Raw genomic sequence first — 119,218 nt, 5'->3', positions numbered from 1 at the left:
CACACACTAGAAACAAAAAGGAAAGTGGTACGGTTAGTAAAAATGAGAGTGTGAAAATCAATCCCCTTGTGAAACTGCTGAAACAATTCTTCAAATGGTGTTTTAGAAGCTAGGAACATTTGTAGTAACTCTTTTTGACAGTCAGTCAACGAAGCAATTCCTTGAACATTTCAAATCAGTGTATGCGGACCCATTTCAAAATTGTGATAGTAGTATTTACGGAATAATTTTGGCCACCGGACAACCAGCCAAGTGGTGGCGCTGAAGCAGGTCCGCCTCTCCAAACTCACTCGCCGCCTCAAAACAAACTGATTTAAGTAGAAATCAAGTTTGCAAACATTAACAGTGTTCGTTACTCGAATCGATTATTGTAAACTTGCATTGCGAACTATGTATTGTAAACAAAAATCAGACTGATCAGTTTAAAACCACTAGCTGGTACATACATGAATTGAAATTTGCACGTGTCTTGGATTTGTCCTGTGTATGACACAGGTTACCGTGTGTGCTTGAATTTGTGTCGAATCGACGAATCATATGTGCAAACACGGATTGAGATTTGCACAGCACCGGTTTAGCATGGAAAACTTATGACTTTAGTAAGTTTCAAATTTAATTGTTCAATTTTGAATTCCATTGTGCAGATCGATCAACATAAATAATTTAATGATATTCATGAAAACTAGATTTTATGGTACTTTTTTAATGGAGTTCTGGTCGTGTCATATTTGTGGTGAAGACAATTTAAAGGTTAATACATCTCCATAATATTACAAATTTACAATTATTCCATGGTAATATTTTGTTGTATTGGCTTTTTTGATCTTTGTGTTTTTTATTTGCCTTGCTTGATCATGTTTCATTCGTGTATTCACATGAAATCAAAATAAAATAAACACAATCGAAAAATATTGGAGTAACTTTTATTTTTTGTATTGCGACTTCTGTGCATAGCACTTATTTGCTATTAGTTGTGTATGAAAATACCTGATGCATTACGAATTATGCACATTAGCATTTTTTTTTTAAAATCAGAACTAGGGGTGGCAAATTGAACCCAGACCCATTAACAAACCCAAACCCATCAACTAGAAAATAGACCCAACCCAACCCATTTATTAGTTGGGTAAGAATGGGTTCAAACCCAGCTAACCCATTATTAGTTGGGTCATAATTGGGCATTAATTGGGTCAACTTAAATGACCCAATGGGCAATGAAAGTAACCTACCAAATTCCATCTCTTAATTGGTCTCTTTTGCAATTGGGAAGTGGAGGAGTACGCCCCCCTCTCTCTCCCCCCCCACCCCACCCCACCCCACCCCACCACACCAATCTCCAGGAGCGCTCTCTCTCTCTCTCTCTCTCTCTCTCTCTCTCTCCCCGCCCCCACCCCAATCTCCAGGAGCATGGCCTTCTCTCTCTTTTGTTCAATTGTTTTGTGTTAAATCACACGCGTTCAAAAATATTTTGAATGGTCCGAATTAAAAATCAATTGTGACCGGTAATAATTATTTTGACCAGTCAAAATTGAAAACACATCTCATCCATTAATTATGCGAATGGACCCGTGAAATTGTGCTCCGCCGTGAATAAATTTCTCTCATGGTAGTCCCGCAAAGGGTTTAAATTAAAAAATTGACTTATTTTTTTGTCCTTATTCAAATTTTTTTTGCATTTTTTTTGTTTTGTGTCATATTTTTGTGACTTATTAATTTGTTTTGATGAGAGGAATCGAAAAAGTAAAAAAATTTGATCGAAACTTATAATTTTCTGAATAAAGACAAAAAAAAATCAATAAGACAAAAAAAAATTACTTATTCTCGTCTTTTTGAAAAAATTCCTGAGTTTCGATCATAATTTTTTTTTACTTTTCTAATTTTTCGATCATAATTTTTAGTATATATGTAATTGGGTTAATAGACGGGTCGGGTTTGCTTTAAAATAAATGGGTCGGGTTGGGTATGGGTAATTAGACTCATAGTTAATGGGTCTAAATGGGTCAATGACCCATTAAAGACCCAACCCACTAACAACTTACCCAATTTGACCCAAACCCGCCCGTTTGCCACCCCTAATCAGAACTATGCACATTAGTTGTCACAAGTATTGAAAATATAAATCTTTTTTTATTTAAAAAGAAAAACATGTAAGTTTTTTGCCCCCCTGCAATCGATTGAGTTAATTAGCTTGGATGAATAATAAGTTAATAACCATCGTATGCAAAATCTGCTAAAGAACTCAGCCTCACGTCTGGAACAGCTGGACTCACACGTGCCATTCGAGCTTCGCGAGCCAAGCTCTAGCTGAGTGGATGAATTACGAGCCGCGCTCGAGCCACATTATTATTATAGCTCGTCACGAACTCGAGCCAAATCTATTTGTGGCGAGCCGAGCTTGAACAGCTCAAGGCTCGGGTTGTTTGCACTTTGCAGCAGAGACGGATTTGTGTGTGGGTATATGGAGGCCATGGCCCCCACGTTGTTTCGGGTTTTTTTTTTAAAATTGTAATATTAATATAAGTTTTTTTTTGTTTGTTAAAAACAATTAAATATTGTATTTTGTATTGAGTGTTATTTAGACATTTAAATCCTTTAAAAATGTGTTCGTTTTAGGTCTCAAAACCCAATTTCTCTCTCTGCGCCATCGTCTAAGTTTTTTGTTCAATTATTTATCTCATTCCTCTTTCTATCTTTCTCCATTTACTACCCAAAAAATCTTCCTCAAAATCTAAACTAAACAAATTATTAGATTTTTAAACAATGAAATTTCAAAATCTTATTCATAGTTCGACCCCTGCACTTCTTTCAAAATCCGAGTTCCATCCCTGATTTGCATCCTTACTGGTGTGTGTTGGTCCAAAAGCAACCCAAGAGGGGGGTGAATTGGGTTTCTCACTGACTTATAGCAATTTAAAAAACTAAGAGCACGACAAAAATAAATCATCACAGTAGCAGGATTAAGTTGACTCAACACAATCAGTAACACTTAAACTAAACAAATTGAGCAAGCTCAAAGCACAGCAGAAACAGAGAACTAGTCAACTTATTTTTAGGGCTTTTATATGAGAACTAAATCAACTAAATATGCAACATAATTTAACCCAAGATTCATTTCAGAGATATAACAGTTTATTCAAGCAAAAGAGATATGCAAAACAGAAAGTAAAGGAGCAAAAGAGATATGCAAAACAAAAAGTAAAGGATCAAGGGAAAGAGAAATCAAACACGAGGATTTTATAGTGGTTCGGTCCGCAACTTCACAGTCTACTCCACTCTCCAAGTGTCCTACTCGGGAATTGCTGCACTATCTCCAATAGTCGTTACAAACCTCTAGCTTCGCGGGTGCTAGAGAACCTTACAACGAGCGATTACTCCGTATCCACTCTCAACTAGCTAAGACTCCGGCGCTAGTTACACCTAAACCCAAATGATTTTTTTACCCAAAAATCACTCACGAAAAAATGGTTCAATCTCAGAGACAAGAGTGCAAGAATCCCTTTTACAATATGGTTCATTGATAACACTCAAGTGTAGAATATTCAAGATGAAGCATAGAGTTTTTGACTGATAGATTTTCAAGAATATGCTCACAGTAGATAGCTTCAAGAGTTGTGGTTTCCGACCTTGCTCCTGCTTTTCTTTTTAACGTTGAAAAAACCCAATTGAACGTTGGAGACTTCCTCATAGCCGTTGCACACAATCAACCACAATCTTTCCTTCTTAGATCTTTCCATCTTTTCCAGCAGTCAATCTTCTTCTTTCCTTACGAGTTGATTTCCAGCCGTTAGAAATTAGGGAGAGATTTTCCTTAATCTCTCTCCTTCTTCAATTTACTAGCCTATTGGAGATAGGAATTGTGAAGAAGAGAATCACTTCAATCTGTATCTTCAATAGAGCCGAATCCGTTTGATTATTCAGTGACAATTTTCCTTCCTTCGATAGCTTCCGTCGTTCTTGCCTTCAACGTAAAAACATAGAACTCTAGGTTTAGGAAAAAATGCTATCCTGTATAAAGCACACCAATAGATACGAGGGATTTGCTTATAAGTTCCTATAATAATGAGTGATAGCATAATTAGCCCAATAGAAAAATATTATTCCAATAAAACCCAATTGACTAATGTAATTTCAATTAAGTTGTGTTTGTTATCATCAAAATCTAAAATCATGAAGCTAACAGTGTGTACTATAGGTTATCGTCCAAACGACTCGGACTCTGCACTCCAACCTATAGTGCAACGCCTCCACTACAGAATTAATTCCTATCAGGTGTCGGGCCAAAAAAACCGACTACAGAGAAAAAGGAAAAGGAATTTGGACAAGTGAGAAACTTTTTGGTATACCGGGATATCAATATTCTTGGTATTCCCTCAGGTTTATTTTTCATTTTTCGGCCATTTTCTGATCACAATTGTATGATCGGCTCCGTTCATTTTATAGAGTTTGGTGAGAAACTTAAACATATCAAAACTCGTGTTCATTGGATTTTTGTAGATACATGATCAACACACGAGAAAATTGAAGAAAACCCAAACTAGATCCAAAATCACACCGAATTGGAACCCAATTATATTTTTTTTACTTTTCACGTGTACCGATCATGTATCTATTAAAGTTCGATGAGCACGATTTTTGATGTGCTTAAATTTCTCGCCGAACTTTACAAAATAAACGAAGCCGATCATCCAAGTGTGATCGAAAAATGGCTGAAAAATAAAATATAAACCTAAGGAGATACTAAGAGTGTTGATATCCCCGGTAAAAAAAAAAAGTCTCTCAGGACAAGTGAGTATCTAGAAGCGGGAAGTACTAGAATTCGATAGACTTCGGAACGACGCCATTCTCTTCCGGAAACTCACCGTTTCCAAATCACAGAAGACCCCAGAACCCTCTCTCTCTCTCTCTCTCTCTCTCTCTCTCTCTCTCTCTCTCCACAAAAATACTACTCCTACATATCTTTCTGAATCTCTCACAACATTCTCCTGCAACCTCACAACTAGTATTTCCTCTCTCTCTCTCTCTCTCTCTCTCTCTCTCTCTCTCTCTACAGTTTTCTAGGAATCAATGGCAGACGCTCATATGGGGGAAGAAACAGAGACGTTCGCGTTCCAGGCGGAGATCAACCAACTCCTCAGCCTCATCATCAACACTTTCTACAGCAACAAAGAGATCTTCCTCCGTGAACTCATCAGCAACTCCTCTGACGTAAACCATATACTATATACTTATATAAACCATGCAGATTCGATTTTTATCTCTCTGTATATACAGGAGTTGTGAGTAGGCAATTTTTCTGTGTTTTTAAAGGAATTGGTTGCGGATTTTTGGTATGTTAACAGGCGCTGGATAAGATACGGTTCGAGAGCTTGACGGACAAGAGCAAGCTCGATCCTCAGCCGGAGCTTTTCATTAGGATCGTACCTGACAAGGTGAATAAGACCCTCTCCATCATCGACAGCGGCGTTGGAATGACTAAATCAGGTTTTGCGATTTCTGTCCCCCAAAATGTTTATGTTATGTATGCGGTTTTGGGTAGAGATGAGTTTTGTTTAGACTTTGTGAGGGTAAAGGGATATTTTTGAGAATTCATATAGAGGAAATTTCAAGCAAGTGTGATAATCAATTTTGTTGGGCTAGAAACTTAAAGCAAATAATTTGAGTGGACTAAGAGCATCCCGAACCGAATTCTTCAGAAGTAAGCCTTGAAATAATATGCTTTATTTAAAATGTTCATCTAGAGTGTATGATTGTTCAAGAGCACTCGAATCAATTGTTCGCTTCCATCCCTACATTTTAGAAACTCGTCCATTTCTTTCCAAAACTCGATTATTCTGCCAAAGTTTAAATTTTCAGTTTTTAAGAACTTCTTGGATATATTAGTATCAATCACTAGTATAAAAGGTATCGATGCCTATCCAATGGTACCAATTTTTTAAAATTGGATTGTAATATCGGTTGTTATATACTCCAAAGTTTATGATGCGAAAATGGCATGAATACTGTTCTTCAAACTGTGATTCTTCATTTTGATGAATGCAAATGAAGTATGACTGGAGAGGATCTATTCATGGTTTTTGAACGGGTGGTTGGCGATATGCTCAAACCATGCCTATACCTTGACTAATAATGAGTAATTTCGTAGAATCCTTAATTGACTTGTACGAGCAATGCATATAATTTGGGGGTAGAGACCCTTATGGTTTCGTGATTATGTCACAAAATTTAGTGTGTTATGAGGGTTTGTTAGTTATGGGATGCGGTCACCCCTATTGCCCACCTTGGGTCCACCATTGGTTTTGAATTGCTGAAGCTGATTGGTTGATCCATTTGGTGATTAGATTTGGTGAACAATCTGGGGACAATCGCTAGGTCCGGGACGAAGGAGTTCATGGAGGCGTTGCAGGCAGGGGCTGATGTGAGCATGATTGGTCAGTTTGGTGTTGGATTTTACTCGTCTTATTTAGTTGCTGAAAAGGTCATTGTGACAACCAAGCACAATGACGATGACCAGTACGTCTGGGAGTCTCAAGCTGGTGGATCATTCACTGTTACGAGGGATGTTAATGGAGAGCCTCTGGGAAGAGGAACCAAAGTTACTCTATTCCTCAAGGAAGATCAGGTAAGTTTTCAAACTCTATAGAAATATGATAATAGTCAAACAATCGCTATTGTAAATGGCATGACATTTATCCTCTTAGGCAATATGGTTATACAGATTTGAGAAATTCTTGCTGAATAAGGATTTGAAAGAGCAGTGATGACTTGGATTTTTGTGTGTTTTTCTCAGAGTTATTGGCATGCTGCCTTTCTAAGTTGTCTATTGGCCCTGGTTTCAATCTCAATTTCACTGCCAAGTTTTCTAACTAATCCATTTATTGGATTAGAAAATGATATTCAGAGCCAGGGCTAAGATGCAAAAGCTGTTGGAAATGTGAAAGAATATATGAGTATGGTAAAGCGCTATCAAATATATATATATATATATGGAAGTTCAAAACTGTAGGCGTCATTTGCACCTTAAGTTCTTAACTATTGTTTTCTAGTTCACGTTAGTGGATGATTGTTAGCATGGTTGTAGTTAAGTGATTGGTGGTTTTTGTTATGGGTGGAAGACGTTTACTTGTCAAGCACATAATATGTTGAAAATTTAGAGTATGTGAATTGGGCGTTGAAAATTTCATCTGGTTCGGTTTCTGATGGGGTTGATTATCAGTTAAGAAAGATGTACATCAACAAACAAGCGGTATAGGGTTGTAATGCTGCCTTTTGGTTGTGGTATTAATGAAACTTGATTTGATTTGTGCAGTTGGAGTTCTTAGAGGAAAGAAGGTTGAAAGACCTTGTGAAGAAGCATTCTGAGTTCATCAGTTACCCTATCTACCTCTGGACCGAGAAAGCCACCGAGAAAGAAATCAGTGATGATGAAGAGGAGGAAACCAAGAAGGAAGAGGAAGGTGCTGTCGAGGAAGTGGACGAGGAGAAAGAAAAAGACACCAAGAAAAAGAAGAAGATCAAGGAGGTGTCTCATGAGTGGGAACTTATCAACAAACAGAAACCAATTTGGATGCGAAAACCTGAAGAAGTCACAAAGGAAGAGTATGCCGCATTCTACAAAAGCTTAACCAATGATTGGGAAGATCACCTTGCTGTGAAACACTTTGCTGTTGAAGGGCAGCTCGAATTCAAGGCCATCCTCTTTGTTCCAAGGAGGGCACCATTTGAACTTTTCGACACAAGGAAAAAGATGAACAATATCAAGCTTTATGTCCGAAGGGTGTTCATAATGGATAATTGCGAAGAGCTTATTCCCGAGTACTTGAGTTTTATTAAGGGTGTTGTCGACTCTGATGATCTTCCGCTCAACATTTCGCGAGAAATGCTTCAACAAAACAAAATCTTGAAAGTGATTAGGAAGAACCTTGTGAAGAAGTGTATTGAGATGTTCAATGAAATCGCCGAGAACAAGGAGGATTACAACAAGTTCTACGATGCTTTTTCCAAAAACATCAAGTTGGGAATTCATGAAGATAGCCAAAACAGAGCTAAGCTAGCAGACCTCCTCCGCTATTACTCAACGAAGAGCGGTGATGAGATGACAAGTTTGAAGGACTACATAACTAGAATGAAGGAGGGTCAAAAGGACATTTACTACATCACTGGGGAGAGCAAAAAAGCTGTTGAGAATTCGCCGTTCTTGGAAAAACTCAAGAGGAAAGGTTATGAAGTGCTTTTCATGATTGATGCGATTGATGAGTACGCGGTTGGGCAACTGAAGGAATACGACGGGAAGAAACTGGTTTCAGCAACAAAAGAAGGGTTGAAAATCGAGGATGAATCAGAAGAAGAGAAGAGGAGAAAGGAGGAAAAGAAGCAGTCATTCGAGAGTCTTTGCAAAGTGATCAAGGACATTCTGGGAGACAAGGTGGAGAAGGTGGTGGTTTCCGACAGAATCGTGGACTCCCCATGTGTTTTGGTCACCGGTGAGTACGGTTGGACTGCTAACATGGAGAGGATAATGAAGGCTCAGGCTTTGAGGGACAACGCCATGAGTTCATACATGTCTAGTAAGAAGACGATGGAGATTAATCCGGACCATGGCATAATGGAGGAGCTGAGGAAGAGAGCGGAGGCAGATAAGAACGATAAGTCTGTCAAGGATTTGGTGCTGCTGATTTACGAGACAGCGCTGTTGCAATCCGGGTTTAGCCTTGAGGACCCGAACACGTTTGCTGGGAGAATTCATAGGATGCTGAAGTTAGGGTTGAGCATCGAGGAGGATGAGACTGGTGATGAGGATATTGAGATGCCTGCTTCGGAGGAGGGGAATGAGGAGAGCAAAATGGAGGAAGTTGACTGAAAATGGGAGGGGTCCACCAATATAAGTACATGAAGTCTGTGTGTGAAATCTGAATAGGTAGTTCTTTTGTTGTTCTATTGTTAGTTTGTTTTTGTTCTGCTGCTGTTGGTTTGGGAGTCCTTTCAAGTTGTGTCATGTGCAGTATAGCTGGAATGTAAATCTTTTGCGAGTTCGTATATCGAATGTAATCTCCTACTCTCTGGCAATTTTCTGGGTAGTAGTAACTGTTAACACTTCGCGCTTCAACTAACACAGCGTCCCCATCGCCCATGTCCATTTTTGGATCTCTCACGATCCTGTTTGTTTTTCCATCTCTCATGATCATCCCGTTGCCCAGAATGTAAAGGTTTGGTGTTCGACTCTCCTGCTTGCATGTCGTCATCGTTCTCTTTACTGGGGAAGTTACAGTGGCATTCCAAGAATGCAGGGGGGAAAAACATATACTGTCTCCGGGTTCGATGCGTGTTGTACCAGCACAGAAATCCTCCACTATTTGAGAGGTTGACGACGAATTTAATTATCTTCATATGGCTTAAACCTGCCCATATAAAAGCAGAGGTAGAGAAAAGAAGACCATTTTCATTTGGGTGACTGACAATTGGGTCCTTTTTTCTTGAACGTTTCTTTGCAGATTGTATCCCCTTTTCATATTTTATATCCCCGGTTCATTTCGCGCACGATTATGATCATGTTTTGAGACCATGGAATAACCGATAAAATTGGCATGCAACTCTGGTCACGATTTAGGAAAATAAGGATCAAGAGTTGTCATTGACCACTTATGGTATGTAGGTCTGTCAACGAACCGAATTTGTATGCTTATCTTTCTTTCAAACATGTCAAAGAAGATGCACGTAGATAGCTCTCACACAAGACTTGTCCCTTGATAATACAGGGTTGGAAAAAAATAAAATGTGACAAAGCAGAAGCTTTATATACTTATTAATTAAAAACCAACACCATTACAAACAGAATAAACAAACAAGGAGACCTCATCACCATTCTTGTGTCTCCTTAATTAGATCAACCAAGAAACAATCCACGCATGTTTTACTCTCTCATTTTCTCTCATTCCATCGTCTCACCGATCAAATTAGATTACGAACACAAGAAGAAAATAAAAATAAAATAAAAATTGTTTAGGGAAATAATTAGCCATCATTAACATCTCATAATGATGAAGGATAAGAAGATAGCATTGTTTCCATGTTTGATGAGGAAGGGGCAATATCCTCCCCACCTTGCGATCCTTCAGCTTGGTCCCAAAATAGAAAACTTGGGCACGACTGTTGGCATTCAACCCATTCGTTCAACCTCATGCTTTCGATAGTGTGCTCTAATAAAGGTGATAAGTAATTCGAATCCGTACCTGTGCTGGTCGTAAAACAAGCCGGAGGGTGAAATGCTTGGACTTGATCTTGTTGGTTCACATGCCAAGTTTGATCAGGATTCAACCCCACGGACTCGTGGAAAAACTCGGGTGTTTGGTTCCCATCCGTAGTACTATTATGCCCCTCGAGTGAATTGGTATCAAACATGAACAAAGGACTGGGAGAAGAAAATAAGGTTTCCTGGACAACGGGCAGATTCGATGCCAAATCTTGATTCAAGAAATCTCCTTGGTTTGAAGCGTAGTACCCGAATTGGGAATGCTGATCGGAGGTTGGTTTATTTGTTACTGGAGTTGGTGTTGGCTTTCGAATCTTCTTTTTGATCCAAGAATTCCAGTAGTTTTTGATTTCGTTGTCTGTTCTTCCTGGCAAGTGACTGGCTATGTGCGCCCATCTGCACGCCCATCAAATGTGTGAAGAGTTGAAAGCTTTGGAACAAGAGAAAAGAACACCATATTCAGCTACATTATTAACGATGCTGCTTTCGATAGATAATTATAGTTCTTACCCAATTTTCTTACTGCTGCTTTCGATAGATAACCATAATAGCACAGATTGTTTCTGATAACTTAGGTGTCCACAGAGCCGGTCCTAACTTTTTGAGGACCTAAAGCAAATACTTAAAGATGTTGCCTTTTTTGGACTATTGTCGGCCTCTAAAATTCGTAACTTTTCGGAGGCCCAAAGCTGCCGCACCTCTGGCTTTAGATTAGGGCCGGCTCTGAGTGTCCGGGTTAGTTTACGCGCACATCAACTAATTTTGGAGAACTAATTCTACCGCTCACTTACGGGGTTCCAATTAGAGTCAGACTAAAGTTCTGTATGGACTGACCCACAGGATTGAGTTGATAGCACCTGAGAGGTTTCGAACATGAAACTTTAAGGGAGGGACAGTAGCAGAGTCAATGCAGGCCCATCGGGGGCACAGAAACCCACTGCATTATTATTGTTGTTGTTATTATTATTATTTTTTATAGTTTTAGTTTTTCTTGAATTGAAACAGATATTGTTTTTTATATAGTTCAACTAGCTCGTTCAAATACGCATATATAAAGGATATTTTGTTCAACAACTTAAGAATAGGGTGAACATTATAACATTATTGTCTACTTTATTTAGGAATAATTCATACTAGGTGGCTGATCGAAACACTGTTCTAAAATCTGAAAAGCCACATTCGTTTTTGTGATGTAATTAACACACAAATCACCGTTGTATTGTCAAAAAGTATCAAGTTCCGGGTCGGTATGATGGGATGTTTGAGATTCGTTGTCACTATAATTTTTATTTCATAGTGCATATTTCATTGATGCATATTTCTAGCTACGCCACTGGAGAGGAAGCAAATTCCCAAGTCCTTGACCACCACCGGGCCAACTCCAAAGACTTGATAGCACTGATGAGTACGTCGACGTGGATTTCCAGCTGAAACTTTAGCCAACTTATGAATTTGCGCATTGTTTCCATCTGCCAAAATGTTGTTTGGCGCGCCACATGCTCTATGATTCTATGAACGACTTCTGACAGTGAAATTGTTTCCTTCCTACCAATCCATCTAGAAGCTTGTCATGAGTTATATACAGTAGTCTGTAGACTCTGTACATAACTTTATGCCCAATCTTTTTCTAGGGGTATAGAAGTCAACATGCTAGTAGTGGTTAAGAAGTTGCTTGCAAAAGCAAAAGCACCCTCGGCAGCAATGAGGATGAAAACCACACCATTTCAGAGTTGATCCTTCATTTCTGCATCTACTGAACTGAACACCCCAAGAATTGCATGCAAATTCTAAAACAACTCCAGAAGAAGAAGAAATAGTCTCACTTTTCTTCTTCAAAACAGAGAATTAGTAAATAAAACTCGTATGGATCGAGTTAGTAATTCAAACCTGTTGCCAACAGCACCATGAAGGCTGATAATCAACTTCTCCTCCTCTGGACTAAACCTCCCTCTTCTTATATCAGGTCTCAAGTAGTTTATCCATCTCAACCGGCAGCTCTTACCGCATCTTTGAAGCCCTGACCAAAATTCCCAGACATTAAGGTTTTGATGGATTAAGTTACCAGTAATCCCAAAAGCTAGTTTAAGCTGTTAGGAAATGAACCCAATAATGTATATCAAGCTATCTAATACCATTCCTCACATGCAATCCCATCTTGCAGGTGAGAATGCAAATTTTCATAGGAAAGGTAAAGGTAGAAAACAAAATAAGAGGCTTGAGCCCAAGACTTCTTGCAACTTAAACTCTGATTGCCATGTTAATTACAATAAGTTACTAGTAATTCCAAAATCTAAAGCTGTTAGGAATTGTCCAACAATGTTTATCAAGCTATATATATGAACATAACTAGTTGTTAGAGGAATGTCAATTGTTTCACCCTCCACTTTTGTACACACACAAAAAAAAGAGAGAAAAGAAAAAAAAACCACGCATTTTCTTGTCGCATGTGTTATCAAAAATTTAAAAAAAAATTCTTGCAATTTATGCAAAATATATAATTTATCAAAAATAGTTTAAAATATATAGCGATCATAACAAAGACAATACAATAAGTGTTTTATCCTGGTACGTATAAACTTGCCCAAATAAAATTGTCAAGAAAAAAAGAGTACCAACGTAAATTTATAGTTTCATGAATTATCAAATTAATGTATGTGATTTTGAAGAGAGAGAAAAAAAACAAAGAAGGAGGCGAGATTTCTACCAGCTTTGTCAGGGACTTCACTCCAGCAGCCATAGCCATGAGTGGTAATGTATCTGATGAGCTTTTCATCTTCTTCAGGTGACCAAAGCCCTCTTTTTACCTTCTGTTGATTGCAGCACGTGTGGTGTCCCATTTCAATCTCTTTCTTCTTCTTCTTCTTCTTCTTCTATAAATTGAGTTTGTCTGTGGAGTGGTCTCTCTCTCTCAATCTCTCCAGCCCCTTTATATGTCTTCTCTGAAGTAGTATACGGAGCAGACATTACTTTTCCACTGAAGGGGCCCCCCAGCCCTCTCCTTTGTAGGACCCCATGCTTTTTTTTTCATCTAACCCTAAAGTGACATTGCATCTGAATTAATTTATATGTCTACGTAGACTTGTATAATGTTTGTAGTTGTAACCACTTTCACGTACCTCAAGCTTCCCGGCTCTCTCTCTCTCTCTCTCTCTCTCTCTCTCTCTCTCTCTCTTGATTATCATTGAGAAAGATTTTAGTATTGTTTTCTCTTGGCAATAAACGTAGGTGTAATGTCGGCAGGCTGACATATGCCAGAATTTAGTGCATGTATGTAATCTCAAATTAAAAACACATGTGCCTGATGCAACTAATTAGCCCTTGGTTTGATGTTTCCTACCGCAGAAGTATTAAGTGCAGTTTAAGAGTTTGTTTTGTTCAGTTAAACTCTGTCATTAAGAGACTTAATTTTCTGTTTAGTTGAGCTCCAGCTCATCAATCCTTGTGTCTGGTTTTCCTCCAATAGGAGGTTGAGAAAGTTTGTGTTTCTTTCAAGTCTTGGTTGTTTAAATAGGAGAGCCTTTGTATCTTGTAAGGCGCGAAGAACAGAAAAACCTAACCCTTACTGGGCTGGTTTAACAGAAGTGTTATGTTGCATCTAGGGTGCGGCGCAACCTGACCCGACTTGCACCGACACGTACATGCCAAAAATGATGGATTAAAATTAATTATGAGCGGGTAGAGTTGGACGGATAAAACACAAATTTTAAGCGGGTCGATTTAGGTGCAGTAAATTTTTTTTTTTCTAACCTGTAACCCTACCCAACCAGCTATACCTCCATGTGTAAAACAACAGCCAATATGATAGTATGATACTACCATACTACTACACTTTATCAATCCCGCCTACTTATAAAGAAAAATATATAAACCTACCCGTGTAACCGTCCCCACCTCACTCCTTTCTTCCGACTTTTTATCAGGGCGCAAAAAAAAAAAAAAAGCGATAGTTTGATTTTTGATGAGCTAATATTAAACGAGTCTACTTGCCTTAATCGCTGAGTCAAATCTGCAAAAAAAAATGCTGATTTTAAAGGTCAGTGGGTTGGCAGGGCATGTTAAAAAATTATCAACCTGCCGAGTACACGTTGGTTGAAAAATACACTATTAACTCGCCCAACCCGACTCATGCACACGCCTAGCTTTTTGCATCAATACTCGCTCCGGTTTCATGGGGTAATATGTATGTATGGGAGCTTAATTTACCAACAGGAATTGTGAGTGAAGCTATACTCAAATGGGTCGAATCTCACCGATCAGAATATTATTATCGGCAGACGAGTCGACGTCGTTGAAGAGAATATAGTACTATATGGGAAGAAAGATTGAGATGTTACAGTTAAAATCTCAGTTTCATTATTATTCTTTATCTCTAAGTCATTACTAATATTGTAAAAAAATGGGCCAAGATAGGAGACACATAATGCGGGAAGAACAATTAAGTAAACAACACCAATAAAATAAAATAAAATAAAAACCCAGAGACTTTTACACGGTTACATAATTATGTAGTTGCGGCATAACGGCTAGCTCACACCATTTTCTTATGCATCGATTGAATGAACACTGAGTACAAGAGTTACATTGGGTATATCTTTGTGTTTATAACATCATTAATTACTATAATAACCTTGTTTATATAAATTTTTTTTTTATTTCTCTCATCAAGACGAATATTATTTCAAAAAATTGTGGCTAAAACAAAATTTACGAAAAGTAAACAATACCCAAAAAATACCTAAGCGCGCAAAAATTTAGAAAGAACCGGAATCATCTTGTATTTGCAGAAACTTTATATCCAACCTGAAATTAATTTAAAATGAGTGGAGCTAGAGGTTCTTCATAATTTAAGTAATCTCGCATTCCATATATCCAAACAATGTGACACTGTGAGACTATTATCTGAGTATTTATCTACAAGAATCAGGACTTGTTTTCCAGGAAATCGTCAATAGTAGCACGTTCTGACGTCATTAATAGCGTAAGCAATAACCCATACTTTTAAGACGACGTAGTACTCCTAGCTTATTATTATACAGTGATGTGATTTTTGAGAACCTATATTCCTTTAATTGTAACAATCAATTTGTTATTTGATATAGACCTATAAACCAGCCAGGTCGAGAACTTGCTAATTCCTTTTTTTCCCTTTTGGTAATGCAGGGTGTTCTGGGCCATCTTGCGCGCACCTCGGACTAATCCTTACAAGCATTTCCCATAGCCGTTTTACACTCTTACGCGTGGGGGGTGAGGTGACTCCAAGAGTTATTAGCAAGGAAAATCGAACGTGAAACCTTTGGATGAAACAAACACTCAAGTCTCAGGCCGAAAGATCACTTCGCCAAGCCCTGGGGTTGCGTGCTAGTAATAATTCTTTAGCTTAAAGAGGATTTTCCAAATATATTGAAGCGCGTCGATCGTGTTGTTCTTTTCAGTATATTTTTCTCGATTCTCAAATGAATTTTAGCCAAGTCAGGTCACACTAGCGTGGTTCTTCAGTCCCTTTTCTCAAGTCAATATGGAGTATTAGTTAATCTAGTTGAGCATAGAATATTAACAAGTGAGGGGTTGTATATATTTTTTGTCAGATTTTCTATTTTTTTCCCCTCATCAAATTAATTTAAATGGAAGAGGGATCAACCGACCGACTATAGCAAATCTTCTCTTAGACGTTATCACAAGGACTCCAGACTCGTGGCTTTGTGCAAGACTGTACCTTAACTTTTTACCACTCAAAGATGACTAGTGGATCATAGCCGAGCATCACAAGATTGTAAAATTCAAGGGGGCATCAACCGTACAACTTGAACTTTAGACTTCTTCAGGGGCGGTTTTACCACTAAAAAAAAAACCATTATTTTTCACATATAAATTGTTTTTATTATTAACGGAACTTGATCACTCGTGTGGATTTAAAATAAGTGAAAGTTTTAATTAAATTTTGGTAATTGAATGGTACAATCCATGGTTTTTAATATATGATATGAAGACTAGTCGTGGATATTGTCAGATACTAAGGGGATATTGGGGTATCTTTTTTTGAAACAAGGGGATTTACATGTACATTTTCCTTTCTTTCTTTTTTTTTTAATTATACCATACTTGCCAAGTTAAAGTTTATTTTTGCATAGAGTTTTTCGTCACTAACATATTATAAATTTTCTCACTATTGATTTAGAGCTTGTTCGTTTTGTGAATTTTGGATTTGAATTTGTAATGATTAGGGTAAGGAGATAGATGTAATAGTTGAGATAATGATTGGAGAGAGATAGAGATAAAAACGAAAGTAATTGTTGGAAATAAGGATAATGAGTGAATTTTGGAGTGGGGTAATAATTTAGAGTCCAAAATCTAAAAACCCAACCGAACAAGGCCTTAAAAATTCGAAATTTTGGCACCGCTAAATGAAATCCTAGAGTTGGCCCAGGACCTCTCGACAACCCGAACCCCACTTGGGACTAAATTATCGGTCGGTTAGTTTCTACATTTACATGATGCTCATATACGTACTAGTACTAGACCAATTAGATGGAAAACAGAAACAAGTAGTAGTGTTGGAAATGAAGCGTCCGTTGATTGATGCAAATCATCCCACCGCATTTGATGTGAAGAAGATTAGCAACCTTTTTCTTGCTTGAATGGATCGCAAGCTAACTTTGAAAGTAATGTTTACATGATCATTTCAGAAAAGACCCCTAAGCACTGGCAAGCCAAGAGAATTAGAAATGGGGGGAAAAACAATGGAGAATTAATGATGATTATACTTAGCTTTAAGGGGGAGCAATGGAGTAGCTAGCATTTGGCCCCCACACCTATGAGATTATGAAGCTAGTTAAATTTTAATCAGCAAGACAACAAATTGGGGACTTCGCCTTTAAAAGCATAGGTTGGTTAGGTTAATATATAGTAACCACACCTATGAGATTATGAAGCTAGTTAAATTTTAATCAGCAAGACAACAAATTGGGGACTTCGCCTTTAAAAGCATAGGTTGGTTAGGTTAATAGTAACTCATGGATGGAATGTCTCTCCCTTATAGCCCTTTTTTCACGAGTAATTATTCGGTTCTGTGGGAGTACCGTCACGTGGCCGGAACCCTGAAGCATTTCAGAATCACATAAATATACTTAGTTGTGAACCCCGCATGCGCAAGAATGTATGGTTGTAGAGCGGTTGGAAGCACCTCCTGCCGGTGCTCCTAAATTAAATTAAACTACTAAATAATTTCTCTCTTTTCACTTGAATTTGGTCCTCGTTCCCCGATCGGAGCAGGAATGGCGATACCCAAAAAATACCTGGTTGGAGTTGGGGCCGTGTAATAATTTTTGGGTCGAGGTCAGGGTACGCAAAAACCTGCCCCGCCTCTGTAGAAACTTTATATCCATCTCAAAACCAATTGGTAATGAGTAGAGAGGTCCCAAATGTTATTAAGTGATCACTCATTCTACTCCCAAGCAATATGAGACTTTATATCTTAACATCCCGCTCACGTGCAGCCGCGTTTAAGGTCTATAACATGTGGCCACTTTTTGGATCCTATCATCGTGCAGCTTTTTTGTTGGTCTGTTATCGCAGGATGTGGATTGTAATTTTTTTTATTAAAATGTGGGGTGGAACGGGCCCCGCTCTAATACCGTGTGGAAACTTTATATTCAATCTCAAAATCAATTGGCAATGAATGGAGAGGTCCCAGATGTTGCCATTCCTACTCGCACATATGTGCAGTGCTAGAATGATCCGGAGCCCCACACGGCTGTACTCCGGAACTAGTGAATAATTCTCTCTCTTTCTCTCTCACTCTCATGTCACGTAATTTGGATGACAAATTATTCTTGCCATTCCGATCCAATCCAATCTTTCACCCTCAAACGGACCCATTTTTCCTTCAATAGAAGTTTTGCTCTTCTTCTTCTAGTTTACTACTACATTCTAGGGAAGGATGGACAATCAGCGTTAAAAATAATCTTGGCTGAGAATGATTAAAGGCAAGCTACATGCTTGAATTAAGTCGAACAAATTATAGGCGTAGACTGGCCTATAACGCATACTAGCATCGCTTAACTTAACGTAGAGATCTAGGTCAAGATCGATCGATCTCTCACATCGCTTACAGTTAAGTCAAGTCTCTGGTACAGGAAATCTACTTACTTGGGCTTTGTTATATGGCCATCCCATTGGGCTTTGCTTTGACCCAAAAAAGTAAAGAAGACGACTGCGGGTTGATGAGTGGCCCATGCCCAAGAGAATTGGGTAGTCCATAATGACAAAACTCAAAAATGTGGCCACAGGCCATTGCTACTTCAATAAGTTTTTATTATTATTATTTAATTTCCTGTTATTTCATTTGTATAGACTAGAGAATCAACTTTCGAAACTTGACAACTTTCATGAGGCTAGTAAGAAAGAAATCTCTTGTAAATTTCTTAATCGAAATTTATGTAAGTTGATCCAAAAACTCTAATTGGCGGAAAAAAAAAAAACCAATCCTAGAACAAGTTTATGAAAATTTTGTTTTTTACTGTATTAAGGGGTATTTTGTCTAAATAAGTCACTTGACTTATTTTTTTTATCTTCATTTAAAAAAATCGCATTTGTTAATTTTACGTCAAATTTTTGTGGACTATAGGTTCGTCTCAATGAGAGAAATCAAATTGTTTTAGTCTTTATTTAATTTTTTTTATTAAAGTTGAAAATTTTTAACAACCAGATGGGGAACCTTTTAGGACAGATGCGAACAATTCATATAAACCCTCTATTTGATCTTTGTATGTTATTCTCTTCCCAACCCAACCATCTTCAATAGGGCTAGCTCATTATTGTTAGTTTTGTGTCAATTTTTTGTGGACTATCGCTCATTTCGACGAGATGAATCGAAAAAGTAAAAAACCTATTATCCAAACTTTTTTTTGAATAAAGACAAAAATTAATTATTTTTTTTATTTTACTCAAAAAAATTAAATAAAGACTAAAAAAAATTAATTTCTCTCATCAAGATGAATTAATAATTTACATGAATTTAATACAAAATTAACAAATGCGAAAAAATTAAATAAAAAAAGAGAGCCAAATGGCTTATTTTAGCCCAAACACCTCTACAGGAATTGCACGTGTCCTCTCTTTGATGGCCTTTGGCTACAGAAGTCAAGAAAACGACATGGGATGACGTTGCAAATAAATACACTTTCGACGTGCCAAGCGCGAAACGTCTTGCGAAGGAAAAAAATTTTGCGGGTACAAAGTGGTGTCCACTCGCGTATCTGAGCCGTTCATTATGTGTTTGGATGACTCAGATTTGGAGAGAGAAAATGAGAGAAAAAATGTTGGGATGAAAGGAGAGAGAGTGTTTTTAATCCGAGCTGTCCAAAAATATATCGAACGGCTCGGATGGCCGAGCGGGTGCCATGTCGGCAATATCCCTCGTAGGGGTGGCAAATTGAACCCAGACCTATTAAAAAACCCAAATCCATCTATTAAAAAATAGACCCAACCCAACCCATTTATTAGTTGGGTTAGAATGGGTCCAAACCCATCTAACCCATTTATTATTGGGTATGAATTGTGTTTTAATTGGGTCAACTTAAATGCCCAATGGATCATGAACATTACCCAACAAAAAAATAGAACTACCAATAAAGTAAAAGAATAAATAATCGGCCAATTGCATTTCAAAGCTTTCTGTCAAAGGCAATGAACCACGGCAAACGCAAAGTAGCTTTCGAGGAGGGATTTTTCAATGCGGAGCGGGTATATCCCACATGGTATTCGTTCGGCGCATCTCAGTCGTCTGATACATTTTTGGATGGATCAGATTGAAATTTTCTCTCTCCTCTCATCCCAATACTTTCTCTCTCTTTTTCCTCTCTCCAACTAAGCCGTTCAAACACACAATAGACGGCTCAGATGCGCGAGCGGAAACCACGTGTACCCGCTCGGCACTGAAATTTTTTTCGCTTTCGAGGGATCGAGGACTACTCCGGGTTCAGATAATTAATTACCACATGAGATGAGTCTCCACCCCAAGCATTAACGAATTCATTTCCAAATAAAAAATTTCAGGTTAAAATTGCAATCATCTCACATGAACGCTGGAATCTAAAAATTGTTTCAAATTCGAAAAACAGGAATACATGCATTTACAACATTTTGCTTTGTTTGGCTCAGATTTGGAGGAATGTTTTTTGGGTAACAAATGGAGAGAGATAGATAGAGTAACAAGATAACAATACGGGTGATTAGTTAATTTCACGTCGAGGTACTGCAAAATCAGGTCTAATTTATCGTAATCGATTAGTTAATATGTTAGTTGTCTTTATTCAAAAAAATTATGAGTTTCTTTATTTTTCTGATTCCTCTCGTCGAGACGAATCAATAAGTCAAAAGTTTTACGCAAACAAACAAATGCAAAAAAAAATTCAAATAAAGACAAAAAAATAAGTTAACTTTTCAATCCAAATCCACGCTAAAGAAAAAAAAAGTACATGGAAAAAAAAGAGATGGGAAACGACTTTCATTTTTTTTAACAGAGTCTCCATTCGGTTCAGTAATTTTAGTATACAGGATTAATTTGGTTATTTTAGTATATAGGGGTATTATGGTAATTTTAGTATGCAAGGGTAATTTGGTCATTTAAATGTACAAGGTGATATGGCCATTTTAGTGTATATAAGTATTTTAATCATTTTTAATTTAATTGGATTAATAGACGGGTCGGGTTTGATTTCAAATAAATAGGTTGGGTTGGGTAATTAGGCTCCTAACTAATTGAGTCTAAATGGGTCAATGACCCATTAAAAACCCAACCCACTTATAACTTATCCAATTTGGTCCAAACCCGCCCATTTGACATTCCTACCCGCTCGGCACTGAAATATTCCTCCTTGCGACGACAGACACAGACGGCACCCCAAATCCCAACCAACAGACCCAAAGAAGAAGAGTCCTGCTACCGGTACAGATTTTTGTGCACAGATTGTGCACAGATTTTGTTGTGGGGCCCACCACGGGTCCCACACAAATCATCCAAGCCGTTCATTAAATGTAAAACATTTTTTCAAGGGTCCCCGTAAAAAATAAGCTCAATCCAATACCTATAGGTGCTTCATTTAACCATCTAACTTTTCATTCAGATTTTCGGATAATGAAAAGTTATACGATTGGATCGAGCATCTATATGTATCGGATTGAGATTAGTTTTTACGGGGACCCTTGAAAAAATATTTTACATTTAATGAACGGCTTGGATGATTTGTGTGGGACCCGTGGTGGGCCCCACAACAAAATCTGTGCACAGATTGTATGTGTGTGTAGCATTTCTGAAAGAAGAACCGAATCCTGCTATACACAGCAGATCTGTGCAGAGATTGTACACAGATTTCGTTGTGGGGCCCACCACGGGTCCCACATAAATTATCCAAGCCGTTCATTAAATGTAAAACATTTTTTCAAGGGTCCCCGTAAAAAATAAGCTCAATCCGATACCAATAAGTGCTTCATCCAACCATTTAACTTTTCATTCAGATTTTCGGATAATAAAAAGTTATATGGTTGGATCGAGCACCTATAGGTATTGGATTGAGTTTATTTTTTAAGGGAACATTTGAAAAAATATTTTACATTTAATGAACGGCTCGGATGATTTGTGTGAGACCCGTGGTGGGCCTCATAACAAAATCTGTGCACAATCTGTGCACAGATCTGCTGTGTGTGTAGACTTTCTGAGAAGAACCCGACCAAATTACTCCACGTATCCCCTTGCTCTGAGTTCGAATAACGATCTCGTTCAGCACACCTCTCTAGATCTTTTTGCCGACAACCCAATGGCCTTTGGTGACCTGGAATTTTTTGGCCCGTTGAATTTGAAACATAAATAACACGGTCAAATGGGTAGAAAACTCTTTTGGCACATAAGTTTTTGAGACCAGAGGAGATTGGATCCTCTCCGGAAGCATAAATTTTGTGCCAAAAACTCCCGTGCTTATGTGCCCAAAAACGGATTTATAAAACATAAAAGAAAAAAGAAAATTCACACCCCCAATCGCCGCCCAAACCACTGAATCAACGATTTTGGCGTAGTCCATAAATGATTGGTCAGTTTTGGGTATAGTAGTACTTGTCGTTTGATCAACAGCTCTTGATTGATCTCAATGTCTTCAGGTACGACTCTCTCCCTAACCGCCACTGAACCCTATAAACTCTTGCTTTCTTATTTTTCTTTTCTTTTGCTGAAGCTGCAGTGCGTAGATTGATGGCGAGCGTATCGAGTTCCCTGTCCATAAAGCCCGGACGCTCTCTGTGGCGTCCCCGGAGTCAAATTTACCAGCCTTCTAGGAGCTTCGTCGTCGCTTCTTCGTCTTCTTTCGCCAACGACAACTGCGAGTGAGTCATTTCTTCGTGTGTTAATGTGTCTTATGTACTGTATATGTATCTGTTTGTTACCGACTATATGAGTATTGGATTGAGAAGTGCAGGTTTGTGATTGTCGGAGGTGGAAATGCAGCTGGATATGCAGCTAGGACTTTCGTCGAGCACGGGATGGCCAATGGAAAGCTGTGTATTGTATCGAAAGAGGTGACTGTTATTTCAAAATTACTTATTATTTTTGTTGGCAATTGCTATTGATGGAATTACTGAAGTTGGGTTAATGAGAATGATCGTTTTTTTTTTTTCCCTATGAACATGTATGGATGTTGTTGTGACAGGCATATGCACCTTACGAACGGCCAGCTTTGACAAAAGGTTACTTGTTCCCTCCCGATAAAAAGCCTGCTCGCTTACCTGTGAGTTTGTTTATCTTTGTTCTCAATTTTCCGGCATCTCAGTAGGTTTTGACGAAGGAATTCTGCCATTTGGAATCTATTAATGTAAAGTATTGAGTGGATTACCAATTTACCATCACTATGTCAATGATTCTTTCGTACAAATTTGGTGAAATTATTGTTCATGTCTAGATCGTAATCGTAAGCATAAATGTTCCAACCTACTCTCATGGTTCTGAAGTGGCATCAATTTAATTGTGATTTTACGAGTTCAGTATGTTTGTTTGCCATGTGCACAATATATCTAATTATAAATTTGGAAATTCGTAATCTTAGGGTTTTCATACTTGTGTTGGGTCTGGTGGAGAAAGGCAGACTCCTGAATGGTATAAACAGCAGGGCATTGAGGTATGGACCATTGTTTTCCTTTCTAAAGTGTCTATTTGTCCTTTTCCTTTCGTTCAATCATTAATTTTCCTTAGATGTACTCCTCAAAATAAATTCTTCAGAGGAGTTTGGACGTTTCAATGTACAGTGATCATTCTGATTCTCAAGAATGTTTTCTAGCTCAGATGCTGGAAATATAAATTGCCAAAAAAAAATAATTATGTATGAAAATTTGATCCTGCTTGTTGACAAGTTTCGAGATTCTGCTTAGGGCCATCTTAATAAACACGAAGACCTTTTTCAACTAGTGTGCCAAAAAATATGTTTTTGTATTGCCAAAGACTCCTAGCTTCTTACTGCACAAAATACAAGATTGGTACACATAATATGCCACCAAACAAGCTGACTTTGCAGTCCATTAGTGGAACGACAACATAGGACAAAGTGGATGAACTGGGTACATGTTACCTCCATGTAACATGTTTGAATTAGAAAGAGGTGGAGTTGTCCTAAACGTAATAGCAACTGGTCGGTATAGCTGAAATGGAATGGATGTCATATTTTGGAAGAAAAACTTGCTCTAAGACCGAGTTAGCAATTTGTTAATGGAACTACGATTTGGGATGTGCTGCTTGGAATAAAAAAGCATCATCCTTCATTTTTTGTGTATGCAATATCTTGGGATAAAACTCTAAGGTCGTCTCAAATGTATATTGCAAAGCACAAATTATTCTGGAAGAATAACCTCCTCTGAAGACTGGGGTCGCGCAGATGACTTTTGGGTTTTGTCTCTCATTTACTGTCTCGCATTTAGTTCTCTGCCTGTCCCCTCCCCAGACTGCCTATTTCTTATTGTATCTCAAAATGCTAGGAGTACATGCAATTCTTCTTATTCATTTCGTGTAGATGTTGCATGAGGATCCAGTAACAGGTATTGATATGGAAAAGCAGACACTGACAACAAATTCAGGCAAATTGCTGAAGTATGGGTCTCTTATTGTTGCCACAGGATGTACAGCTTCAAGGTACATTCTAAATGTTCTGACTTGGCTTTCAAAAATGTTGATCAAGTACCCTCGTCAATGATTGTGATTGTTCAGAAGTTCTTGTGATGAAAATATTGACAACCAAGGAACACACACCTGAAATATGGTGACATAATGAATAAATAGCTGTCCATGGAAGATCTTGTCCCCTAGGTTTGTCCAGGGAAGAAATGGGGCACTTTTTTTTTTTTTCAACAAATAGTCTTATGAAAATGGTTTACATTTGATTTTCCAGTTATAGTTAGTTTCTTCCACTCGTAAAGATGGACGCCACTAGATGGTATTCTATGAAATGGGGCTTGTTGCGTGAAACTTGAAGAGTAAGATTTGTATCACGAGGCTGGAAAGTATTGTACATCCTGCTCCTTCGCATGTAAATAAATGTGTCATTACTGTTCTCAGCAGTTTTGAAGAAGGGTAGGTTTCTGTCAAATGCTTGCTTAATGATTTCTTCTTCTTGTGGTGTTGTGTTAATTAGGAATGATAGGGAACTCACATATCTGACTTAATAGTACAATTTAATGTGAGTTTCTGTTATGTTCTTATATGCAGAGAATGGATGCATTCTCTTGATCAATCATAATGCTAATTAGATGTTGGAATAGATGAAGAGAAGTTTAATACTTTTCTCCTCGGCTTCAGATTTCCAGAGAAGATTGGTGGAAACTTACCGGGTGTTCACTATATTCGGGATGTTGCAGATGCTGATTCGCTGATATCATCGCTGGTACTTTGTTTTGAGTAGTCATTCTAATCATCTTCTGTTGAAACATTGATCAATATTCTCCAGTAGTAATATGGTAAATTGGTGATGAAGTTCCTGTTTCTGAATGTTGGACTTGAGTTTTGTATCTGTATATTTTCAAGTCGATTCTACGGTACTCTAATGTCAAGAGTTGCTCTTGGAAGTACCTGGATTTGTGCATGTTCCTTCCGTTAGTTAAGAGAGATTAGTTTGGAGCTGTAGAGGGGATTATGTTTCATGATAGATTCATTTTCTAGGAGAAAGCACAGAAGGTGGTGGTCGTTGGTGGTGGTTACATTGGCATGGAGGTTGCTGCTGCAGCTGTTGGTTGGAAACTCGATACAACGGTATGTCTATAGTTTACTTTGCTGTGATTTCTCCATTGAAGTTTATGTCTCTGGCCGTCTGGCTCGTGTATGCCTCCTCACAGTATATATGAAAAGCTTCTTGGAACTCCACAACCCAGTGAGCTTGAGAGTGGATGACCAATTTGAATCCATATTGTTTGATGTGTCCTTCCAGTTGTGCTTGTGGTCTGTCTCTCTTTTTAGTCTTTTTCATTTCCCTTGTGTTAAAGATGAAAATCATACGGAATCACTTGGGTCAATCTTAAATTTTGTGTTCAGCTTAGGGCTGCAAACGAACCAAGCTGTTCCCAAATTGTTCAAGACTCGACTCGGTAAAGGCTCGTTCAACTTTGGTTCGTCTATTAAACGAACCAAACATGAGCTTCAGTTTTAGGCTCGTCTAAAAAATGAGCCGAACCTGAGCCTGTCAGTGTTCAGGTCGATGAGGCTCGTGAACCTAGAATACATGTATGTAGTGAAAATTTCATGTATAAACTTATATATGTACATGATAAAAATTTTAATTACTTATATAGTATATAACTTTTGCATGTATTATAAACTTATATATATAGTATTTTTTAATACGTATGAACTTATTTATGTGCATAATTGTACTTTTATTTACAGCTCTAGGCCTGTATGTGCACACAAATGTGTGATTTCTTTGGCTGGTGAACAAGCTTGAGCTCGAAGCCAAGGCCAGTTCAGCTAGGTCTTGGCTCATCAAATTTTTATTAGGCTCGAGTGCTAAAGCTTGAATATTCTAAATCTCGGCTCAGTTCGGCTCATTTGCAGCCCTAGTTCAACTATATATTTGTACTGGATGGATGAATAGTGATTGTGTAAGCTTTGGTCTACAAACACCTCCCGGTCACTCCCCAACAAACAGGACTCAGAAAGTCTTCCAGGGGGAAAGGAGAAAAGAAGCAGCAGCAAAGCATAATAAGTCTTATAAGAAGAACCAAGAGTACACAGACACACATGCACCAAAGAAAGTGGAGCTGTACATGCTACCTGATGAATTAGTTACTTGGTTTGATTTAAAATTTGCATATATATGGTTTATGGTATCTCAAAGGCTACTATCTTACTTTCTGACTTGGCAAGTTCTTCTATCACACCTATCGTGGTGAAAATAGGTCATCTTTCCCGAGGAGCATCTTTTGCAAAGATTGTTTACTCCTTCTCTCGCCCAGAAATATGAAGAACTTTACAAGGAGAATGGAGTCAATTTCTTGAAGGTAAATCTCTCTCTCTCTCTCTCTCTCTCTCTCTCTCTCTCTCTCTCTCTCTCTCTCTCTCCATTTAGTTGGAACTGTGTAATAGATATGGTTTTTTCTGAGACCGAAAACGTTTTTGTGTTTATTTTTCTTATGGTTCCCAACCCCCCAACATTTTATTGCCACCTAAAACTGATTTTTTTGATGACTGTTTGTCAATAGGGTGTCTCCATAAAAAACTTAGAAGCTGGTTCTGATGGACGTGTGGCTGCCGTTAAACTTGAAGATGGGTCTACTATAGAAGCAGACACAGTAAGCTGTGGCTACATGGTCTTGAATTTCCTTTTTGAGATTATGTATTTGGTTATTTCTGTTTCTACATTGGAAGACAGGTGGTGTAGCTTATGAAGCAAAACACTCTTTCCTCCTTTCTTTTGTAGATTATTATTGGCATTGGAGCTAAACCTGCCGTCGGTCCTTTTCATAAGGCGGGCTTAAGTACCACTGTTGGTGGAATACAGGTCAGCACTACAAAAAAATTTGTATTCATTGGTTTTTTCATCTTCGTCAGAACTCATGCGTGTATATTTGAGGTGTAAGATTTTGGTACTATGTTTTGTGTGTGTGTGATTCATTCATTCATGTAATTGTGCTGCAGCTGCTGCTTGTAATAACATTTGTACGTGCTCCACCTGATTTTTCTAGGGAGACTTTGCTTCATTAAGGCACATGGGCAGCATTGCTTTGGTGCATACCTTGATCAATTTTAGGTTTTGCTAATGGGTTAATCCAAAAACAATTTGATGAGGGGAAGAAATGGACTTGGATAAAGGAAGTTATATCGCTGAATGAGTTCAGTATCTGTCTAAATTGTTAATAAAATAGGAGATCTCGAAGCAAGCAATAAGAATATTGGAACTAATCCTTCTAGGAAGTCTGTTCTGTTGGTTGTTTGCTGATCCAAATTTACATATACAAATAGTTAAAACCTCTCGATTTCAGGTTGATGGTCAGTTCCGAACAGGTTTTCCCGGAATTTTTGCTATTGGAGATGTAGCAGCATTCCCCTTAAAGGTATGCCTTTGTCAGTTGATTGCTTTTCTTCCCTTTCTCTTCCCAGATAGGAAAGGCTAAAATACAACTTGTGTGTGGTTCCTTCTAAACAGATGTATGACCGCATTGCAAGGGTCGAACATGTTGATCATGCTCGCCGATCTGCTCAGCATTGCGTAAAATCATTACTGACTGTGCAAACTCACACGTATCTATGCTGGAATCCTCCTTGATATTTCCCAGTTTTCTGAAAACTTGATTAACTACTGATCTTATTTCCGCGCTGAAACTTGATTTTTGTGTCTCCACGTGGTGTCTAGGTACGATTATCTACCACATTTCTACTCTAGGGTCTTTGAGTATGAAGGCAGCCCAAGGAAAGTGTGGTGGCAGTTTTATGGGGACAATGGTAAGGTCACGGCATTATCCTAGAGATCTATTTTGTTGCTTATCATCATCTGTTTTATCTTCTAGTACTTTGCACTGACTTGGTTCTTCGTTACTGAGCAGTTGGGGAGATTGTTGAAATTGGAAGTTTTGATCCTAAGATTGTTTCTTTCTGGATAGAATCCGGTAATGTAATCTGTTTATCGACTTTTCCTCATGTAATCCATTAAGCTGAACACCTCCCCAATGTAACCGCCCAGCCCATGTACTTGCTTAGCAAACAGGACTAATATGATTGCATTGCCCTACAGGTAAACTGAAGGGAGTTCTTCTTGAAAGTGGAAGTCCTGAGGTACTTTTTACTGACCTTACTGCATAAATTTAAATATCAAAGTTTAACCCAAGGGGTAGCTCAAGTGGCAACAGGGAGCTGTAAACCCAGACATCCTGAGTTCAAAACTTGGCAACCTCTTGAGGTTAGGCTGTAAGAGAGATATCTCTTGTGAATCCCCTAGTCCCGGCGTGGATGGCCTGCCGCCTGCCTTTGACTGGACCGTGGAGGGAAATAGTCAAGGCGCGCGTAAGTTGGCCTGAACACCCCTAACCGTCGAACCGAAAAAAATAAATAAATCAAAGTTTGAAATGTTGTTCTGAATTACTTACCAGTTACATGTTCTGATCGTAGTATCATGTTGCGATAAATGTTGACAGTTTGAGATACATTAATAAAAACTTTCAACTAATGTGGCGCTCTGTTATTTTAGGAATTTCAACTTCTTCCTAAGCTTGCAAGGAGCCAGCCTGTGATTGATAAAGCCAAGCTCCAGAATGCATCATCAGTTGAAGAGGCCCTACAAATTGCACAAACCTCTTTGTAGGTCTGAAGCTATGGTTCTGGTGACTCAATTGAAATGTCACATGTTTTGCTTCTTTCATGTATGCCTTGAATAATGCTTCCGTGTGGCCCGTAGGAGGATTACTTGGTATTACCATATTCAGAAAATCAGAACCTCTTCCTTCTATGCATGGTCTTCCCAGATTAGTGTTGGGGTGGGTGGGTGTGTGTGTGTGTGTGTGTGTGTGTGTGTGTGTGAGAGAGAGAGAGAGAGAGAGAGAGAGTTTGGTATTTGGGGAACTATTTGCTTGGGGGAAATTTTGGCATTGGTTTCAATAAAATCATGCGTTCTCTTTTTTCAATAACTGGATGCATGGGCCAGCAAGAACACAAAAGCAAGCATTCTTGAGGTGGGAGCTTGTGCCGAATCTAAAGAAGTGTACTATAGAGAAGCTTGAGCTAGCCATTGCGGCAGTATTAATTTGTAACTAGGTCATAATTATGGCAATCCCATGTCATTTGACTAGTTCCTCGTTCACTTACGTTATCTATAAAAGTTCAAAGATTTGGTTGCAGTAGTTAATAAACTGTTCAAATTTTCCTTACATGTAGGAGGACAAATAGGAGAAGTAAAGAAATGAATGCCTATACGCATACGCATAGATTCCTACTCCCTGGACACCTCTATACCTGAGCCTGGCCTGCCTGAGTTAATTTTACCTGAGCCTGCATGATTTATTTTACCAGCTTTGACAATCATCCCATTATTAAATGCATGTATATAGTTTTGCTCTCTCTCTCTCTCTCTCTCTCTCTCTCTCTCTCTCTCCAGCTTTGACAACCATCTCATTATTAAATGCATGTATATAGTTTTGCTCTCTCTCTCTCTCTCTCTAAATTTTCAAAACAATAATTAGTGGACTTAATCGGGAACCAGAGTCCTTGACATGGTTTGTACTGTAGTGATTATAAACAGATGTTGTCTTGAAATCATAAACTTGATGTTCAAATTCAATAAGTTTCTGATCTGTATTATACTATATATCATGATGCATTGGAAAAGTAAAAGTAAATTATCCCCGCAACCAACTGAATAGTCGTAGTTGGCTTGAGCCTTTGACCTCCATACGAGAGACGTTATCATCACTTCGAATCTAAATTAGTGAACGAATGGTTTAAAATCCATCTCTCGCTCCCCCTCACTAGCTTTCTCCAGGACTTGGCTCCGAAAGTTACATCGTGTATGTGGACGGTGAGATAAGAGACTACCGACGTTCGATAATTAGGCCGATCAAGCATCAAAAACCCTCGCCCTCGTCAATAAAAAGAGGAAAAGATGCAACTATACCCAGACCCAGTCAATATAAGAAGAGTTCCCAGAAAGGGAAAAAGGAATAGAAAACCAATCTCCCGCTGGATACATTGAACGTCGACAGAATAATCAAAAGAAAACCAATTGAAAACACGCGGTTTCTCAAATGGAGAAATTTGTGGGCACGGCCACATGGTGCCCGTGTGCGCATCTCGGCCGTCCAAACGTGTTTTGGACGGCCCAGATTTGTTTGGATTTGAGAGGGTGTTTTGGTAATTTTGCGCTAAAAATTACCCAAACAAATCCGGACCGCTCGAAACACGTTTGGACTGCCGAGATGCGCACACGGACACCACGTGACCGTGCCCACCCAGCACTGAAAATTTTGTCCTCAAAATGGGTCCAAATAAGGCTGCTCTCTAAACCCCACTCAGTTACAAGGCCTGGTTTCTCCAAAGAGAGGTAGACAGGATACACTGCAGTCCCCTAACCAGAATCCCAGAGCTTTCAAAACTTGAATACTTCCAAACTTCTTTCCACGCTTTGATAGCCAATACAAGATGTATTAAGTTGTGTCCTAGATAGGTGTATAGCTTGGGCCAAAACTAGAGGGTGTGATGGCCTAATGGGGACGAAGAAAGAGTATATTCTCTTCAATAAAATATGCTATCCAGTGTGGCCATGCATGTGGATATTGTAAGTTTTTTCTCTTTTTTAATAACTGGATGTCCGGATCAGTTTGCGCGCCTCAACTAATTCCGAGAACTTGAAGTTATTGACCGGACAAACCTCCACTGGCCGGCCCCAAAGTTTGGAATGTTCAACCTTGGTGTGATTTGAACTTTTGACCTCTTGAAGGGCAAGCTCTTCAGTTGTTTTCTCATGCCCGTTTGCCAGGCGCGTCGGGGTTATACGGTTATTGTATTGGTGGTCCATTTCCTAGTCTAGTTAAGTTCCCCACTTTTTACGCGAGATGCCCATTTTTCTTCGTTCATTTTCAATGGTCTTAAATTCATCACCGTCAGTGCGACCGAGGGTTAATCTGGTTGGTTAGCGGGTTTGCTCTTTCAGAGTTCGAGTTTTGGGGTCAGGCCGCAAGAAAATAATTTCTTGTGAATTCCACAGTCCCGGTATAAATGGCCTACCTTAGACCGGACCAGAAAAGAGATTATGAATATGTGCGTAAGCTGATCCGGAAATCTCGTAGAAACCAAAAAGAAAAATAAATAAAAATCCAGCACCGTCGTCGGTTATGCTTCAGTTCTGTTTTCAATATTAAAAGCTACAAAAGTCATCACTCTATCCCAACTTGCACGCATGGGTTGTCAAACAACTTGGCTTGGCAAAGGGCTTGTTTGGTTCTTATTTCGTCATATAATAACCAATAAGTCCATCTCATAAAGATATTTTAAAAATTAGCATTAAAAATTTAAAACTATAGTGTATGTTTTCCCTTTTCTGATAGCAAGCCGATCCTGAACCGAAGAGCGCCTTTGTTGCCATACTCGAAATTTGATGGTGTATCATCCCAAATGGTCGTGCACATTTATCTGTGAGCTCTTTTGGAACCTATTTTTTTGATCAATCATTTTTTAAATCTCGTCGTTGCATACCAACCACACTAAAAAAATCATCTTGATTTATTGCTTATTACTTACTGAGATGCGTAAACTGATCTGAACACCCAACTATATTTAGCTCCCACCTTACAAAATCTATATAGATTATAAGTTAAACTTATTAATAAGCAAATAAGAAAGGGTATAAGCATGTGAAACCAAACGAGCCCTAATGTAGCATTCATTCGGAGATCGATTTGACAAATCTTCATCTTTTCGAACATATAGCCCTTGGCTGATAATTTCTAGTTACAGAAAGCACCAATAATATTCTTGATAATTTCCTTGTTAGAGTTTTTCCCATGATGACAACTTAACATTAAATATATTCTCCTAAAAAATAAAACACTAACTAGCTAGGTAGTAACAAACAAGCTATGAAGCTAACCTAGTGAGAGTTTATTGCTTGAAAAGGCTAAAAAGCTACTCCCTCCGTCTCTTATTTAGAGTCCAATATTTCATTTTGGGTTGTCCCTTAATAAATGTCCATTTTGTAAAGTTAGTGGGTAAAAATTGGTGCATTGTCTATTTTGTCCCTAAAAGCAAATTCTATTTTAAAAAGTTAGTAAGTAAAAGTGTAATGATGATGAGTAAATAGAAAAAGTGGAGGAAAAAATTAATGCGAAAGGTATAATGATGATCACATTTTAATAAGTTAGAATTACGAAGCAAGACACTTAAAAAGAGACGGAGGGAGTAACAAGTTTGGCTGCATTTTTAGACAACTACTTTTACAGTACATCTTTTCAAGTGTGTTTGAGTTTTTAACAAAATCTTATTTAGTTCTTGGAGCCTTTTCAGCTTATTTGAGTAGCTTTGACAAACTTTATATAACAAACATGGTTTCGAAGAGATTAACTTGTTTACGAAAGGGTGCAAACATGGGGTTGCACACCCGCCATGGTGTGGTTCTTATTGACAGTTTATCGCAATAATCTGAACTGTTTATCTTGTAGGGTTCACAAAGTAGCATATATATGCAAAAAATTAGCTTAGCCCAACATCGATGTATAATATGAGCACCCTTCCGGAAACAAGTTAATCTTGGTTTGGAAAAGAATCATTTATGCTTCATTTATTTTGATGTAAAATGGTATAAATATACTAAAATATTTTTCCAATTGGTAAGAAAATTACAATATTCATCTATATTGTTATCGAACAAGGAGGACGAGACGTTACGTCAATCATGTTAAAACTCACAATAATTGATTAAAGTAAACCGGCTACACAACTCAGTCAATACTCATGACTCATAACATATACAAAAATAAAATAAAATAAAATAAACAAACAAACAACGAAATCTCCAGATGAAGAAGAAATAATTGTGAATTCTTTTCCGGAGCAAAATTTGACCCCTGAATTTTGCGAGTGTACGAATGTATTCAACTAATTAATTTATAAATCGAATTTTTAATGACCCTTTAAGATGCATTAGCTGGCGAGACCTTAGTAGTAGTTGTTTATAAATATATATACTTTAAAGAAATTGATTTTAACACTCCAGTTTTAGCCACCGATACTTCACTTTGTGTCTTGATCATGGAAGAAAACAAAACTAAATGTGAAGTGTCATTAGCTAAAAGTGGAGTGCCAAAATCACATCTCATACTGTAAATGCTTTAATTTTCTGGTCAAGCCAAACGACCTTTTTTGCGTTTCTCAAATTAGAAGCACAAAGGTGAAAGGCCAAACCTAGTAGTAACATAATCCTTTAAAATGGGCTTCCTTCCCGTTCTCACTCCTCGTTCTGCGTCCGTCCTTTCAATTCTCGTAGTCACGAATTTCAGTTGCTTAGGAAGTTCTTGAAAGATGTTTTCACGCTCCGCTCCGGCACCTGCCTGCGCTGCTTAGAAAGTTCTCGAAAGATGTTTTCATGCTTCGCTCCCGGCACCTGCCTGCGCATTAGGCGACTTGGTAAAGTTGTATATTACTACAATGTGAAACCATATTGTATAGGGTATATATAACTACTTTTTATGGTATTGTTGAACTGGTCTAATTGGCTGCTGCTTGCTTTTTTATACAGCTCAATCAATACTGCCCTTTGACAAATATAATTAGTACCGTACTATACTTTTAGCATTACATCAGCCATAGTGTTGGATTACATACGCGTGACATGTGTGGCCAAACTTTTTTGCTTTATTAAAACTAGCCGGAATTGTTCTTTTTACAGTTGGTGGTAGCTAGCTAATTAAGCTACGTAGTTTATTGGGAGTTTTTAAGACACACTCAAAACAATACATCTTCCCACCAATAATTGCATACTTGTGTCACTTTCCCACCTAGCCTTTTGAGTTTTATTGCACCCTGTTTTACTCTCTTTATTGGTCCACGGGTGTATGTAATAAGGCTACGATTTTTAAATTTATGAGTCTGAAAATTATTTTGGTATTTTTTATTTTTCGTAACCTTTTATTTAGCTTTCTGTTGTAATTTTCGGAATGAACCGTTCGTTTCGACGAGACGAATCAAAAAAATATAAAAAGATGGACAGATGTCGAAAAAATTAAAAAGACGACACTTTAGACAAATAAGACAGCTGTCAGTTTGATCCGAGCCGTTGGATCGATGCACAATCCGACGACTCAGAAGAGGCGTAACATGGCACACATCACTGCCCAACACCATCCTCCAATTCAATTTTGTACTTTTTAAATTGTTCTCATCGAGACGAATGATTAATCCAAAAATATCATGCAAATCTAACAAAAAATCAAAAAAGACTAATAAAATACAAAAAACGAAGAAATAAATTAAGGTTAAAATAACCCACCCTAAGTAAGAAAAATAATATTGATTTCTAATTTCAATAAACTAATTTAAAGTAACAGTACCCATATTACTAGTTTAGCAAATCACAAAATGTAACAGGTGCATATCCTTGGGCCATTCTACTATCATATTGTGTTGTGTTGCTATTTGCTCTTGGCATACTATATATGTTTATTGTCATTAATAAAAAAAATTCGTTTCACCTTTCAAAAAAAAAAAAACAGGTGCAACTCCAAAAATTCGACATTGCAGCAATGTCTTGTAGTAATTTTCAAACCTTGAAGTGCATACTCTCTTATAATTCATGGTGTGAATACATATATTCTTGCTATAATCTTTAAAATTATTATTCCAAAACATGAGGTTTTCATAAATTTTGTGATCGGATAAAGCTGGTTGTATAATACTATAACATTCCCCAACCCCAACCATAAATCCATCCTCAATGTGTAGGTGGGCGAATAAAATCGGAGTACTCCACTTTCTGGGACATGCATCATATAACTCCGTCTGAATTTGTGCACCCCTTTCACAATGGTAATAAAAAGAAATTAATGGTATAGAACCGTACAAGAACACTAGCTTGGCTGTATTATTTAAGCAAAAGTAGTAGCACTTTATATTGTTGTTATATACTACTACTATCCGAAAAGCTAATTTCGTCAAAGAATGAGAAAACGAGTAAGTATGGAGTATTTCAAGTTGTTGAATGCGTGTTGGTTTAGCCCTTTTTCTCGTCTGGCGCCCCTTTTGACATCTTAACAAAGTCAATCTCAATAATGGGAAATCCGTAACTTTAGTTCTAAAGAGAGCTGCGGAGGCTATACCCATCAACTCATGCCCACTTGCTTTCACAACCTCTCTCTCTCTCTCTCTCTTGCCCACTTGCTTTCACAACCCCTCTCTCTCTCTCTCTCTCTCTCTCTCTCTCTCCAATATATAAAGGAACTCCCCCTTCATCTCTTATGCACAAGCTCTTGACACCAGACATTAATACGAAGTCAATGTCTTGCGTCTCCTCCCTCCCTTTGCAAATACCCAACGCTGATCAGCTAAACAACCAGTACTTCTCGATGTCCGAATTCACCGGAAACGGCGGCGACGGGGATTTACAAGCAGTGGTCAGAGGATTCAACAACTGCTTCTCCCCTTGCAGTACAATCCTGGACTACCCACACACGTGTTTTTCTCCTTTGGTGGTGCAAGAAGAAGATGTGTTGTTCAGCTCTTTCCCTGATTTATTATTCGAATCGAATACGGTTTTTGATGAATTGGAGCAACTTTACAAGCCCTTTTACCCCGCTTCGAGTCAACTATCCCCACAAACTTCTCTTTCTTCTTCTGTTTCTGATCATGAAGAAAGAGAGGCCAATAGGGTGCAAGAAAAGGAGGCTTTTCCCGAGTCTGCTATCGTTGTTGCTGCTGCTGCTGCTACTACTTCTACTCTTCCAGTTAAATACAAACGAAGGTTAGTTGGCTTGAAAAATACTGGATTCTCTATCTCCAAATATTAACCATGTTCGTTTTGGGTTTTCAGAAATTTTTTGGGGGTAATGGAGGAGAGATAGATAGAGAAATGATAGTGACTTTGTTCGTTTGATAACTTTGAGTATTTTAGTTTTAGTAGTGGGTGGAGAGAGAAATAAGATAATGATTGGAGAGAGGGATAATGAGTGGGAAATGATAGAAAGAAATGAAATTAATAATTTTGAGAAATATGGTATAGATTGAAGAAAGATATAGGGTGATGATTGAAAAATAAAGTAAAATTTATAAAGGAACACGGCTGATAATAATTTGAGAGAAAATCTTTTAAAAACTGTGTACAGAGAGCAAAATTTGGGCCTACATATCCAAAACTAACATGGCACGGCCCTGTTCGGATTGCGTTTTGAGTAAAATTTTTTAAAATAATGAATGAAGAAAGATAAATAATTTTTTTTTATTATAAATCGTGTCCTGAGATTTTGATGCCCTAAAACGAACAACGATGATTCTAATGACTTCTTGCTGCTGGTACTGAAATCAAGAACAAAAGGACATGAGCATTTTGAGATAGAAAAGTACCATGCCGGCCAGTTCAAATGTTCTCGGTGGTCTCCGTACCGGCCAGTGCATTGGTAACTGCACAATCATGTTTCGAAATTATAATTGTTTGAAATTTTTACCATATCGTGCAATTAATTGTTCGTATAGAGAGGTCGATGGAAGTTTTATATCTAAAGACAGAATATTCTTGAATTAACGAAAGTTTTCTGAGTTCCATTTTTTGAGTTTGCTGAAAATCTTGTATATGGTGAGTCGACAATCTTTCACTTTCTATTTTCAGGAAGACTCAGCACAAAAGAGTGGTAGTGGAAGTTGCAGCCGAAGGTCTTTCCTCCGATGTGTGGGCTTGGCGCAAGTATGGTCAGAAACCCATCAAAGGATCACCACATCCAAGGCATCTCTCTCTCTCTCTCTCTCTCTCTCTCTCTCTCTCTCTCTCTCTCTCTCTCTCTCTCTCTCTGTGTGTAGGAAAACACTATTATATGACCTAATAATACTAATACTAAAATGATGTGGCAGTAGCAATTTTGAAATTGCATGTCATATGGTGGGTATTTTGATTTCGAATGACAGGATCACAAACAGTCGATCGCATCATTCCGTGGCAAAAGTTGTAGAAATGATAGAACAATGCATGGTACTGGCTATTTTTCAATCACTTATTCAGTACTGATCACTTATGTATGGTTGGTTTGGTGAATTGAGCAGGAGCTACTACAGGTGCAGCAGTTTAAAAGGATGTCTAGCCAGAAAGCAAGTGGAACGTAGCCAATCCGATCCTCAAATGTTTGTCATCACCTACACCGCCGAGCACTGCCACAGCCACCCAATTCGCAAGAGTTCCCTTGCCGGCACCACTCGCCACAAGTTCTCCCTCTCCAAAAGCCGGCCCACCACGAGCAATCCCGACACATCGATATCCACGGATTCCGGCTCATGCTCTCTGTCGCCACCCGTTACCCCGGTATTGGCAATGAAGGTAGAAGATGGGCAACGAATATCGGATATTGAAGCAAGCAAAAGTAATGTTGGAGTACTGGATGACATGTGTGATGTGATGTTGTGTGATGACTTGTTTTGGGGATTTGATGAACTTGATAGACTCAACTTCTGATTTTAGCTTTATATATATATATACTATAGTGACTAGCTAGTTAATTAGTTCAACGTCAAACTTGAGAGGAGGGAGATAAGTTGTTGTAATTATTTTTCAGACACTAATAAATAGAGATCTATCAATGTGCATGCAGTGATCGATCGTGTATTCTACATATTGATTTTGATTATGAGGACTGCTTTCAGATTTCAGTTCATAAACCCGATCGTGATAGTAAGCACTTCGTTGGATGATATTGTTTTGTGATAGGTCTTTCTTAGTTTTTAGATTGTACTAGATTGTTGATTCTGTTTCAGATTCTAGATGGAATGACTAGTGGTTACAGTTTTTGATTTCGTGACTCTTGGAAATCGGTCACGAACTAGTCTACTCCTTTGGGCTACTCTATCCGAGACAGCTTTAGAGTTCAAGTCAACTCAGGTAACGCCACTATCTTTTGGGAACACATCTGGTTGGGAGAAACTTGCTTGAAAGATGAGTACCCTAGATTATTCTCTTTATCCACTCAAAGGGAGGTGAAGGTCAGTACCTTGTGGGGAAACTTGAATGGCGGCTGTTGGGAGTTGCTATTCAGGAGAAGGCCATTTGGGAGGGAGAAGAAAGAGATGGAGAACTTGCAACGAAGACTTCGGGGTGTGATCTTAAACCCAACCAAGCCTGACCTCTTACAGTAGAGATGGGCGGTGGATGGAAATTTTTCTGTGAAATCAGCGTACGATCATTGGAAAGTGTTTTCTCACTCAAACAATGCTCTCTTGGGCTCTCTGTGGAAGAACCTTAGTCCCCCAAAAGTGGAAATCTTTGTGTGGATGGCTATAAAGGAGAAAGTGGCCACTCGTTATCTACTTCTTAGCAGAAATTTGATAGTCGACGTACATCAAGCCTTGTGCCCTCTTTGTTCCGAGCACATTGAATCGAACCAGCACTTGTTCATACACTGCAGATTTTCATGGGCTGTGTGGTCGGTAATTTTGGAATGGTGGAATGTTAAATGGGTGTGTCCATACTCGGTTCTAGACCTAGCTAACTGGTGGTTTGGTCATGGATTCCACAATCTGGAGAGACACGTATGGGAAGCGTGTCTTTTCGCTACTTTATGGTCTTTATGGCTGGTTCGGAATGATTACGTGTTCAACAACGCATCTACCCAGGCTTGGGAGGTGGGGGACTTGATCAAAACAAGGGTTGCGATGTGGGTGAAGGCAAAATTCGACATCAAAGTATATTCAGTGGACGATTTTAAGTTGTTTCTAGATGGTGTTCAGAGAGTAAAGTTGTAATTCAATCCTTTGGGGCGTCTTTCAACCTTTTGTTGGATGCCATGTTTTATTTTTTGTTTGTGCTGCTGCCCTTGGTTCTTTGAGCTATCCTCCTCGATGTTCCCCTTCGAGATTTATAAAATCGTTCGTTTTGCCGAGAAAAAAAAAAAAAAAACTAGTCTACATAAGATGTACGTATAAGACCACAAATTAGGGTTTAGGATCTTCCTTTCAATTCACAGACTTTCCTATATGTTATTCTCTGTGAGACAATTCATGATATTGTTTCTTCTTCTCTTTTGGGGGTTCAATTTCTTCATAAATAAAACTCCTGAACTTGTTTTTGATATCTCTTGATTTTCTCGATTCGTACCTCCACGTGCATCCGAGCTGCACGTGAGGGGGAGTGTTAGACTTGTCCCATATCGCTCATCTAAGCCACCCAAACTTGGTTAATATATTCTAGAGACTACTCCACCTATTTACCAATTGATTTTAGGTTGGAACCCTCCAAAAAATCTAACTCATATGTCCGAGCTAACAGGGACGGAACCAAGATCTTGTAAACACGGGGGCCAACCTATGAACACGATTTTGAAATTTAACGGTTCGGGAATCTAATAGTTTGTTTGGTTTAAATTTTGAGGGAGGTTTTTTTGGGTAGTAAGTAGAGAGAGATATAAAAAGAAATGAGATCAATAATTGAAGGAAAAACTTATGGGAGACCGTGCACAGAGAGAGAAATTGGGTTTTGGAACAAAAAACGAACACATTTTTATGTCTAAATAATATCCAATACAAAATACAATACCTAGATGTTCTCACCAAACAAAAAAACAAAAAAAAATTAATATTTAAAAAAAAAAAACCCCGAAACCGCGCGGGGGCCTTGGCCCCCATATGCCCACACCTCCCTCCGTCTCTGCGAGCTAACTTATGAGTATGCTGACTAATCGTGAGAAACCAATCCCCACTAATCTACTAATTAACGGGGAACTTGATTAAGTCCGGAACTTGTTTTGATCTATGCACACTTCATGATATTGTTTCTTCTTCTCTTTTGGGGGTTCAATTTCTTCACAAATAAAACTCCTGAAGTACTTGTTTTTGGATAACTCATATATGTCCGAGCTAACTTACAAGCACGCTGACTAATCGTAGAAAACCAATCCCCACTAATCTACTAACGGGGACCTGATTAAATCCGGAACTTGTAACGCTTCCAAAGGTTTTCGTGGTTAATTAATCTTCATCCAAACAAACGCAAACAAACACACGGTCTAAGGTTGAGCTTCATTTCTGATGATTGCAACAATCATTTGCAGAATTCATTAGACGGCGTACGTCTCTATTTTCTCCGGGTTTGAAAAAAAATATAATGCAAAACCCTTTGAGTGGCCTGAAATCCCGCCTCAAAAAATGGTGTTAGCTGGGAGGTCTATTATAAGATACTACTGCAATGGGTCAAAGAGATTCTGTTCAATAATGCATGAAGTAGAACTAATCAACTTGGAATTAATCTACTATTTTTCTACAAGGATAAGTATAATTAAGGGACTAGCTCAATTTTTTTATCAAGAACCGATTAGTTGGAGAAAAATAGTAGAAATTTACGATTTTTTCATGATGGTGTCTGGTCAACTTACGTGCACCTTAATTGATTGATCTAGAGGGACCAACCCTACCACCCAATTTCGGGAGTTCCAATTAAAGTTAGAGCAAACTTTATATGCACTAACCTCGTAGAAGCTGATAGCACTGAGACTCTGAGAGGTATATATCAACCCTGAGACCTTGGGCGAAAGCAAAACTCTTGAGTTCCTTTGACTACCGGGCCAAACCTTAGGGTTAGAAATGATAATAAATTTTGGTGAAGCCCAATTTTGGACCAAACACTTGCCAAAGAGAACATTGCGCAAAATTAACAGAAAGGGGGCCAAATTGAAGGAAGCCCTAAAACGATGCAATTCGGCCACTTACCTATTGCAGAATTGGAGTGGATCAAAACTTACTATCGGAAGCTTCTTAGAACAGTATTCCTTTATCATTGTAGTGGCCGGGCTGAACTCGGTTCAGTTTGGGCCTTCCAATATGGGTAGCCCAAACCCTACTGGGCTAGCATGGCCAAGCATCTTGATGACTATATCATCCGCCCACCGTTACTGAGGCCCAAAACGGTAGAGGCTGGTGTGGCCCGGACAGAGTCGGGCCTGGCAGAAGCGTTGCCCGACCTGTTTGCTGACCTAGCAGGTGATTGGAGATGTCTTCCGCCCACGTGTCCACCAACCGTCACCCATGACGTCACTAACCAAAACGGTTACACGTGATCAGGCACACGCGACTAGCGTGGGTAACTTGGAGAGCAAGTATAGACTACCTATATAACTCTAGCGATAAACCCTAGGGGAAGGTACGCTATTCTTAGATCTTGGATCTATTGTATTCGTTCTTCCTTTCGTAGGTTAGCTTGAGGAGAGGTGAAGAAAAATCAGATCAAACCCATTCAGCAACTCAAAACCACCACACTGCCATCTTGTTGATCAATTATACTCCCTCCGTCCCTTATTTATAGTCCGGTATTCCATTTTGGGCTGTCCCTTAATAAGTGTCCATTTTATAAAGTTAGTGGGTAAAAGTTGGTGAATTGTCTATTTTGTCCCTAAAAGTAGATTCCATTTTAAAAAGTAAGTGAGTAAAAGTGTAATGATGATGGGTAAGTAGGGAAAGTGGAGGAAAAAATTGATGTGAAAGGTATAATGATGATGTCTTTTTAATAAGTTGGAATTACGAAGTAGGACACTTAAAAAGGGACGGAGTGAGTAACATAAGTTTGTCATTTGTTCGATCAAATTAGTTTTTCTAGAATAGTATTTGAATTGTGCATAAGCTGATCCGGAGACATTAACTTATAAAAAACAAGTTGTCATCCCAAAATTTATAAACAAATTAAATAAAAAATATACTAATGATTATTTGTAAAGCCCTCTCATATTAGGTGATCTCACATATGTGTAGGTCTCATCCTGTGTAAATGAGCGTTACAAAATGACCTACTAAAATCTTTATCCCAAATCTTTTGTTACATCAGCCATTTGCAAAGGATAGCTTAGGAGTCCAGAACCCAAACTACAGTCACACAAATTACTTAAAATCAAAATCTTCTCTAATCAATTAGTCTAGGAAGGCTCAAATTCCTTCTTATATTGTCCTCTATTTTACGTAAATGAGATGACCATAGAGTTGTATTATGAGATACTTTCTAAATGCTTGAGACTTTCCCAACAAAAAATAAAATTGCAAAAAAAGTGAAAAATCGGCGATTATTCACAGTGTATAAAATGCAAGTTCTACTAAACAAATTCAAGTAGCACGTCCAATTGTTTTGCTATTTTCATCAATCCTGAATTTTACAGGCCAACATGTATATATTCCTTCTTCATAAAACAGTAGAGCGCACTGTTGGAATTTGTCCCACATGGGTTATTTTATCACCTCGAACACTAGTATATGAACCTGGCCAGCTCCCTCTCCCTTCATTGCCAATTAGTTTCGAGATGGATATTAAGTTGTACATTACGATATTTATGGTTTAATATGAACTTCTTACAATGACCAACTTTTTACATCATATATAGACGAGGTACAATTAATTCTACAGTGCCCCTTAATCCATGAGTAGACGTTTATTTTTATGCTGATTATAGTTAGATTCAGACTTTTTAAGTAAGCTAGAAAACTTCGACTGCCTTGTTTATGATTCCATCTACATCTTGCGGCATTTGCAGACACTGATCGTCGTCTCCATTTCCACCAAGCAAAGCAGCCACCGAACCCACAAAAGCAGCATTCATGTACGTAGTAGGCTCCGAGTGAGAGTAATCCGATCTCAAGTCGTTGAAGTGGTCGTTGGAATCGGGGCCTCCAACGATTGCACCCACGTGAGTATTTGGATTTGGTTTGGAAGAAGAATACCAGGTTGAGTAGCCGTCGTTGCACCCTACTTTGGCCGGGTAAGCTTGGCTCGAGGGGATGGATGCACCTCTATGGTGCAACTGCAATGGATATTTGCTGCCGAATCCTACCATGTATGACATCTTCATGGGGTTGTTTCCTAGTATGTAATCGACCTGAAAGACAGGAAACATTTAACTTGAGAGAAGAATTGCGAAAAAAAATACAGCTTCTTAAAAAAAGAATCAAAAATTTGTTTAGACAGTTATGCTGGCAGCACTAGTCATTTTTCGACGGCAATTTTCTTGGTCTGTGGACTCTGCAGCAAAACTCAGAAATTATGACTCTTATCTTAGTCAAGGAATGGTCAATAACCGATTGAGTCCCATCTCTTGCAATAAAAACACTGGAAATTTTCGTGTTTCATTTGACAACTGAGGTGAAGATCATTTTGATCAAGTGTGTCTTTGTGTGAACCTTTTTGCGGCTCCTTATCCTTCATGGTATCTCTAGTTTTTGTGTAAAAATAGCACTTCATAGCTTCGAAAGCAAGGAAACACGAAAATGGTGTTTTATTTATACACCTGTGCAGATGTCTACCTGTGTTTTTGCGAAGGCCTTGATTTGAGATGGGGAGAAATGTGCAGAACCACACTGGACTCCCTGAATTTTAGCTGCATTAAGTATCTTGGAGTAGATTAAGAGCACCATGGAAGCGCTTGTAACGTACTGCAGATTACTACTATCTCTAGTATACAGAAGCCCACCTGTAGGCAAAAGACATACATGTTTTTCTATTTCAGTCGCAGCAAACGTAGGCTCGGAAGCCTTCTATGTAAAATAGTTGAGAATGCAGTATGACAGCACTGCATTCATCTTGGTAGTCAGTAGAGTTTGGGGGATCCGTGCAGTGTCATCCATGCTGCATTCTGAAACGCTTGTCTAATTTTTCATTTCGTTTCAATACGTAACGTTTTTTCTGATTGCAAGTTTTTGTCATTACCGGGGGTGGTATGGATCTGAACTGAGCCACTCCCTGGCATCAGTGCACATACGAAGGAGTCAGCATCGCCCTTAAACTTCTCCAAGTTTGACTTCCCACCATAAAATTCCTGAACATAATCCAACTACTTAATTGAGTTACTTCATTGACCAATAAGACTTTTTACAAGGAAAAAAAAAAAAAAAAAAGCAGCACTTTTGCCAGTAATGTCTGAGCTCCTGCGAACTTGTTATCCCAACTGAACTCGGAAGAGGCCTGACTACAGCCTTGGTTGTTCGATACATAGTTCAAGTAGCTGGTTTGTCCACTGGCTTTGTATAGCCACGCCGCAGCCCATAACAGCTCATCCTTCATGAAATTCAGGTTAAATAAGCTCATGAGTCGTGACGGAAAGAGAAATTGATGCAGACCTATTAGTCATGCTTAAATGAAGCAATCTGCTCGTCTATTGACAGCCATTTGATCGTCGGTTTTGACACATAAAACGGCCATTTCTTGGTTAATGAATTTTCTCAGTGACCTTTTTTCTGATTCATATCTTCAAGAATAACAGGAGTGATGCGATTTTTTACTACACCAGCAAAGCTCACAAACATGATTGCAACCATATGAAGATTGTAACTTCGTTACCTGATAGCCGGAGTAAGAGCAGTAGAATGGGCAAGAAGCCTGGTAAGACCCCCTATACTTGTCTGCAAACTCAAACAGCTGAAATTCATTTGGACTAATGAGTTAGATGAACACAGATAAGAGCTTGATGAGCAGAAACCGTCCTGAAATTGTAAGACCTACCGATTTCGAATGGCTTAATAGATTGGCAGAATAGTTGGAATCAACACCTTTAAAGAAAATCGAAGCAGCAGAAAGAGCAGCTGCAGCATCAGCCGCCGCCTCTGTGCCTGGTGAATTGGAAGTGATCTTGTAGAGTGTTCGAGGAGTGTCCATGTCTTCGGGGCGCTCCCAACACTGGTGATCTTTATCTCCATCTCCTACCTACAAAAAAAAATATAGGAGAAGTAGAATCTTACTAAAGAACCAAGGCATACAGTAATTACTTGCTTAGAATCCTAGTTTGGAAACACAGCTCTATTTATTAGGCCCTTAGGGGTCTCTCTCTCTCTCTCTCTCTCTCTCTCTCTCTCTCTCTCTGTATGTGCTTCTTAGAATTGTGGATTCAAGATGTAAAAGCACTGACCGGTGACTAACATACATAGGCCAGTGCATAATCCCAGGAACGGGTTTGATCGAAGATTCAAAAAAAACAACTGGTATTGGTCCATAAAATTGTGATGAATAATTGTTCTAACTAATTAGTTTGATGGTGTAGAACCAGCAGCTAAGAAGTTCTTAACGCATAGGGGAAGTTGAAATTGTTAATGCATCCAACTCAATACCAATTGGCAATGAGGGGAGAGGCCGCCCAGGCTCATATACTAGTTTTCGAGCTGATAATTAACCGATGTGGGACAAACTCCAACAGGCATTATGCAACTCAATTCATGCTTCGACGCAAAGTTATATTGTAAAGCCTTTTCTGTTGTGGATTCAACAGAATGATATCTGGTCCTTTCCTTGTTATTACTGCTATAGTCTTTGAAGAAAGTAAACAAAGGGAGATTGAACCTGAGTGTAGAGAGTGGTAGGTGAAGTGTGAGCTCTTAATATGAAATCAGAACCCCAACGGATTGCTCTGTGGATATAATTTGTCTGACCGACTGAAGATATCTCTTTCTGGTGCTCAACGGCAGCCCAACTCAATAAGCTGACACTGAATGCCATCGGCCACCCAAACTTTACATTGTCGCCCGCATCATAGTATCCTCCCATCAGTCTCACCTGTCACAAGAAATATGCATTAGTTCCACCACTACAGCACTACTACTACTAGGAGTAGTACTACTAGTGTTTGCCAAACAAATTTTTGTGTTTACCAGGAACGGAAAACAGAAACGGTTCAACCAAGATGTAGGGACTGTGGACAAAGCAGCGCTGAAGTGAAGGAATATTACACTACAAGTCTCGTTATAGTATGTATTAGTGTGACCTGGTAATGAAAAAAAAAAGTGTGACCTGTTCCATACATGCTCATAAGTTGCAATTATGTTTGCAAGTGTATCAAGGCTTAGTGGCCAGACTATTCTAGAGTCATTGGTCACCTAGTGAACCAAAATTCTAAGCTGTTGTTCAAAAAAATATAGGTAAGGTGCCCAAAAAACTCTTAAAGCACCAAATGTTTTGTCGTCTCTCCCAGTTTTCTGATGGGCTCGAAAAGAGTGATTGTCTGCCCACCTGCCTTCTGAGAAAGATGGTGAAAACTTTTGTTCTTTTCGTGCATTGTATGTATGTAAACTGATTCTGTTGAGTTGACTAGTAACCAAAAAATCGTACCTTATCTGGTTTGCCATCAGAGAGTGCAGAGTCTCCCCTCCATTTTACTCTCTGGTCTGCAGGCAATTTTCCCGATCGTTGTCCTTCGAAAAACATGATTGCTTTACTGAGTGCATCTTTGTAGTCATAAGCTGCAGAGCAGAGCCCGTCGGCCTTCAGGAGTTGTACATTTGGACTGGCTAAAATGCCAAAAAGCAGCATGCCCAACAGCATTCCGCTACAGGCCATTTTTTGTCAGTGGTTCAGGTTATATGGTTGCTATTTATAGAGAAAATGAAACTATAGATAATTTCCTTTATTTTATTCTAATTTGAGCTATATCTAACTGCTACATGCCCCATTCCCAAAAAGAGTTGTGGAATTTTCTATTTAAACCCAAAATTACATGCATGTGTTCAATGAGGTATGATTGATGATGGATTCACGGAATGGAGATCGCGTGAAGGAGCGGTTCATTCCATGGGCCTGAAAAAACATGTCATTGTCGCGTCAATAATTAGAGTACTGAAAATTGAGGATTTTGTAGATATAAAATGTATGCCGCGATATGGCGTGATGTAAAACTAGGAAAGTGGCCAATGTTCCATTCTCAAAATATACTGCGGGTGGTTTTTTCCCGAATCTCTATTGGTCGACCAGCATGCTGATATGGTGCTCCCAAAGTATCGGATTATATGTCCGCTTCGAGTGGAGAAAGAGTTGTGGAGGGTAGAATGGGCTAGAGTCACAAAGATTGCGTAGAGACATGGAGGGCAGACAGTGTACCCACTCCTCAACGTCATTAGTTTGGAAAATGTTCTCATCCAATGATATTCTTGACATTCCTGCCCCCCTGCTTAAGCAAAATACAAGTATCAAGAGCTCTAAGTTTTTCTTCAAGGTGGTCTCTAGCAATGTTCTGGATCTCCACGGTAGCTTTTTTTGGATCCATTATCGGAAATGGTTGTTTTTGGATGTATCATCTGTTGGAAATCTTCCTTTCCTTCACATCATCAATCGCGGATGTGCTCAATTTCAATTAATGTGGATGTTCAAACATCTTTTCGGTTTCTGTTTGCACTCAGGCAAGGAAGTTTCCTAGGTCTCGTCCCGTGGCCCGTGGGTAAGTAATGACAACAGATTGGAGAACACATTGATATGGAATGGTGGTCTATGGGGCCATATAAATGGATCACTTCTTCAAGGAAGGACTGAATGAATCAACTTGTAGTTCTATGATTGTATACTGTGTTGAAATAATTTGTGATAACTCAGGTATGTCCATGTCAGCTTACGCACAATCGACTAATTCTGGGGGACCAATTCCATGGTCCAGCAGCAGAGACTTTAAATACGACTCCGTATGGACCGGTCTCAAAGGAGTTGATAGCACCTGAGAGATTTCAAACCTTGCGAGGGAGTAAACTAGTAAGTTCCAAGCCTTAACCACCACCCGGCCAACCGTTGGGGTTGCGTTGAAGTAATTAATTATCAAGATGTTTGGATACATATTCACACATTGTATGGAAAGAAGGAGAGATGTTCATGCTCAGCATGGAAATGGACTAATGGAGTATGAGAGAAATGTCTTTCCCTTGAAATCAGGGGTAGTTCATGTAGTATCTTATCCACTTCTCAAAGTCAATCACAAAAATTTCAAGCCCATCTTCTGGACAAAAAAAGTCTGGATGTAGCATGGCTTAAGTTTTGCTTCTTAATTATGTATCTCTATCCTATAGTATTTTCTAAGTCTGTCATCTTTTATTCCAATGTAGATGCAGCATATCTGTATAATATGCAGCAGCAATTTTTGAATTCTCTATATTTTGGACCATCGGATTTGTACATATTTTTCTATAGCTGAGATTTACGAGTAGTAAGATTAGAAATATACTTGGAAAGAATGAATATTTAGAAGAATGATGAAAGAAAAACTAAAATTAATGTTTCCTAATCTTATTCTGATTCCTTATTTTTGAATTTTTCTTACTTTCCTAATAGTTATCAGTTAAAACCGATTACTGTAATCTAGAGCTGTCTCTCTCTCCCTCACACGTTAATTTCAAAACGGATTCCAATTTTGAATCCAAAACTGCTCTCTCTCTCTCTCTCTCTCTCTCTCTCTCTCTCTCTCTCTCTCTCTCTCTCTCTCTCTCTCTCTCTCTCTCTCTCTCTCTCTCTATATATATATATATATATATATATATATATATATATATATATATATATATAGGCCCTGTTATTTTTTGAAATGTATTCAAATTGCTAAATGTTTAGTGGGTTGAGTGATTGAGGGGAAAAAACAAATTAATTACTCCCTCCGTCCCATAATATTTGTCCGGTCCGCGAAACGAGGACAACAAAATAATGCATTTCTTTCGAGAAAAAAATTAAATTTTTTTCATAAGTTAAAAGAACTCGTCGAGATCTAGTAAATTGTTGAATTTTTTTTCAACTTTTCTTACAAAAATAGTATTATTTTTACGTCTCCGTTTTGCGGACCGGACAAATATTATGGGACGGAGGGAGTATATATTTAGGTATTTGATTCATTGCAATATGTTGGTGGCAGCAAATGTATTGATTTTGTTACATCTTGATTTTAAGTCATAGTTTCATGTTCGCCTTCATCGGGTTGAAAGTTGAAAGCCAACAAAAATATACATGTGCATGTGTTTCCGCATTGGAGTTAATTTTCTTATTTAACTTAATTTTCTATAATACATAACACAAGGGTATATGGCTCATACATACTTAACAAAAGACAAGTTGCTACAATGGATAATTACTTTGATTTAATGGTTTAGGCTCATTCTCCTACTTTCAGTAAAATACTCACACTTTTTGCACATATTACATAATTGACGTGTGGGTTTATTTACTCCTAACAACTGTATTTTAATGTCTCTGTGATTTTTCAAGAGAGAGAGAAATACCAAAAGTTTCTAATTATGTGCTAATTTGAAGAATATATATACAGGGGAGCATTCCGGAGACACAAAAAAAGACACTCCAACTCAACCATTAAAACCCATGGCTGAAATTAGAAGTTCATAAAGAATTACTATTGGCTGCAAATAATTACTCCTGGCCGCAAAGAATCACTCCTAGCCGCGATGAATTACTATTGGCCGCAAATAATTACTCTTTGCTGCAATAAATTACTTGTGGCCGCAAAGAATTACTCTTAACCAAGAATTACTTTTGGCCGCATCGAATTGCACTTGGCCGCATATAATTACTTTATGCACTTAGCCGCATCGAATTGCACTTGGCCGCATCTAATTACTTTATGGTCTCGCAATTCTTTGCAGCCAACAGCGATTCTTTGCGGCCAAGAGTAATTCGTAGAGGCCAGGTGTAATTCTTCGTGACAAGAGTAATTCGTCACTGCCAAGAGTAATTCGATGTGGCCAAAGGTAATTCTTCATGGCCATGAGTAATTCTTCGAGATCAAAAGTAATTCTTTGCGGCCAGTAATAATTCTTCGCTTCAGATTCTTTTTCTTTTTAACTAATAGGTAAGAGAACAAAATTGTTGTTCAATAGAACTTGAGCTATTGGTTTAGATGATTTGGAGTTTCATGATCTGTCTAGGATTGAAGATTTTAGGTTTTTTGTTGAAGCCTTTTGAGTAGATAGAATTTCAAACTCTACTCCTTACTTGGTTATATATAATTTTAGAACTATTTCGCTTTTCTATTTTTCTAGGCCAGTTAAAGAAATAAGCTAGTACGATAAGGGTGTCATTTTTGAGTGAATGGATATTCAGAAAATTGAATTCGAATTGGAATCTCGTATGATTATATATTCTTAATATCTCTGACGCTATCCCTGAATGCAATTAATTTGAATTACACAGATTTGGTAACATTTGTTGTGTTAGACTATTTTATGAACTTGGTTAGATGAACCATGTTTGAAGCTTATTCTTAAAATGAAAATTTTCAGAAAGTAGATTTTGTTGAGAGAAGGGAAAATTTTCTGATTCACGGTTATTTGTAACACTTCTCTTGCATAAGGTAAGACCATACACACATCTGGGACTCACCTCATGTGAGATGGTGTTAAAAAACAACCGTTTTATCCAAAAAAAACTTCAAAAAAGTGGAGTTTGATACTTCATTTAAACTATGTTTAGAAAGCATTGCTCCGTGCCTTCAGGCACAATCAATCACTAGTTGTTTAATAAGTCATGATCGAGTGCTAATTTGGACAGGGATTCGAGTACTGGATTGGATTGGATTGTATTGAAGTGTGGTTATATCATTTGTGTTTGTCATGGGATAAGGAGTGGGACTAGCTCGTTTTTAGTTGCATATAGACTCACGCAAACCCACATGGGTGGGGATTGCCATATTCCCAATATATCAGGGTTGAAAATTCTCAGCTTTTATTTATAACACGGGTGTCTGAGTCAGCTTACGCGCACCTCAATTAATCTTGGGGGCCTAATTCCGCCGCCCACTTGCAGGAGTCCAAGCAGATTTGCTCCGTATGGACCAGCCCCAAAGAATTTGATAGTATTTGAAAGGTTTCGAACCTAAGAATTAGGAGGGAGCAAGCTCATAAGTCTCGAGTCTTGACCACTAAGCTAATCAGGGATGGAGCCAGATTTTACCTTAGCAATGGCAAAATGTATGTACTAGTAAAAAATTAAACATGCAAATGAACTACAATAGAAAAAGTCATTGAATCTAGGAAAATTAAAATAAAAATTATAATAAATGATATTTGTCATATGCACGTAGAGTACCAAAAAAGACCAATTTTAATTTAATCTATCTAGCTACTGAAGTGATGCATCTTGAATTGTGTCCGACACTTCTTCCAAACCAAACCGAGCCTTATGTCCCAATCATGTCGTTAAATGTATCGATGATAAAATCAGCGTCAAAACTTCTAGATATATCCTTCTCAATGTATGTGATCAAGAAACTTGTCAGAAAATCATCTTTCATCCTAGCATGAAGTTTTTTTTTATTTTAATTTAGACCTTATATTTTATAATACTTCACCTTGTCTCATTGAATTTAGTTTTGAAATACTTTTTTGGGTCTCCTTTCTTGAAAAAAAAAATAGAGGATTAAAGACTAGTATATATCAAAAATAATAAAATAAATCTAGCAATAACAGATCTATATAAGTTAGGGATAATTTTTTTTACATATAATAATTGCATTTTATAAAATCTTTGTCGTGACGGCCTCCACCACCAGACCTCCTTGGCTCCATCCTTGAGGCCAACTCTTGGTTGAATACTAATAGCTACTTATGTGAAAGAGTTATCCTTCTGAACCAACAGTACTAAAGGGATTTTTGAGTAATCGGCTACACTATATAATACACAATGGGCGAAGAACAAAGCAATAGATTTTTATGCGGCTCTCCAATTGTGTAATTGAGTACGTCAACGGCTTAGACCATTTTTCATTACTTATTGAATTGGATGAAGAGAGTATATATAAGAGTTACATCATCGATTGCTGCAAATATCAAACATCAATAACCCTTTTGTATCTACGAGTCAATTCCCCCGATTAGTTAGGAAAACACAAATTAAACTGAACCAGACTTCACAAACCCAACAAGAGTCCTGTGAAGCGAAATTTTTTATTTTATTTTTTATGATAGGATAGCCATTCGACTGGGTCTCAGTCCCTAATCCCTATTCTCATATTTAAACACATGCAAGATAGTGACCAAATTAATAGAGCAATGATAAATATCTTAATATATACAATTAACGCAATATTGTGGTATTTTTTTATATTTGGATTAGAATCACAAGTCTTTCAGATACCAATTGATCTTGCCAACTGAAGTGCTCGTGTAGTGCATTTTCCAATCTACCACAACAGCAATTGACTGGGTCTTGTGCTTCAAGTTATCCCCAGTACAGTAGTTGTTTAACAAAATATACAATAATCCCTTGTACTTATTACTCCCATTTCTGCCAATTATATTTGACATTTGAGCTTCAACTAAACGCTTTCGACTTGCTAATTAGAAATTACCATGGGATCAAGCTCCAGAGAGAGAGAGAGTGAGTGCGTCTTAATTACTCTTGGTTAATTGCATGTAGCATCCTCTCACTTTTACTAAGATCAATTTAGCCCCTCTGTTTCGATTGTGTCCGTTAGTCATATACACTTTAAGTTAATTTTCAATGTCACCTTTTTGTCTAAATCTTACGTGTTGTTGTCTTGTTGACAAAATGAATTATGCATGTTATCTTTTTCGTCTTGTTAGCAGTCTTAGTACACTCTCGCTGAATCTCACATTTGTCCTTAATTTGCACCATCACCGAATTTTCACTTTTGCATGTCTCTTCACCTTTAATCCCTCTCTCAGAGAATAAAAAAAATAAAAAAAAAAGGCTATCATGAGTGGTACATGTGCCGATTTTTATCGGCAATATATTCAGACGATGAGGTGACATTGCAACTTGAGCTAAAGTATGAGACTTGATGACACAATTTGAAGATGGAGGAGCCAAAGTGAAGTAATTCTGTGAGAGTGCAAGGATGCTAAGTGTAATAAAGGCCTCAAGTTCTTGCATGCTTTGATGATAACGACACATGCAATATTGTTGACACTCCCTAAGCTCTTGCAACAATAGGGGCAGTTGAACAGAAGTTGGTGAAGTTTTGTTGGTTTAATCAATGGGTGCAAGCCAATGTCTCAACTCTCTCATGTCTCCCTATATTAAGAAGTAATCTACTCTCTCTCTCTCTCTCTCTCTCTCTCTCTCTGCATGGAACTGTCCAACCTCCTCTCAGCTACCACCACCTTTCAGCTTCAAACATTAATTCCTAAAACATTCCTACACTCCTATCCTATTTCCTAGTAGCTAGATCATCAAGCTAGAATCCTCATGGGGGAAGAACAACTCCCAATCCCACCACCAAACAACAACATCCCCAATTACCTCTTCACACCGCCAGTACTTCCACCAACCTCATTCCACCAGCTTCCATCTTTACTTCATCAGCCCATAATACAACAAAACCCTAATCAACTTGGTATGGACATTGACTGGGTTAGCCTCCTCACCGGTTCCACTTCCATCACAAATAATGGTGATCAAATGCCACTGATTATGCCTAACGTATCGACGGTGATGTCGTCTGGTGCTAGGAATACCAATGAAGGAGAGAATTTTGGAACCCCGAAAGGGAAAGGGAGTGCTAGTAGGGCAAAGAAAGCAGTTCCACCGAGGGTTGCGTTTCATACGAGGAGTACTGAGGATGTTCTTGACGATGGATACCGGTGGCGGAAATATGGGCAGAAAGCTGTGAAGAACAGCAATCACCCAAGGTACATACTAATATTCCATATAATTGAACCCCATGCATGCTATCTTGTGGACAAAAATATGCTGTAATGTAGCTTACTCTGGTAATTCGTTGATTCATATATACAAGTATAAGGAGAAAAGAAAACTACAGGAAAGGAATTCGCGATCGTTTCCTTACTATTCATTTTTGGGATGGAAAATCAGGAATAAAATGAAGAGAGTTGTTAAACAACTATAAGAACCCATCATTGTTTGGCACAATACGTGAGCAAGCGTAAGGCCAAGCTGCACCTTGTAGCTTTTTGTGTGTCGGAAGTTGTGTCAGCTTGTTTGGCGTAGATTCTATTTTTCGTTACGAGTAACCTAAAAATCAGTAAAAGTTTATGATACATGTATAGGGTGTATTCGATATGTCCGAGCCTAGCCCACGGATGTATTAGAAATGATACCTTAAGATGGGTGTAAGGCTAAGCAAATTCTTAATTGACGAAGCTTCATTGTGATGATTTTTTGCTTTTCTTTTTAATTACTTTAAGGGGCGTAGCATATGCTTGGCTAATAATGTTCATAAAATGAAAGAGAAAACAAACTTCATGTTTATAGTGTGTTATTTTCTCTGTGATTTATGCTTTGTTTGATACTAGCTCAGAATCATACTAGCCCTGCAATTCGCATGGAAGATTTGCAGGGAATCACGCAAGGAAAAACGCGTTTGAACTCATTTTGGATTTTCACAAAAATCTAGAAAAATATCCGTAAATTTTTGAATATTATTTTATGAGGCCCTATAAAAAAATCAGCTCCAACAGACATCGGTAAGTATTACTTTTGGATTCGTAGAGGCGTTTCGCCCTGTGAATCCAAAAGTAATATTTACCGATGTCTGTTGGAATTGTTTTTTTACGGACACCCATAAAATAATATTCAAAAATTTATGAATATTTTTTTAGATTTTTGTGGAACCCGAAATGAACCCAAACATGTTTTTCCTTGTGTGATTCCCTACAAATCTTCCTTGCGATTAGAATTTCCAATCCTTCAAAGGCCCTAACTCTTACCACTTAACGAACTGTGACATACTTGGGCTTCAAAGGTGACAAAATTCTTAACCAAAAATCACAGTACTGTTTCTTTCTCAGAAAACAAGATCGATCCTTGACATTTTGTATTTTTTCATGCAATTCCCACAAAAAAAAAAAGGAGCTATTACCGGTGCACGCATCATACGTGCAACGTGAAGAAGCAGATCCAACGGCTGTCGAAAGATACAAGTATTGTTGTCACGACGTACGAGGGAATTCACAACCATCCTTGCGAGAAACTAATGGAGACCTTAGGTCCTCTTCTAAAGCAAATTCAGTTTCTAACTAGATTCTGAAACGGAGGATTTGGGATCAAAATTGAAGACGGACTCGCAGCAACTCCCAGCTTGTTCGCTCTCTAACATTGTGTACAGAAAAGCAAGAAAAAAAGAAATGATAGAGAAAAGGAAGGATTCAGAAACTTGTATGTATTTCTGTATATGAACAAGAAACCTCTTCTTTTCGAACCCTCTCTCACTTTGTCAACAACAGAGCATAATTTGGGAGTGTTATTTAAGTTTGATGTTGCCTTTTTCCCTTCATAATAACTGCTGCTCTTGGCTTCGGAATATTATGTTCTCTTACATGAGCACCAGTGAAAATCCCCTATGCGTTCCATATGAGAGAGAGAGAGAGAGAGAGAGAGATGACAAATGCTGATACAAAAGGTTCCTGAAGTAGCGGAATTTTTCTGTGATGCCCCACAGTGGTATTGAGGCATGGATGCTCCCATAAATATGAACTTTTAGATTGAAAAATGCATAATCTCAACCATTAGATCAAAACCACTCTAAAAACAAGGTAGTCTTGTGATTTTTCGGCAGGCCAAAATTACCACAATGTATGGCTATACTTACCACAATGTATGATCACACTTACCACAATGTAGGGCCATACTTACCACACTGTATGGCCACAATCTAACTCACACGTACCACAATGTATGGTCATACTTACCACAATGTATGGCTACAATCTAATATCTATACTCCAACGGTTGAGGGAAAATGGGGCATGGATGCCCCGAAACCGGACTGGGGCATCATAGCCGGATCTTAAGTAGCGAGATGAACAAACAGAACCATAAAAGTTAAACTTTATAACTTTCTTTACTGAAGGGTAGTACAAGTTCCTTTGAACTGACTGATACATCAGAGCCTGAATACATATCGTAGATACAGAGAACACAAAAATCCGACTCCTATTTACAGAAGGTAGAAGAAAATGGTTAAGCTATTCTCTAGGATAAGCAATTCCGAAAAATGAAATGAATCAATATGCAAACACTATTGTTGGTAAGCATGAATCAAATCAAAAATCACATCAGAGCTGAAGTTAGATCTCACAAGCAGCAAACACTGAACGAGTTGCTATCACTGCACTTGCACACCATCGCCTTGAGAATGAAATGAAACATGCAGACCAGAAGCTTGATATCAAGAGATGCATCTGAGGAGAGCTTGTAAGATTGTTGTTAATTTAGTTGGTCAAAATTCTCACAAAAGTTGTGGGAAATTGTCTCCAATTGAGAATCTGAACGACAATACTCTCACAACTGAAATGTGCCTAACTCATGGCCGTGCCTCACTAGGAGTACTTTTCTCTCGCCAACCCATTCCAATCGATAAGAGAGATCGAGATTATGAAGCAAAAGTTTCAACCTGTCCACATCACTCGAACTGCCAGCATTCTCCTACAATCAAGAAAAGGATAAGAGGCTTTTATTAAGATGAAAAGAGAGAAAAGGTAGTATTACAGGGGTACTATCAGAGAGCACAATGGATGCTTTTCTAGAGCCATTCAAACTAGACTGAGCACGCAGAGTCTAGAATCAGTGTACCAACCAGAGCTGCCACCTGCAACCATAGTGCTTCAAGCCTGTTGCGATACAATTACATCAATCTCCATATCAGTTTTCCATTCCAAATGCATAACAGAAAAGGAGAAGAATGTAACCCTACACTTCTCTGAATCCCAGGTGTGAATATGAACAAGGAACCAATCATTGTTACCGAAAAGGGCGGGCCAAATTTGACAATTTACAGAACTTGCCTCTATAGGAGCATTACCTTACTTCTGATCACACCTCAGCCTTTGGTGTTTCATTCCTTCAAACTCATCACTTACCCTAAACATTTTATCCTTCTAGATACATATAAAATCTTTGGATGCCTACTTCTCAACTCAGTATCAGCGGTCACAATTCAGATATTGTTTACTGCTCGAAAATAGGAATTAAATTGATTTTTAATTAACTATCCTTGTCCAGAGAAGGTTATACCAGGAGAGAAACTTTCTTCTCTTTATCCTTTGATTGATCTGTTAGACTTAAGCTTTTTCCATTAGATAACTCACATCCCAGTTGGTATGGCCTATGAAAATGGTTCTGGTTACCATGCCGCGACGTACTAATTTGTTGGAACAAGAAACTTGCTGGCACATCTCATTACCAGACAGCAAATAAAGCAGCATGCAATTGTACCCAATAAAAAAGCATTGAATAAAACAGAAGAGATAGGATGCAGAGGAAATAAAAATACGAACCATGCCGACGGAAATGATATGACAGTAAATGGGTATCCCAGAAGAAATAGCAAAACAAAGAGGAAACTCACCTTTGCATTAGCATGTCTATCATCGCCCATTATGCTCGCCATTATGCTAGACCTGGTGGAGTTGGGGGAAAATCCTTCCCAAGGGGGAACAAAAATCAGTTTAGTGCATTGGACAGGAACAAGGTTTCGGCTGAGCTTTTCCCACCATCCGGATCCCAGTGACCACCATCTGATCATCAACCCATGCTCAGAAAAAGCAAGTAAGCCCTACAATTTCAATGTCATGTCTCAGATACCAAATAGAAACATACCATAATCGCTTAATGGTACCCCATCACTTAGTAAGACTTTTACACATTCTTTCTACCCGTGAACACAGTGGTGGCACCACAGCCACAAGCAGGTATTCACATGAATACCCTAAGCTTCTCCTCCCTACAGAAGTACTAGATAATTCTAAAGCTTAGTTTACTTGCTTGAACATCCCTTCACCTAATTTGAACCCCTGGATTTGCACAAATAACACCCTTGACAACTACTTTTTAAAACAAAACGTCTGTTTGGATTCCAAGATTAAGGTGGAAAAGTGAAGTATTTGGAATTACTAACATGTGTTGATTACCCTTTAGGATAGGTATGAAGGGGTGCGGGTAGGAGAGATATTCAGTGCTTATGGGACATGATCCGACTACTCAAAAATGTTGAATGATGTTCCACCAAATACAAGGATTCCACATAAATTGGCTCAGAGATTGGGGTAATGTCTTAGGGGCACCACATGATCTCTCGAATTACGAAGGAAAAAGAGTAAAAAATTTTAATTTTAATTAATGACTAATTTATTATCAGTAATTCCAAACCATGAAAACTGGTAGAGCAATTCTAAGATACTATGTATTTGTATTCCTTTGTAAAACCATTGTTTCAATACATCAGATTATTCTTTTGTATTTGATTTTTTGCTATAGAGTTGGTAGAATTCAAATTGAATGAATACCTTGATAAAAATTGGCGGAGCTGCCATTGCTTGAAGAGAAATGTTATATAGGAATGAACTAACCAACACAAAAATTTTAGATAGTATGACGTCTATAGAAACATTTGTCTGATACAACTCAAAAATAAAATGATTCCATAGGGAAAGCTTGTAAGCAATTAGGGTACAGAAAAGAGTGAAACCACACTGGCAGAAACAAGTGATTAGAAAAACATTTATTTTTCCGTGAGTTCAGTCATTGAACACTAACATTTCACAAAATGCATTAACTAAGCGATTAACACTGGACCCCAAATTCAGTTGGCTTGAAGCAGTTCTATCATATAACTTAGCGATGAAGACGGCAATGAGTATGGTTCCCAGAGGGTGAATGTTCCCAACATTAAAAGAATAAACCAATAACGATTTTCCTCAAAGAGTTCAATCATGTAGAAAATAAAATAATTATCTTTGCTTTTCTTCAAAATTTAAAACAACATATGCATATAAGCTAGGCACAAACAATATAGTAGTAACAATGTCACCCGCATGCTATCAATTCCAGTGTTGGGGCAGTCCCTACAGGGCTTTGCCCCAGCCTTACTTGAGCCCCACGCCAGTGGATGATGGGATTGCTCCCATGGGTTTGTTGGTCCACTAGGCCGGATATGGAGCAATCAAAAAATCATTAAAACAGTTCAGACCAATACTGACTCCTTGACCTGCAAGGTATGCAGTGCAAAACAATAGACCACAGAACACATCTAGACGGAGCAAATTACTAAATCCTATCATCACGTGTGTTCGATACCAAGGACCAGAAGATAAATTTATAGCATCGGTCTGGCTGGCACTAGTGAATCAACTTAGTTTTCGGGGAGAGGTTGGACTTGATGGCACCAAAACTAATCAACCTGATCTGGATTCTGGAGCTAGAAACCAGTCAGTCAATAAATAAATAGGTAAATTTAAGTTTGCGGCAATAAATCTACAAGATTCAAAAGGAACAGTTTCTTCAGTCTGACAAATGACCTAAAACATAATAACAGAGTTGAAATCAGGTCAACCAGATTAAGAATCGAAAACCAAAGTCCATAACATCTATAATAGGCCCACAGATTGAAGTCAAAATTTGCCAGCTCTAAGCCAAGCTGAGTGCAATTATAGGCCAAGTGAATGCATGTTCAAATCAAATGTTATTTGAACCAAAACATGCAGAGTGACAGCATCAGAAACCAGTAGCAGAATTATGTTTAGTGGCCGTCTTTGAATTGATTAAATGTACCTCTCCATCTGGTGAAAAGCTTAAGGCTGAAATTGACGTGATTACAACCACTTCTGAAGCTCCTCCAAGCAGACTCGGGAGCCCTAAAGGTCCATTTGCATCCAAAACCTTGACTTTTGCCACGCTGGGAAAACGAAGACACGGAGAGAATAGAAGCAATTATAACCTCTTCATTAATTCCTTAGAGAAAGAATGCATGAACTCTGTGAAGATTTTCAAATGGAAGTTGTTAAAGCATCCAACTCATAACCAATTTGCTATGAGGGGAGAGGCCGCCCACACTTATATACTAGTTTTGGAGGAGATAATTAACCGATGTGGGAGAAACTCCAACACTCCCCTGCACATGTGACCCCCGACTCGCACGTGGAGAGGTAAACAAACATTCCATAACACATGGATCACAACAAACAACGGTGCACTTATGGCACAAACAAGACCCTAGCTCTAATACCATGTTAAAGCATCCAACTCAAAACCAATTGGCAATGAGTGAAAAGGCCACCCAGGCTCATGTACTAGGTTTGGAGGTTACATCCCCCCGCACGTGCGACCGCCAGTGGTGAGGTAAACAAACGATTCAACACATACGTCAACTATCAACGACAAACAAAGGGGTAAACAACCATCAACGACATAGAGTCTTGTCCAAAAGCCTCCAAAAACCTAGCTCTGATACCATGTTAAAGCATCCAACTCAAAACAAATTGGCTATGAGGGGAGAGGCCGCCCAAGCTCATATACTAGTTTTGGAGGAGATGATTAACCGATGTGGGACAAACTCCAACAGAACCAATAAGATCTTTGACTTCAGGAAACTTTGTTGATGTCATATTCATTGTCTTGTCAAACAAATACTGGAAACTCAGCACAAAGAAGGCATTATAAGGAGAGTCTAAGTAAGTGGTGGTGAGTTAAGTCTCAGTAAGCAAGTAGTCCTCATCTAACTGGTAGTAGGAGAGCCCCAAAAACTTAATTTGTTAAGAAATGGGCACCACCACACTCGTAATGTATATCAAGTTATTCAACATACATTCAAAAAAAAAAACTATTCAACATGCCCGCCCATTATAATAAATACCACTGAATTGTAAGGGACTTGAGAATTGAAAAGTTCAGACAGCATAGTGTGCATGCTATCTAACTGTAGAGATATAGCAGGATTTTCTTCTCTATATGGTGTATTATGTTTCCGTGTTCCGATGACAACCAGCCCTGGATATTCCTTATCAATCAGCACCCCAAAAACCAAAACTGAACCTTTCCCCAAATACCTTGGCATCTAATTTAAGACCTACATCAGACATTAGTACAAGGCTTTATTAACACTTGCAAAAGAATTGGTTAAAAAAATGCCAAAAGTGACGTTTCACTTGGAAACCAATCCAGCCCCAAGTTCACCTCAAGTGTGTTCTTTTTTTTTTTTTTGATAAGTAATTAATTATATTAGAGATAAGGCATTAAGGGAATGCCACCCGTATACAAAAGAAGGCCACAGAACAAAAAGACCCTATACATTGCCACCGGAATGGAAAAGCTCAAACCAACCTAAAAATTGGTCAAGGGATGGAAAACAATCTCCCTTGTCCCAACTATACAAGTTATTCGCCAAGAAAGATTTTATCCTAGCTAGAGGTTTTTCCACCCCATCAAAAACTCTCGAATTTCTCGTGCCATAAGACCCACATCAAACAAAGCGGGATCATGGCCCACAAACTCTTCCTTCTCCTACCCAAACTAACACCCGTCCAAGCAATAAGAAGTTCCATGACATTTCTCGACACAATCCATTGTATCGCAAACCAAGAAAGCACCAAAGCAATAAGTGTTATTGAAACCGCATTTTATCATTTGTTACCTTTGCATGTCATAAACCCGGATGCTAGCATTATTGGTCTCCCCAATGGCATCACCAACAGCCAATCTTGTTGATGTGTCATTCAGGGCTACCATAGGGAATACACGTACAACTTCCTTAAGTGCTGCTATTGAACTTTGAAGGCAAGTTTTGCGCATGACAGAGTTGCTAAGGTCCATGGTTTGTAAAATGAAATTAACCACCTGCAAATCTGTCCAACCGTTAGAGATATTACCACAGCAAACACTTGATTCTTGCTACCAAAATACTAAAATATAGAAGAATAGGCAACAAGATAGAAGCGACTATTTACAGCACTCACAAGGAGGTGCCAACTCCCACCATTAGCACGATTGTTTCGAATTCATTTATTTCCTATATTATTGTTCAAAAGAAAATTATATGGCATAAACCATGAGCCTCTATCATGCAAGCCAAAATACTCTCTTTCTCCCAAATAAATATTAGAGTATCCCCTTCTGATAAAAACTGAGATTTACAAACCTTATCAAGATATTGAGCTAAGTTTCTTGGAGAACTGCGCATGACCCTCATAAGAGTCATCAGAGAAACTACATGAACAGGGGAATCAGATGCAGTAGACCAAATCTGGCTCTCTATCACGTTTAGAAACCCCAGGTTATCAGCCATTGCTAGGCTTGGAAGAAGAATCTCAACCAAGGTTTCCCGAATATTCAGAGGTATAGCTGGATTTTGAGATGACGAATCGACAGGTGGACCACTAACAAACTCTATTTGGAAAAATATATCCCCAATCAGACGAGGTATTTCAGAAGCAATGCATGCCTTCCATGTACTCTCCATACCCTCTGCCAGAAGCTCCGCTGCAGTGGAACTATATTTATCATTCAAGGCCATAACCAACTTCATTAATGGATGAACAACCAGCATGGCAAGACTCGGTTTGACAAGGCTAGGGTACCAAATGGCCAATGCTGCAGCAACAATGATATGAGATGTCATTGCATCTTGACTTGTTCCCCCAACACAAGAAATCCAGTCCTGCACTTCATATGATTCTAGCCATGCAAGTATTTCAGAATCCTCTGCCTGAGAGAGCCCTTGCATTTCCAGCAAGGTGTCAGATTTCAACCAAATACTGGATGAGGTTTCTGAGCTTGGAATTTCATATTTCTTTGCAACAGTTCCGTTTGGAGAACTCAGATGACTTTCATGGCCATTTGCTTTTGGACAACATAGGGGAAGTGGAATTGCTCGTGAGGCAGCACAATGGAATAAAGAGCGTGCAGCCATTCTTACGTGTTCACTTTTGTCTTGCCAAAAACTCACCAATAACTGTAAAACAGAGAGATAAGACAGTCAGGCATGTCAAATTCGCAAAATCAGATGAGTGGACATGCAAAAAAAACATCGGACTTGACCAGTACCAACTGTGAAATCCAAACAGGAGTGTGGTACCACCTCACGATTGGGACAAGGATGAGCATTTTAACCTAACCAAAAACATAATCTACAACAGTGTCGGACGCAGGATTTGTGTTTGGCAAAAGCTTGAATCACGAGTATTTTCATATTCATCATAAAAAGTACATTTATAAGTATATATTGCTACTTGCAAGGTCCGAAGAAGAGACGGTATTGTGTGTATGTGAATACCCACTGTTTAATTTTATACACGCAACCTAAAAAACAATTGATACTAGAAATTTTAGTGATTTTTACCCCACACATGTAGAAACTTGAAGAATTTTTTTTCTGCAGTGGCCAATCCCATAGAATTTTTCCTAATTAACCTGAAAATTAGTATTTTATGCGAGAGTATTTGGAGTTGTGCAGGGTCTCAGATTCCCCCTTGCACCCCCTTAGGACCGCCCCTCCCTACGAATACCCAAATCAGAGGAAATTGGTACATAAATCCCAAAATTTCCTCTCTTTTTTTCCTCACAACATCCAAGCCAATTGAGGTCTTCCGTCCCCTGGCATTTTCCTTACCTCCCCCTGGTCCATAGACCCTATCACTCTCCCTTGCCGTTGCATCCACCGGTCTACGTTGTACACGAACATAACATCTTAGTTTGTTCTCTCCAGATTATCTTCTATTGGTGTTTGTATAATAACGCCAATATCTCGTACAGAAATAAAACAATAATTCTCCTCCCCACGTTCTATGAATAATACAACCACAAAGAAGGGCGATCCAAAGTAAACCACACCCACACCAATACAATCTGTAACATGGTTATTCTTCAATTCCGCAATGCCACAGAGAGAATGGAAAAGAAACTTGAACAAAAATGGATATCCCCATCTTCCTAATCATCAAGATAATATTGGATATTCAAGAAAACAAGAACCATTACCATTCGTAGTTACCTGAAGCAAGGGTGGTTTTACATCTGGGGTTTTCTCCAAAAAGTTCCGAGTATAAAATGCTGCCAAAGCACTGCACAGAAGACACGTTACATAAGGATCCTAGAAACCGCACTTAAAAAGTTGTCCATATAACATGTCCAAACAATGTTTTTGCACAGAAACAGTTCTTTATGAAAACCTAGTAGATATATATCACCAGAAAAGGGAAAAGGGGAAGAAAATGTAGGGATGCTAAAGAAATAATTTGCTACATTGCCATAGGAAGGCACACGTGCATGACACTAACACTAACTATACATTAATTTCACAAGAAAATAACACATGATGGTGAAAATAATTCGAAATAACTAAATTAATTGATGGTACAAATACTCCATGTTCTTTCATGTGTGCAGCAGGAAGGTGGTCATATTTTGTGCAAATATATACTACAGAGTACAGAAATCAATATACAGAGTAATATTTGTCATCAACCAAACAATCTGATTGAAGTCATGGTAATAGAACATAAATGCCAAAGAAATGGTGAACATAAAGAAACATACAGCCACGGTACCTCAGGATGACTGAATGAGTCTTTGAGATACTGATGAGGTAATAGCGGTGTTAATCTATTTCTATATATTTCAAATTATAGGAGGTGAAAGTACCTTTTTTTCTAGACCAAATTTATCCTAATTCATAAGTACATAAATCGCATTTATGAGCTAAATATCCAACTCCATAAATCCGCGGGGGATTGTTTAGTTGAATAGTACTACCATATCAACCAAGACTTAGGAAATTTGATTCTCAACTAGGCATTGCTACGGATATATAGTTCAGATGAGGATACATTTGCATTGTATACTTCATACTCATTTCTTCCGCCAAGAACTGTGATAGCTACCTGCTGGAAGCAGAACAGGAATGAGACCAGCTAATCATGTGCTGGGCAAGGGAAACCATGGTTAGTGACCTCATTGCAGAAAACTCTGATGATGATTTCCAAAGCTGCAATGTTACCTTTAAACGTATCAGGCTATAAAACAAAAGCGCAAGACAACTTTTTGCAACATGCATTTAAATTAACCAAATGCACCTCAAGAGTAGCCCTTGAACCTGGAAAAGTCAACGTCAAAGATCCTCTATCCCCTTGCAGCCCAGAAGCTAGGAGAAAATTCTCTGGTCTCTTTACCTTCATTTCAGTCATCAGTAACTTATCAAGCTTAATATCCACATCCCATAGATGCAAAAAGGACAGGCTAAATTGAAGTAAGCATAATTCAAGTGACTGAACCCAGTCATCATTCACTGCAGAATTAGTTGAGGTCCTCTGTAAACCAGACTCATCACGAATGGTGACAGTATTCTTAGGCATTTCAGCTGCATGTTCGTTCATATGCATAATCCCTTGATTCTCACCACTATCTTTCAAGATCTCATGCTTTTGACATAGAGACATTAATAAGGCAAGGTCAAAACTCAGACCAGCAATTCCAGGGAATGGGCAAGAGCAATTGATGGGATGCTTGTTGCTTTGGAGAATTGACACAGGCACTGAAAATAGCTTGGTGGAATTTCCTTTTCTAGAATGGGTTAAGGAAGCATTGGGATCAGTCGTACTTGTGATACTAGGGAGCGTATTTGATGAAGAGGCCCCCTTGCCTAACTTTTTGGAATGAGCTCGTGAGAGTTTACCATCTTCAACTAAGGGGAGAAGTAATGAGGAGGCCGATGTATTTCCATGTAAAACACCACCAGACGTGGAAATGGTGTTGACTCCTTCAGAGAAATGATCAAACATGGAATGAGAAGCTGTACCACGGAGGACTCGCTCACGGGCACCTGTCTTTACATCCCAAATATACAAAACATCAAGAGCATCAGAAGCTCTGGAATGGTTCTGACAAAGACACGCCAGGTAACCTCTTCTACCATCCCATATAACTTTTGCTGGACGGTATGGATGTCCAGGAAACATTCTCTCCACACGCAAAGTCTCAAGAGAAACAAGAGCAACACAGGAATCCTCCCCCACAGAAAGAAAGCAATCATTCCATGGACGATCAGTTTGAGGTGGGGGAAGAATTATTTGGCATACTGGAGCTACATGATGGTGCATCACTGTAATAAGCTTCCCAGAATCAAGATCCCATATACGTATCGTGCAGTCCATGCTCCCGGACACCAAAACACGATTGAATCTCCATCCTTTGGCCCTACCAACCATCCTATGTGCAGCCAAACATAAAACAGCACCAGTGTGACCAGAAAAAGATTGTTTGGAAACATTTGAATCAGTTTCATGACCATGACTACTATTGTCAGATTCAAAGCCCTCAACAAATATATTAAAACGGACAACTTCTATTTCACCAGTGTGAAATCCGTACACAACAGCATACGGAGTGTAATAGGACTCCGAAATGACCATTGATGAAGATATAATGCGTTCCTTTTTGCAAAACCAGTACTTTCCATCAGTTGCACATATGCTATCTACCTTGTCCCTGCCTGCCAATTCAATGCCAGTATCATGGAGGCCAGCAATTTCATTAGGAGATGTTGAGCTTGCAACCCAGTCAACAAAAAACCTACCTTCAGCAAGCATTTTGCACTCTTGTTGCAAATTTGAACTCTTATCACATTGCTGAGGCAGTAACCATGTTGTGACATAGGGTTTCCAGAGCAGAGGTTCTTCAACGTGAAAGCAAATTGATTCAATACGAATAAGATAAGAACCCAACTGGACAAAACAAATCGATAATTTATCATCGCTGGGATGATCAACATCAGGTAATACAGATAGCAGCTCAAAACTGAAAATACTATCTGAATAGGTTATTCTATACACAACTGCAAACCCTCTATTATTCCAAACAGCAAAGTTCTCCTCAATCCTATCACGGATTCCCACTACTTTCCTAGCATTACTCGCAAGAAACATGCCCCCTATAACATGTAATTGACCAGAGCCCTCTTCAAAGCAAAGTAGATTATTCACAAAAGAAATCTCCCCGATTGTACAGCCGCTGACCGCTGACCTAAATATACAGAAGGTTCTATATACATGAGCTAAAACCTGCCCACCAGTATCAAATGCCAAAACCTGTAACCCCTCACTTGAGTCCTCAGCCCAATCAGTCATTTCGAAATTGGAGGAGTTTTTATGCAAGGCTGCCCCCTTTTCCGAATCTGAATTGGGTTCCTTTAGCATCGAAACGCGTTGTAGCTTACCATATGTATCACCAAGGAGCACTGATTGCTTTTCTGTACCCTCAACTGGTGGAACTATGGCCATGAATCTGAGTGGCCCAATTTGCAAATTTCCATGAAATATGGTTTGGACAACTGTAAGAGTATACGAATCAACTATTGCAACTGTACACTTGGAAGGTTCTCGGTTTTGCGGGTCTCTGTCCATCGCAGCCTCACCCCCTTCAGAGGATTCCAGTGACTGGTGGTCAAACAAATGAACCGAATCGACAAAACATGCAGCTACACAAACATATCTTGGGTTTTTCGGCAATGCTCGTACCACAGATGGACTGCCAACCCATGGTGGCATTTTCCTTCTGCGCCTACAATGTCCACTGTCTCTGCTCCAAACACATAATACCCCATCAGTACACGCACTGATTAACGCACCAGAAACAGCTGAATCAGAATTCACCAAGACATCACTCAGATAGCCTATCTGCCCATCTCCTGAATTTACCGTTGGAAAACAAATCCCGAGATCAGCTATGGGGGCTGCATGGCCACAGAGCATGGCAACTGGTTTAATTTCCTGGCACATAACGAACATAGTCAGTCTGAATTGTGATCCGTCTCAAATGGGAGTGATTCAACGGTCCACACCATTTTAGTATTTTCCTATCACTCTTTGTTTGGTTTCTCTGGTTAAAAATAAACTAAGAGCAATGCTACGGACAAGTATTTGGCCCCACGTGATGCATATGAGATCCACACACATCGGACAACTGTGGACACATATATGTCAGAATCTATGTCCAGAGTCCAAACATCTGCATCGAAAGCATTTTCTGTAAACTAAAGCGACTTAATTTTGCATACCTCATTACTAGAAGGTATATCATTCCCTCACGTGGTGCCACGCAAATGTGTGGTAGAGAAGAGTTTGGGGCACCGCCACGTGGTGCCCCAAGACACTGAATAATTACTCAAGAATCAGGCTTCTATGCAGGCTGAGGTTAGAGGTTGGACTGCAAAGAGCCGTCAGTGACCCGGTTTGTAATCTTAACCGTCCAAAAGTGCTGAAAACTATTCTACTGATTTACTGTAGATTTCTGAACGTTTTCCTAAATTCTTATAAGGAAAATACGGATTTTAGAATCTGAACTATTAATTGCCGAAATGGACAGACGCGACTGCAGTCCGATGGCAGGGAGGCCGAGTCTTTTTCTTTCTTTTCTATTCGCACCAAATAGAGCATAGCATAAACAAACAAATGCGGTCGAGTGCGAATCAGTTAACGACAAATGAGTTGAGGCGAGTAGGGTTCACCTGGTTGGCGTCGGTGGGAGATATGTTCCACCAGACGATGGAGCCATCGGATCCGCCGGTGTAAAGAGTGGGAGGTTGGCTGAGGCTCGCCGCGGCGGTGACCCTGTGAGTCGGAGGAGATGAGGACCAGACGCAGGCAACGGATCGGCACTTCATCGGCGAACACGAGTCCGACACCGGTTCCGGTCAGGGGGAGAGCATTAGATTGGAAGAGTGAGGCAGAAACAAAACGGGTCGGTAACTGACGGGTTCAAGACCGTTTTTCCTTACTCCTGTACTTCATTTTTTTTTTCCCCCTTTTTTTAGAATTTTCTTGGTTTTGACTAATTTTTTAATTATTGCCCACGTTTTTCCCTTATCGTTTTTCTTAAATTTCTTTAGAATCACGACAATTTTTTTATTAATTTTCGAAATAAAATATTTAAAAATATAAAATAATTATTAAAAGTTCTAAAAGGCCCACTAAAAAATAAAAGTTATTTGCTGTCATTTCGTTCTTTTCATATCAGCTTTTCAAATTTGGCTCATTTTCTTACTATACATATTAATAGTCATTGTCTTTGAAAGAAACTTCTCTTGTTCGATTGCTAGTGGGAAGAAGAGAAGAAAGGAAAAAATACTAGTAGCAAACAAGTGCATCACCTATTTCTCTTAACAACTTTTTCATGTAAAGCCAAACAACATAATATACATTTTTTAGTAAGTTCCATATTATTTGCTCTTCTTTGACCATCACAACTTTTAATTCATTTGATATGTATTATTTAATCTTCAATTGAACATCTAAACAAGGGTAGTTGTACAAAAATAATTTGGATCTCGGGTAGATGAGTTGTACAAAAATAACAAAATAATTACTACTCACCAAGAAGTATGCCATATAATTTGGAACCCTGCTACACACAGACAATTTGTGCACAAATTAAGTCCGTTGATTAAATGTAAAACATTTTTTCAAGAATTTTCGTGAAAAATTAGCTCAATCCGATATTTACAGATGCTTAATCTAATCGTCTAACTTTTCATTACCTGAAATCTAAATGAAAAGTTAGACGATTGGATTGAGCATCTATAGATATCAGATTGAGTTGATTTTTGCGTGAACCTTTAAAAAAAATGTTTTATGTTTAATGAACGGCTGTGATCATTTATGTGGGACCCGTGGTGGACCCCACAACAAAATCTATATACAATCTATGCACTAAGAGCATCCACAATGTAATAATCAAAATCAAAAGATTGCTAAAATTAGCAATGTGTGTTTAAAAAAATGCTCACATTGTAATAATCAAAGTTAGCAACCTCCTAACAAATAATCAAATTTAGGCATTTGAATAATCAAAAGTAATAATGTGGGACTTCACATTGCTAATTTTAACAACCCTCTAAATGAATAATCAAAAGCTGACGTGACAAGTTTTGATTATTCTCTTTTGATTATTACATTGCGGATGCTCTAATAGTCTGTCTAAACAGACTTTCTGTATAAAATGACTCTATTTAGACTAGTGGGGTAGAAAATGAGACTATAGGATGAGATTTAAACCCAAAACTGCATCCAGGCAAAATTCACTTCACGATGGTTGTAGGCTTGTAGCCGATGAGAGTTGTCTCCGCACTTCTCTGCTTTTCGTAAGTATTGATTCCTTACGATCGATGCTTTGTGAAATTTAATCCTATCTCATTTAGGTGCTAGATATGGGATACCTCCTATGTTGAGAAAAAGAAATCCAAAAATTTACTCTGAGGCAAAATTCACCTCACGAGGGATGTAGCCGATGAAAGTTGTCTCCTCCGGTACGTCAGTGCTTTTAATGAGTATTCATTCCTCACCGCCGACGCTTTATGAATTATTTTTTGGTCTTATCTCTCTCATTTAAGTGCGAGATACGGGATACCTCTTGCGTCGGGAAAGAGAAATCCAAAATTTACCCTGACTTGGGACCCGCTGAAACAATTACCCGAAAACAAGCCCACCCGGGATCACCGCTACGTCTCTGCGGTTTCCGTCTCGTTTCAATAGAAGTCTCTAGAACACAATTTCCCTCCCCCCTTCCCTCTAGTCTCTCCCCACCTTCGTCAGTATATATATTGTATCGATCAACGGCGTCACAAGTCTTCGACAGCCTTCTCGTTTGCCCAAACAGCTTCGCTCGTTTTCGTTTCGGATTTGTCTCCATCGAAGCTTTGCAATGGCGCCTGATCTGGCAAACCAAGCCAGAGAAGCATTCGTCGACGACGACTTCCGCAGCGCCGTCGATCTCTACACGCAGGCCATCGACCTTAACCCTAAGAGCGCCGATCTCTACGCCGAACGTGCTCAGGCCAACATCAAGCTCAACAACTTCACTGGTAATATAGATGACCCTTCTCTTCGTACATGGTACACAAGTCCATCGATTCTCTTTTTTTCTCGCTTGTGCGTATCTCTGCGTATGTTCGCAATGAGTAGTCAGTGTTCGATTCTTTTATTGGTTGACTGTCTGTGTCTAGTTCGTGCTTGTTAGTTGGGCTCTACTACACGTAGCCCTATTAGTTATTAGTTGGACTCTAATAGAAGTATCTGTATGTATAATCAATTGTGGTTTTCCTTTCGCTCTCCTTCTACACAAGTCTATCGATTCTCGCTTATATCTGTAGATGTGTATAGTTTGTGATGAGTATGCGGTATTCAATTCTTTTATTGGTTGACGTGACTAGTTTGTGCTTGTTAGTTGGAGTCTATCCTACTACATGTAGCCCTAATTCTGGTACTAGTTCGTGCTTGTTAGTTGGACTTTCCTATATGTAGCCCTAACTATCGGTATGTGTATAGTCCTGGCAGTAGTTCTTTTTTTGCCGCGTAGTTCTATATCATATGATGTTGGGAAAATACTCTACACTCGAGTGGAATAAGAACCTTCTTCGGATCTATGTAACCACAATTTTTATGACTGTAATTTTTTATGTGGAAAACAATAGAGGCAGGACATTCACAACTACCACCATGGCATAACGACAAGGTTTTCTCTTTTAAGTATCGCTGGGGATAACTGGATAAGACAGAAGACTGTATTGGAAAGGCCAAATATCCTTCAGCTAATTTGGAATCCAGCATAATTGCACGTCAGTAGCAGCCCTGAGTGTCGAAATTGGTTAATTGTGGTTATGTGGGATTTAGTCACCAATATCTTTTTCCCACACTATCGATTGAGGTTGGTCCAATAAATGTATCTAGGTTAATCTTAGGCTCAGAGAGAATTCTTCAGCATAAATATTCAGTCTTATCAGCAAGTTTGGTCATATTACCATACCTGCTCCATTACCAGATGTTCTTGGTCTTCAGTCACCTTTAATCTTTTTCGACTTTCCGTAAGAATGCTTTAATGTAGTATTAAGTAGGATATGCCACTACGTCTATTTACTTAAATTTGGTTTTGGATTTTGAGTTTTAATGTTAACGCATACTATGTGCTTCAAATGAGCAGAAGCTGTTGCTGATGCGAATAAATCAATTGAGATTGATCCTTCAATGGCCAAGGCATACCTTCGGAAAGGGTGAGTTACTATTCTTTTCTTTACCTGTTTTCGATAATGCTTATATTTGGCATCACCTTCTTCTTACATCTGTTAACTATATATCCATATCGAACATGAATTTTGGAAACATCAGCAAACATGGTATATTATTAGCCCTGAAAATTTTTTGATTGCCACCTTCACCCCCCAAGAAATATCCTGCCTTTGCCTCCAAGTTAAGTTGATCCTGTAATGGTCTTTGTTTTGGTGGTCTCATGATTGTCATTCTGCTTTGCATGTTCTATTCTTTCCTTTTTTAATTTGTGAATTTTACGAAGTTCGGTTTTCTGACAAAAAGCAGGCGCAATTTACTTGTACCTTTTGGTCAACAACCTTTCACCTTCCTTTCGCACGCGCATTCGTGTGCATGTGTGTGATTGGTTCATTCTATGCTCTCTCCTTTGCATGGTTTTAAATTGCGGTATCACTTGTGTAACAGTCACGAGTAACAGATATCAGGAGTATCGGTCCATGTGTAACGGAAATCAAACACTGCACTCATGAATTTTTTCAAAGTACTAGCAAATGTTGAAAAAATTTATTGATACACATGCTCTAACCTTACTAATGTCTAAATTGAAAGTTTTTTAAGAAATATTTGACTTTTAGAAGTAGTTTCAAGTAAGATTTGATCAAATGTTGTGATTTAAGAACGAAATTGAAGTTTTTTTTCTCAATCTCTGACTCAGTTTGAAGTAATGAGAGTTTGGTTTCCCAAATATTGTCTTAGCATGCGAAGGCTGAAGAATCTCACAAAGTTACAAAGGATACACTGTAGGATCACATGGAGGTCTGAGAAAGGAACCAAAAAAAATAGAAGAAGAGCTGTTCTCAGTGTTTTGTAGGTGTAACGGGGTGTAATGGCCATTACATGATACGTAACGGCCTTAATGGCTGATACGCATGTAAATTTTTGTATCACCGTTATTTTCACCTGTAACTGTATCGGAACTTTGAAAACCCATTACGTAAGACCGTTTTGTTAAACCCTTCTTCTTTGCTATAAGGAGCTCATTAAGTCATCACTATCTTGTATGTGTCACGACCGACGGCAGATTCATGTTTAGACAGCAAAGGGCCATGGCCCCCATGCTTTGGAGCCGCTTTTAGTTAGGACTTTATGTGTTTCCTGGGCCCCTTACCATTGGCTACCCTCAAATTCCACCTATTCATATAGATTGGTGATACTAGAAGATGTAACTAGATAAACTATGAATTTGAACTAAAATAAGAGTATAGTGAGAATGTCTCTAGATTCCTTGTTGTGGTCATATAGGGCTAGTTATGAATTTATTTATCTTCACAGTGCTTTGTTTTCCAACTTGCTAAGGTCTTGAAAAGAGTTACGTTTAGTTTTTTTTCTCAATGGAGTCCCATATAGGTTCAGTTTCTTATTTTTGCAATTTATTATATTATGTTGCTGGAGGGAACAATAAAGTGGAAGACTCCAATAGATGAAGGGCATAATTTCATCAGATTGAAGGGAAGGCAATGACGTGAGCCGGCGATTTTGGGTGTTATGGAGAAAGGAAAGGGGAGAAACAGCAAGATGAGGGGTGCAGCATGGGTATGGGGATCTTTGACCGCAGCGATGATGTTTGTTGGCCGATGATACGGTACTGGAAGGCAGAGTTGTGGCGGCGGGGATGGCATTCGGTCGTTGTGAATGGGTGAGATGGTGGCTGCTGGGAAAGGGATGGAAAATGATTGGGGGTGGGAGGGTGTTCTTGTGTTCCTTTTGTGGGAGCCACTATTTTATTGAGGTGGCATAATTACAGTCAACTTCCGTGCATACACATTTTCTGGGACATCCATTTATAACTCAATCTCTTAATTAAATCATTCCCCATATCTCCTAACTCAATAAATAAAGAGTTTTGTATGAAAACATCCCTCAAACTATCACCCTTTTTTCTACTTCGTCCTCCAACTATCCAAATGCCACCTATTGAGTCCAATTCCTAACTCCATCCACGAATTTGGACGAAAAACTCATCACATGCCTAGCACATGACTTTTTGAAGGGCAAAAATGGGATTTCATCTCTATCCCTAGCAATCTGGCGCCAAACCAGATTGGGTTCCCTCCAGTTTTGGTTCTATATATCCTTTGACGGAGGAAAAAAAACAGAGTATGAAATCCAAGCCATGGCCTTACTTGCATCCCCACAAATGCCTTCCAAAATCTGAGTCCTCCCCTTACCTCCATCCCCAGCCAGTGTTTATGGTTATCGGTGGCTTCAACTGAGTTCCTATGTGGTCCTTCCATCAGTTCCATGTGTATTCATTGTAATCCTCCTAGAACACAAGCATGTGCAGCTCACATCACATGTGCTTTCCAGGGGAGGACTTTTAAACTTCAGAAACATGAGACTTGTAGGATCGTTGAGATGAGTGAGGAAGGAATTAATTATAAAGAAAATTGAAGGGGAATCTGTGATGGGAAAAGCACAATAAAACGAATTTCAGATTCAAAAGCACTTGCCCCCCAAATCCATCATACCATGCTATGGAAAGTCTAATTTTCTTGAAAGTCTAATTTTCTTATCTGGAAGCATTTGTGTGCTCGTTAATTTTCTTAGCCAATTTTGGGAGTAATAGAGATGAAATCCCATTTTGCCCTTCAAAAAGTCACGTGCTTCGCATGTGGTGAGTTTTCCGTCCAAATTCATGGAGGGAGTTAGGAATTGGACTCAATAGGTGGCATTTGGATAGTTGGAGGACGAAGTGGGAGGTTTTGGTAGTTCGAGGATGAAGTAGAAAAAATGGTGATGGTTTGAGGGATGTTTTCATAAAAAACTCAAATAAAATAAATCCACAAATAATTGCACCTTAGCAAATGTTATGCACCACTAAATAAGGAAAATGATGGTCTCAACAAGAAACAATAACAAAGTACATTTAATTCAGAGTATAAGTAAGGTAGCCATAATATCCAAGATTGCTTGGGGTGTCTAGGGAAAAAACCAGAATACTGCCAATGGGGATACCCAAATGAAGCTAATGAGTAATGAGGCTGGTGATAGGGCAGCAGAAATTTAATTAACTTGAATGATTGTTAAATACTGCTCAATACACACGCTAATTAATACCATTGATCAAGTGTGTGATTGTCGGCGTCCTGCAAATATAGGCCTTTTAATTGTTTATATAAGCTGTATATATTTTCATGAAGAGAGGAAACAGTGGGGAGAGAAGGGAGGGGTGAAAGCCTGAAAGCCGTAGATATTTTCATGAAGAGAGGAAACGGTGGGGAGAGAAGGGAGGGGTGAAAGCCTGAAAGTCGTATATATTTTCATGAAGAGAGGAAACGGAGGGGAGAGAAGGGAGGGGTGAAAGCCTGAAAGGTGAGTGGTTCGTGGGCGATATTGGTTGCTGGGTGGTTGCCGGTTGCGGGAATGAAGACAGTGATGCTTCAGAGATTTATGAGGAAGAAAGGGAAGGGAAGGACCAGATGAGGCCGCATCCATGTGGGGAGAGAAAAATTGCTAAGGTGGCATATTTTAAATGGATCTCCGTATAACACAAAATACACAGAATGCCCGTGTGGAACAGTGGAACTTAGTCTCTTTAATTAACTTCTGTTTGTCCTAAGTTGCATTTCCTTTTAGTTGTTCTTTATACATTTGTTCTGTCGTATATAATTCCGATGTCAAAATTTCCTGCCACCACATTATAGATCTCTATCTTCAAATCAAACCTTTCAACAGTTAGTTATTCTCTCACCGCTTTTCAGCATTGCCTGTTTCAAGCTGGAAGAATACCATACTGCCAAGGCAGCACTTGAGAAAGGTGCTTCTTTATTGCAAAATGATTCAAGATTCAGCAAGCTGATTTCGGAGTGCGATGAACGTATTGCAGGTATGTACAGGCCTATTGCCAACATTCAGAACAAGTTTGAGATAGTAGAGTTATTGATGGCGTTTGGGAGAGAGTAAGGTTGCATGACACGAGCTAGAATTCCTCACACTCAAGGCTTTCTGAAAATACCAAGTCACAGTTGTCTTCATTGTGGATTGATTGAAGTGGAGAAGTTCAGTGGATCCAACTGAAAACCGACCGGGGGGGTGTTATAGTGACTTCTATTAGTGTTTTTCTTTTGATGCATCTATACAGCTTAATACTCAAGAGTCCCTGAAACATAATTTCTTAGTTTTACGGATCTGCAAATAACATAAATTTTGCTTTGGGAAATTTCACCTGTAGCCCCTCGTCTGTGTCTTCAATTCCTTCATGGAATTAAACACGTGTTATCTCTTTTTAAACTAAGAATTATCTAAACCTGGTAATTCCTAAATTCCCACTCTTTCTCGTGTCTCTCCTAGGCATGGCCTCCAGGGGTTTGTTTAGGAGAGCTTACTTATCAGTTTCTTAACAGAGTCTATATGCTGTTTCAGCGGAAAGCAGTGATCTGACTAGATCTTTGACACCAGAAGTTACCTCAATTGCTGCACAATCATCAGACAAATTGGTTGGCAATCTTGAAGAAGCTGAAGAAGGGCGCAGCGAATCATGTCAGAGGAAAGAGGTGGAACCAGCCAAACCAAAATATAGGTAAATGCCTCTTTCCATGCTTAATATCCTCGTCACTTCTATGTTGCAATTTTGTACTTAATACCGTCACTTCCATATCGAACAACAGAAAAAGTCCATCTTATATTTCTCGTAAGTTATGGGCGTAACCTTTTTCCACGCTTCAAACTCCCCCATTTAGCAATCTTTTTCTTCCTTTAGTAAATGATTTTCACGTGTGAATTAGATTTATGAAAATCATCTGCTGTTTCAACTGCCACCTTTTCTGTCTTACTGCTGCCTGCCAATACTAGCGGCTGCTCCCTGTGATGCCATTGCTATCACTGCCCATGGTTGTTACCACCACTGTAACCATGTATATTTCTTGGTTTCTGTTCACAATCAAAATAGCCCACATCAATCTAGATATGGGGTATTCTGCTTTTTGAGCTGCTGTGTGAACCATTGTCCCAGCTTCATATGTTGACTATGATTTCTTAAACAGGCATGCATACTATCAGAAGCCAGAAGAAGTGGTTGTAACAATATTTGCAAAGGGTGTACCAGCAAACAGCGTTTCCATCGACTACGGTGAACAAATAGTATGTAAAATCTATCAGACAAGGCCTGTTAAATAGTTACTCCTTTAAGTCATTATTCTTGGATTTTTAGCTGCATCTATGGAGTGTCTTAGGATAAATTGATAGGTTTATCAAGTGTGTATCTTTTTTCTTGCAGCTAAGTATTATGATTGATGTTCCTGGCGAAGACAAGTACCATTTCCAGCCACGGCTGTTTGGAAAGGTATCTATGTTCTACTTCTACCATTCCTTGTCAAGTTCTGTTCCTTTACTACAATCTACCAATGCTTATAAAGTTCCCTACTGCTTGGGCAGAAGGGTTTTTTATGGAGCGTTATCTGTGTCTTTGAACTTAGAATCCTTGAATTCTTCCCCATAATTGAATGATGGTAGATCACAAGCTTTAGAGCCTTCGATGGGTGGAAGGTCTAATTTCTAACCATGTAGCTGTTGTCGTTATGTCACTCTATGTCTCTGTCCATTTTAGCCTCTCTTTAGGGCTGCATGCTGGGTGTGAATCTGAAAATGGTTACAGCAATTGTGTTAATTGCACTGGAAAAATAATATTACAGACATGAAGCTTGTAGTGTCAGTGGCAAATTGATTATAGTGCTAACGCTACTTCGGTTGGTTGTATGGAGAACAGGTCGTACCTGATAAGTGCAGGTTTGAAGTATTGTCAACCAAGGTTGAAATACGACTTGTGAAAGCAGAAGCAATTAACTGGCCGTCTCTTGAATATAGCAAGGAAGTTGCTGTACCACATGTAAATGCGTCCCCAGGTAAGCGACAAACTGTATCCCATCAAGTTGAGCCAGTCTGGTGCTATCATCAAAATATTTAACTGGGCATAGTGAGCACATAACTGTATTGAACATCTGTTGTGCGTTCAGTAAAATAAACAAGTAGTCCCGTTATTTCATTTGTAGTCCAGTAGTGAGTGAACGTCTCTTTATGATTTTTCAGCTTTAAAGACTCCGAGTTGCCCATCTTCAAAACCAAGGACAAAAGACTGGGATAAGTTGGCAGCGCAAGTAAAGAAAGAGGTTTTGAGCTCTTCACAATCCTTATAGATAGTAGAGAATACCTCACTTTTAAGATCTATGGTTTAGTTCAAAACTTCTTTGCAATTTCATTTCCTAATGTAACTCTTTGTGAGGAACTGATAAAGTGATAATTTGAGTTTCAGGAGAAGGAAGAGAAGCTAGATGGTGATGCAGCTGTGAATAAGTTGTTCGGAGACATATATCAAAGTGCGGATGAAGACATGAGAAGAGCCATGCTGAAATCTTTTGTGAGCTCCGAATTCATTACTCGTCTTATATGCATCACTGGTTTGCTCAAATAGTCACAAATGAATATGATCATGCCCCCCCCCCCCCCCCCCCCCCCCCAAAGAAATCCCATGAGATCTTGCTGGGGTTGATAACACTATATGCCCACGGTAGTAATAAGGGTGAAATAAAAACTGGAAATACCGAAGTGGCCAAAAGTTCTGGGTGGGTTTGGTTTCTCAGAGTGTTGAATCCAGTTTGGTTTTGAAGTTTTAAAGAAAAATCAAAACCAGTACGGTTTGGATCCAAGTAGAACTGTACTCATTAGACTGAACGGATTCTTCTTGAAACACTAACTAAACTGAACCGTTAATTTTTTTTGGGTGGTTTCTGAGATCAAAAACCTTATTTACTTTTGTTTTGCTTATTTTTTTGAAGTTTACTAGTTTCATGAATCATAGCTGTGGGTTTTCCTTCTTTTTCTCTTCAAGAAAAGTTGATTTTTTTTTATTTTTTTATTTTTAAATTTGGTCGTTTGGCATACTTTTCTTGATGTCCTAATGTTGCAGACTCGCAATTTATTTTTCGAAGCCGGATAAGCAGGACCAAACCGAAGTGTTGCCAAACCACCAAACTGAAGTTACCAAACCAACTTGTCTGGTCCAGTTTTGGTTTGGAAACCCAAACAAATTAACCGGTTTGTGAAATTTTCCAAAAACCAGATCAAACTGAATTGATTTCACCCCTACCCAGTAGTAGTATCAAGTAATCTGCATTCCGCATTCCGCGTGTGAGAAGTGGGAACTTCTCCAATTATGCCCTTAGATTATCATTTTTATCTTCAAGCATATGCTTTTGGTTTGCAGGTGGAATCTAATGGGACAGTCCTGTCAACAAATTGGCAAGATGTGGGTTCAAAGAAGGTGGAAGGTAGTCCTCCTGATGGTATGGAGCTGAAGAAGTGGGAGTACTGAGATGTCTTGATTCGAGTAAAAAAGAAATCAATGTATGTTTTGACTTGGTGGGATTCTTCTAGTGGCCTTTTTTCAGGTTTCTTTCTGTCATGAGTTCTTGCTTTTGGTATGTAACAATCTTTTTTGACTTTACGAGTTTGGGAAAGGAATTGCTACAAAGATGGAATGGTTTTGATGAACAAACAAGTCCTCGTCCATATTTTGAACATTCATCAAAATTGACGTGGCTTATTAGGGATTTTACAATACAAGATAGATTGAAGGTTGACATAACAAGCTCGATGTCTAAGTTTCATGCCTTGAGGTGGAGCCTGTCAGGGTGAACATGGTTAGCTCTAGTCATTTGATCTATGCATTGAACAAGGAAGTTCCATTCTAAATTTGCGTTAAGCGGTTATAACTAGTTATAGAACTGGAACACGAAAATGGGTGAACACAGTTAGCTCTAGTCATTTGATCTATGCATTGAGCAAAAATTCGCATTAAGTGGTTATAACTAGTTACAGAACTGGAAATATGAAAATATGAGAACTTCGATCTTAGTTGCATAATCTTTCAAAATGTTTTGCGCTCTCGCTCTCTGTTCTTACATTCTGCTCGCACTCTCAATATTTGGCCTCGCAAAATTTAGTAGGTTTAGGTTTCAAAGACGTTTTTAGGGTTAAGCTCACACAAGTGAACTATGTGACTTGGGCAATGATCCTACCACCTCATGCATCAGTTATCAAGAGATCTGTAATCCCTTCAAAAATTCATTTAGAATAATTCCTCCAGGCCCAAAGTAACTTTGCATTTGGCTTGCTTTTTGTCAAAATTGTAGTAAACCCAAATCATAACATGAATATTACAGCAACATAATGCTTAGGGGCGACTATTCGCAGCCCCATATTTTCTCCCTTAACTCACTACATTTCGGTAAATGATTGTTGAAAATCATACATAACATTTCGGTAAATAGCTATTGAAAACCAGACAATATTTCGGTAACTACATGTCGAAAAAATGTTCAACCTTCGGTAAATAACTGCCGAACATACATTTTCGGTAAATAGCTGTTGAAAAAAATATTTTATTTCAATAATTGTATGCTGAAAATGTATCTCAATTTCGGTAACTAACTGTCGAGTATAATTGAAAATAATTGAAATTTTTTAACGGGCTAAGGAAGAAAATACGGAGCTGCGAATAGTCGCCCCTAATGCTTTAACCAATTCCTCTGTATTTTCCCAGGCAAACTCAGAGGCTCCTTCTCCTTCTAGTCTCGCCCGGGCCCCTGCTTCTTGGCATACTCAAATGTACCTCACACACCGTTTTAATTTGAAGTAACGAAACTTCCAAATTTCATCATTCCAAATTTTCTCAGCATGTTAGGTTAGACCGTTAGAGTGGAAGGGAGTGTATCCCCAAGAAAGGCCAATTAATAATTTCGTAATTGTCGTCGGGCCTGTATTTGAATGTCTTGTAAGAACTCTTTTCTATTCTGTGAAGTTCTACTTCTGCCAACAATTAATATATCACGAGAATTGTCAACTGAAAATTATCATTTGCATTGAAAAGGAGTTTAACATTTGGCAAGTAACAGAATTGAAAGATCACCGTAAACCACCAGTGTACCAAGAATAACAATTCAAACATTCTACACAATATAAGACCTGAATTGCAAGTTCAACAGGTATCTCAGAGCTTCCGATATGGCGTTGCCGGAACTCTGTTTCTTCAGTTTGCTATGTAGCCTTTGGTTCTGATAGATGGAAGACGTATCCCATCAAGTATACGATTGAGAAAACCATGTCGGGAAGTACAAAGTGATTGAGCGGATTGCAGTTGACGCATTAAATGGGTTAGCAGCTGCCCCCACTTTCTATGCTCTCCTGGTCATATGGCAAATACTGGTGCAGATTATTCAACCCTTCCCACCCTGAAAATGGACAATCAAACACGCACTTGTAAGCAAAACAACATTTTGGTATTCCAACTTTGAGAAAATGCTTGTGTTGCCAATTTCTCATGATTTTGAATGTGGATAAACCATGATTGGCTCCTGTCATGATTTCCTCATCAACGGGAACCACAACCCAAGTCCTCCCTTTCCTCTTTATGTAGTACAATCATACCTTATGTGGAGGTGTTCCTGGTCTTGATGTGTTGATGCCAAATCCGCCAAATCCTTTCCCTTTCTTCTCTGAGGATTTAAGAATCTGAAAGGAGCATGTAAGTGAATCATCTACACTCATCATTGCACCAGCATTATCAAACTCGCCGCAGTAATTGGGTGCTGAGAATATAGTCACAAGCTGCCGCTTTGCAAAAAACTCGTATCCATCTTCCACAACCTGATAATCATTTGCAAATGTAAAAAGCACAATGATTAACTTATCAATACAAAAAAATTGAGAAAACACAAAAGAAACACCAAACCCGCTAACTTATGGAGAAAACATCCTCCCAATTTCTTTCATCTCCTTGCACTTGCCCCTATAAAGGCAGCAACAACTGAAGAAGCCTATAGCAACACCGGTAGATGTGTATTTGTTGCTGCTCTCCTTTTCTTTTTTTCCCCCGGCTTCTGAAGATGCCTTCCATCAGCTTGACACATTCTAGAATGTGATTTCCTTTTGTCCATATGGGGAACATTACCTATTTATCAGTGGTGCCCGAATCTCAGTGTTTCACATTTACTGTGACACCCTAGAGAGAGAGGTTTTAGATCCAGTATGGCAGTATGACACAAAATTATCAATTGTAATCTACCCCAACCTCAGGTCTACCACATTGTAAGCATCACAGCGTGCCAGTTTTCAAGTGGATGCAAATACAAAGACAAAATACTGAAAAATACACAACCATGATCATGGACACACAAGAAACAAGATTTGATTATGTTCACCTGGTGAGCTCGGCAGATGAGATCAAGATCATGCTTCTGAAGGAACTCAGAAACCTTATCAGCTCCAAATGTATAAGACACACCCCTATCATTCTCACCCCAACCTTCAATGTCTTTATCAGGGTCAGCCCATAGTAGATCACAGATAAGGCCCTGATCTGGCACATCCACAGGACGGGCTATATTACTGATTTGATCCAGGTTTTTTAAGTCAGGTGACAATCCCCCGTGCATGCAGAGGATTTTCTCATCAATAAGTGCGGCAACAGGCAGGCAGTTAAAGCAATCAGTAAATGTCTTCCAAAGGCGGACGTTAAACCTCCTCTTGCACTCATCATAGAACCCGTATATACGGTTAATAGAAGCACATTCATGGTTACCCCTGAGAAGAAAAAAGTTCTCCTTGTATTTTATCTTGTATGCAAGGAGAAGGCATATCGTTTCTATGCTCTGCTTACCGCGGTCAACATAGTCCCCAAGAAATAGATAATTTGCCACAGGTGGATAGCCCCCATACTCGAACAGTCGCAGAAGATCGGAGAACTGACCATGAATATCTCCTGCACAAGTAGTACAAGTAACACCATCTCACTATCTACAAGTAACACCATCTCACTATCTAATCAACTCAACAAAACTGAGGTACATTTGAAAGGAAATCTGTAGTGCCTAGTAAAACAAACAGGAGAAAGTCATATGTACCATAAATGCACATCAGTGATAAACCCGGAAATAAGTTTCTCCACCACTTCCCAGAGGCGGTGACATGATAGGAGAAGATACGATACATAGAACACCATTCCTTCGTATTCTCTCATGAAAAATGAAAAGCAAAATCAAAAATTCAAATGCCTACTCCAATAAAACATCAATTATCAAGTAACCATAATAATGAAAGATACCTAGGAAACAGTTCACTCAATGCGTTCATGATTCAGCAACAACAGCTCAGTCTCACGTAAGGTTGCCAACCCCAGATCTAGTTTTGTCACTTCACAGATTCACAAGCCTAAAGAAGACCCCAACTTTCAAGCTCAAAGTTAAGTTTCACACAAACAAGCTATGCTCAGGGCATGACCAAACCTACCTCACCTGATTTTTGCTCATCCAAGTTTACTAGGCCTTTTAAAGATGGAACACCACTACCTGTACATTGTCACCAATGAGAGATCTTCAATGGGAGGGAAAACAGGGGATACCTCCTATTCTCCCATCACAAACAAGAATACCAATTTTACGAATACACACTATTTGGGAAGCAGATGGGTAAAGATCAAAGGTGGTTGGGATGAAGTCTGCTCAGTAGATATTGGACAGGGGGAGATCTTAACCGAGAACTCATAGACCATGCAAGATCAACTTAATGGCTCAAACAAAACAAAGTCCAAGTAAATGGTCAAGGTAAAGAGATGGTAACGGCATGGGGCAAAAGATCCAGAGCTTTATTGATTTTGTGACTAAATAGTAACTAAAAGTAATATAAGTTAGTTGCGCTATAAAACACAGAGCTAACTCCAATCACTTCGTGACATATACTAAGGAAAGAAAAATAAAAACATACATTACAGTGGGAAATGTACACTCCCGAATCTTGTGACCACCAATAACACTGGTTTTCCTGGTTTTTTCCCTTTTGGTTTGTTTGTTGTTGTATAAGGAAAAGGAGGAAGAAACTACCTTTGTCACGAACAACCCACAGCTACCCCAACCCAATTTAGTGCATGCATTGGAATTGAGCACATAAGCATATAAGATAAGTTCCAAGTGATCAATACCGAATTCATAAACCCCCCCACAAATAGCCAATCAATATCTGCTCAAAACTCAACTTCCAAATTAATAAAACACGAACACCCAATTAATAACTGCTCAAAACTCCCAAGATATTTCTTATCAACACAACACTAACATAACCCCAAGGGGTTGACCTAGCGTTCCAAGGCTCGGGACTTGGGGGTTTGCCCTCCTAAGGTCTCACCGTTCAAAACCTCTTAGATGCTATCAACCCCTTTAGGACAGTCCATACAGAGCAAAGCTTTGGTCTGACTGTAATTGGGACCCCGCAAGTGGGTGGTGGGATTGGTCTCCCAATGAAAACAAAACACTAACATGCAGTGAATCAATCAGAAACAATACATAAGGATTCTGCTAGGTTATTTTTACTTTACCGCAAATCTTTATAGGAGCCTCAAGCTCGAGAAGGTTAGGCTGGCTCAGAAATATCTCCTTGGACGCCACGCACAGCTGCCGAATCTCCGCCTCAATCAGATGCACCTGCTTCGGCACCCGCCCGTTCTTCGAATCGAGAAGCCGATTAATAATATCATCGAGCAACGCCTCGTCCATCGCAGACCGAAAACCCTAGCTTCTCTCTCTACACTCTCTATCTACCTATACGTTTTCAACAGGGAATAAGCTTTTCTAAAGCGACGTGCACCGAGAGGGGGGGGAAAAAATATCAGGCCCAACGAATGGACGATAAAGAAGAAAACCAACAGTACATTATTGGAGCGTCGTTTTCGTAGCGCTCGGTGGGATGTAAACGGATCTTTAGTTACAGAGAGCGTTGAAATAGTTGCGATTCCGGTGACGGAAAGAGTAACGGAGTTTGGTCAGTGGATGATTTTTGATCGAGTGGCCGCCGTTTCTCTCTCTACCACTTTCTCTCTCTATGTTGATATGATATGGCGGACGGTAAACATGGTTATAAACAGTAGCCCTAGAGTTTACGAACTCTTTATCCGGTGATTTGTGGCTCACTTGCGACTTGCACGTGATTTATGGAGGACAACTGTCTCGAGTAATAGAGAAATTTTTGGGCACCGAGCAGGCACCACGTGGTGCCCGAGCAACGTATTTAGGTCGTCTATTTTTGTTTTGGACGACTCGAATTCGGAGAGAGAAAGAGGAGAGAGAGTGGTGGGATAAAAAGAGAGAGAGAGTTTCAACTTGAGCCGTCCAACACATTTTTGGACGGCCTGAATGCGCTGTTCGTACATCACATGGACACGGCCACGTGGTACCCCCTAGCACTAGGGGTGTGCAAAAAACCCACAACCCGACCCGACCCGAAGGGTCTCGGGTAGGGTCGAACATATGGTTTGGACGGGTGCAGATTCATTTTTTGTTAAAAATCAATTTTCGGTTCGTGATTTGGGTTGGTGCATGCCTTACCCGTGGAGGGCGGACCTGACCCAACCAATCCAAAGGGTAAACCCAACCAACCCGACCCGACGTAAAGAATCAGGCTCACAGACGGTTCTTACCACCTATTTAGTTCGGGTTCGGACCTGAGATATTGTTACTCGACAGGGTCGGGTCGGGGTCCGAGATCAAACCCGACCCACCCAACCCGTGCACACCCCTACCTGGCATCCAAAATTTTCTCCAAGTGATAGGTTGTAGACCTCTCGAGTAATAAGTTTTTACTACTAATATTTAGAGTTTGTTTCTTTCTAAATTCATGTTCAAAATTTCCTACATGCTAATAATTGTTACGATGTCAACAGAGTTATTGTCTCGACTTCTTCAATCAGGTATCCTGGTAAACGTAGTATTTATTCGAAGGATCGGTCTCTTAAAATTGGTCAATGTACGCATAATTAAGCTGATCAGGACTCTTTGAATAATCAAAAAAAATCAGACAAAGATTTATAAGCATGAATTAACAAGGATTGCGTTGGACATTATGAGCACGACTCTCCCACCACTAGCACCGTGGGGTTGAGTCACATGGAAATAGGACGAGACATTACTTCGCGTAAAGATGTAAGCTCTCGTGATCTCGCTCCGTTGCTCTCTGAGTGGGCACGCTAGTCGAGAGCGCATTGGCTCGCTTCGCCTTACCTCAATCTAGCTTACAGGACCAAATGGCTTGTTAATTGCACTTCATTGTGAAGGCTTACCGTTATGGGTATGTATTAAGCAACGCTCAATGCCATCTAAAAAAGCAACCAAAGCTTAGAGCAAAAGCATTACTCCGCTTGGATAATAATTAAGGCCGTAGGAACTGGGGCTTAGAGCATCCACGGTAGAATAATTAAAAGTTGTCATATCATCTTTTGGTTATTCATTTAAAGAGTTGTTAAGGTTAGCAATATAGATGTCCATAATGGCATAATCAAAATTAAATAATCAAAACTTGCTACATCACCATTTTCAACCTATAAAAATCTAAAAATTATCACCATATAAAACAATTTTTAAAAAAAATAGTTTTAAAACTAATAAAAATAGGTTATTAGAAATAGAAAATAATTTTTTGAAAACTTTAATTTTGAAAAAAAAAACACATTTTTTAAAAATAACTTTAAAAAAATTTAAATAATAAACAGTTTTAATGTTTTTTCAAAAAAAACAAAAACTTCTTTTAAAAATATGAGAGAGAGAGAGAGAGAGAGAGAGAGAGAGAGAGAGAGAGAGAGAGAGAGAGAGATGGAAGAGAGAGAAGGTTTGATTATTGGCAAAAGATTTTTAGTTTTGATTATCTTCGGACCAAAATTTGATGAGTTGCTAACAGGTTGTTAAGTTTGGTTATATCACGATGAACACTTTTTTGAGAAAACATTGCTAACTTTAGGAATTCTATGGTTTTGGTTATTCCACTTTGAATGCTCTTAGATGGTGACAATGTGGTATATCGTTAGAGAGACTTATTTACGGAGCCGCTTAGTGGCGGAGTCAAGATTTATGACCCCGGGGGGCAACCTCAACAGATTGAGAAATAAGAATGTAAAATAATCGATTTTTTATAAATCAAACCAAAATTATTAAAATTATAGGTATCTATACACGAGTAGTTATCAATAATATTCAAAATCAGGTATATACAAAATAAAATTTTAAAACTTGAGGGCTGGGAAGGGTTCCGGGGGCCCGAGGTCACCCCGGGCCCCCAACATAGCTCCGCCACTGGAGTAGATTATTTATGGAGCCACACGATCTCAGTCGTTTGTCCGGGTAATCAACGGTTTGAATTTTAAACAAATTCTTCCGAAGAAAAATTAAACTCATTTTTGAAAAAGTTTATTTAATATCTAGACCATCCAAAATACTTTTGAACGATTGAAATTCATCTACGTAAAACTGTTAAGGAATTGAATCCCACATTGCTTGGGAGTGGAATGGATGATCACTTAATAACATCTGGGACCTCTCCACTCATAGCCAATTGGCTTTGAGATGGATATAAAGTTTCCACATGGTATCAGAGCGGGGCCCGTTCCACCCCACATTTTATAAAATTCACAATCCACACCCCGCGATGACAGACCAGCGAAAAGGCTGCACGATGATAGGACCCAAAAGTGGCCACACGTGACAGACCTCAAACGCGGCTGCACGTGAGGGGGGATGTTAAGGAATTGAATCCCACATTGCTTGGGAGTGGAATGGATGATCACTTAATAACATCTGGGACCTCTCCACTCATTGCCAATTGGTTTTGAGATGGACATAAAGTTTCCACAAAAACTTATTTACGGAATCCTGACAAGAGTAGAGACTAAGTTTCAATACATTGTATTCCTTCATCGTACTAGAGAATAGAGATGTAAACTTGTGTGACTTCGGCATTGAGGCTTTATCACCACTGCCTTTAACAAGTTTTTTATATGACATGTTTCTCGAGGCTTGGCATACGTGAAGTTGGTGGGTATCAAGTTTTGGGATAAGAGGTGAGAGAGAGTTTCAATCCGAATCGTCCAAAAGTGTATCGGACGGTTCGAATGTGCCGAGCAAGTACCACTTGGTATATGCCCACCCGGTATTGAAAAATTATCCCCTTTTATCCCAACAATTTTTCTCTCTTTTTTCTCTTTCTAAATTCGAACCGTCCAAAAAATGCAATAGACGGCTCGGATGCGCAGAACAAGCACCACGTGGCACCTGCTCGGCACTGGAATTTTTTCCCTTATCAAGAGAAGAGGTCTCCCAATTATAATTTGGAGGATACTACTTTTTTTATTTATTTATCAGTGGATGATAGTACTTGGATGAGCTGGATCTCCTTTATTCAACCACCTTACGTGGAGATTATCCCTTTCAGATTATATTCAAACGATGTTATCACATATTATTCCAATTAAGACACAATATTTAACATGAGCTTGTTTAGACCATTTTAAAGTTATTGGGTTTACCATAATGAGTTGTCTTATAAAGCTTATCTTAATTTAAGATACAATTCCTCATGACTTAAGAAATAGGTTCATTCAACAGGAACAATGTTGTTTAAAAAATTAATAGTGATTGATAGTAGTTAGATGTTTGCAACTCAATTTAAATTTACATAAATTGATTTAAAATTTTGATAAAATACGAGTCATACAATCTGAACGATGATAGCGATATTGGTTGTGTCAGTTTATTCTCATGGTGTGTTGACTTGGTGTCTGAGATGGAGACATGGTGTATGAGAGAGAGAGAGAGAGAGAGAGAGAGAGAGAGGAATATTGTGCAAAAAAGTTATTCTCAGGTAAAGTGAAGTAAAGAAAAATGAAATTTATTTTCTTGTGAATATTTATTTAGCAAAAGAATGTTGCAGGAAAACTAAAGTTCAATTGTTCATTTGCCACGAAAAAGAAACTTACAAAAAACTTTTTAAATTTTTATTCCATGGCTAATTTCAAACAAAAGTAACATTGAGAGCTAAATAATAGCTTACCATATTTCAAAAAATAAGCACATATGGAACAAAATGTATTTTATCTGATGCAAAACCTTAACATGAAATGGGAAAAATCGACTTGCAGTCCCCTATTCAATTTGCTATCTTTTGAATGGTCATGCAAATCCACTTTTTAGATTGACAGCCTATGAAATTAGTTGTAAAAGTGAACCTTAAGAAATAGGTAGATAACCATATAAACAAAGGTTAAATAACTGTGCTTGATTAGTTGTTGATAAAAAAATAATGATAATTAGCGAAGAAATCAAAGAATTTTTTCATGGGTGGACACAAGCTAGAAGCCAAAATATTCTAGCACCATTCTCTTGGTGAGCAAATTAAAATGGCGCCGTTCTTTTTTTTCCTTATCTGTCAATTATTTTGGCGCCACACTTGAGATACCTTTTCCCGTGACTCAAAATCCTGTGCTTTTGGACGGATCACTTTTGCAAGAAAATAAATCTTACAAAAAAACTTAAAAACGTGAATCTCGCTATTTCTGTAACGCCCCGATTTTTCAAGAAATTTCGGAAGTATTAACCAAAAAATACACTGAATTTTACAAACTATTAGGCCCCTATTTATCTTTATACAAAAATTACAATTTCAAAATAATACAAAAATCTATGTACATTTGTTTAATAAAAGCAACTCCAGAACGACTCTAGTTTTGACACGAATTCCAAGTAACGTTGGCCCAGACTCCGTTCCAGGGAGTCCCATCTGTATCAACTGCTCCACTGTGAAATCCTGCACACTCTGGCAAATTGAACGCCGAAGCAAACGATTTGCCAGAATACAAACGTATCCTGAGTGATAATTCACCAAGTAGAAATCCTAAAACCCAATACCACAATATGCAGATCAACAATATAATAATTCATAATACACAAAAGGTACAGAATAATAACACATCGTCTTTTTCTTTACTATCCATCATCTTACATGAAATCTAAGGATCATCTCCACGAGATCCTTTCCTCCCACATCCACTAACTACAATCGTCTCATGGGTCCACAATTCCTCTTGCTTATCCTGCACCAGGGTCCTAGGTGAGCGCACCTAAGTTATGTACCGAGTATGTTCTCACTTAAAACCATAACAAGAGGATCGAATCATCCCATGACGTATCGTACATTAGGGTCGGACATCCACTACCCCACGCTAACTATAACCATCTCATGGGACCCATTCTCTTCCTCAAAGAGAAACTTCTCATGACGTATCATACATTAACGTCTCACTAACTATAACCGTCTCATGGGACCCATTCTCTTTCTCGAAGAGAAACTTCCCATGACGTATCATACGTTAGCGTCTCACTAACTATAACCGTCTCATGAGACCCATTCTCTTGCTCGAAGAGAAACTTCTCATGACGTATCATATGTTAGCGTCACAACACTGGGCCCCGCAGGTAACCTATTTCAACACAGGGCCCCATAGGTTACCCTTGCCATCGCCATGGCTCAATTCACAATCCACACAGTACTTACACTTTCAACACTTTACCATTTTCCATTTACTTATCATCGTCTACATGTTTCACTACTCGTAACCATCAGGGGAACCTATTTGTCCAATCTACAGCCACAACAAAATATCACACGGTTCAACATTTCAACTAAAAGTACTAACAACACATAACCATGCGATAAAATTAATCATGTCATAGAATTAATCATGCGAGTAACAAAATAATATTCAGTCAAACAATTAATTACTACACTTAAAATTAAGTCTATTTCTCTCGTTTAGAAATTTTATAAAACATTTCTACTATTTAAACATTTTCTTTAACTGTCATATTATTCATAGATTTTACAAACTAATTTTTTTATTGAAAAATACTTATTGCTAAATTTAGTATTTACTAACTGTATTAAATATTAATATGAGATTTTCATAACAACAAAATTATGCGAGGCTATTCTAGTAAATATTTATTAGAGTTAAAGATTAACTAATATATAATCTAAAATATTTCTTGTTTACAATCTAAATAAATTTTTACTAGTAAAATATTCTTGTGAATATTTCATAAACATTTATTTACCCCAATAATTTATTAAACATGTAAACGTCCACTCAAATACAAATCAACAATGCATCATTAATAGTAATTTCGCAATCAAACACTTGTTAAACGATCATAAATTTTCACAGCGTATAACACTAATCATTCCAGCACAATCGGACTGAATTTTAATATAAACAGAACTAAAAATAAATTAACAATTTAACAGCAGGTCATCATCTTCAATAAACTTTAAATCTAAGTCTTAACTCTATTAAAATGCAGATTAAAGTTTTGGATTTTCGGAAAACTACCTCAAACGCGATTCTAAGTCCGGATAAGTGTTGTACGGTGTCCGTAGATCGCCGTGGTGGTTCTGAAATCTCGAGGCAGCGTCCGGCGGCGCTCCAACAGGGCCCGCAGCGGCGGTGTGCCCACGAAACTCACGGTGTGCACACACCTACGGTCACAACTCTCTCTCTCTCTCTCTCTATTCTAGACTCAACAATAGAATTGAGAGTGAAATAATATACTGGTGTTCAATTTTTGGATTATGTGAGTATGTATAATGAGAGAGAATAAGATAGTAAGAAGGTGAGAGGATAAATGTAGAAGTGGTGGAATGAGGAAGGAGAGTGATACTGATAATGATAAAAAGATAGGGGACAAGTGCCACATTTGGGGGGGGGGGTTTCAATTCTAATGTATGTGGACGCATGTATGTACATGGTGAGAATGTATCTAGATACTTTTATGTATAGGATGAAAGAGAGAAGTGGAGAGTTAGTTTGAATAGAGTTCTACTTAGGGTTTAGATAGGAAAGATAAGAGATGAATATGAATTACTGATTTCCTGTATATCTAAAGTTTAAATACATATCTTATATAATAATGCAAATAATATCAATTGTACACATAATAATATATGTTAATTATTCAATCTAATTAATTATTGAATTAAGAATTTAACAATATAAATTTGTATTAAAAAAAAAATTGGGTCGAAAATTCGGGTCGTTACAATTTCTCTGACAACTGAACACTACAAAAATTATGAAAAAACCAATTTTCTCACCCTTTCATATCCTTTCCTGGTAACTGAACGGGCCGTAGGATCAAGTCTTGTATTGGGAAAACTTTAACTAAATCAATAATGATGGGCAATTTGAATGGCGCATGGAGTATTTCTCAGAACTACGTGGGTAATCACGTACAATTAAGAAAACCCTCAGGGACCTTGTTACAATTATGGTTCTCTCGTGAAGATTCTGTGTGTATTTGGCAAGAATCCTAGGATGCTTATCTTGTTAGCGGGCTATAATCGTAATTTCAGTCCAAAAGCCAGCAACTGGGGGCATACTAGTCTACAACTCGTAACTCGTTAAAAATGCCCCAAGACACTATACGATCCATAAACCTCTTTACCCACACGCGTGTCACTCCGTCATTGGTTTGTATCGGAAGAATATGACAAGCCGAGCACCAGCTGAACATTTCCCGTCTACGGATAACGCCACGTGTAACGAAAGCTCGAGAGAGGACAACAAAGGGGAAATAGGATGGAGCTAGAACAGCCCGACGGCGACCGCACCGGAATATTCCCTTCGACGGGGTTTGCCCTTCACCCGAAGACTTTCCGCCCTTTTCCCGAAAACTATAAATACTTCTCATTCTTGGTTTCAACCACCCACCCGTTCGGTGCCCTAGACTTCTCCGTCAGTCGCCGCAACATGCTTCTCCCGCTCGAAACGCCCAAATCTCTCCACTCCGCAGCCAAATCCGCGAGCTTTGTTTCGTTCTCGACGAGAAATGGGGTTGATACGGCGGTGAAATGCTCTGGCGTTTGGCTGTGGTGATGGATGAGGTGAAGTTGGCTGTTCAGTCGTCGAAGTTTATGGGATCCGAGGGGTTTGGTGGCGGTGGCGGCGGTGGCGGGTTGGGGGTTACAGTTACGGAAGTCGAGGCTCGTGAATCAGACCGGATTTCTATCCTTGTTGCGTCTTCAATCGGCAGATATAGCTCGGCTCTTAGCAAAAAAGGTGGGCATTTTCCTACTCAACTTAGAGATTATTCAAATTTGATTAAGTAAGTTTCTGTTATATATGTATTCGCGTTGTTTCTAATTTGGGTGTTCAAGATTTCTGTTTCCAAATGAAAGACGATTATTGTTTATAAACGTTCAATTTCCCCAAAGACTTTGGTATTCACTTTTTTTGTTTTCCTGTTTCTGGAATTTGAGATAACAGTCATTTGAAGATATAAAAGGAATTAGCACTGTGTTTGGAACTTAGAGAAACTGAGGGAGGAGGAGAGAAAATAATCAAGAGAGAAAGTTGGAGGAAAGTTGAAGGAAAATTATGCTGGTCTCAATACTTCAGATTGTTGTTTTCTGCACTCTTTCTTCCTAAGAGAAATTTTTTTAGCTTTCATTTCTCCATTCCAAACAAACCCTAAAACAGTAAGTGGACATCAAGGAAGCACGTCACTTGGAGTGGCCTTAGGTGATATGTTGGAAAGAAGCTCTCTTTGATTTAGATGTTGAATCCTATGACAATAGATATTTCCTCAAATTTCAATTTCCTTGGATATCTTATAAGATTGTGTAAGAGAAGTAAGATTGTATCTACCACTTTTACGAGGTATTTGGAGAAGAAAGGTATCTTTCTTAAAAATATTGCTAGGGCTTTTGATAAAGAGGATAGGTTGGGGGATATTAGGACATTTTGAGTGTCGAAATAAACTCCGTGATTTGAGGGCCTATAGAGTATAAACAATTTAAGATTGATGCAGCTTGGAATATGCATTCTTCCTTTTCATACCAATTCTTTCGCGGAGGTCTTTGAATAAATAACTTGGTTTTATTTGGAAACTAGTAACACTGATGAAAAATAATCATTTGGCTCCTCAAAAAGTTGGGGGCCTTGGGCGAGTGCCTAACTCAGGTTACCTGAGGCACTTACCTAAATTGATGGGTCGCTCACCTAGGCCAGGTTCTTGTTGAAAAACCGAAAGATCCCCAGAATTGACTATAAAGCCTGATTTAGTTGTTCCGTGAATACGTAATCAAGTGACAGGTGGATTTTTTGAAATGCAATAGGCTTTGCCTCCCGCTGTACATGACAGGTTTCAGTGTTTCACAGCCTTCAATGTAAGGTTCTCATTATAGTGTTATTGGTATGCTTTTAGGAAATCTAATCACACATCACTTACCAAATATAGTTGCAGTCAAATTTGTGTTCTGCTCATCATGCTTCTCTTAATATACTCTTCTTAGTGATTCAGGTTGGCAAAAATTGCAAATGAATTAAGAATGGCAACTTTGCTGTTTAGGTTGGGAATGCAGTTGAATGATCCAATCCTTATCACCTTATTCTTCTGGGTTCTGTTATAGATAATAGTATGACCTTCTTTTAAATTAAATGTAAAGCGTCCGTTCTCCGTATTGATTAAGAACGGTTTCTGCCCATTTGGGATGCCGCCTTTTGGGATTATTATATTTTCCGTGTTTCTTTAGTAGCGCAGAAAAGAAATAGATCAAGAGAAATCTTCTATGCATTCTTACTTACTCCTTGTTCTATTTTGCGTGATGAAAATGAGCTTTTATGATGCAAATCTTTCACAAGCTTTGTTGTTTATTGCTGTTACATGCTACTCCGCTACTAAAATTACTTTTGGAAATGTGGTTTTGACAGCTGAGATGTGTGACGTTAATACATCGCAATCATCTTTTTGGGATAAGATGGCAGATACGGAACTTTGTAGTCGCTCTAATCAGATTTCCAGCTTTTCTTCTGAAGAAGCACCTGAAGAGCTTAAATTTCGAAGCAGAAATAATTCTACCTTTTCTATGCCCAGTCTTGAAGGTAAGCAAGTACAACGGAAATCGGGGAAAGTGGCAAGAAGTAGTAGTGGTTGTTCTAAGAGATCGAGGGTGGCACAAATGAAAGGAGTCTCTATAAATGAAGCTGAAGCTGAAGCTGATGATATAAAGGGTATGTTCTGATGCGCTTGCATTAGCTGCAAAATGCATATTCTGAGTGAGGGAAATTCCAATTAGCAAAGTTTGGCTTCAAAACATGCTTAAGGCTTTCCAGTTTTAATAATTATTTAAACGCTAAACTCCTCTAGGAGACACTTTTGTTTGAAAGGAACCATAAACACTCCTATTGTTGTGTTTTTATTTTTCCAACAGCGCCTCTACCTTTAGTGTAACATGATTGTTGTGTTATGCATATTTCTTTTGGGGTGTGTTTGAAGCTTGGGGAAAGAAGGTAAAGGAAAGAATATCTCCGCTCCTTTATGTAATGTGGAAATGACTGAAAAATGGTAAGATGTTTGGTTTGGGAAGAAGAGGGAAATATTGCAGAAAAAAAAGTGGAGAATTCTGAATGTGATGCAACTTACCAGTTTGTTTTCCTGCAATTTTATTTTCCCAAGTGGGATGTAGGATTAGATAATGGTATAAACTTGGCGGTCACTGACTCACTGGTCATGGAGAAAAATGTTGGCCCTAACGTTAGAGTTGGTGCAATTGGCAAAACATGGAAATGAGAATTGAATGCAACCCAATCACAACTTTCATCTTTCCGTAGAATCATGTCAGAACAACTTCAGTATGAACAAACATGTCTAACTGGCAGAATTCTTAATCATAGTGGGGTTGTAATATTTATTTGATTTTGCATAACGTAAATACTGGAATAAGGATCTGTCATATAAAGGAAACTTAAAACTATCCAAGTTATGATAAGGCTTAATGCTAATAATCACGATACCGGAACTTATTTTGCAAAACATAATGGAGGCAGTTTTAAACTTATTTGTTTTGGTGACAAGGCATTTAATGATAGTAATCATGATATCGAAATCTTAGTTGCAGGGAGCTCCTAAAGTGGTGCCGCTCCCACCTTGGGAGCCCGCTTTTGCGCTCCCAACTAAGGAGCTTGACGGTAGCCTGCTCCCATTGAGATGGGAGCTTTTGTATGATCTTTGTATAGAAAACATGGATTTATCACTTGGCTTTATTACTTGGTCTTTGATGAACTCATATATCTAGCCCAAGTAATATGATATCTAACACTAGCCCAGTTCTTACACTTGTGGAGGGCTTGGCCCATATTTTTACTTCCTAAAATGATTATACTTTTAAAGTGAATACTCTATGCTACATTATTTTCATAACATATGTACATGCTCCTTTCACGCTCCCAACCTTGGGAGCTTCTGTATTCCCACGCTCCCTCCCCCGCTTCCGCTCTTACACCCGCTCCCACTTCGTGCAACTAAGATCAGAACTTCTATCCTTTCGTTCGTTGATATATCAGAGTTTAAGACAAACACAAAAGATCGAGTAGATATCTCTCTTACATGTAACTATCTTTGGGTCGGAAAATATTTGATTATCCTTTTTACTCCATATGATTAAAGCCTGCTTGTTAATAGAGCTCCAACCATTGGTGATTAACACTTTTTGCTGATTTAGCAGTACCCAGGGTGATTTTGGTGCGTTTTTTATTCTGGACAAAGTTGCTTGAGTCTCGACTTGATGAACTAGCTTGTGAAAGTATTTAAATCCAATTGACGTGTACGGATATGTGCAATTAACAAAAATTTGCTCTTTGTTTCCGTTCGTAATATGAAGGATTCATGAATTACCTTAATAAGTCCTCCTCAATATGAAGATTGGTAGTATTTAACTATGGCTATCTGATACGTCTTTGCATAATTTTAGAAAAAAGTCAAATTGCTAAGCAAAGGAACACGGTAAATGGCAAGCGGGGTGACAAAAGAAATGGTAAAGTTGCGATGAAGGGGAAATATGATTACCTATCTCTGAAGGCTGGCATGGTGGGCTTCAATTCAGGAGCTGGAGGAAACAACTTTCTTGGTATGATGCGTAGACATGTAATTACTTGTTCATGATTTTTTTTTTCTTTTTTATTTTTTTTTTATAGATGTTCTGATGTAGAGTGGCTGGAATTGACTATCCTGCCGCAAATAGAACTTTGGACCTAAGCTGCATGTGCCTTTGTCATTTTCTTATCGACAAATTGTAGGGCCATCATGATAACGTTATATTGATATAGGGCTGCAGAAAAAAACATAGCCTAGCTGAATATTAGGGGCGGCCTTCAAGAATCAAGATTGTCAGGAGGAGAAATATGGGTGTTTGAACTCAAGAAGCTTAGTGTATTTCAGGTGAAAAGGTGACACCAGCCTATTTGAGGAATGATGTCAACATTTCTGACAGAACTCACACATCTCTGTCTTTTGTCCTTAGTTGAAAACCATGAGTTCCTCATGAATAGATGGGTCCAGCGATCAACAGAAACACGAGTACTATTCAAAATGCTCTGAGGCTCAGCTAAGCTCAGGCCATGGCTGTCCGGGTTCGCCTTGTTTCATGAACAAGTTTAAAAAGAGCTGTCAGATTGTAAAAAATGATTATGGATAAGGTCATACTGAGCTCAACTTCATGATCTATTTTGCCCTTATTGTGTATAGTCAGACTATATCTTGTATTTTTCTCGATCAAGTTATCAAGATCTCTTGTATTTCTTTACCACGCCTACTGTCTTGTGAATTTCCTGATAGGATGGACTCTTTATACATATTTATCTCATTATGTAGCACTGACACTATGACGGAAGCAACCTAATGGTGTCATACACGTGGTGGAAACGGATATGCTCTGGACATGTGTTCAACATTTAGTCTAAAAGCGTCCTGTTTTTTTCCCTATATTGGACACTCTCCAACACTTTAAGGACATGCACAGGGCACTTTAATTATTGCCCGTAAGTTGCCCCTAAAGTGTCATGTGCTTGTCCTTAAAGTGTCAGGACTCAGGAGAGTGTCCAACTCCCAATTGGGGGAAAAACAGGACACTTTGAGATTTTGCGTTCGGAGCGTGTCCGGCACTTGTACATCGCTTCTGGCGAAGTGTCGGTGCTACATAGAGTTGTTATATTTTATCCTTGAGGAAACTTAAGTCGGTTCGAAATTGGAATGAGTTGATGAAGATACATTACTTCAACAAATTTTGTCAATTCTACAATACTATCCCACTGCAATGTTCGAGGTTGTGTGAATTTGTGGAGAACATATTATTATCCTACCTCTGATTCAGTGGACATTGTTTTTGTTCTTGATATAGTCGTAACTGATTATGAATCGGGTTTTTTAGTCATTGCCCTTTTGAGGCGTCTATTGCCTGTAACCGTATGTATCAGGCTTCGCCTTTCTCTTATCTTTCCTTAAAGTTTTTTTACCGTACTTTGTTGTTAATGGGCAATGTGTTTGAGCTAGCAATACCATCTGTAAGTAAATTTATGCTTGACCATTCTTAACTTTAGGCTTTTCCCTCTTACTTTATTTGTTAGTTTTTTTTTTGGTGGAGGGGGATATATGACACTCTAGTCAGTCTCATGTCTGCTTTCAGGATTAGCTTTTGTCGATATGCACAAACCATATGCTGTTTATTCACTATCAAATGAGTGGATGCTACTCCAGCTAACTATAGTATATGACTAAGATCGGTCTTTTGATGCGGGAAAATGAGGCAAAGAAACCCTAAATTATATAGAATGGGCAGGCTCTTGTGATTAGTAAGAGGAAGGTAAGTTTACGCTCTTACGACCAGAAGCGAAAAATGACTTGACCTTTAGACGTTATCAGAGGAAGGAAAACGTAAGCTTCCATTTCAGATATTAGCTAACCAGGAAATTCGATCTTTGGGAATGGGGACCCCAACATCGGTGTGTTGCTGAAGCCATTCCTCCAACACATGGGGGAAATCTGCTATTAATTTACCATGGTATCTTTCACTGGCATGCATGAATTGTGATTTATCTGTGTTTGCATTTCTGCTTTGTTTTCATTTATTTGTGAGACTCCAGTTCTTTCTGGACTACATTGTTCAGCCCTCTTTCTGGTTGCATGACCGAAAGGTACAGAATCACGTGCTTCTAATATCTCATTCCCTGACTTGAGATGGGTTTTCTATTTCCTTTTTAATTGTCTTCCGCATATATTGAGGACCGCTAGATTGGGCTTAGTTTGGTTTGGTCTGTTTATTTTATCTCCTTGCCTTTTGTTTAGGAAGTTTTCATCAGCACTTGCACATGCATTAGTTCATATTGACCTAGAATGGCTTTATTTCAGGAGCATATGGTTTGAAATCAGATACTTCCGATGTCACAAAGCATCTGGACGAGCTGTCAGTGAATGAGCTCCTTGATGGAAGCTATAAGAGTCCTAGTTTTGCCAAAGACAAGGGAAAGAAAGCAGCAAATTTGAATGAAAATGTTGTACATTCAGTTAAAAATGCTTTCTCTATTCTTCGGCTACACAAACCTCTACATAACCAAAACTCTTCTGAGATTGACAATAGTTGCAACCGAAAAGTTTCCACATGCTCAGTGAGCTCTGATGCTTCTGTTGCGAGTAGAAATGCTGGTGATAAAGGAGATACCAGCACTGTACATCCGTCCTCATATGACAAGGTTAGTTTGAAGATATAATATCGGATGATAGGTCAATTAGTTCCGAGGAACCTCATCATCTGTTACTGTAGCGGAGTATGAATTACTAGTTTTTTTTTTAGAAATTTAATATTTCACAGAAATTGCTGGCATTAGAAACTTGATACCCCACTAGGGCTTTTAGAAAAATGTCCCCACCTTGTCATTGCTGTCAACTACTTTTTTTTGGAACTACTAGAGGTATTACCTTGCCAAAGAAAGATTTATTTGTGCCTTTCGGGCTACAATTTTACCATTGACAAGGGATGGTTGATTTGGACTTCTGCCTTTGTTTGCACATAGTAGCTTCAATCATCTTAAACCCTCATTCTCAGCCTTGTCAGCTTTAGGTTTGGATTTGGAATTTGAAAGCAAGTACAGTGCACATAGTTAATTTGTATTTGTAAACTGTTTTATTCTTTTCCTAAAAACTTTTGCTGAAATGACCAGATCAAATAGTGATTTTTCTGTTGAATAACACTTTATATTGGACATGCCTTGAGCCCTTCTGATGGCTTATTCTAAACTTCTTCAGAATTCACAACTAGTCTCCTTCAAACCTGAATATTGATGCTTATATCTTTCCTTGTGCTTTATTTTGTCCATAAAGGTTCAAGATTCTTTGAGCAAGAACGAAACCCCTGCCAAAGTGCTAGATTTGGAATTGCATCAACCTAAAGATATTTTGGAACGCCTAGCACTTCCTTCGCCCAAGGATTTGGATTCTTTGCTCCTGGATGCAGCCAAGCCAACAGTACTTCTAAAAAATAATAATTCAGATTCACGTGGAAAGCAAGTATCTCAACGAGCTAGCTTGTCGCCTTTTCCTTGGTCACATAATTCTGGCGGGCATTGCAAAGCTAGTGCTGATGCAATTAAGTTATCTGTGAGCAGGACCACATGCCAGGGTAGATGGGTAAAAATAGGGGATACTTCTACTTCTCCCGAAGGGGGATCTGGTTTCCTTGCAGATTTAGAGTCGCTCACCAAGGATAACAACTTGGTTGCTTTGAAAGGTCCGAAGTGTGGCCCTTCAGAAAGTGAAATTGCTCCAGCAACATCTGTTAGCTTCCCTTGGTTTGAATTGGGTTTATCATCATCTGCAGCACCGTCAATTGCTTCCCAGCTTCCTCCTGGTGAACTTTTGAATTTTATGGTATCTTTTAGTTGTACATTTTCTGCTTTCCATCTGAAGTATGCTTTAATGTGAACGTTTTTTTTCCCCTCTTTTACATGTGCAGAATCTAGTAGCAACCTGAAGTGTGAAATAGATGGTAAGATATGCTATTTGCTTTCATATTAATACCCTTATTTTTAGACTAATATCTCAAGTCCTTGACAAGCCTACTCCTCTAGTTCTTCCATATCTGCATAGTATTTCTCTTGTACTAGTATCAGTGCACAATTTTAACTTCATCCATGTCTTACGGACATTTCTGCCTGTGCATGTTACGGAGTATATGCACAAGCTATCGTTGATTCAAACCATTAGTGAGTCTACTTTGAGAGATATCACCTGCTTCTCAAAAAGTTAACTGCTGGGTTACCTGGGAAGTGCTCGGGATGCACGGTTTACCCACTGTCAGGGTACTCAATCCCGTGTTAGTAGATGACCCATGCATCACGATAAACTCAAATTTATAGATCCATCACTTGTATTACGATCACTTTTTATTCAAGTTTATTTGTTGAGGTTGGAAAAAGTATCAACAAATTAGAATTATCCGGGTGTACTAGCACCTGCTCACTATTTTATTTTTATTGGTGACAGCTGGGCATTCTCCTAGATTGTTGGCTGCTGCTCAGACACTATATGACATTTCATTGCGTTCCCTAAAGCAACATGGAATGATAAGGTGGCCAAAGAAACCTTTAGAAAAGACCATGAAAGCTTGCAAGTCGAAATCCGGCAAGCCTGGAGAAATATTTGCAGCACCAAAGCCAGTAATTGCAACTGATGACCGGGTGAAAACTACTGATGAGGTGTCTCCGTTTAAGAAACCTAGGCTCTTGAATAAAGATCTTGGTCCTAATACTGTATCAAAAGCACCAATAAATTGGTCTATGCAGAGATCAAGTGGTCCTTCTCCTGGCAAATCATTTAGAGACCCCATTGTGGAAACGAAACAGTATAACAATGCACATGTTGTAAAACAGTCGGGCCTTATGCCACCGCCGCCGGTGAGGGTTTCGGACAAGGCTTATAACAGTCGGCAGAAGTTGAGGAAGTTACTACCGGTGGAATGGAATAGGGAAGGAGGAAGATGAATTGACACCATTGTGTTGGATTATTCTCTCTTGTGACATCTGTTGTTTAGTTCATGGGAATGCGGTTGGTTATTGTCGAAACTGGTAGGTTTGTATATATTGTGCTGCAAGTTGTAGCGATTGTGTAAGTTCACCTCTCAAATGAGGGAATAGGGTTTCAATGTTGTAACTTTATTGTAAACCAATCTTTGCCTTGTGTAGAGCATTGGATGAGGCAATACAAATTTCTGTTCCTCTCTGTATCTGGCTCTCAAGTAATGGCTCATGCATATTGAAACAAATGTGTTCATTGTCTATAAAATGTCGACTATTGCTAGTTTTTCCGTGGGTGGTCACAGTTTGTGGTGGGGGAGGGTGGTCGGACGGAGATGGTAGTGGAGGTAGCGGGTTGCTGTTTCAGGGATGGCTCGAGGTGTTGGGTTGCAAGGAGGGAAGGAAAACTTGAATTACAAAACAACTGGAATCACTCTTTCAAGTTTTCTGGAAACCAAGACATTGTGTACTTGACCTTGTTACTGGGTCCTAAAGTTTTTCGCAAACTGTTTTAACTCGTAAAACCTCAACAGCAGGTATAGGAACTTTGTATTCATCAGTCACAGGAAAAGAATTCACACAAACATTTGATCCAATATCAATACAATAGCCATTGAAATACTGGGACTGAATCCTGGCCGGACGATCAAAAGAAAAACCTCTAACCCAAAAGAAACTCCACCATCCATGGTCTCCTTCCTCCTGATCTCTGCTACCACCTGCTTCGACTCATCTAACACCCGGCATGATCTATGCACATATGATCCTTCAATTGTGTACGTAGATTTCTTATCAGATGGCCCACAATACACGCGTGCGAGTACATTGGAAGAAGGCTGTAAGATGTTCATACGTTTCCTCACACGGTTGATTGGTTTCTTGGATGAATTGTCACCAACTTCACCTTCATACACGAGCCAGTTATCTACCAGCCTAAGCTTCTGTTTGATCAAAATAAACCATCTTAAATTAACAACATTATAAAGTAGACTCAATAACATCAAAATAAGCATTATACATACAACCAGATTAATATAGATCGATGTTCTCAATATTTTTAGTTACCTTGCGGTGACGCATGGTGAGGACAGGCCACCCAGAGCCGTCCATGAGAGTGACTTCCTCTGGACGTCCGACGTAATTGTCAACCCTGAAGACTAAATTACCGGTAGAGTCGATCACCGTGAACCCGTTGCAACTGAAAACAAGTGATTTTCGCCATACTGTTAGCTTTGTCCACGGGCCATCGGCTTCGCTATCTGGTTCTTGCTGGTGGTTTTCATGAACTTTTCTTGATATATATTTCAAACATCGAGTCATCTCTCTCTCTCTCTCTCTCTCTCCGATGTTTTTTTTAACGCAAAGAAGTATGGTGACTGGGGAGAGATGTTAGCAGGTAATGGGTAAATATAAGATCTGGATGACAGGCCTAAGAATTTTACTAAAAGAGACAACCATACCTAATTGGTAAGTATCTTTGATTAGTCATAGTGAAAGCAACGTTCACTTGGTACCTTTGATTTTCATGCTCTCTTGTTTATAATTGTACCATTTTTCATCTTCTCACATGCGAATTTACAACATTATTCTTTCGTGTATACAAATTTTTTACATAATATTGTAAACTTACATATGATACGAATAGAGAAATAAAAAATGAAAGAGTCATGAAAAGCAATTACCTTTCTTATTAAACTCACCTAAGTCAGATGACTACACACTTGATATAACGTGCAAAATTAGTAAGCCTGTTTTGAATTGATTAATTTCAAGAAGGAACGGTTGAATATTTTTGTTGGAACCCAGAGTAATGATGCCACGTATCTTGTGAAATACTCCACTATTTTTCAAAATGAACTGAAATGGTCCGTAGTTTATTAAGTTAATTCTGTTGGAGGATATTCCTTTTGATACTTACCACTGCCCAATTGAATTTTCTTTTACCATTAATGGGGGTATTGCTGGTATGCACCATCGATCATCAATCATATACATGCTCTTCGAACACCTCTCTCTCTCTCTCTCTCTCTCTCTCTCTCTCTCTCTCTCCCCGCGCACACTTGCATGTGTGGGGCACGCGTTACGTGCTTTATGGGGGCCAGCATCCACCCTGTACTCTGAGACACTCTTTGCTGGTGTGGGTCAAGCGTATTGGAAGGACTAACCGCCTTCACCCATCGGTGCTGCATAGACAGTATAATTGCGAAGCCCCTCATGCCTGTCTACCGCTAAGTGCAAAACTCTGTGCTGCCATTTAAAGATTAAGTTGTGCCTTTTCCTAATAACAATTGCTTTTAGGTGAGTTGGTTAGCACCTGATCCAACGGATATGTTGGCCGGAGAGCATCCTACTTAAATAGATTGGCTATTGTTTACAGCGTAAGTTAAATTCTTATCGAAATTTAGGATATGCGACAATTTAAGAAGCAACAAAGTCTCATATGCGCATTTAAAATGTAATCACCGTCAAACTATTAGGACATGTGACAATTCAAGTAACAATTGAAACAAATCCATTATTTTTCACCAGCTGAAAAATTGGTTCTTGGTGAAATTTAGGACATATGACAATTTGAGAAGCAATGAAAAAGCTATTGAATTTTATCCTTGACAGCAACTAAGAAAGAATCAGTTGTCGTAAACAAAATGCAACACGTGATGCAGAAGGAATGAGAGCAATCATAGGAAACAGTTTCCCTTCAAATTTGACAAGCTTCAATTGCTGAACGTATCAGGAATGTAAGCTTCAAAATGCAATTATATTTGTGTAGGAGTACTTAGGATTATCCTTGTATTTGTAGTATTAGGTCTACTTTATATTGTCATTAAACCCATTGATTGATCAAGTATGTAGTACGAGAATAGAGGACTAAAGAAAGCGCAAAACTAAAGCTACTGAAATGGGCAACCAATTGGTAGTATCTTACTTAATTACTTTTAGTCCAATAGTCTTCTATTTCAGTCCAACTCAATAAATGGGTTGGATGAATTTGGACTCATTCTAACCCAACTAATAAAGGGATTGGATTTGGTTTATTTTTCAATGGGTGGGTTTAGATTTCTTAGGTTACTCCAATCAACATTGACACTCTCCGAGCTATTCTTGAGCATGAGGCATGTTCTCAAACTCTTGACAAAGCAAGGTTTCCGACCCTTTTCATCATTTCCAAACCACATTTAGTCTTGAGGAAATTACTAAATCCAAGGGGGTGCTGAAATCTGCTATCCTCTTGGACATCAAGGCTACATTCCATTAAGGCCGAATTGCCACCTTCCAGAAAGCAATGGACGTTCTTGTTAAGTCTCAAGCCTTTGGTGGCACTGTTGACCAATCAAGCCTTCAGTATTCTTTCAAAGATTTTCCAGCACTAAGGCTTATGATGCCTCAGTTCAAAGACATTTGTAGTGTGGAAGAGGGGAGAGAGAAAGAAAAACAAATGGTAGATCCTATGAGTGCTTTAGAAGTAGTGTGCGTGGTAGTGTCTTGGCCAAATGAGGCTTCCTCTCTTCTATACGCACCTACTTACGGATTTCAGATTTCAGAGTTCCAGAACATCCTCTAAAAACTTTCTACATGTTCAAAATGGATCATCTTAGAATGTGCGTGGAGGCAGGCTTTTTAAAATTCTTCAACACTTCAACACTTACAGGAATTATATAGACAGTTTTTCTATAAAATATTCTACAATATAGCGTCTAACTTTCCGGAATTCTCTAGACAAGTCTAGGACGTTTCATGTGTAGCCTTCAACATGCCATGAATTCTTCTAGAGAATTCCGCGGACCGTAACAGTAACAATGGACATCCTTGTACTACTAACATTCCACGTGTAGTTGATTTTCTTTGGCATGAGCACCGTCCAAGAATTGTACTACAAATACTACTTACTACTTTTACTAAGCTTTTTAATTTGTTTTTTAGCACAGATGTTGTCTGTCTGGTCTACTATGACATTATTACCGTCCTCCGTTAGTCAAGAAAGAAAAATGAACCCAACGAAATCGATCAAAATCCCATGGCTTCCAATCAAGTCCTAACGCGTACGCCGCCCCTAAGCTCCCACTTGGCTAGCTCGTTGGACTTCTGTTTTGTTTCAACTGTTAGGATTAATAACTGCGTGCGTATTATGCGAGATATGGAAACAGTGCGACTCTCAGTCACGTCGTTGTCTCATTTACTTTCGGAAAAGTAGTCTCATCAATATCTTCTCCTGCTCTGCTCCGTGAAAGGAACAGATTCTTATATACTGTAGAGTAGTTCCTAGCTACCAAAGATCTTTACCAAATTAATTTAAAGTCTCCTATTCCAGACAAAATTAATCAAACTTCTATTAATCTATAGTTAACCCATTAGCTTCGTTTTTCGTTCGATGCATGGGACAAAGTGTTTGTGTGATTCTGCTACAGAATATCGAGCTCGTATAAAATTTATTGATTGTCCCGGTGGGAACGATGCTAGTTTGCAGAACCAAATTGTCCCCAACATTGAGTAGTTTTTTGAGTTTGAAATTTGGAACCACAAGAAACCATTTTTTTTTTTTTTTAAAAACTTTTTTCTTTTTCAACAAACCACCAACTAAATTCATTTTGACACGTCCCCCAACTCAGCCCATAGCCCCACGCCTCTCTCTCTCTCTCTCTCTCTCTCTCTCTCTATTTTAATAAATAAATAAATATCAAAAGTCTAGAAAATAAGAATTAGAATTTTGGAGGCTTTTTAGCATCAAATACATTTTTATAGGATATTGATAGATAAATAGATGTGTTCATAAGATAAAGCCACAAAAATTCGTAAAGGATGCGTATATTGAATACTTTTCCATATTGCTAGGTACTATGTGATTTGGTGCTCTCTCTTTTTTTTAAAATCGGCAAAGAAAAGATTTCCATATCATAAAAAATGATACAAAAGAGGAACTATGTATCGACATACTAGAAAACATTATTCAGGAGATAGTATCTCCACTATCACTACACCTCACCTTCCAACTATTTAAAAAAAAAAAAACACCAAAGAAAGCCTGTTGGCAAACCCAAATCGGGGAACAGCACGAAATCACCCAAGCCCAGAAGGGGCCCAAAACAAAAAAACCAAAAAAAAAACCCCTAAACCTCCAGCCGCCCCAAAGGCAAAACTGCTGCACCCGACGCCACCGACAGTCACCGCCATCAACCAGCGCCGCCAACGGACATCACCTCCAGAGCATCCATGAACACCACAACCCGCTGCAAGGAAACCACATTTATTATTTATTACTCCCGGCTGCGAACGGCAGCACTTAAAATTTGTACGAAACATCTATAGCACACTACCATCTTATAGGAACTAGGGCTGGAAAAAAAACTGGTGAACCGTGAAATCGGTCCGGACTGAACCGATCAGTACCTTTTGGATTTTTTTCATGGATTAATGGTCCTGACACGGATTCGAAAATTTAAAAACAGTGAGATACGAATTAGGAATGGATTTTTATTTGAAAACCGTGGATTATCTAAATCGGACCGTGAGATATTTAAAAAAATATAAAAAAATATACTATATATGTAACATAGTAAATAATTACATTTACACCTGTTTTTATAAATTATGCATACTATAATACCATAACTTATATAAGAATGCGTATATACGTATATGAATTTACTTTCGTTAAATTTGGTTGTCATCTCTCCGACTCACAAGCTGCTAAGCTCGCAACTTCTGGAATGGGAGGGGCTGTAGTGCACCCGCCGCACTACATCGTGTAGTGCGGCCGATCTGACCGTATATCTCGGTGCGGACGGTTTGGATTTAATCCGAATTCATACAAATCCTAGTCGTCAATTGTTCAGATAAAAATCTGAGCCGTCTATTGCCGAGATGGATGGCCGAATTGATTGCACTACACGCTACACGTGTAGTACCGGGGTGCACTACAGCACTCCCGGATCCGCAACTCCTATTGAATCTCTATTATTGGATAGTGGATATGCATTTATGTACTGTCATTTATGTTCTAGTATAGTTAGAGTTACTGGATACGAACGCTTTCCTTTTTTCCTAATTCTTTTATATAAACTAATTTTATTTTGTTTACCTATTTGATGAAGGGAATTGATATTTGCGCTCCCTTTTTTTATGCAGGCGCTCCACTTTCAATATGAAGTTACTAGTAACTTCATGAACAAAATGAAGCGTCTGCATAAAAAAAGGGAGCGCGAATAGTAACTTCATATTAAAAGTGAAGCGCCTGCATAAAAAAAAGGAATGCGAATATCAATTTTCTTCATGAATTATTGTTAGATGTCGAGCATAGGAGAGGCGGAATGTGCTGTTAGCACTGAGATACTATGTCTGAGCCAATACTTGGTTGATGCAATTCGTGGATAAAATCGGGATCGAACTGTGACTCACGGTTCGGATTGAAACTGAATTGTGAAATTTTTGGTTCAGACACGTATTTCATTTTCAAAAAAACCGTGACTCACGGATTAGAATTGAATTCATATGAATCCAATTCGAACTGTGCGCAGCCCTAAAAGGAACCTAAGGGGAAAAAACATGCACGCTTGAGCAACTATCGCATAAAAAGCCATTATAAAGTTGAAGAGTATATGTTTACTCTTACTCCTACAGATGGATGATCCAAATTTCTTTCTTTTTCCCCTATGCATCATGTAAGGTAGGGGTGTGAAAAAAAACCGAAGCCCGACGGACCCGACCCCGACCCGAGGGGTTTCGGGCGGGTCTGAACATATGGTTCGGTCGGGGTACGGGTATACTTTTCCAAAAAAATCAGTTTTCGGTTTGGGGCTTGGGGTGCTGTTTTTTCTTACCCGACCCGACCAAAAAGGCAATGAATTCATGTAGTTTACTTCGGCTTTAGTCGGGCCCGACCCGACCCGACCAAAAAAATCGGTTACACGGACGGGTATCTCCCCTCCTTCGGTTCGGGTTCGGGTGCCAAAAAAGTGTTAACCGACTAGTCGGGGTCGGGGCCGAACCCGACCCGTCCGACCCGTGCACACCCATAATGTAAGGTTAGGTTCTTGCAAACTTTTAAATCTGGAACTTTTTCCCTTTTTTTTTTTTTTTACTTTTTATAACCTTTTGTTTAGTTTTTCGCCGTAATTTTTAGAGTTAATCGTTCATTTCAACAAGCCAATTAAAAAAGTATAAAAATGTGGATCTATGTTAAAAAAAAGTTCATATAAGACGATACTTACAAAAAAAAAACAGCTAGTATTTCGTTATTATTATTATTTTTTAATCTTTAGTGAACTTTTTTTTTTTGCTTTTGGTCATACTCTTATTTTTTTTACTTTTTAGACTCATCTCATTGAGACCGATGATTAATCCAACAAATACAAAGCAAATCTAACAAAAATTCAAAAAAGACGAACAAAACATACAAAACGATGAAAAAAGAGAGAGGATAACCCACACTAAACCTGAGACCAGATACGGGTTTGACATCGCTGTTTAGACACGTATCATGGCTTAGTAACCATTTTTTCATTTTTCAATTCCTCAGTATTCCGCTTTTCAAAAAAATTCCTCAGTAGTCCTTTAACAATAAAATTTCCAAAATAGTCGCGTTTACGGGTGTAAACGAACCGAGCCAAATTTTGTAGTGTTCGAGTTGGGCTCCTCTACTAAACGAGCTTAAACTCGAGCTCAGCTCAATTGTTAACGACTCGAGCTCATCAGGTACCATGTGGTACCCGATGCGCACATCCGGACCGTCCAAAAAGTAACCGACCGTCAACATTGAAAGCATCGAACGGACTTCAAAAAAAAGAAAAGGAAAAGGAAAAGGAAAAGGAAAAGTGTGTTTCAATTCCGGACCGTCAGTTGCATTTTTGGACGGCCCAAATATGCGCGTCGGGTATCACATCAGTGGTACCCTATTTGCACCTAAAAATTTCTAATAAGTGGACCGTTTGAGTAGGCACTTAGGGTTTTTTTTAATGTGTGTGTCTTAAATTTGGGCTAATTAAGCACAAGCAATTATATATACCTAAACTGTTAGCCCAAAAATAGTGAACAGATAATCAAAGGCCGTGAAACAATCTCGAACTTGTTATAATTATAATTAACAAGGCTAGGCCCAAAATTTGAATTCCATCTCATGTTTGTATGGTCATGTATGGTTGTACTTTTTATTTGATATTAATGGGATGATTATTATTATTATTTTTGATCGGAAGGATGATTATGTTTAGTCGAAAAAACAAAAGTCTATTTGTAATTGTCGGACGCTCTCCTTCTGTTTTTTTCTTCAATTAACATGGCTGGTACTCCGAGATTAAAAAAGAGTAGTAATGAGTATGTGTCATCAGCATCACCGTCGCGTGATTCGTTACTGATCAACATAGACGTGGCGCTTAGCCCAATTGATAGTATCGCTAACTTCCAAAGGGAGGTCTAAGGCTCGAGTCTACGGAAAAACATCGAACTTTCATTGTCCATTAACCCTATAATTCTTTTTTTTTTTTCAATCGATACTGGTATTTTTATTAATGTAAAGATGAAACATCAAAAGTAGCTTCCCTATGAACCCAGCTCGGAAAATTCCGTTGCCAAGTTAATGGGGAGTCTAAAGATAGGGCATATTTAGCTATAGCATTAGCCACCCTATTACCATTACGAGGAACAAATTGAAAAGAACATGACGAAAAACGACAAATAAATGATAAAGTATCCCTAACAATAACTTCTAGGCAAGCTTTAATTAGACTCTTTCCTTGCAACATATTGATCACAGCTTGTGCATCACCCTCCACCACATAGGATCTGTCAGGCAAGCAAATAGAGCAATCCAAAGCCATCCGAAATCCCTCGGCTTCCACAATTTCCGCTGATGATCTGTTTCGAATTGGCACAGCCATAGCACCCATCATCCTTCCTTCATGATCTCGAACCACCACCCCCACACCTCCTTTACGCGTCCCAGCAGCGAAGGCCCCATCCACATTAATTTTCAAGAAGCCAGGTTCCGGCGGTTTCCAAAGACACCTGTTAGTCGGGACATCCCTTTGCGACCTCTGATTTCCATTCTCCGTAGCCTGCAAAAATAGATTAAACTCCGCTACCGCCTCTTCTAAAATCTTCGTTTCCAGCTTCCAATCATTCTTAAAAACCCAGTGATTTCTGGATGTCCAAATATGCCAACCAATAACGGCAAACAGGCCCATAGCTTCCCGTCTCGTTTCACCCGAGGTCATACGCCCTACCCTTTGCCATATGTCCCTTAACTGTGCACTGCCCATTAGCTCAGGTCGTAGTCGAAAAGGAGACAACACCCAAACTTTTGAGGCTCTAACACAGTTAAGTAACATATGAGAAGGTGTTTCCTCTGCCAATCCACAAAGAGAACAAATCGGATCTACTGGCAAATGACGTTGTGTTAAGACCATATTAACTGGGATAATATCATGCAAACATCGCCATAAGAACATCTTAATCTTGGCCGGTGCCCTCATATGCCATACCCTTTTCCACATATTCACATCCTCCTCCATACCACTGACCTGGCCCCCTCTCCATGTTGCCCTTCTCAATTGTACAAGATCTTTTGCTATAACATACGCCGACTTCACTGTAAACTGTCTAGAACTGGTACCCCTCCAAATACACTTATCCGCAAGCCCTGTAGTACTCAGGGGTACGCTTAGAATCAGCTCAACATCTCTTTGTACAAACACCTCCTCCACAACTGGCTTATTCCATACCATTCTGCTCTGGTCCACCAAGTCCCCAACAAGGATCCAATTAGTAATGCTCGGTTTTGGGGTCAGAATTTTAGGGTAGTTTGCGTCGGAGAGCCATGGATCCTCCCAAATTTTTGCCTTATTGCCAAAACCAATCCTCCACTGCCAGCCTCTTTCAATAACCTTTTTACTTGCTAAAATGCTCTGCCATGCCCAAGATGATGACTGTTTCGGTTGAGCCTCCAGGAAAGAAGTTTGTGGAAAGTATTTTGCTTTAAAAACTTTGAAAAATAGTGAATCCTCCCCAACCATAAGTCTCCACCCCTGCTTGGCCAACATGGCTAGATTGAATGCTTCTAAGTCTCTGAACCCCAGTCCTCCCATCCCCTTTACCTGCGTCATTCTATCCCAACTCATCCAGTGAATTTTTCTTGCTTCATCCGTCCCATTCCAAAAAAATTTCGCAATCGCAGAGTTTAACATCTTACACAAGCTAATTGGTAGTTTTACACATGCCATGGCATAGGTTGGTAAGGCTAACAGTACATGTTTTGCCAAAACCTCTCTACCTGCATGGTTGGTAAAGCTACCATCCCAGCTCTTGATCTTTCGCATGGTGCAATCTTTAAGATACATCAAAGCATCCTTCTTTGAACGCCCAATGATATAGGGTAACCCCAAATATTTCCCTGCCTCAGGACTGTTGCTGAATCCCAGAATCTGCTTACACTCCAAGCGTTGAACAACAGTAGTATTAGCACTAAATAAAATCGAAGACTTTGCAGTATTAATGAATTGACCTGAGGCTTTTTTATATGTGTCCAGAACTTCTTTAACCACACCACTTTCCACCATATTAGCCTTACAAAAGACCAGAGAATCGTCAGCAAATAGAAGGTGGGAAATATAAGGTCCTCCTCTGGAAATTTGAACGCCCTTCAACCATCCTTGTCGCTCACGCTGTTTAAGAAGGCTTGAGAAACCTTCCGCACATAGTAGAAACAAATACGGTGATAAAGGATCGCCTTGCCGTAATCCTCGATTGGGTTGAATATAACCATATGGCTGACCATTCACCATTACAAAATACGAAACAGTAGTAACACAATTCATTATCCACCCTACCCATTTATTATCAAATCCCATATGCTTCATCACAGCTTCTAAATAGAACCATTCCACCCTATCATAAGCCTTGGCCACATCCAATTTTAAAGCCATGAACCCATCACGCCCCCGTCTTCTATTTTTCAAAAAGTGAACAACCTCATGGGCTACTAAAATATTGTCCGTGATTTGCCTATTTTTAACAAATGCACTCTGATTCTTACTAATCAGAGCAGGTAGAATACTCCGCAATCTATTAGCAAGAGCTTTAGCAATAATCTTATAAAAGACATTACATAAAGATATTGGTCGAAACTGTGATACCTGCAAGGGTGTTTTTACTTTCGGAATAAGAACAATTTGGGTGTGATTCAAACTCTTCAACAAATGGCCCGACTGAAAGAAAGATTGAACTGCCAAAGTAACATCATCCCCAACCGTTTCCCAATATTTTTGGTAGAACCCAGCCGTCATACCATCCGCACCCGGTGCCTTACTGGGATCAATATCAAACAAAGCTTGGCGAATTTCCAACGGGCTAAACTGTCTTGTAAGGGGGGCATTCATTTGGTTTGTCACCCGTGCTTGAATAGACTCCACTACCTCGTTGTTTGGATTTGCCCCTTCCGTCTGGAATAAGCTCAGAAAGTAATTCAATGTATACAATGTTGGGAAAAAATAAAAAATAAAGTTGCTCAACATTATCAAGAATCATGTTGTGGTGAGGATAAATTTGCAGCATAACAAGAAAACTATACGTTGTTTATCTGTTGTCATCAACTTTTAGGAATCCGACCGTTCATCTCGATTATCGACGGCTCGGATCTTAACCGATTTATAAACGGCTTTGCACCTGCTCTAGAGGGAGCTGCTCGATAGTATCCCCAAAAACTCCCATAAAAAAATAGTAGCACAAACATATCGCAAATTAAATAAATTTGGTTGTGCAGATACCACCTAACACCTAACTAATGGGCTGGAATTATTTTATTTCAGCAACAATAGTTTCCATGTGATCAAGATCTTGCGACGTTGTGGAGGGGCTTAACCCAACCAAAAAAAGACAATTATTACTCCATAATCAAACTTCATAAAATAAATAAATAAAGCCAATTAATTTATTTCGTCTCTATTTGTTAGGAGCAGTTCCTAATCTGCAGCGCTGGCACATGGAGACAAATTGAGATTCTCCAATGTCTTAATCAATTGTGGAGCATCAGAATCAATGAATTCCCAATCTCCCAAATAATTAGGCCGTTGAGAGAGAGAGAGAGAGAGAGAGAGAGAGAGAGAGAGAGAGCGTGCCAAAAAATTATAGATTAAAAATTTTCTGTTTATTTACTTAAAAAAAGACATAATGTAAGTTGTAAACATTTTTGGCGCGGCGTAGCTTTTTCTAAGCTTGTGGACAAAAACTAGTGGAGTATTTGATTGCATAAGTTGTAGAATAGCTTATTTTTAGTTGAAAAGTCTAAAATCGTCTTTGATGTTTCTATATACGTGATTGGAAATAAGAAATTTTTTGTCCATCCGCTCCCGTTCTCTATTTTCACTTTACACTCATACTTTTAATTTTCGCTTAGAAATTTTTAGTAACTTGGAATTTATTGAACGAGATTCGGACGGTTGCACATGCGCATTATGTGTCTTTCCTAAAAGGGTATTTGGGAGATTACTTTTATGCATTTTGCATTTTGAAAAATTTTGAATTATGGTCAGACTGTATTTTTAAATTTATAAAGTATTTAAGAGATATATGCAAAATGTATTTTAACAACATGAGTAGTTTGGAGAGCTGTGTATAATAGTACATTTTATAAGTCTTTTGCACAATGTTCTGAATATCGTATCAATTAAAGTACCGGTTTTCCTATTGGTATAGTATGTACCGTTACTGGTGAGATATCGAGTACTAGGGGTGAGCAAAATATCCGTCAAACCGTGAATCCAGTCCAAACCAATCCAAACCGGAAGATTTGGTTTGGGTTTTTAGTAATATGGTTTGGTCATGGTTTAAAAAAATTAGAAACCACGTTATATGGTTTGGTTTACGGATTCACGTTTACGGTTATGGTTCCAAACCGATCCGAACCATATAATACATACATACATATAAGTATAAACTAATTATGATTCACCCAATAAATATGGGAGCTTTTAGTCAACTACTTTCTTAATTTATTGATCCCATTAAATCCACTGCAATATTTAATTTTTTTTCACTGCCAAGATAATGATATGAACCTTGATGTAGAGTGATATCACAAGTTGGTTTCTACTATTGCCCTTTTGCTACCTCATTTCAATTCAATAGCTTTAGAAATTATTTTTGGTCTTTTATTTGGTTAAACTATCTTAAGATGTTTAGTAGTTGATATTCTTAGTTGGTTCATTTTAGTGACTTATCAACATTTTATTTTCTTAGTTTAAGACTTGAGGCAATTTTTGGTATCCTACCCTTAATTAGTTTGTTGATATTAGTGTGTTTTAATAATTTGAATGGAATTTGTTTAAATATATGTATTTTTTAAATTTATCTTCATAATGTTAAGTAATTTAAATATTTTTTGAAGACAATAACTTAGTTCAAAGCAAACCGTGGTTTAAAACCGAAACCGAACCGTATTTAAATGGCTTGGATTGGTTTGGTTTTATGTCTTTTGTGGGTTGGTTCGGTTCTCCAAATTCATAATCCGTAAGTATTGGTTTGGTTCTTGGTTTAGTATGAAACCGAACCAATCCGGACCATGCTCACCCCTATCGAGTACCGTTTCGGATTTATCGATATTAATGTTATTTTCCCACTTAAAAGAATTTACTACTAGTATAATACAAATTTATTAAAAAAAAAAAAAAGTTTGGTATTTGTCTGGTACCATCCGGTATTGACTGGTGCCGACTGATATTATCCGGTACAAGAAAAAATTTTAAAAGTAATCCGGTACCATTCGATATTGATCGATACTAATCGATGCAGGCCAATATTTGAGCCGAAACAAAATTAGAGGTTTAAGATACCGAATTTAGACAATAACGATAGCGTTGCTTTTATGTTAAACCAAAAAAGAGAAGTCAAAAAGCTACTATTTCCATACTTTTGCCTTTTGTTCTCTAATAACAATAGAAATCGAAAATGCATTTTTTTCGGAACTCATTATCATTATCGTTATCATTATCATTATCATTATCGCCGAGGCTGCCAAACAACTTGAAGTGGAAAATGTACAAGTATGCAACAATCAAAATGAGAAAAGTAGACGAAAATATCTTTATCAATCTATATCCACGTCCCAAAAAAAAAAGAGTTTCTATATCCCCATCCCCCCGTCCCCTGTACAGGCAATAAGCCAATAAGTAATGGGGCTACACTGATAATTGATTAGTTTAATATTTCCAAACAATCAATTCGATGAATGATTGGAGAATAATGGGGATTTTTTTTTTATCCGATGCATAACTTCATTCAATAAAAGTCATACGGTATCTACAAAACTCCATCCAAGACAGAGATAAGGAAAACTCACTAATCTGAAAAATTACGTAAAGCACAACGAAGCAAACTAATGTTCAAGTCCTAATCACGAGCACAAAGCTCCCGACATGTTACTGCTGAGACTGACTGACCCAAAGCCGACATAAATAATGCTAGGTTGCCTGACGTTGAGCTGCCTCAAGATGGCAGAAGTCCATATCAGAGGCATCAACCAATGCCAATGGAGAATAATGAAGATCAAAACGAAAACTTATCTCCTACGGCCTATCCATATGTAGCGAGATGGTAGAAGAATACATAAATGATTCCAGTTCATGTACATAAAGATTTGAATCTCCTTTCATTTCTGCAGATAAACTTGACAAAGTAGTGAAATTTCTTCTGAATAATTTACAGAGAAAAGGCTTATTACGTACAGTTGTGAACTCATCCTCTTCACCCCTCTAAATCAAACCAAAAGGAACCATTGAAAAGATGATTTCACAATCTGATTTTCAACCTCAGGCCCATCACCAGTGCCGGTCTCTTTGGGTTCTTCCGAGCAATTTCCCGATGAGTTCAATGACTCCTAATCTAACCGAACCCAAAACAATTCAAACTAAATCAAATTTGAAACTCGGATTTTAAATTTGGATTTCCGGCGTCTAAATTTTTTTTTATTTATGGTGTAAAACAAGAAGTCAAAAGCACCGCCCTTGGAGTTGCTCCAGCGGTAAGGGTGAGCCCATTCCCTGAAAAATGGCAGGGTTTTGTTAAGAAAATAGAATTCCGCATTGCTTGAGAGTGGAATGGGTAATCACTTAATAACATCTGGGACCTCTCCACTCATCGCAGAAGTTGGTAACTAGGATGGACGTGGCGGGTGGGGCACTGATATGCATCATTCGTCTGGAGGTTTAAGCTTCATGGGTGGGTCCAATTGGTGGCGTTACAGTGGGGTGGTTTCTTCGTCACCAAAAGTTCAAAAAAGAAGAAGTCAAAGAACGGATGATATACCTCTGGACCCATTGAGCGATCTCTTGCAATGCAGAATGGCGCTCTGAATCCCATCCTCTTTGTCCAACACCGAGTCGTCTCGCATTTTTTCCTGAGTAAACCCAGAACTCGCTGATCGTCCCTTCCCCACATGCTTACGTCCCACCCGCAGCCTCGCCGGTAAATTCCCCTGTTTCCAATTCTTCAAAACCACCGGCCGGGGCGGCGCTTCCGTCATCTCATGTTGCCTGGACCGTCTTTTCTCCGCCGTTGACTTTCTAGTATACAACATGGCAGGCGGAGATTGTCCGGACCTCGTTTCTCTTGGCGATTTTATCCTCAGCTGTGCTGCAAGCCTCACTTTTTTCTCGTTGTAGCGCTTCGATGCTCCAATGTACATAGGTTTAACCTTTTCTATATATTTCTGCACCAAATCCGAAGAAAATCGGGTTTGGTTTGGACCCGATTCCTTTGAGATGTGCTGCTTCTCGGACTTGGTTACTTCTTCTTTCTTTTGATAACCAGGTGTTCGGACCAGTCTAAGTAAACTAGGTGTCCATGCTAGCTTCTCGAACTTGGTTACTTCTTCTTCATTTCGATAACTAGGCGCTCGGGCCAGTCTAAGCGCACTAGGTGTCCAAGCTAGCTTCTCGAGCTTGGTTGCTTCTTCGTTTCGATAACTAAGTGTTCGGATCAATCTAAGCACACTAGGTGTCCAGGCTAGCTTCTCGAACTCGGTTACTTCTTCTTTGTTTTGATAACTAGGTGTCCGGACCAGCCTACGTGAGTCAGGTGTCTGAGTTAGCTTCTCATACTTGGTTACTTCTTTCACTCTCAATTCCGCCGTCATTAACTTTCTCTGCGTTTGATTCGCTGTGGTTAAGACAGAATCATCAAACTCTATCTTTTCTGCTTCATCTCCCTTCGATTTCTTCAGCTTCCACATCAGTGTTCTAAGCTTCATGGCCGATTTCACCGCAGATGATCGCGATTCCTCGTTGGCTTTGAAGTAAAGGTCAATCGGTTCTGTGAATTTGAAGAACTCATCTCTCTCCTTCTCACCGTCGCTGTCATCGTCTCCCGTAGAGACAATGGTTTCGTGCTTTGTTTTGTGGTCTTCCTCCGGTGATATGTCGGTTGATGATGGGTGATGATGACTCACGGCGGTGGGAATCGTTGAAGTAATGGTCATGCGTGGAGTAGAACAGGCGTTAACCGGGAAGACACCGTGAGTTTTCCAGTATTTGAGGAAGCGAAAAGTATCCATTGTGGGAAGGGCCACAATACTGCAAGCTGGTGATTTGGAGAGAGAGAGAGAGAGAGAGAGAGAGAGAGAGAGAGAGAGAGAGAGAGAGAGAGAGAGAGAGAGAGAGAGAGAGAGAGAGAGAGAGAGAGATTTGAAAGGAAAGGATAATGAGAGAAGGGCGCAACAATGGTAGGAATAGAATTTTAAGACATGTACAATTTTATAGTACTCCATACAACTGTGTTTAGAGGCTTTGGATGCACGTAGACCCATATGTATTGAACGGTTTTTAACATTCTAAAGTTATGTTCTTACATTGTGTTTTTAAACTTTCTGAAAAAGATTATATCAAGCCCAGCTTGTATTTTGTCTTCTCATATGGGAATTGTTTTGTACGCATATGTTTCGACACTCTCACATACTACTTGTACACATCTTGCCGTGCAATGCTTTTTTTGGGGTCCACCTCAAGTCCCATAACTATAATCCGAACAGTTCATTTTTGTTAAAATAATTCTTTAAGAGCTTCTTTCAAGAAATCAGTCCAATCAAATATCGTTAAGTGTTTTTTTAGAGTTCGTAGAGCGAATCACTTTAGTTGTTCGCATAGCACAACTGTATCTGATGTGGGTGAAGCCACATGCATCATGGAATCCACATACATCGAATGGTTACGGGCCAGTTTGGTGAGTAGGTTGCTTTGTGGTTTGAGAATTAGTATAAGAAAACAATTATGCTTGATATTTTTTTACTCAAAATATTGGCAACCATTTTTTAAAATATCAAATGGAGTAGTATTTTAATCCAACAGTACTAGTCGACTCCGCAGCCCCGACAATGAGATCGTGCATTTCTACCGTTAGTTATCGCAGCACGAGCTTTTAGTATTATTCTCCGATCGTATATATCTATTTAAGAATCCATTTTTTTTGAAGTAGTAATTCTTATGCATGTGGGTGGCTGGCTCGACCCCATCATCAAAATTGATGATTGATTCACCTTCCACGATTTAAT

The 119,218-nt window shown here is 38.8% G+C and overlaps 12 protein-coding genes across 18 annotated transcripts; 6 read left to right on the top strand and 6 right to left on the bottom strand.

The window, feature by feature from the left end:
• The first annotated feature begins 4,969 nt into the window (after nucleotides 1-4,969).
• On the top strand, nucleotides 4,970-9,035 carry LOC131334078 (heat shock protein 83-like). The gene is made up of 4 exons (XM_058368947.1): nucleotides 4,970-5,205; nucleotides 5,340-5,481; nucleotides 6,339-6,619; nucleotides 7,307-9,035. The coding sequence occupies exons 1-4, from the start codon at nucleotides 5,065-5,067 to the stop codon at nucleotides 8,855-8,857; spliced, it is 2,115 nt and encodes a 704-aa protein (XP_058224930.1). The 5' UTR covers nucleotides 4,970-5,064; the 3' UTR covers nucleotides 8,858-9,035.
• A 724-nt stretch (nucleotides 9,036-9,759) lies between these two features.
• LOC131333201 (transcription factor MYB86-like) lies at nucleotides 9,760-13,314 on the bottom strand. The gene is made up of 3 exons (XM_058367601.1): nucleotides 12,951-13,314; nucleotides 12,134-12,263; nucleotides 9,760-10,642 (listed from the first exon to the last, which is right to left on the bottom strand). The coding sequence occupies exons 1-3, from the start codon at nucleotides 13,081-13,083 to the stop codon at nucleotides 10,027-10,029; spliced, it is 879 nt and encodes a 292-aa protein (XP_058223584.1). The 5' UTR covers nucleotides 13,084-13,314; the 3' UTR covers nucleotides 9,760-10,026.
• A 9,041-nt stretch (nucleotides 13,315-22,355) lies between these two features.
• Nucleotides 22,356-29,208, top strand: LOC131333443 (monodehydroascorbate reductase, chloroplastic/mitochondrial). 2 transcript variants are annotated; one of them, XM_058367971.1, is made up of 17 exons: nucleotides 22,356-22,396; nucleotides 22,477-22,618; nucleotides 22,711-22,810; nucleotides 22,942-23,019; nucleotides 23,335-23,406; nucleotides 24,292-24,410; nucleotides 25,074-25,158; nucleotides 25,434-25,523; nucleotides 26,666-26,767; nucleotides 26,969-27,058; nucleotides 27,187-27,267; nucleotides 27,749-27,820; nucleotides 27,913-28,007; nucleotides 28,120-28,208; nucleotides 28,310-28,372; nucleotides 28,498-28,538; nucleotides 28,951-29,208. In XM_058367971.1, exons 1-17 carry the CDS (start codon nucleotides 22,387-22,389, stop codon nucleotides 29,062-29,064), a joined length of 1,443 nt encoding a protein of 480 aa, XP_058223954.1. In that variant the 5' UTR covers nucleotides 22,356-22,386; the 3' UTR covers nucleotides 29,065-29,208. The 2 variants fall into 2 exon arrangements, with proteins under 2 accessions (XP_058223954.1, XP_058223953.1); XM_058367970.1 differs by having other exon boundaries at nucleotides 22,471-22,618.
• Nucleotides 29,209-35,642: 6,434 nt separating this feature from the next.
• Nucleotides 35,643-38,022, top strand: LOC131333053 (WRKY transcription factor 22-like). Its single transcript, XM_058367369.1, has 3 exons — nucleotides 35,643-36,201; nucleotides 37,063-37,176; nucleotides 37,491-38,022. Exons 1-3 carry the CDS (start codon nucleotides 35,699-35,701, stop codon nucleotides 37,894-37,896), a joined length of 1,023 nt encoding a protein of 340 aa, XP_058223352.1. The 5' UTR covers nucleotides 35,643-35,698; the 3' UTR covers nucleotides 37,897-38,022.
• A 4,487-nt stretch (nucleotides 38,023-42,509) lies between these two features.
• Nucleotides 42,510-46,765, bottom strand: LOC131333044 (endoglucanase). The gene is made up of 8 exons (XM_058367353.1): nucleotides 46,501-46,765; nucleotides 45,736-45,948; nucleotides 44,905-45,105; nucleotides 44,743-44,820; nucleotides 44,308-44,460; nucleotides 44,113-44,221; nucleotides 43,710-43,876; nucleotides 42,510-43,285 (listed from the first exon to the last, which is right to left on the bottom strand). Exons 1-8 carry the CDS (start codon nucleotides 46,726-46,728, stop codon nucleotides 42,887-42,889), a joined length of 1,548 nt encoding a protein of 515 aa, XP_058223336.1. The 5' UTR covers nucleotides 46,729-46,765; the 3' UTR covers nucleotides 42,510-42,886.
• A 6,587-nt stretch (nucleotides 46,766-53,352) lies between these two features.
• Nucleotides 53,353-55,358, top strand: LOC131333377 (probable WRKY transcription factor 43). Its single transcript, XM_058367861.1, has 2 exons — nucleotides 53,353-53,798; nucleotides 54,979-55,358. The coding sequence occupies exons 1-2, from the start codon at nucleotides 53,356-53,358 to the stop codon at nucleotides 55,154-55,156; spliced, it is 621 nt and encodes a 206-aa protein (XP_058223844.1). The 5' UTR covers nucleotides 53,353-53,355; the 3' UTR covers nucleotides 55,157-55,358.
• Nucleotides 55,359-55,938: 580 nt separating this feature from the next.
• Nucleotides 55,939-68,697, bottom strand: LOC131332326 (uncharacterized). Of its 2 annotated transcripts, XM_058366490.1 has the most exons (9): nucleotides 68,399-68,694; nucleotides 64,971-67,661; nucleotides 64,779-64,882; nucleotides 63,890-63,959; nucleotides 62,039-62,851; nucleotides 61,535-61,737; nucleotides 59,677-59,800; nucleotides 57,476-57,682; nucleotides 55,939-56,553 (listed from the first exon to the last, which is right to left on the bottom strand). In XM_058366490.1, the coding sequence occupies exons 1-9, from the start codon at nucleotides 68,552-68,554 to the stop codon at nucleotides 56,410-56,412; spliced, it is 4,512 nt and encodes a 1,503-aa protein (XP_058222473.1). In that variant the 5' UTR covers nucleotides 68,555-68,694; the 3' UTR covers nucleotides 55,939-56,409. The 2 variants fall into 2 exon arrangements, 1 of the variants encoding a protein (XP_058222473.1); XR_009201646.1 differs by lacking the exons at nucleotides 55,939-56,553; nucleotides 57,476-57,682 and having other exon boundaries at nucleotides 61,535-61,745; nucleotides 68,399-68,697.
• A 1,614-nt stretch (nucleotides 68,698-70,311) lies between these two features.
• Nucleotides 70,312-79,449, top strand: LOC131333148 (protein SGT1 homolog B). The gene is made up of 10 exons (XM_058367506.1): nucleotides 70,312-70,750; nucleotides 71,866-71,935; nucleotides 75,692-75,816; nucleotides 76,353-76,509; nucleotides 76,973-77,069; nucleotides 77,206-77,271; nucleotides 77,695-77,830; nucleotides 78,015-78,094; nucleotides 78,238-78,342; nucleotides 79,189-79,449. Exons 1-10 carry the CDS (start codon nucleotides 70,591-70,593, stop codon nucleotides 79,294-79,296), a joined length of 1,104 nt encoding a protein of 367 aa, XP_058223489.1. The 5' UTR covers nucleotides 70,312-70,590; the 3' UTR covers nucleotides 79,297-79,449.
• A 1,370-nt stretch (nucleotides 79,450-80,819) lies between these two features.
• LOC131332553 (serine/threonine-protein phosphatase PP1) lies at nucleotides 80,820-84,929 on the bottom strand. Of its 5 annotated transcripts, none has more exons than XM_058366857.1 (4): nucleotides 84,352-84,929; nucleotides 82,184-82,743; nucleotides 81,411-81,629; nucleotides 80,820-81,214 (listed from the first exon to the last, which is right to left on the bottom strand). In XM_058366857.1, exons 1-4 carry the CDS (start codon nucleotides 84,527-84,529, stop codon nucleotides 81,200-81,202), a joined length of 972 nt encoding a protein of 323 aa, XP_058222840.1. In that variant the 5' UTR covers nucleotides 84,530-84,929; the 3' UTR covers nucleotides 80,820-81,199. The 5 variants fall into 5 exon arrangements, with proteins under 5 accessions (XP_058222840.1, XP_058222843.1, XP_058222842.1 ...); XM_058366860.1 differs by lacking the exon at nucleotides 84,352-84,929 and adding an exon at nucleotides 82,886-83,851; XM_058366859.1 differs by lacking the exons at nucleotides 80,820-81,214; nucleotides 81,411-81,629 and adding an exon at nucleotides 81,720-81,933 and having other exon boundaries at nucleotides 84,352-84,925.
• Nucleotides 84,930-92,413: 7,484 nt separating this feature from the next.
• Nucleotides 92,414-101,896, top strand: LOC131333075 (uncharacterized). Its single transcript, XM_058367408.1, has 7 exons — nucleotides 92,414-92,907; nucleotides 94,561-94,860; nucleotides 96,600-96,755; nucleotides 99,032-99,372; nucleotides 100,001-100,526; nucleotides 100,632-100,664; nucleotides 101,162-101,896. Exons 1-7 carry the CDS (start codon nucleotides 92,700-92,702, stop codon nucleotides 101,656-101,658), a joined length of 2,061 nt encoding a protein of 686 aa, XP_058223391.1. The 5' UTR covers nucleotides 92,414-92,699; the 3' UTR covers nucleotides 101,659-101,896.
• A 304-nt stretch (nucleotides 101,897-102,200) lies between these two features.
• Nucleotides 102,201-103,068, bottom strand: LOC131333076 (protein LURP-one-related 17-like). The gene is made up of 2 exons (XM_058367409.1): nucleotides 102,757-103,068; nucleotides 102,201-102,632 (listed from the first exon to the last, which is right to left on the bottom strand). Exons 1-2 carry the CDS (start codon nucleotides 103,009-103,011, stop codon nucleotides 102,267-102,269), a joined length of 621 nt encoding a protein of 206 aa, XP_058223392.1. The 5' UTR covers nucleotides 103,012-103,068; the 3' UTR covers nucleotides 102,201-102,266.
• Nucleotides 103,069-116,906: 13,838 nt separating this feature from the next.
• LOC131333292 (probable membrane-associated kinase regulator 2) lies at nucleotides 116,907-118,285 on the bottom strand. The gene has a single exon (XM_058367748.1). The coding sequence runs from the start codon at nucleotides 118,223-118,225 to the stop codon at nucleotides 116,960-116,962; it is 1,266 nt and encodes a 421-aa protein (XP_058223731.1). The 5' UTR covers nucleotides 118,226-118,285; the 3' UTR covers nucleotides 116,907-116,959.
• Between the last annotated feature and the right edge of the window lie 933 nt (nucleotides 118,286-119,218).

The sequence above is a fragment of the Rhododendron vialii genome, chromosome 7a (genome assembly GCF_030253575.1).
Source record: "Rhododendron vialii isolate Sample 1 chromosome 7a, ASM3025357v1".
Lineage (NCBI taxonomy): Eukaryota > Viridiplantae > Streptophyta > Magnoliopsida > Ericales > Ericaceae > Rhododendron > Rhododendron vialii.
Note: the sequence above shows the minus strand (reverse complement) of the source record. Positions and strands in the feature narration are given on the sequence as shown.

Excerpts from the sequence above, each read along its gene's own strand:
- LOC131334078 (XM_058368947.1), top strand. The coding sequence starts at position 5,065 with ATGGCAGACGCTCATATGGGGGAAGAAACAGAGACGTTCGCGTTCCAG. Across the intron at positions 5,206-5,339 it reads TCATCAGCAACTCCTCTGAC|GCGCTGGATAAGATACGGTT; the intron begins GTAAACCATATA and ends GTATGTTAACAG. Across the intron at positions 5,482-6,338 it reads CGTTGGAATGACTAAATCAG|ATTTGGTGAACAATCTGGGG; the intron begins GTTTTGCGATTT and ends TTTGGTGATTAG.
- LOC131333201 (XM_058367601.1), bottom strand. The coding sequence starts at position 13,083 with ATGGGACACCACACGTGCTGCAATCAACAGAAGGTAAAAAGAGGGCTT. Across the intron at positions 12,264-12,950 it reads TGAAGTCCCTGACAAAGCTG|GGCTTCAAAGATGCGGTAAG; the intron begins GTAGAAATCTCG and ends AATTTTGGTCAG. Across the intron at positions 10,643-12,133 it reads CATGGTGCTGTTGGCAACAG|ATGGGCGCACATAGCCAGTC; the intron begins GTTTGAATTACT and ends ATGGGCGTGCAG.
- LOC131333443 (XM_058367970.1), top strand. Across the intron at positions 23,407-24,291 it reads ATAAACAGCAGGGCATTGAG|ATGTTGCATGAGGATCCAGT; the intron begins GTATGGACCATT and ends CATTTCGTGTAG. Across the intron at positions 27,268-27,748 it reads CCACTGTTGGTGGAATACAG|GTTGATGGTCAGTTCCGAAC; the intron begins GTCAGCACTACA and ends TCTCGATTTCAG.
- LOC131333053 (XM_058367369.1), top strand. The coding sequence starts at position 35,699 with ATGCACAAGCTCTTGACACCAGACATTAATACGAAGTCAATGTCTTGC. Across the intron at positions 36,202-37,062 it reads CCAGTTAAATACAAACGAAG|GAAGACTCAGCACAAAAGAG; the intron begins GTTAGTTGGCTT and ends TTCTATTTTCAG. Across the intron at positions 37,177-37,490 it reads AAAGGATCACCACATCCAAG|GAGCTACTACAGGTGCAGCA; the intron begins GCATCTCTCTCT and ends TGAATTGAGCAG.
- LOC131333044 (XM_058367353.1), bottom strand. The coding sequence starts at position 46,728 with ATGGCCTGTAGCGGAATGCTGTTGGGCATGCTGCTTTTTGGCATTTTA. Across the intron at positions 44,821-44,904 it reads TATTAAGCCATTCGAAATCG|CTGTTTGAGTTTGCAGACAA; the intron begins GTAGGTCTTACA and ends AATGAATTTCAG. Across the intron at positions 44,222-44,307 it reads CTCAGACATTACTGGCAAAA|GAATTTTATGGTGGGAAGTC; the intron begins GTGCTGCTTTTT and ends GATTATGTTCAG.
- LOC131333377 (XM_058367861.1), top strand. The coding sequence starts at position 53,356 with ATGGGGGAAGAACAACTCCCAATCCCACCACCAAACAACAACATCCCC. Across the intron at positions 53,799-54,978 it reads AAGAACAGCAATCACCCAAG|GAGCTATTACCGGTGCACGC; the intron begins GTACATACTAAT and ends AAAAAAAAAAAG.
- LOC131332326 (XM_058366490.1), bottom strand. The coding sequence starts at position 68,554 with ATGAAGTGCCGATCCGTTGCCTGCGTCTGGTCCTCATCTCCTCCGACT. Across the intron at positions 63,960-64,778 it reads TCCTGTTCTGCTTCCAGCAG|TGCTTTGGCAGCATTTTATA; the intron begins GTAGCTATCACA and ends TCTTCTGTGCAG. Across the intron at positions 57,683-59,676 it reads GCTTTTCACCAGATGGAGAG|GGCTTACTTGCTTTTTCTGA; the intron begins GTACATTTAATC and ends TTGAAATTGTAG.
- LOC131333148 (XM_058367506.1), top strand. The coding sequence starts at position 70,591 with ATGGCGCCTGATCTGGCAAACCAAGCCAGAGAAGCATTCGTCGACGAC. Across the intron at positions 71,936-75,691 it reads AAGGCATACCTTCGGAAAGG|CATTGCCTGTTTCAAGCTGG; the intron begins GTGAGTTACTAT and ends ACCGCTTTTCAG. Across the intron at positions 78,095-78,237 it reads CAGCGCAAGTAAAGAAAGAG|GAGAAGGAAGAGAAGCTAGA; the intron begins GTTTTGAGCTCT and ends TTTGAGTTTCAG.
- LOC131332553 (XM_058366857.1), bottom strand. The coding sequence starts at position 84,529 with ATGGACGAGGCGTTGCTCGATGATATTATTAATCGGCTTCTCGATTCG. Across the intron at positions 82,744-84,351 it reads GGCTCCTATAAAGATTTGCG|GAGATATTCATGGTCAGTTC; the intron begins GTAAAGTAAAAA and ends CTACTTGTGCAG. Across the intron at positions 81,630-82,183 it reads TCATCTGCCGAGCTCACCAG|GTTGTGGAAGATGGATACGA; the intron begins GTGAACATAATC and ends AATGATTATCAG.
- LOC131333075 (XM_058367408.1), top strand. The coding sequence starts at position 92,700 with ATGCTCTGGCGTTTGGCTGTGGTGATGGATGAGGTGAAGTTGGCTGTT. Across the intron at positions 96,756-99,031 it reads TGGAGGAAACAACTTTCTTG|GAGCATATGGTTTGAAATCA; the intron begins GTATGATGCGTA and ends GCTTTATTTCAG. Across the intron at positions 100,665-101,161 it reads CCTGAAGTGTGAAATAGATG|CTGGGCATTCTCCTAGATTG; the intron begins GTAAGATATGCT and ends TATTGGTGACAG.
- LOC131333076 (XM_058367409.1), bottom strand. The coding sequence starts at position 103,011 with ATGACTCGATGTTTGAAATATATATCAAGAAAAGTTCATGAAAACCAC. Across the intron at positions 102,633-102,756 it reads TCACCATGCGTCACCGCAAG|AAGCTTAGGCTGGTAGATAA; the intron begins GTAACTAAAAAT and ends TTGATCAAACAG.
- LOC131333292 (XM_058367748.1), bottom strand. The coding sequence starts at position 118,225 with ATGGATACTTTTCGCTTCCTCAAATACTGGAAAACTCACGGTGTCTTC.